Source organism: Mesoplodon bidens (assembly GCF_964165515.1).
Source record: "Mesoplodon bidens genome assembly, chromosome: 11".
NCBI lineage: Eukaryota > Metazoa > Chordata > Mammalia > Artiodactyla > Ziphiidae > Mesoplodon > Mesoplodon bidens.
The window spans coordinates 17,435,983-17,580,161 of NC_138167.1; the positions used below are offsets into that span (position 1 = coordinate 17,435,983).

The window sequence follows — 144,179 nt, forward strand, 5'->3', positions numbered from 1 at the left end:
ACAAATGAGGACTCTACGTAATTTGATTTCACTTCAGGTCTGAATTTGGTACCCAACGAGTTTGGGCCAAATGTAAATATATATATGTATTTATTTATTTATTTATTTGGTTTTTAGAGACTTTGGGTTTTGAGAATTTTACTAAAGGACCTATTATTAACAACTAAGTTATATTACCTATACCAAAATGGTCAGAATCATCTTTACTTCAGGCTCTAGAATTTCAAATGGGATTCAAAGGAACATTTCTCATGTAAATTCTCCCTACCAGTTACTTGGCAGAATTTAACACTCAGTGATATTATTTGACATAACCAATTTCATTTCATCTGCTTCACAAAATGTCTCTTGACTTTCCATTTCAGAGTTCCCAATAGACATTTGAAATCATTATAAAATTTCTGCTAGTTCCCCAGTACAAAGCTTTTGATTCAATTTAGATTTTTATCTTATGCTGTGAAGTTTCAAAAAACATATAAACTCTTCCCAAACCTTAACCATTTTGGTGCTGTAACCTAAACCTTTTAAAGTCATAAGTAACATTCAGGATACACTGGGTTTTACTGCAGCTAACATACAGTCCCCCAGATCTCCATGGCTTAAACAATAAGGGCAGATGGGCATGCACTTGGCTTATAAAAAGTTAGTTTGAAAAAGACTTTTGGGAAAGCAATATGACATCATGAATCAAATCTTAAACGTAGCTATAGCTTTTGGAACAGTCATCTTATTTTTTGAATCTATCATAAGGAAGTAATCAGAAATGCAAGTAAAGATACATGCACAAAGATGTTACTCAAAATGTTAATTATAATAGAGGACAATTGGGAAAAACAAAACATCTACTGAAATAGAATGATTCAACAAATTATGACACACTGCTGAAACAAATTAGACACAAATAAATCAAAAGACATCCTGCGTTCATGGATTGGAAGAATGAATACTGTTAAAATGTCCATACTACCCAAAGCAAGCTACAGATTCAGTTCAGTCCCTATGAAAATGTCAATGGCTGTATCAAATCATCATGTTTTACCCTTAAAATATTTTACAATTTTATTTGTTTATTATATTTCAATAGAAATTAATTTTAAAAATCTTTGCCAAGGTTTAGTGAGGTGAGAAAATTATATAAAATAGCATGGGCTGTAATTATATTTTGTTTCTGTCATTTAGGGAGACCTAAATAGTCTTTCCTTTTAGACTCAATAAATTCAATTTATTTAGTAAAATTGAAAAAAATCAAAATTCACATGGAACCATAAAGGACTCTATATTGCCAAAACAATCTTGATAAAGAAGAATAAAGCTGGAGACCCCACACTTCCTGATTTCAAAACATATTACAAAGGTACAGTAATCAAAACAGCATGGTACTGGTGTAAACACAGGCATATAGACCAATTGAATAGAATAGAGAACCCAGAAATAAACCCATACATATACATTGAAATGATCTTTGACAGAGGTGCCAAGACGTATTGTATACAATGGGGAAAGGATAGTCTCTTCAAAAAATGATGATGGGAAAACTGAATATCCACATGCAAAAAAATGCAACTGGTCTCTTACACCAACACAAAGATCAACACAAAATGGATTAAAGACTTAAGCATAAGACCTGAAACTAAGTAAAATTCCTGGAAGAAAGCTTAGGGGAAAACCTTCATAACATTGATCTTGGCAATGATTTCTTGCATATGGCACCAAAGCACAGACAATGAAAGGAAAAATAGACTAATGGGAATATGTCAAACTAAAAAGCTTCTGTGCAGCAAACAATCAACAGAGTGAAACACAACCTATGGACTGAGAGAAAATATTTGCAAACCATAGATCTGAAAAAGAAATAATACCTAAAATATAGAAGAAACTCCTACAGCTCAATAGCAAAAATCCAAATAATCCAACTTAAAAATGGGTTAAGGACTTAATACATAGATATTTCTTTTTTTTTTTTTTTTGCAGTACGCGGGCCTCTCACTGTTGTGGCCTCTCCCGTTGTGGAGCACAGGCTCCGGACATGCAGGCTCAGCGGCCATGGCTCATGGGCCCAGCCACTCTGTGGCATGTGGGATCTTCCCGGACCGGGGCACAAACCCATGTCCCCTGCATCGGCAGGTGGACCCTCAACCACTGCGCCACCAGGGAAGCCCTGTACATAGATATTTCTTTAAAGAGGACACACAAATGGCCCATGGGTATATAAAAATATGTTCAGCATCACTAATCATCAAGAAAATGCCATCAAAACTACAATGAGATATCATCTTACACTTGTTAGTATGGCCATTAGAAAAAGAAAAGTGCTGGTAAAGATGTGAGGAACTAAAAGATCCCACATGCCACAACTACGACCCTGCACAGCCAAATAAATAAATAACTATTTTGAAAGAAGGAAAGAAAGAAAGAAAGGAAGAAAGAAAGACAGGGAAAGAAAGAAAAAGCAATCATGACCTCTGTTAAGGCAATGGCATCTATCTTCCTAATTCCTTTTCTGCTCCCACAAAGACACACACACACACAATGTTTTAAATTGAAAAGACATTATATACATTTTATTTTGTTTTCATTTCAAAACGTACAATTTTGAAACCACATTTTAATTTATTGATTGCATAAATTTATGCTACACAGGCATATCACAAATTATCTAGTTTTGAATATTTAGATTACTTTCAAACTTCACTATTTTAAATAGCTCAGAGCAGCTGTAAATACTTGGGAAGAAAAGCAAAAATAATCTGAAAAAATTCTGAAACAGACAAAAATTTTAAACGATATATGAAGAAATTGCTAAATGAGGCGTCATGTGTGTGAAATTTAAAATTACTGGAAATATGTTTTGACCACTTTGTCATTTTGCTCACTTGCAGTTTTTTGGGTTTTTTTCTGGTCGCTTGGCTTGTGGGATCTTAGTTCCCCAACCAGAGATTGAACCCTGGCCCTCAGTAGTGAAAGCACCGAGTCTTAACTACTGGACCACCAGGGAATTCCTCATTTGCTCTGGTGATTAAATTATTTTTAACCAAATCATCTGGAGCTAATGTTATTGATAATTATTGCTGAGTAAAAAAAATAATACAGGATATTTCTTTATACATGTTAATATTTTATAGTTTAAAAAAATGAGTGTGTACTATAGGAGAAACATTCTTACACATCTCTATTCCTGGGTAATTTATTCTTTTGGCTGCAATTGCCAATATGATTAAAACAATTTTTCTCCCAAACTAGTTATTGGCAGTACATAAGAATCCCATTTATGTTTGCATATTCTATAGCAGCTAAGATAGCCTTGGCTAAGCTGAAAGAGAGATTAATTTTATGGGGCTTGTGCCCACCACCCCCTTTCCCCTCCTTGGGGTATTTTTTTTTCAATGAAAAATACAGTGCTTATTTTCTCTTTTTTAATTTTGATGATAAACACAAAATCATAAATTAACCTACAAGTGTGAGTTCTGATTTAGCAGAGGCCTATCTTGTGATACTGTTTTCATATCAATTATTTACCAAATATTTTTACTGTATTTTTAATTTCCTTTCTGCCTTAGTTTTTATTTAGAAGAATATTCATTTGATCTTCCGTGGTGGCGCAGTGGTTAGGAATTCGCCTGCCAATGCAAGGACACGGGTTTGAGACCTGGTCCGGGAAGATCCCACATGCCATGGAGCAAAAGTAACTAGGTCCACAAGCCACAACTACTGAGCCCGTGTGCTACAACTACTGAAGCCTGTGCTCCGCAGCAAAGAGAAGCCACCACAATGAGAAGTCCGTGCACCACAACGAAGAGTAGCCCCAGCTCCCTGCAACTAGAGGAAGCCCACGTGCAGCAACAAAGACACAATGCAGTCAAAAATAAGTAAGTAAATAAATAAATTTATTAAAAAAACAGAGCATTTCTATCACCCCTGAAAGTTTCTAAAAGAAAAGGAATATTCATTTGCCTCCTAATGTTGTGCCCTTCTTTTTAACATCAGGTTAATAATTTTGCTTTTGTATGATTTGTCATGTGTCCTGTTGTTTTGTTTTGTTTTAATTTTTTTTCTATTTCTTTAATTTCTTTTTTTTTTTCTTTTTTTGACTGTGCTGCCAGGGAATTCCGGCATGTGTCCTGTTTTAACATTTATTATTTTGTGATCAAGATACAATTAATATTAAAAGAATAATTTGTATCTATAGAAATACATAAGTTTTGTATTCTTTTTATGGCTAATTAGAACACTTTACATTATTTGAACTTTTTTTTTTACCACTCTGCCTCTTCCTCTTTTCTCCTCAACCCAACTTTTTATTTTTTTCATATGAAAGTCTCTGTATTAGCCACCTCTTACATATTTGTTTCAGACATATGGTTTTGGGTCAAGAATGTGTACCTTGGTTGGGCTATTATTATCGCTGAACACTGACTCAGGGGTGCTGGAGTGGGTAGAAACTCCTGCTGGTTTTCTACAATGTCTCATACTTGTCACATATAAGTATATTAAAAAACCCTAGAACTGATCCTTAAGTAACCCCATCTGGCACATTTTGGCATCCATGGTACTTTTAACCATTTGGATAAGATATTCAGTCAGTTTTCTTTCTAATTTATAACTGGATCCTAGGCCATATGGTCCTAATGTGTTGACAAGAAGAAAGAATCACATCTCACCAAAGTCCAAACACATGAAATCCGATGTTTTCTCATTATCGCTAATGGCCTGACACCATCATAAAAGTTAATTAATTAGTATAGTAGGCTTTGTTCTCTTTAAACCATCAGAATTTTGCCTTACTGTACTTAAATCTCTTCTGGATGGTTACTATTGGATGGCTTAAATAATCTGTTAACAGTATATAGTAGTTACCTAGGCAATCCTGGTTTATCTCACCAGTTTATGATTAATAGGGCAACATTCTGCCCATCTTCCTTGAAAAACTAGTATTTCTTTTAACTCTTTAGCAATCTTCAGAGTTTTCATTATCCATCAATCCTCCAAAATAATGGCCTGACTCCTCGCCTCTGCTCCCGTTTTAGGTACCTTGCAGACATTATCGCTGAGCTGCCAGTTACTGCCTCATTCCTCATTCCCTGCTATTGTGCTCTCTTTCCGGGTCGTGTTACTCAGAGCAGCTTTAAAATATACAAAGGGAAGAAAAGGAGAGTAACATGAGCTGACCTAGTGGATCACAAAGGGCCAGAGAAAGTAGGTCCTTGATATTCTCCTTACCCTTCCCCCAGAATATTCTCCTCTAGTCTCTGATACACCTCTCCCAAGGAAAGAAGAGAGAAGCTTCCTTCGTTACGCAGACCCCCCCAAACCATAACTTAGTTCTAGATTTTGAAATCCTTTTGCTGAACTAAGGTTTAAGCATTGGAACAATACCCCTGGTCGAAGTTAAGAAGGACTTTTACCTTTTATTATCTAATAATAATAGCACCACCTCATTTAATAATAGCTAATTATTATGTACCATTTCATTTAATCCAGATGAAAACTTAATAATAATATTTGAGCCTTTACTAGGACCAGGTATTATCCTGAAGGTTTGATAATCATCTATTTAAATCTTCTCCGCAGACCTGTTTATTAGCACTGTTTCGCAGATGGGGAAACTGAGGTTAAAGGAGAGTAAATAAATTGCTCAAATTCTGCAGCAGGATTGTCTACTTACAAAGCTCAAATTCTTTTCATCCCCTTCATTGTCTCTCCAGTCTCTGTATAATATGCTTTAATGAGCTAGAAAGTAAAGTTTCATCCTTTGGAACAAGGTGGAGTCTGAAGTTGGAGAAAGTGGCCCTTACTTGTTGTGTATTTTTCATGTGCTGTAGGCACACAAGTAGTAGGCATTAGCCCTTTGTAGTTTGTGTGCATACACAATTGCTCTGAAATCCTTACTTCCAACTATCAAAATACAGTTTCAAACACTTCTTATGGAGGACCGAAGAGTGAGAATAGAGATATTAAATGTTTACATTGGGAATTGGTGTTTAAGCTATTGGGTGCATTTGGGAGAAAGTTGGAATGGTAGTAAAACAATATAGAGTGATTCAGTATACATTAGGAGTCTGAAAAAAATGCTTTAAAGTATAATGCAGAACATATTTAGCCTGTCACCCATTTTATTATCAACAAATAATTATTAAGTGCCTATTAAATGACAATCATCAGCTAAGTCCTAGAAAAATGGATTTAAAAAACCACAGGATTTTTTTTTTTTTTTTTTTTTGGGCCATGCTACATGGCTTGTGAGATCTTAGTTCCCTGACCAGGGATTGAACCGGGACCCATAGCAGTGAAACACTGGACCACTGGGGAATTCCCTGTTCCTTTATTTTTAAAATGATGATTTTGCCACTGATGTATATAGAATTAAGATGAATTATTGATCAGCATTTGTGAACTTTTAATTAATACCACTTAAATAACAATAATAAGGAATTCCCTGGCTGTCCAGTGGTTAGGACTCCATGCTTTCACTGCTGAGGGCCCGGGTTCAATTCCTGGTCAGGGAACTAAAATCCTGCAAGCTGCTGCACTGCATGGCCAAACAAAACAAAACAAAAAAACACCAAAAAAGATAGGAAAAAAATAAATAACAATAATAAAAACTACTAAATCAATTTTAACAAATACTGTGAAAAATATGATTTCAACATTATTTTTTAATTAATCTGCTTTTCCTCACTGATTTAAACTATTAATCTTTATTACGTATAGAATACCCATTTATACATGGATTTTTCTTTTTTGGGATCTGTTTATTTCTGTGCCAGCCTCTCAACTTATGCCTTTATAATATGAGTCAATATTTGGTAAGGTGTATTCCCTCTCATTACCCATATATCTTTAAAAACATTTTTCCCCTTACATATTTTAGATTCTTATAATTAGGAATCATTTAAAATATTTCTCTGTTCTACTAAATCCACAATTGTAATTTACAATATGCAAGATACTGCCTTGAGACCATGGAGGCTATTAAGAGAAAAATGATAGAATCTTGTTATTAAGGAATTAGTCTATTGTATGAAATAGAGTTATAATCTGATTCTAGGAATAGGAAAAAGAGGCAAGCCAGAACAAGCACTGATAGACATGTTTTATAGAGTTAAATATTTATTAGCTCTTATTAATATAGCTGAGCATACATGTGTTTGTTATAGTAGCTTTGTAGATGGCCAGCTCCCTTAGGCTCTCTTAAAGTTGTGAAGAGCAGAACACGTGTAGCTTCATTTTTATGTAACATCTGAAAATCCAAACACCTAGAGGCTCTTTCTTTTTCTTTTTTTTAGAGGGGGAGCAGTGGAGAAGAGCATGCACATCCTTGAACAGCAGGGATCACAGGTGTTTTGGATTTCTGAATCTTCAGTTCAGTCTACAATGACATTAACTAACCCTGATTCTCTGTTAGGCGTACAACAGTGATTTCATTTTAAACATGTGTTCAGTTTGGGGGATGATCTAGCTATTAGACCCGTCCATATAATCTCGTTTCACATAATATTTTCTTCTGCAAATTCTTTATGTTACTACTCTGCTAACTAAAGTTAACTCCATTGTCATTAAAATATTTATGACTAGAGCCTTTGGGTGTATATTCAGTGATCCTTTTATTCCCTCATACTAAATGCTTATTATGTAGCAAGTTATAAACATTTTACTAGTCTTTTATATGTGGCACAATCTTTATGATTTAAATCTACAGTGTGGGTGGCACAAGGCAGAATTTTTTAGGTGTTCTAACGGATGCATAAAAGAAGTAAATTTAGATTAGGAAAATCCACATAAGCTCCGTGAAGGTGATTGCTGGAGGTTAAGCTCTGAAGAGTGAGTGAGATTTCAAGAAGCAGAAAATGAGACAAAAACAGGTGGAGAGAGAAGAAACAGAGAAGTCAGCTATTTGCAAACTAACCAGAGGTTGCTGTTGGGTCCTCAAAGCTGCTGTTTGATTTCTGACTTCTAGGGCCCCTGTTGTCTCCTGAATATATGTCTAAGTAGATAGATGTATTCCACCTACCATCATTAGTCTGTTGTAGGATATTTCTTATCAATATATCCATCTATCTATTATCTATCAATCATCTATCTAATTATTTGCTTACTGAGGGACAGCTGGGTTGTTGCCAGTTATAAGCCATTATGACTAATACTGCAGTGTACATTCTTGTACACACTTCCTCATGTACATATGTGGGATTTTTGTATATAACTGGAATTGAAATTGGTGGATGGTAAAGAATGCCTATCTTCAACTTGATTAAATACTGCAAAATTGCTCTCCATAGTTTTATTTTTTTTTAAATGAATGTATCTTCCCACCAGTAATGTACACTTGGCACTGTCAGAATTCAAACATTTTTCCAATCTAATGGATAGATATAAAATGGTGTCTTGTTGTTTTAATTTGCATTGCCTTGATTATTAGTTATAGAAGTATTATTTTTGTAAGCTTATTTGCTGTTTGGATTTCTTCTGAAAATTAATATTCTTTTCCCATTTTTCTCTTGGGTGGTTTGGCTTTCTTATTGATTAGTGGTATTCTGAATACTAATCCTTTTTTCATCATATATGTCACAATTATCTTTTATCTTTTTTATGACTTAATTAATTTCATGAAGTTTTAAATTTTAATGTTTTCAAATTTGTCAGTCCTTTTCCTTCAGTGTGTTTGCTTTATGAACCTTCTTTAGAAAATCTTTCCTTAACTTGCAGTCATGGAGACTTGATCCTATATTTTCTTTTTCTTTTTTTTTTTAATGTAACTTACTTTTTATTGAAAGTATTTTGCATTTGTGACTGATGCTTTCTGGGTTATGCCATACATTTTAACATTAAAGGTTAAATTATTTTTTACATGCAAGTAGTGTTTATGGTTTTCCCCACATAGGATTACTGATTATAAAAAGATGACACACCACATGGGTTGTGCCTTTTTTAATTGAAAAGCCAGCAAACTGTCTAATTCTGTTTCCTCCCAAAACACAAACTGAGTGGTAACTGAGCCTCTAGCCAACATATTCAAAGCTGAGAGGATTAAAAATGCAAAAACAAGTCCTCAGATCCAATTAAGGGAGCCCTGCTACATAAAGGCTAATCAATACCAGTGGTACTCTGACTCCAGGAAGCTGGAAGACATTCTGATAACCCCACTCTGATAACATTTACCTCAAGTAGCCTTTTTCCAGTTTCCAACTCATGAATAAAGATAATACGTTGTTCATTCTATTTCAGAAAATTTTTTGCAAGTTGTTTTACTTACAATGCCAACTTTTAAAAGCCACTAAACTAAAGTTAACCGGACAATAAACTAGGCAGAAATCGCTTTACAAAAAGAGGGAGAGCCCAAAATGCTACTTTCTATAGAGAACCCACAGTTCAATTTTATTCAGAGCAAAGAAAAAAGAACTTTTGATCAGAAGAAACTGAGCCATAAGTTTGGAATCTGTACTGAAACTACACATGCAATGAGGACAACATTCTGCTAATACAACTGATTTGCTGCTGCATTTGTGGACCGTTTTTCTAATACTAACAATTATAAACAAAGCAGTGCAACTAGTATCTGGAACCATCCTTACAGTGTTACAGCATCAGTCACAAAGTTTCACTTCTCCTCACACCACTGGTTCTCTTTGTGTACCTGGGCTTCCTTTTCTTCAGTAAAATCATTTTTTTTTTTTTTTTTTTTTTTTTTTGCGGTATGCGGGCCTCTCACTGTTGTGGCCTCTCCCGTTGTGGAGCACAGGCTCCGGACATGCAGTCTCAGCGGCCATGGCTCACGGACCCAGCCGCTCCGCGGCATGTGGGATCTTCCCAGACGGGGGCACGAACCCGTGTCCCCTGCATCGGCAGGCGGACTCTCAACCACTGCGCCACCAGGAAAGTCCCAGTAAAATCATTTTTGATATTGAATGTCTTTCAAATCTCCTCAGGATTTTTCCCCTTGATCATATTGTCAATAGTCTTGCAGGTAACAATCAAGCAAACCTTTGAGGTCTAAGTAGTTTGCTGCCAATATAAACTCAAAAAGTGTTCCTTGGTCAACTTTCAGGAATACTTGATCCGAAGCAGCGATATCATCTGTTCACTTTTCTTTGTTCTCATTATCCTCAGGAGGAGGAGGATCATCCTTGTGGTGGGTGCACCACTGAATGACCTTTTTTAATATTGCTGCATTAACATTTGGCAAGGGGACTGGATCAACATCTCCTTCATCATCCATTCCCAAATCTTCCAGCGTGGTCTTAATAGTCACAGATTGTTTCGCAATTACAACATCAACTTCAAATATCTCTCCATCAGAACTCTGCAACTTAATTGAAGGCATGGTGTTAGGACTCTAGGAGATGGCGGGCCAGAGGCTGATGAGAGCAGGGCGGCATCTGCAAAAAGAAAAACAGAAAAGCGGAGAACAAGGCCAACCGATCCTATATTTTGTTATACACTTTTTTCATTCATTTATTCACATTTTAAAAATGACTACTGCCTTGTCAAAGACATAAGTATGAACTACAGCCTCTAGTTTACATTAGGGTTCACTCTTTGTGTTGTACAGTTCTATGGGTTTTGTAAAGTTCATGTCATCTATCCACCATTACAGTATCATACAGAGTAGTTTCACAGCTCTAAAATTCCCTGTGCCCCATCTATTCATCCTTTCTTCCCTCTGGCTGGACACTTGGTAACCACTGATGTTTTTATTGTGTCTAATATTGTTTTGCTTTTTCCAGAATGTAATACAGTTGGAATCATTTTATAGCCTTTTCATATTGGCTGCCTTGACTTAACAATATGCATTTGTTTCCTTTTTTTTTTTTTTTTTGGTGGATTGATCCCTCATTCCTTATTATTGCTGAATAATATTCCATTGAATAGATGCACCAGTAGTATTTTTTGTTGCTGTTTTTGTTTTTTTTATTCTATTCACCTATTCACAAATATCTTGGTTGTTTCCAAGTTTTGGCAATTATGAGTGAAGATTCTATAAATATTCATGTGCAGGTTTTTTGTGTGGATGTACGTTTTCAACTCATTTGGGTAAACATCAAGGAGAATGATTATGGATCACATGGTAAGACTATGTTTAGCTTTGTAAGAATCTTCCAGACTCTTCCAAAGTGGCTGTACCATTTTGCATCCCACCAGTGATGAATGAGAGGTCCTGTTTCTGTACATCTTCACCAGCATTTGTTGTATTTTGGATTTCGGCCATTCTAATAGGTGTGTAGTGTTATCTCGTAGTTTTAAGCTGCAATTCCCTAATGACATGATGTTGAACATGTTTTCATATGCTTGTTTGCTATCTGTATTTCATCTTGGGGTGAGGTGGCTGTTCTGATCCTTTGCCCATTTTTAAACTGGGTTGTTTTCCAACTGTTACGTTTTCAGAGTTATTTGCATGTTTCAGATACAAATCTTTCATCAGATATCTGTTGTTGCAAATATTTTCTCCCAGTCTGTGTCTTAGATTTGCATTCCTTTAACACAGAGAAGTTTTTCACAGAGCAGAAGTTTTAAATTTTAATTAAGTCTGTAAGCAGATAGGCTAGGGGGTCCCCAGAGAAAGAAAACCAGGCATGGCTTTCTTGACATAAGAGAAGTCATTTTTGGCCTAAGCCATTTTGTGATCTAAGCTTGGCTGCAATGCTTGCCCTTGAACAGGTCTCAGTAATTAACGATCTTAAGGGAACAAAGGAATGTAGCAACAGTGGAAAAGCAGTCAAGCAGCCGCAGTTCAGCTATAAAACAGTCCTAGTTCCTCCTCAAAGGATATACATAATGATACATATCTTTGAGTTGTTCTACAGGAACTAAGCCCCCCTCCCCTTTAGTCCAAGACTAAAGCTTGGATTCTGTTGACCTTTGCCCCAATAATCTGCTGAATTCTCCTTAACTCAAGCATATTCATGAATAGGCATGTTCCCTTAGCTTAAAACTTCTCCAATTTTGCTGTTCGAGGAGACATTGCTTTGGGAAAGATCCCTGGTGTTCTCACTTGCTGCAAGTAATAAATACTACCTTCTCCAGCTCTTTGCCTTGGTTGTGTCTTTCGGCTTGAAACCCACAAAGAGGCAAACCCAGTTTTTGGGTAACAATGGGATCAAAAAAATTTTCCCATACAAATAGCAGTTATTCCAGTACTGTTTCTCCATCCTTTCCTAATTTTCAATGCCACTTTTATCATATTCAAAGATCTCACACGTGTGTAGCTCTTTTTCTGAAATCTTTATCATGTTCCACTTGTCTATTTGCCCATTCTTAAACCGTTATATCGTAAATCCTGGTGGGTTGTGTTCTCCCAACTTATTCTCTAACCCTCCCTCCCCCACAAAGAATTACAGCAGCTTCTCTTCGACCTTAAGTTTTGGTGTGAATTTTAATGCCACTTTAACAAGTTCTGTGAAATACGCAATTGTGAATTAATTGTAACTGCACTATACTTATTGATTTGTTCAGTGAAAACAGATCTTTTTAATAAGCATCTTTTCTTATTCATGGATATGGTTCATTTCTCCACTAATATAATTTCATCCATAAGGGTCTTACACATCTTTTGCTAGTTTTATTCTTAGGTACCTAATAGGTTTTTTTTTTTTTTTTTTTTAGGTCTTTCTAGTTATTAATGGATGCTTCATTAAAATTACAAACTTGTATAATCCCCCAAATAATTTTTGTAATTTGCTATTAAATCATTTCACAATTCAAACCATAGCTTCAAAATTCTTAAAATGCTAACTGTTTAATAATAAAAAATACAAATTATACAAAGATACAATAGAGGGAATTCCCTGGCGATCCAGTGGTTAGGACTTCACACTTTCACTGCTGAGGGCCTGGTTGGATGGGGAGCTAGGATCCAACACCCTGAGTGGCGCCGCCCCCCCCCAAAAAACAACCCAACAACAGATACTACCTGAAATGTGAAATTAGTATATTGATTATTTCTCCCCAAATTGAAAGGAATGCATAATTTAGAGTTTCTCCTAGTATACGATTTAAAAAAGAAAGGACTAAGTCTGGAAAATGTTCAATCAACTGTCTTGCTGCCTATAAAACTCTCTTCTTTTTAATTTATGAAGTTTACCTTTATTGAAAGTGAGCTATTTATTTTGTGATTTACAAAGATAAGTAGGTTCTTTCTGAACAATCAGAATGTAAACTGATGCTAATGAGATAATTAAACATCTTGACTGTTAATTAAGCTGAGTCCAGTTAGCGATTTCATTTACCACTGACAAACGTATTCACCATTTACCAAATGCTGCAGGCAAGACAGATTAAGAGGTCAAATCTCAACCCATTTTCCTTAAATCATAGGGGAAATTAGGAGGTCCCAATAAATTACTCGTGGATTACCCAGTTTCCAGTATTCCCCTAGCAGGGGAATTAGGTGCTATAAGACAATGAGTCTAAAAGTTTGAAGGTAGCCCTTTCAAGGCCCACTCAGGGATCCCCTGAAACAGGCATCTAGCGGCTGAGCCCCAAAACTCCTTTCCTTCCGTCTTCATCCTACACTATAACCTGTTTTTGCCGACTCTGAATAACTCTCGGTATGATCAAACATCTGACCTTAAAAACACATCTTGAAGTCGCTTTCTTACCCAAATATCTTAACTGTCCCAAATACCATGATCTCCGTATACTGCTGATGGGAATTTAGTTGCCAACCCAACTATGTGGTTAGTCCTCAGTACACAGCGGCTCCGAGATCAAGGCGACCCAGTTAACCCAGCTTGCCCAGACTCAGGCCAAATTCAGAGGCTGATCCTGGAGTTATTTCAGGACACTTTCCTCGCTTCCCAGAAAAACTCAGCCCTACCTCAAATCCAGACCCCAAGACCCTCCCGATCAGGTGAGCTAACGCTTCAGTGCCTTTCGTTCGTGGCTTGGCAGGGCTCAGGCTCATTCCAAGAGGGAGCCCCACGTTTTAAAGACTAGCACACGCACCGCACTGTCCGAAAACGGCCGAGGAACCTAACTCCAGGCACTAGGCCCATTGTGCCCGCGGCTAGAAACTCCGCCTTGATCCTAACGCAGCCGAGGCCACGCCCCGCGCGTGACGCCAGCGTCAGGCCAGTCCCAGCATGCTCCGCGCCCGCCGGCGGCCGATCGCAGACGAAACGGATATTCCCCGTGAGCAGTCTCTGGTCAGTTCAGCCGCTCTCCAGACCTGGGTCGGCGAGAGTGCCGCCACCAGCTATTCTCCTACCGCTCTGCCGTCAGTCTGAACGCCCCCAGCCCTCCCGCGAGGGCGCCCCGGGACGGAAGGATCCAGCAGCCTGTCGGCGCCCGCCGTTCTCGTGGTCGCCGTCGCCGTCGTCGTTGTGGTAGTCTCTGCCGTAGCCTGGGCCATGGCCAATTACATTCACGTCCCGCCCGGCTCCCCGGAGGTCCCCAAGCTGGACGTCACGGTGCAGGATCAGGAGGAGCAGCGCTGCCGGGAGGGGGCCCTGAGCCTCCTGCGACACCTGCGGCCGCACTGGGACCCTCAGGAGGTGACCCTGCAGGTAACGACCACACCTCAGCCCCGACCTTGACGCGGCCCCGGGGGGCCAGGGGGCGGGGGCGGTCTCACCATCCCTTCTCGTCCCCGGTGAGCCGGCAGGACCTACGGGAACGTCGTCTCCCTCCGTTCTTTGGGAGGTGATCCTGTATTTCCTCTGTCACACCTAGGGAAGGTCACTCCCCCTTCCTTCACCATTGCTTACTGAGGTCGTCCTGAGGGCGGATTTTCTCTTTCCAGAGGCGGCTATGTTCGTGACGCACCCCTTCCACCTCGGGAAGGTTCCTGTTGATCGTTGCCCCTCCTCCCACTCCCCTGTCCCTTCTAAGTGCGAAAAGAACCTTTTCCACTCCCTTGCGAGGGGTCCTCGCCCATCGGCCCAAGCCACCATCTCCTCCCCTTTCACAAATAATGTGGTAATTAATCTTCTCTGATCTTTTCATTTCCCTTCCCTCCCCTCCCCCGTCGGTGTACCCCCATTGATGCTCACCCTGCGTCTTACCTTCTCAAGTCCTGGGATTGGCGACAGTACTCGACTCCAAAGTAATGACCGTGGTCCTCATGGGTTCTTCGGTAGCCCTGCACACGTTATTTTATTTGTATCGGTACTTCTGAAAATGTTTTAGTCATGTTAGTGAAACTAACAATATCTGATGTTAGAAGGATCAGCGGCTTGTGAATATTTCTTTTTCCTGAGCCACTGTATTCATAGATAGACAAAAATGAGAAAAAGTCCTTAAGAACCTATGCATTTTTAATAGCTTATTTCTAATAAGTTACGATTAAGCATACATGAAATTTATTTTGAATACTAATTTGTATTTAACTTTTGGAGTTTCAGGTACTATATCGAAAATGAACCTCCTTTTCCCTTGCAAACACAAAGTAATTTTAAAGGCTGGCATATTTTAGGTTTGTTTCAAATCTGAGCAATAATGTAAGAGTATTCATTTGAAGTAGCCACATCATCTGCCTTATTTTGTTGACTGATTTGTTTCAGCAATGTTAATTGACTTAACAGTATCTCAGATTCTTTGGTAAGGTAGTCACCTATACAAAAATGAATAAAATATGAACAGTGCCCTAGGGCCCAGAACAGTTCTTGACACTTCAGCTTTCATGAATGTTGGCTTCAGTTCTTACTGCCTAGAAGAGTTTGGAGCAGATTAAAAGGACCCATATGTTTTGGAAAAAAGTTAAGACAAAAATTTTGAAAATTTAAGGGAATGTTTGTTAGCCAAGTATGTAGGACATAGTGAATCCAAAATGATTTTCATGTGTAATTTTAAAAAAATAGTATATTTTCTTTAATTAAGGAAAATTAGTTTAATTGAAACTTCCAATTTGAAACTATAGACTTCTTTAGTTTATTATTTATTAACTTATTTGTAGTTTATTATAGAAGATTTTTATTTTTATTAAAATGAGTTATAGTCTGGCAGTCAAGTATAAATTAAACAGATATTAATTAAAACATTGCTACTTCATGGTAAACTCTGGTACTGGCAAACCATATTACTTTTTAAGCAGAGACTTAAGAGTTTGAAGCTTTGAAGACTGGAATTTCAGTTGATGTGTTTGTCTGTAGAACAGCAGGAATAGCTACTCAGAGGTACATTAGGTGTGTTTTTAATCATTTAATTCCCCGAACAACCATTTTAGATAGGTACTGTCTTTTTTTTTTTAGGTGAAACTCAGTGAAGTAAAGCTAGGATATCGGTTTAAAAAAAAAAAAAGATAAAATATGCTAACATCAAACTGTTTTTTGATTGTTGTACTTGGGATTGAATCTTAATCTGATACCCATGTAGCAGCTTTTGACTTGAAGACCTTTGGACTCATTGTCCAAACTTCTAATATATTTATTTGTAAGTGAAGGTAAATACTACCATTTTTTTTTTTTTGCCCTTAGGATGATTGTTATTTAGAAATATAATCCCTCCATTTGCAAGCAAAGCTATTGATCCAGAAGCTGGAACAACTGCTAAGCAGAGTAGATTGTTATTCATCTCTCAATATGGTAGATCTGACTCCCACATTCTAGGTCATTATAAACTCTGCTTTTATGATGCTTCAGGATTTCTTTAGTAAATATCAATGGGAATATTTTGAGATTTGCTTTTATTTCCTTTGAGGTATAAAGATAAAAATCATACCTAACCTAATAGTCAACAGATTAAAACAGGTATCAGTAATACAGCCCATATTTTAAAAAGATTTTTTCTAAAATTCTTATGTGATATAAAATGCTTTAAACATACCTTAGAAGCTTACTCTAGTAATACTTACTCTAGTAATACTTATTTTACCTGACACTTACTCTTGACAGCTGAACTATTGAGAGCATTTTGGAAAAGCCAGAAGCAAACAAAAAAAGACTTCAGTGCATTCAGAATAATAGAGGGCCCAGTCTTTGCTCACAACTTATGGACACAGGGGATAATATATCTCATTTTAGATAGAGTCTTAAAAAGTTTAATTATTTTTTCCCTATCTGTGCAAAATTAAAAGAATACAGTATAAAAGGAGTGGTGAGCTTTGTGGAGTGTAGTATCTTAGAATAGGCAGAGTAGTTCTAAAACAATACCAGTCACAGTGTTTTTTATTTAATAATATTTTACTATTTATAAAGGAAGCACTTTCACATACATTCTCCCAACGACCCTGTGAGATAGATGTAGACTGTTAATATGTATTTTATAGTTAAATGAAAGTGAACTTGGGAGTTTGTAATGGCAGATCTGAGATGAGAACTCATCTTATGAATTATTGCTCTTTGAGAAAAGTTTATGGTTGTATATTATGATTAAGACAGGGAAGCCATTTCTGTGTGATATCAGTAATTTCTTAAAAATTAAATCTTTGGCTCATAGAAGGATTTTGCTTTAAGTTCCTTAAACATAAATTTGCATTACTTTTCCACATGTGACATTATTCTGGAAATGGGATTCACTTCAGCTTTCTTTTAAGATAGTTACTATCTAATAATAAAGTATTTGAGTGGGTGGTAGGACCTAAGACTATTTGACTATGGCTAAGAGAGATGTGTTGTTTGATAGGTTCCCATATATGTTGATAACATGTGACCAAAAAGTCAGGAGCCTACTGTACTAGTTTATTTTCAGGTATTAATAGCTGTGTGATTCGGACTGAGCAAACCACTTCACCTCTCTGCGGCCTCAGCATAGTGTAGTGGAAAGAAGATGGTTTATGAATCCTGATCCCAGCCTTTTGTCACCTTTGGCAAATTTAAAAATCCCTATAAAAAGGACTTACTCTCTACCTTGGAAAATAGTAGCATAGTAGAAAATAGTAGAATTTAACAACTATAGTACTCTTAGTCATTTTACTACTAGTACTAATTTTACTACTTTACTACTAAGAGTAGAGTATCTGGAGAATTAAATGAAATATGTAAAATTATACATAGTATGTTTTAGTACTCCAACTTCCCCCAGGCTCTCCCCCCATCATTTGTAAGTGGAAAGTTGTTATGAAAGAATTGTAAGCTCCTAAAATTCAGTAATTTTGACATGTATTTTTTTGTACTGGCATAATGCTACTTTTCAGCAGCATTCCTTGTAGCAGAAGGTAGGCACGGGAGAATGGAGAAGGGAAGGCTTCATAGAACATGGGGTACCCGAACTGAGCTTGGAAGGAAAGATAGGAGATGGAATGGGGAAGTATCTCTGGGCAAAGAAAAACTGCTTTCACAAAAGCTAGACTATGAGTATCTTGGACAGAATGGTGTATGAACAAGAATAGAAGTGGGAGTGATTTTCAAATAAGGGAGTGCTTAGATACGAAGGTTTTATGCCTCTTTAAGGAGGTGGTATTTTATTATCTCGGACATGATGGGAAGCTGGTGAATGTTTTTAAGCAGGTAAGTTATATCATATATATTTTAGAGAAGTGGCAGATCACAATTTAGGCAGCATTCATTGAAGGAAATGTTTTGAATTGGGGATTAAGTGATCACTTACAAAGGACATTGGTGGTTTTGGAACTGATGGTTATTGCACACTAAGAGGATGCTAAATCAGTATAGTGGGTTGAAACCACTACAGTTTAAAAAGATGAGTTAGAATAAGATGTGATGGGATAGATCAGAGCACATTGCAAGTAATAAGGTATTATCTTGTGAAGCTTTTAGTTTTATATAAAAGTATATATGTACTGAATTAGAGGATAAATACATTTCTTTCTGTGTATTGCATTAAAAAATGTTTGTGAAAGACAACCTAGGAGAGACTGTTATGTTAGTACAGACAAGCGGTGCTGGGATCCAAATTAGGACAGTGGCCTTGAAGATGGAAATAAGGGACAGATTTGACATTTCAGAAAATAAATGTGCAGGACTTGTTAATTGCTTGCAGGTGAGGGAGGAAGTGGGAAGCTTAAGTTTTTTTTTTTTTTTTTTTGTGGGTGACAAAAATAAGGGAAGTAATGAAATGTATATTTAAGGAATCAGGTTGTATTTTTCAGGATTTTATATATATATATATATATTTTAATCTTTTGGCCCTGCTTCGTGGCATGTAGGATCTTAGTTCCCTGACCAGGGGTTGAACTCGTGTCCCCTGCAGTGGAAACACAGAGTCTTAATCACTGGACTGCCAGGGAAAGTCCCCAGGATTTTGTCTTATAAGGAGTTATTTTGCTCTGATATATCTGATGGGCTATAAATAGGTAAATTTTTATCACCCTTTTAAAAACTTTGAGATACAACAAACAAACAGAAAAATGAATGAAACATAAATTGTTGTAGAATAAATACCTTCGTAGCCCCAGCCCAGGGAAAGAGAAGATATTACCAGCAGCCCAGAATATCTCCGCTTTCTCTTCTTGCTCCTAACTTTACCCTCTCTCTAGTGGTAATCACAATAGCAGTTAAAAAAAAATTGTTAACAAACAGAATATTTTGAATTAGTCATTTTTTCCAGTACTCTGAGAAAATATACTGTGTATGAATTTTTTAAATAAGAGACTATATGATCGTGAAGTAATTTAGTTTTACTGAAAAGATGTATCACAATATTAAAACTTTAAGTAGAAAACTACCCACTTCCTATTCATAGTTTCTTAAAAAAATCAACTGTTTCATTTTGTTTATTACCTTCTACTTCTCCCTTAAATATTTTACATAGTTGTTATTGAACCTTATGTACAACTTTTAAAAATTAATTTTTATTGGAGTATAGTTGCTTTACAATGTTGTGTTAGCTTCTCCTGCACAGCAGAGTGAATCAGCCATACATATACATATATTCCTTCCCTTTTGGATTTCCCTCCCATTTAGGACACCACAGTGCATTAAGTAGAGTTCCCTGTGCTATACAGTATGTTCCCATCAGTTGTCTATTTTATACATAGTATCAATAGTGTATATGTGTCAATCCCAGTCTCCCAATTCCTTCTACCCCACCCCTTTGCGGCTTGGTATCCGTACATTTGTTCTCTACATCTGTGTTTCTATTTCTGCTTGGCAAATAGGGTCATCTATACCATTTTTCTAGATTCCACATATATGCGTTAATATACGATAGTTGTTTTTCTCTTTCTGGACTTACTTCACTGTATAACACTCTCTAGGTCCATCCACATCTTTACAAATGACCCAATTTCGTTCCTTTTTATGGCTGAATAATATTCCATTGTGTATATGTACCACATTTTCATTATCCATTCCTCTGTTGATGGACATTTAGGTTGTTTCCATGCCCTGGCTCTTGTAAATAGTGCTGCTATGAACATTGGAGTGCATGTCTTTTTAAAAATAAATTTATTTATTTATTTTTGGCTGCGTTGGGTCTTCGTTGCTGTGTGCGAGCTTTCTATACTTGCGGTGAGCGGGGCTACTCTTCATAGCAGTGCACAGGCTTCTCATCATGGTGGCTTCTCTTGTTACGGAGCACGGGCTCTAGGCGCGCGGGGCTTCAGTACTGTGGCACACAGGCTCAGTAGTTGTGACTCACGGACTATAGAGTGCAGGCTCAGTAGTTGTGGTGCACAGGCTTAGTTGCTCTGCTGCATGTGGGATCTTCCCGGACCAGGGATCAGACCCATATCCCCTGCATCGGCAGGCGGATTCTTAACAGCTGCACCACCAGGGAAGCCCCATGTGTCTTTTTGAATTATGGATTTCTCTGGGTATATGCCCAGTATTATGGGTCATATGGTAGTTCTATTTTTAGTTTCTAAAGGAACTTCCATATTGTTTTCCATAGTGGCTGTATCGATTTACATTCCCACCAACAGTGCAAGATTATTCCCTTTTCTCCACACCTTCTCCAGCATTTATTGTTTGTAGATTTTTTGATGATGGCCATTCTGATGGGTGTGAGGTGATACCTCATTGTAGTTTTGATTTGCATTTCTCTAATAATTAGTGATGTTGAGCTTCTTTTCATGTGTTTGGCCATCTGTATGTACAATTTGTATTCCGTTTTTTCATGTAGCCTTTCATAAATATTTTCCCATGCTGGTATGGTATTGACCACAATTTTTGATAGCTACAGACATAATATTTAGTCATGTTAAACGTCATGTGACTTAATTACTTTTAAAGTGAGGTTTTAAAAAAAACTGTAAAGAGTATAAAGAGGAAAATTAGAAAGGCTCATATTCTAACCCTGTTGATTTTGTTTAAAAAATACAAATGATACATGCCCTTAAAAAACAAGGCTATAAAATGAAAAGTAAAAAATCTAGCCCCCCCAACACTAAGTCATTCTCCCCAAAGGTAATTTTGTGAACAATTTCTTTTGAACTTATAAAAAATTATCAAATTATAGGTTTACCAGCGTACATTATCTACCTATGTTTATAAATATAGTAAATATAACTATATTCTTTTTTGTATACATAATTAAGTTATTCTGTATCTTGATTTTAAAAGTAATATATCTTAGACATTTCCATGTCAGTATATATAACCTGCCCCATGTTTTTAAAAAAACATTGAGTCGTTTTTATTTTTTAGGTATTAAAAAAAGTATTGCAGTGATCTGCTTTTATACATATATTTTGGATAACTTTTTAAAGTATATCCATAGAGTAAATTCTTATTAGTGGAATTAAAAGATTAAAAGTAAAAAAAAAATTATGATCTTCAAGGAATTGGCTCACACAAGTGTGGAGGCTGGTAAATCTGAAGTTTGTAGGGCATTCTCTGGTAAGCTGGAAGCTCTCAGGCAGGAGTTGATGTTGTAGTCTTAAGGCAGCATATGTTCAGGAAAACCGAAGTTTTGCTTTTACAGCTCTTCACCTGATTGAATGAGGCTCATTCATGGGGAATAATCTTTTTTACTTGAAGTTATCTGGTTAATACGTCTGCAAAATACCTTCAGAGCTGCATCTAAATTAGTGTTTGTTTGAATAACTGGGTATTGTAGCTAATCCAAGTTGACACAAAACTGTTATGCTATTTCTCACTTTCATATAATTTATACTCCTCAAAACAGTGTTGGAAGGTATCCTTTTCTCTATACCTTGTCCAACCTCTGATATTAAATAAAAAAATCTTTTGCCGGTTAGATACCTGAAAATGGTATTTTGTTTTGTTTTTACATTACTTTTAATTTTGTTATTTTTGAAGATGGTGGAATCCAATAGTTACTTCCACAAAACAGTTAACTGACATGCATTAATTCCATCCTTCCAGGCTTCTGGGCTCGTCCAGTAGCCATTGTCTTAAAGAATAATTGAAGCTTGTCTTTCCCGTTGTATTGGTCTGTGCAAGCTCATTCATTTGAATTCAGTATTGAATTCAGTTAATCGGTCACTTTAGACCATAAATAAATAGCGAAACTCTGCTTGGTATCTTAATCATCTTTAAGGACTAAAGAAATTTCATAGTAGCTAAGGTAGAGTTTAATATTTTTATCATCTCAGGGTTTGTAGTTGCAGGGCAGTGTCACGTACTGAAAGAAGGTATTGGATTGTGTTTTGGGGGTCTCAAGATGACCTTCAAGTTCACTGATAATCACTTTAACTTCTAAGGTGTCACTAAAACTGTAATATCTTTTTGTCCACCGGGTATTCTATATTGCTTCAAAGAGCAACCTGTGCAGGTTTGGGCAATTCTTTAAGTTCCTAATTGATACGGTCAATTAGTCCTGGCTGAAGGGTGAATTTATGTCTTCTGTTACAGTACTAAAATAGCAAAAGTGTTACTATAAAACATATTTATCTCAGTGTTACATTCAGGCAAAGGAGACAGAACCACCTCTCATAGTACCTGTTCCAGCACTCCACTTTGCATACAAATATTCACCATCAACAGTGGCATCCTCATGTCCTCGCAGGGTAACTGTTGCTCCTTTAAGAGTCTCTCACAAAGGTTTTGGATTAAGTGCATTGGGCTTCCCTGTCAAAAGGTTTCTTCTCTACCTCTAGGCCATTTTACCCACTTATGTGAATTTGGCCTTGGGTTCCCAGCTGCTGAGGGTTGGGCCAAGATCTTGACCTCACAGTCAATTTGCTTATTTCCGAATTGGTGGCAGACTCTTAATATCATCTTTGTACCCTGGCTTTTTAAAATCTCCCAAGCTAGAGTAAATATGGTGGATTTGTTCGGGGCACTCAATGCTGGGAGACCACTAGCAGGTCCCATCAGTCCATCCAATCTGATAATGCTTCATTAAAAAGCTTTGCTTCAACCCCATCAATGTCTGCTTTATTCATCCAGTTTTTTGATAACCACGAAAAACTTTCACTCTATTGGGACAAGTCATTTGCCATCTCCCTTAACTTTTCCTCTTACTTTTAATTCAGTTTTCTTACTATCATCCCTAAGACCCATAAAGGGAAGCTTGAGACAGCAAATCGGATCCAGCATCCTGAACAGTTTATGTTGGTAACAGGAGAGTTACATGGGGGACCCATGTAGAAGGAGAAACCTTTATCATGGTATTCACCATGACCTGGGGGTGGGGCATATTAAGTGGTTGAATATCCTGGTCACTGTAAGGCCAGGCTTGTATGGCCTGCGTATGCAGTATATCAGCCACTTCATCTGGAATGATCGATCCACTTTGCATGCAGAGGAGGGACCGCACAATTCCCCTTCTCAGGAAACAAACTTGGTAGCCACTTCTATCCATTCTTCCAGTCTAGCAGTCTTGCTGGGATTAGGTTGCTGTATGTTTGGGTTAGTTGCAGCCATTCAGGACTGTTCAGTAGTAAGCTGTGGGTCCTGCATTAGCCTAAACATGCCATGGACTTCAAACCATAGATTGCTCCTAACTTAACCATTCTGATGATGAGACAACTTTACACTATATCCTCAGGTTTCAGTAGTTTCCTTATTTTGTCCCTTCCCACCTGAATCATTTTGGTAAACAGAGGGTGAGTTACAGAGGTCAAAGAAGAGTTACCTGCTGTGGAGCACGAACTCTCTTTTGTGACAGTTCTGTGCTTAGCAGCCTGATGTTGTATCGGACCATCTGGAACCTGGGTTGGTGCAACATCAAGATCTACCCTAAAACAGTCTTTATCTTTCTGTCGTAGGTAGTATGGCTAACAGCAGCCAAGCAATCAAGCATTTAGCCAATTTCTCATTATTTTGCACTTTATTGTGGATTCAGGGACAACTCTTCTGGGGTTGGAGCTATCATTTTTAGGTTTCACTAACTTTTATCTCTTGTAATAGATGACAACATGCCTGCCGTTTCATACTGTGGGTGATCTGGCAAACACCCAGGCATCAGGGATTGATCATCCACTGCCCCTTCCTTATTCTTTTCTTCAGATAATACTTAACAATATCACAGTGAGTCTAGGGTCATGCTAGCTAACCCATAAACTTGAGGGTGTATCCCTGAAACAGATTAAGAGTCATGACATCAGGTTTTTATCCCGTTTTGCCATTGTATGACTTTGGAAAAATATGAGAACTGACCTAGGTCATAGTTTTTTCATTCTACAAATCGATCATTCAGTCTATATAAAAGCAAACATTTACTGAATATCTCTATGTTCTTTGTTCCACTCTTTCTCAACGTTTTAATAATTACTCTCTAAAGAGAAGGTTAAATTATGTTTATTTTTACCTAACAGGAGAAATTAAATACTAAAGAATAGGATTTTGCAGGTAGGGTCGAGCTTTAGAGAGCCACAAACTATTGTAATATCTCTAGATTTTTTTCTTCCCTCAGTAACCAACTTTTGCTCCTTTGGTATCATCTCTGTTGAGAATGTAATACATGAAAGAAATTTTATTTTATTATATATATATATATATATATATATATATATATATATATGAGAGGATATGTATCTGTATGTATATCTGTATCTCCTCTTTAAGATAGTAAATTAAAATTAATTAAATTTAAACCAAAGCACTAAAGTACCTATGCATTTATTTTCAGTTTTAAAAACCTTATCGCTTTAGGAAATTTTCTCTAGGGTTACTGTGAGTTGAAGGTAATCAAAAGATTAACTGGCAGTACATTTTTTCTGATCTGAATATTACATTAACTCTTTTCTAGTTAAATTTGTTGTTGATGTGTGATATACATAATAAAAAGTGCACAGATCTTAAGTGTAGAACCTGATGAATTTTCCTACAAAGCAACCACACCCATGTAATAAGTATCCAAGGCAGGAAACAGATTTGGGAAATGGTACCCCAGAATCCTCTCTTATACTCTCTTGGAGTCAGTATCCATCAACTCTCCCCAAGCAAGTGTTACTCCTATCCTGATTTGATATCGTATCTTTCCCTCTCTATGAATTTTTTTTAATGGAATCGTATGGTATATACTTTTTTGGGGGGGTTGGCATATGCTAAAGTTATGAGAGATTTATTTCTGTATATATAGTTAGTTCTTTCTTATTCTCATTGAAAGACTATACCTCAGTTTATCTTCTGTTGGTGGACACTTGGGTTGTTTTCGGTTTTTGGCTATTACAAATTATGCTGATGTGAACATAGCTGTATAAGTCTTTTGATGAGTGTGAATATCTGTTTCTGTTAGGCAGATACTTAGAAGTAGACTTGCTGGGTCATCTGGTGTGTATTTTAGCTTTACTAGATACTTTAAGTTTTCCAAAGTGGTTGTGTCAATTTATACCCCTAATGGCAATACTGTATGAGTGTTTCAGGGGTGCTGCATCTTTACCAACAATTGTTATTATCTGTCTTCATTTTTATCATTAGGGTAGGCATTAAGGGTATCTTGTTATGGGTTTGATTTGCATTCTCTTAATAACTAGTGCATCTTTTTTCTGTGGGTTGGATATTTGAATGTCTTCTATTTTGAGATGCCTGTTCAAGTTTTTTTGGCTAATTTTTCTCCTGGATTATTTTTTTCCTAATGATTTGTAGATGTTCTTTACATATTCTATATTTGAGTTCTTATTTCTTTTTTTTGGCCACGCTGTGCGGCTTTGCAGTATCTTAGTAGGGATTGAACCCAGGCCCCCCAGCCGTGGAAGCGTGGAGTCCTAACCACTGGGCCGCCAGGGAATTCCCGCATCCTTTTTTTTAAAGAAATGTATTATAAATGTTTTCTGCCAGTTTGTGGCTTGCATTTTCACTCTTAGTGTCTTTTGATAGCCTTAACACCAGTTTTTCAATTTTTTCTTTATGGGTATGTGTCTTGATCTCTTCCTATGCCAAAGTCCTGAAGATATTCCTCTGTGTTTTATAGAAACTTTATTGTTTTGCTATTTTACATTTTGATCTGAAATAGTTTATGATGTAAGGTGGAGGAGGTCATGACTCATTTTTCTTCCGAATGGCTATCAGTATCCAGTGATCCAGTATCACTTATTGAAAAGACCATTTTCTCCCCATTATAGTGTTACCTGAAACCACCATTTTTCCACCATTACAGTGTTACCTTTGTCATAAACCAGGTGGCACTGTATGTGAGTCTGTTTATGAATTCTGTTCCTTTAGTCTGTTTTGTCTATTATTGCACCAGTATCACAGTGTCTTGACTACTCTCAAGTTGCTTCTAGGTCTTGGTATGATATAGTTACTATAATCCTTGGTATGAGACACTAGCTTTGTTCTTCTTTAAAATTGCCTTGACTGTTGGCTTTTTAAATTGCCATGTAAATTGTAGACTCAGCTTTTCAATTTCCTCAGAAGAAACTAGATGGCATTTTGATAGATATTTTTGTGGAATCTATAGATATTTGAGGAGAAGTGAATTCATTAACAATACTGAGTCTTAGAATCTATAAATATGGTATATCCCATTTATTTAGTTTCTCTCAAACTTTTTTTTTTTTTTTTAAAGAAGATGTTGCGGGTAGGAGTTTATTAATTAATTAATTAATTTTTTTGCTGTGTTGAGTCTTCGTTTCTGTGCAAGGGCTTTCTCTAGTTGTGGCAAGCGGGGGCCACTCTTCATCACGGTGCGCGGGCCTCTCACTATCGCGGCCTCTCTTGTTGCGGAGCACAGGCTCCAGACGCGCAGGCTCAGTAGTTGGGGCTCACGGTCCCAGTTGCTCCGCGCCATGTGGGATCCTCCCAGACCAAGGCTCGAACCCATGTCCCCTGCATTAGCAGGCAGATTCTCAACCACTGCGCCACCAGGGAAGCCCTCTCTCAAACTTTTGAAGTTTTCAATGTAGAGATCTTGCATTTTTCATGTCATTTTTCCCCCCAGGAATTTGATGCTTTCTGATATTATTTAAAGAATATCATTTTTAAAAAAAGGTTTGCTGTTGGTATAGAGAAATTCAATTGATATGTTAATACATTGAATTTTTCACATGTTCTAATTATTTGTTTTAATTTAGATACTTTGTGCATTTTCTCTGTATCTGCAAATAATGACAGTTTTGTTTTTTGCTTTCCTGTTCCTACTTCTGTTGTTGTCATGTCTTTTTTTTTCCCCACATCTTTATTGGAGTATAAATGCTTCACAGTGTTGTGTTAGTTTCTGCTGTACAACAAAGTGAATCAGCTATATGTATGCATATATCCCCATATCCCCTTCCTCTTGAGCCTTCCTCTCACCCTCCCTATCCCATCCCTCTGTCGTCTCAAAGCACCAAGCTGATCTCCCTGTGCTATGCAGCAGCTTCCCACTAGCCTTACATTTGGTAGCGTATATGTCAGTGCTACTCTCTCACTTCATCCCAGCTTCCCCTCCCCCCCCCCCCGCTATGCCCTCAAGTCCCTTCTCTACATCTGCCTCTTTATTCCTGCCCTGCCACTATGTTCATCAGTACTGCTTTTTTAAATTCCATATATATGCGTTAGCATACGATAATTCGTTTTTCTCTTTCTGACTTACTTCACTCTGTATGACAAATTCTAGGTCCATCCACTTCACTGCAAAAAACTCAATTTCGTTCCTTTTTATGGCTGATATTCCATTGTATATATGTGCCACATCTTCTTTATCCATTCATCTGTTGATGGACATCTAGGTTGTTTTCATGTCTTGGCTCTTGTAAATAGTGCTGCAATGAATATTGTGGTACATGTCTCTTTTTGAATTATGGTTTTCTCAGGGTATATGCCCAGTAGTGGGATTGCTGGGTCATATGGTAGTTCTATTTTTAGTTTCTTAAGGAACCTCCATACTGTTCTACATACTGTCTGTATCAGTTTACATTCCCACCAACAGTGCAGGAGGGTTCCCTTTTCTCCACACCCTCTCCAGCATTTATTGTTTGTAGATTTTTTTGATGATGGCCGTTCTAACCAGTGTGAGGTGATACCTCATTGTAGTTTTGATTTGCATTTCTCTAATGATTAGTGATGTTGATCATCTTTTCATGTATTTGTTGGCCATCTGTGTCTTCTTCAGAGAAACGTCTAGTTAGGTCTTCCACCCATTTTGGGATTGGGTTTGTTTTTTTGTTATTGAGCTACATGAGCTGATTGTATATTTTGGAGATTAGTCCTTTGTCAGTTGCTTCATTTTCAAATATTTTCTCCCATTCTGAGGGTTGTCTTTTCACTTATTTATGCTTTCCTTTGCTGTGCAAAAGCTTTTAAGTTTCATTAGGTCCCATTTGTTTATTTTTGTTATTTCCCTTACTCTAGGAGGTGGGTCAAAAAGGATCTTGCTGTGATTTATGTCATAGAGTGTTCTTCCTATTTCTTCCTCTAAGAGTTTTATAGTGTCTGGCCTTACATTTAGGTCCTTAATCCACTTTGAGTTTATTGTTGTGTATGGTGTTACAGGGTGTTCTAATTTCATTCTTTTACGTGTAGCTGTCCATTTTTTCCAGCACCACTTATTGAAGAGGCTGTCTTTTCTCCATTGTATATTCTTGCCTCCTTTGTCAAAGATAAGGTGACCATATGTGTGTGGGTTTATCTCTGGGCTTTCTATCCTGTTCCATTGATCTATTTTTCTGTTTTTGTGCCAGTACCATACTGTCTTGATTACCGTAGCTTTGTAGTATAGTCTGAAGTCAGGGAGTCTGATTCCTCCAGCTCTGTTTTTCTTTCTTAAGGTTGCTTTGGCTATTCGGGGTCTTTTGTGTTTCCATACAAATTGTAAAATTTCTTGTTCTAGTTCTGTGAAAAATGCCATTGGTAATTTGATAGGGATTGCATTGAACCTGGAGATTGCTTTGGGTAGTAGAGTCATTTTCACAATATTGATTCTTCCAATCCAGGAGCATGGTATATCTCTCCATCTGTTTATGTTATCTTTGATTTCTTTCATCAGTGTTTTATAGTTTTCTGAGTGCAGGTCTTTTGCTTCCTTAGGTACAGTTATTCTTAGGTATTTTATTCTTTTTTGTTGCGATGGTAAGTGGGATTGTTTCCTTAATTTCTCTTTCTGATCTTTCATTGTTAGTGTATAGGAATGCAAGAGATTTCTGTGCATTAATTTTGTATCCTGCAACCTTACCAAATTCATTGATTAGTACTAGTAGTTTTCTGGTGGCAACTTTAGGATTTTCTATGTATAGTATGTCATCTGCAAACAGTGACAGTTTTACTTCTTCTTTTCCAATTTGTATTCCTTTTATTTCTTTTTCTTCTCTGATTGCTGTGGCTAAGACTTCCAATACTATGTTAAATAATAGTGGCAAGAGTGGGCATCCTTGTCTTGTTCCTGATCTTAGAGAAAATGCTTTCAGTGTTTCACCATTGAAAATGATGTTTGCTGTGGGTTTGTCATATATGGCTTTCATTATGTTGAGGTAACTTCTCTCTATACCCACTTTCTGGAGAGTTTTTTTTTATCATAAATGGGTGTTGAATTTTGTCAAAAGCTTTTTCTGCATCTATTGAGATGATCATATGGTTTTTATTCTTTAATTTGTTAATATGGTGTATCACATTGATTGTTTTGCATATGTGGAGGAATCCTTACATCCCTGGGATAAATCCCACTTGATTATGGTGTATGATCCTTTAAATGTGTTGTTGGATTCTGTTTGCTAGTATTTTGTTGAGGATTTTTACGTCTATGTTCATCAGTGATTTTGGCCTGTAATTTTTTTTGTGTGTGTGATATCTTTGTCTGGTTTTGGTATCAGTGTGATGATGGCCTCATAGAATGAGTTTGGAAGTGTTTCTCCCTCCGCAATTTTTTGCAAGAGTTTGAGAAGGATAGGGGTTAACTCTTCTCTAAATGTTTGATAAAATTCGCCTGTGAAGCTGTCTGGTCCTGGACTTTTGTTTGCTGGAAGATTTTAAATTACAGTTTCAATTTCATTAACAGTGATTGGTCTGTTTATATTTTCTAATTCCTCCTGGTTCAGTCTTGGAAGTTTGTACTTTTCCAGAATTTGATCATTTCTTCTGGGTTGTCCATTTTATTGGCATATAGTTGCTTGTAGTAGTATCTTATGATCCTTTGTATTTCTGTGGTGTCAGTTGTAATCTCTCCTTTTTCATTTCTAATTTTATTGATTTGAGTCCTCTCTTTTTTTCTTGATGAGTCTGGCTAAAGGTTTATCAATTTTGTTTATCTTCTCAGAGAACCAGCTCTTAGTTTTATTGATCTTTGCTATTGTTTTCTTTGTTTCTATTTCATTTATTTCTGCTCTGATCTTTATGGTTTCTTTCCTTCTACTAACTTTGGGTTTTGTTTGTTCTTCTTTTTCTACTTGCTTTAGGTGTAAGGTTAGATTGTTTATTTGAGATTTTTCTTGTTTTTTGCAGTGAGCTTGAATTGCTATGAACTTCCCTTTTAGAACTGCTTTTGCTGTGTCCCACAGGTTTTGGATCGTTGTGTTTTCACTGTTATTTGTTTATAGGTATTTTTTGATTTCCTCTTTGATTTCTTCAGTGATCTTGGTTATTTAGCAGCACACTGTTTAGCCTCCGTGTATTTGTGGCTTTTACTGTTTATTTCCTGTAATTGATTTCTAATCTCATAGCATTGTGGTCTGAAAAGATGCTTAATACGATTTCAGTTTTCTTACATTTTCCAAGGCTTGATTTGTGACCCAAGATGTGATCTATTCTGGAGAATGTACTGTGTGCACTTGAGAAGAAAGTGTACTTCTGCCTTCGGGTAGAATGTCCTAAAAATATCAATTAAGTCTATCTAGTCTGTTGTGTCATTTAAAGCTTGTGTTTCCTTATTTATTTTATGTCTGGATGATCTTTCTATTGGTGTGTAGTGAGGTGTTAAAGTCCCCCACTATTATTGTGTTACTGTCGATTTTTCCTTTTATGGCTGTTAGCATTTGCCTTATATATTGAGGTGCTCCTATGTTGGGTGCATAAATGTTTGTAATTGTTATGTTTTCTTCTTGGATTGATCCCTTGATCACTATGTAGTGTCCTTCTTTATCTCTTGTAACTGTCTTTATTTTAAAGTCTATTTTATCTGATATGAATATTGCTACTACAGGTTTCTTGTGATTTCTATTTACATGGAATATCTTTTTCCATTCCCTAACTTTCAGTCTGTATGTGTCCCTAGGTCTGAAGGGGGTTTATTGTAGACAGTATATATACGGGTCTTGTTTTTGTATCCATTCAGCCAGTCTATGTCTTTGGTTGGAGCATTTAATCCACTACATTCAAGGTGATTATCAATATGTATGTTCCTATTACCATTTTCTTAGTTGATTTGGGTTTGTTTTTGTGGGTCTTTTTCTTCTTTTGTGTTTCCCGCTTAGAAAAGGTCCTTTAGCATTTGTTGTAAAGCTGGTTTGGTGATGCTGAATTCTCATAGCTTTTACTTGTCTGTAAAGCTTTTGATTTCTCCATCGAATCTGAATGAGATCCTTGCTGGGTAATCTTGGTTGTAGGTTTTTCCCTTTCATCATTTTAAATGTGTTCTGCCACTCTCTTCTGGCCTGCATAGTTTCTGCTGAAAGATCAGCTGTTAACCTTATGGGGATTCGCTTGTATGTTATTTGTTACTTTTCCCTTGCTGCTTTTAATATTTTTTCTTTGTATTTAATTTTTGATAGTTTGATTAGTATGTGTCTCGGCATGTTTCTTTTTGGTTTTATCCTATATGGGACTCTGTGCTTCCTGGACTTGATTGACTGTTTCCTTTCCTGTGTTAAGAAAGTTTTCAACTATAATCTCTTCAAATATTTTCTCAGACCCTTTCTTTTTATCTTCTTCTTATGGGACCCCTATAATTTGAATGTTGGTGCGTTTAATATTGTCCCAGAAGTCTCTGAGTCTGTCCTCAATTCTTGCTGTTCTTTTTTCTTTTTTCTGCTCCCTGGCAGTTATCTCCATCATTTTATCTTCCAGTTCACTTATCTGTTCCTCTGCCTCAAGTAATTCTGCTATTGAGTCCTTCTAGAGTATTTTTAATTTCAGTTATTATGTTGTTCATCACTGTTTCTTTGCTCTTCAGTTCTTCTAGATCCTTGTTAAATGTTTCTTTTATTTTCTCCATTCTATTTCTGAGATTTTGGATCATCTTTACTACCATTACTCTGAATTTTTTTCAGGTAGGTTGCCCATTTCGTCTCCATTTATTTGGTGGTGTAGATTTTTGCTTTGGTCCTTCGTCTGTAACATTTTTTTTTTTGCTGTTTCTTTCTTTTTTTTTTTTTTTTATGTGTTGGTCTGTCTTCCTGTCTTACTTGTTCTTGGACCTGAGGTGTCTGGCACTGGAGTTTGCAGGCAGTTGGATAGAGTCGGGTCTTGGTGCTGAGATGAGGACCTCTGGGAGCCCTCACTCTGATTAATATTCCCTGGGGTCTGAGGTTCTCTGTTAGTCCAGCGGTTTGGACTCGGTGCTCCCACCATGGGAGCTCAGGACCAGCCTCTGGCCTGGGAACCAAGATCCTGCAAGCTGCGTTGTGTGGCAAAAAAAAAAAAAAAAGAAAGAGAAAACAAGAGAAGCAGTACAATAACGAAGAATAAAAAACAAAGTTAGAAAGATAAAAAATATATTAGGAAAAATAAAAATATAATTAAGGCAACTGCAAGAAGGTAAAACAAAACCACAACGGAAAATAAAAGGGGGGAAGGGGGGCAAAAAGCCAAAAGGAGCAGAACAATAACAAAGTCTAAATAAAATAAAAGCAGAAAGAAAAAAGATTTATGAGAAAAAATAAAAATATAAATGAATCAACAACAGTGAATCAATGACAAGGTAAAACAGAACCCCAATCTAAAAGAGGAAAAAAAATAAAAAAATAAAAAGCTTTGGCTCTGGGGGGGCGGAGTTTAGGCGGGGCTGGAACTTACGCAGGGGTGGGGTTTAGGGTGGAGCAGGACGTAGTGGCGGGGGTGGGTGTCAGGCTCAGGACCCACACCCTGCAGCCGGAAAAGGCTTTGGGGGCAGAGCCTAGGCTGGGTGACATTCAGGCATGGGGTGGGGTCTCTGCTTAGGACCTGCACGGAAGGGGAGAGGCAGCATGTCCAAAGGGGGGGCCTCTGGAGTGTGGAGTTATGGAGTTTGGAGGTAAGGCCCTGGGTCAGGGTGTGTGGGTGGGGTTTAGGCCCAGCGTGGTTGGAGCGGGTCTCAGAGGGGCTCTCCGATTGTAGAGATGGAGCCCTGGGTGGGGGTGTAGGGGCGGGGCTTGGGTTCTGCATGGCAGGAGGGAGGCTCTAAGGGCAGAGGATTAGGCCCAGGAGCCCAACAGGCTCCCTGGTGCCTATGTAGAATGTGGACAGCAAAAGCACTGGTTGCATTCCCTTCCGTTTCTCCATGCCCCCCCTCCCCTTGGGTTTCCCCCAGGGTCTCCCCTGTTCCTGCTGGACCCCTAACCGTGGGAGGGTCCTGCTGGGTGTAGGAACTCCTCCCCTTCCTCAGCCACCCGTCAGGAGTGCAGGTCCCCTAGGTCTGGCCTTTACTTTTGCTCCCCCTCCCTCCCTCCCACTCCCTCAGGACCCACATGGCCGGCGGGGGCCTAGGTGGGCAGAGGATCAGGCCTGGGATCTCAGCAGGCTCCTGGGGGCAAAGTGGGCAGGGGAAACCTGGCCATGCTCCCTTTTGACCCTCTGTCCTCCCAGTGGCCCCCCAATTTCCCCCTTCAGCCATGGGATCCCTTCCCCTTCCCCAGCCACCCCTCAGGGGCGCCAGTCCTGTCCCACCTCCACTTCTCCTCCCCCTTCACTCCCCCCAACACCACCCGTCCACCCAGTTGCTGGGGGTTCCTCCTGTCCCCTTAGGTGTCCATGGTCACCCACTGGTGCCCGGTAGCTGCCCTAGTTGTTCAGAGATGTGAATTCTGCATCCTCCTAGTCTGCCATCTTGACTCCGCCCTTTGTTGTCTTGTCTTGCTACACTGGCTAGGACATCATCGCAGTATTGAAATAAGAGGTGATAGTGGGCATCCCTGCCTTGTTCCCATTCTGAAGGAGAACATTTTCAATAGTTTATTATTAGGTATGATGTTTGCTGTAGGCTTTCTTTGTATACTCTGTCACATTAAGGAAGTTTCATTTTATTCTTGGCTTGCTAAGTATTTTCACCATGAATAAATGTTGAATTTTATCAAGTGCTTTTCTGCAACTCATGATGGTTACGTGATTTGCCTCCATTTTTCTGTTATTGAGCTCAATTACAATGACATTTTAAAACAATTTGTTAAGAACCACTGCGTTCCTGGAGTAAACCCCATCTTGTTGTGATGTATTCTCCTTTTTATATATCGTTGTATTGGTTGCCAATATTTTGATTAGGATTTTTGCAACTATGAGAGAGAGTGGTCTGTAATTTTCCTTCCTTGTCCTTGACAAGTTTTGGTATCCAGTTGGGATCTGTTTCTTTTTTGTCTGTTTTTGGAAGAGTTGTTTATATTAATATATGTCTGTACTCTAATAAAGTTTACTTCTTTATTGATAATTAGTATCCTTTTTCCTTGATGATTTTGCTTGGAAGTTATCAACTTTATCTTCAAAGAAGTTTTTTTTTTTTGTTCGTTTGTATTTTTTTGGCTGCGCCACTGTGGCTTATGGGATCTTAGTTTCCCTACCAGGGATCAAACCCGCGCCCCCACATTGGAAGCACGGAGTCTTAACCACTGGACTGCCAGGGAAGTCCTGAAGAACAGTTTTTGACTGTTGAGTTTTTCTGTTTTATTGATAACTTTGCCCTTTTGTTTTCTTCCTAATTCTGTTTTTTAATTGAAGGTTAATTGACTTATTTTTCTAGCTTCTTGAGCTAGAAGCTAAGATCACTAATTTTTTGCATTTTTTATTTTAATATTTTTATTTACATGTCCCGGAAAGCACCCACAAGTTTTAATATGACTTTATTATCATTCAGTTTAGAATGCTTTCTAATGCTTTCTAGTTACTGTAGTTTTTTCTTCATCCAGTGGATTAGATGTGCATTGCTTCACTTCAAATAAGTGGGAGAATATTAAGTTTTTTTTCTTTATTGTGGTAAAAAAACCAAATAACCTAAAATTTGCTATCTTAACCATTTTATTTGAGGTGTGTATATGTGTATGTGTGTTGTGTTATTGATGTCTAGTTCATATTCAATGTAGCTTGAGAAGATACTCTGGATGATTTTAATCCTTTGATATTTATTGAGGCTTGCTTTATAGTCAAGCCTATAGTCACTTTTGGTAATATTTTATGTATACTTGAAAAGGATGCGTATTCTCTTGCTGGCAGTGTTCTGTGTATGTCAGTTAAGTTGGATTTTTAATTGTATTGCTTAGCTCTCTTGTAGATGTAATGATTTTTCCCTGTTTTTAAAAAATCAGCTCTTAGAGATGTGCTCAAGTTTCAGACAATTATTGTGGAATTTGTTTAGTCTGTCAGTTTTTGCTATATGTATTTTGAAGTTATGTTATTGTATGCACTCAATTTAGAATTCTTGTATCTTCTTGATGACTCAATCCTTTTATAATTATAAAACATCCCTTTTTATCTCCTGGAATGTATCATTAGAATCTATTTTGTCTGATATGGTGTAGCTACATCAGCTTTCTTTTACATGTCTCTTGTAGAAAGTAGCATATAGTTTTCTTTTTCATACTTAGTTTTTGTTTGTTTGTTTGTTTTGTTTTGTTTTTTGCAGTACGCGGACCTCTCACTGTGGTGGCCTCTCCCGTTGCGGAGCACAGGCTCCGGACGCGCAGGCTCAGCGGTCATGGCTCACGGGCCTAGCCGCTCCGTGCACGTGGGATCTTCCCAGACCGGGGCACGAACCCGTGTCCCCTGCATTGGCAGGCGGACTCTCAACCACTGCGCCACTAGGGAAGCCCCATACTTAGTTTTTTAATTGGATTATTTAGTTCTTTTACATTTAATGTAACTACTTATATGGTTGAGTTTTTCACTGTACCATCATACTTTTTTTTCCTCTTTGACCCATCTTTTATATTCCTGTTTTTCACCTTTATTTTTTCTTATTTCCATGTGTTCCAAATCTCAGAGGAACTCACAGTAAATATGGAGTGGCAAATATAATTAAGAAATTACAGTACTTTTTTTTTTTTTTTTTTTGGCCATGCTGTGCAACATGCGGGATCTTAGTTTCTCGACCAGGGATCGAACCCGTGCCCCCTGCATTAGAACTGTGGAGTCTTAACCACAGGACTGCCAGGGAAGTCCCTACAGTGCATTTTAGTAATGCTATATATAGGGCACTAGCAAGCACTGAGAAGTATTTACGTCTTATCTGAGTTTAGGAATTGTCTCCTGGAGGATATAACTCCTGTGTTGGAATTTTGAAGGAAGTTAGAAGTTAGTGAGGTGAAGAAAAAGAAGGGTGAATTTGTCAGGTAGATCACTAGATAACTTGGGAGGTATTGTGGAACTTGTACGCCCTAAGGAACTTAAACTTTATCCTCTAAACAATGTGGAGTCAGTTGAAGATTGCCAGTCGTCATGTTCATGTTTGTATTTTATTTATTTATTTATTTTTTCTGCGGTACACGGGCCTCTCACTGCTGTGGCCTCTCCCCCTGCGGAGCACAGGCTCCGGACGCACAGGCTCAGCGGCCATGGCTCACGGGCCCAGCCGCTCCACGGTATGTGGGATCTTCCCGGACCGGGGCATGAACCCGTGTCCCCTGCATTGGCAGGCGGACTCTCAACAACTGCGCCACCAGGGAAGCCCCCATGTTTGTATTTTAGATGGATTATTTTGGTGGCAGTTAGTGAGTGAATTTTTTTGAAAGGTTGTAAGGTGGTTAAACTGGCGTAAGAGAGACCAATGAGGTTTTAAAATACTGCAAATAGGAGATTGACAAGGGGATGGAGAAACAGGAGTGGATTTCAGAATTACCTAGGAAGAAAACATTTTATGTGGGGGATGGAGAGGGAGGGGTCAAGATGACTCTGAAATGTGCCTGAGTGAATGGAAGATTAAAATGAATTGGTACCATTAAATGATTTATCTCTGGTTTTAAGCAGTTTTATTATGAGGTGCCTTGGTGTAGTTTTCTTCATGTTTCTTTGGCTTGGGCTTGTTGAGCTTCTTGGATCTTGAGTTTATAGGTTTTCATCAAATTTGGCAAACTTCTGACTGTCATTTCTTTAAAAATGTTTCTGTTCTCTTTTTTTCCTTTCTTTGAGGACTCAGATTTTATATGTAGTCTCTCAACTAATGGATGCTCTTCTCTCTCTCTCTTTGATAATTCTTTTTTTCCTCTGTATTTTGTTTTGCATAGTTTCTATTCCTATGTCTTCAAGTTTGCTAAATTGTTTTTTCCACTACCTAACCTAGTGTTAAATCCCATCTAAGTGTGTTTTCCCTTCAGACATCTTGAGAAGTTTAATTTGGGTCTTTTTTATGTCTTCAATGACTCTGCTTAATTTTTTTTTTTTTTTTACAAATTTTTTTTTTTATTACTTTTTTATTTTTGGCTGTGTTGGGTCTTCGTTGCTGCCCTCAGGCTTTCTCTAGTTGCAGAGAGCAAGGGCTCCTCTTCATTGCGGTGCGCCGGCCTCTCATTGCGGTGCGCAGGCCTCTCATTGCGGTGGCCTCTCTTGTTGCGGAGCATGACCTCTAGGCACACGGGCTACAGTAGTTGTGGCACGTGGGCTCAGTAGTTGTGGCTCACAGGCTCCAGCGCACAGGCTCAGCAGTTGTGGCACATGGGCCCAGTTGCTGCGTGGCATGTGGGATCCTCCCAGACCAGGGCTCGAACTCGTGTCCCCTGCACTGGCAGGAGGATTCCCAACCACTGCACCACCAGGGAAGTCCCTCTGCTTAATTTTTTGTTGTAAGAATACAACACACTTTTTTTTTGGAATACAGTTTTAACACCTGCTAATTCTAACATCTGTGTCAGTTCTGGTTGGTTTCAATTAATTGACCCCCCTCTCACCCCCCATTGTGGGTTGTGCCCTTTTTGCATGCCTGATAATATTTTTCTTTTTGGCCGCCTCACCCAGCTTGTGAGATCTTAGTTCCCCGACTACGGATTGAAACTGCGCCCTTGGCAATGAGAGCGCAGAGTCCTAACTGCTGGACCACCAGGGATTTCCCCATGCCGAATAATCTTTAATTGGATATTAGACATTGTGAATTTTACCTTGTTAGGCACTCGATAGTTTTTGTAGTTCTTTGGGAATAGTTTACATCTTTGGGTCTTGCTTTCAAGATTTGCTAGGTGATACCAGTGCAGCAGCATAGAGTCTAGGGCTAATCTATAACATAGATGTTGTCTTAATTATTAACTTTTATGATCCCATCATGAATTATTTTTCTGTCTTGTGTTCAGATTTAAATATGTAGTTATCTACATAGTTGATAAGAGCTTAGTTTGTGTCAGGAACTGTTGTAAGTGCTTTTGTGTATATTAAGTCATTAATTCTCCTAAAAACCTATAAAGCAGATTCTAATGTGCTGATATTAAACATGAGATGAATGAAGCACATACAGGTAAGTGACTTGCATAAAGTCACCCAGCTTACAGATAACACAGCTTGAATTTATAGTCAAGCAGTCTTGCTCTGTAGCTCATCCTCTGAACTGGTACTATCTTAAATGCTTGACAAACAGTGCAGGATAAACCCTGTGAAAAGGAGCTCCGTGAGATTTGTAGTAGTTTTGTCCCCCCTCCGTTGAGGTGGAATTTTATATTTCTAGTATATATCTAGTATAGTACACATACCTAGCATATGCCTAGTATATTTTTAAATGTGTGTTTCAGAAGACTGAAGCACCTTGAATTAATTGTTGATTTATATATGAGGTGGGAACCATACAAGAGCAAAAAGCATTATCCATACATCTTTAAAGTCAGAAATCTCCATCAAGAGATCATTAGGATAAGCCAAACAAATTGGGTTTATTACTCCTTCCTTAAGGAAGACTTATTCCATGGGGAATGGTGGGGCTCTCAGTATGTGGGTGTTAGAAAGGACTTCGTATAAGATTTGAATTTGGTGATTTGGGAGAGGGTTCAAGGAAGCAAGGCTTTCCTCAGCATTTGGGTGTTGTCAGGAAGGAAGTGGGGCAAGTCTATGACTGTGTGGGTAACTTATCTTACCTAGAGGACTGGAGGAATGAAGCAGGACCAAAGCTGTTCCTTGAAAAGGAACGGCAGTCCCTCACATTAGCCAGAATAGGGGAGTGTTTGGTCATTTTTGTGGTTTGGAAAAAATGCATAGTTTTGTCTTTGTTCAGACATGATTACAGAGTGACTTTGTTTTTGTCTTGATGCATTATGGTCACAGAGTGGCCTCATCTGATATTGATGTTCTATGAAATTGCTTATGTTCAACAGAATCTCCAGGCCTTGCTGTACATGCCAGGTCAGTTCCTAGCCCCTTTCGTTTTTCTCACTATTTAATTTTTTCACATGTAAACTAGATTGATTACAGGAAAAAAAAAAGTGAGAAAACGTATATAAGCCAAACGAGAAAAGTTTAAACTACTTAGAAATAAGAAAACAGCAGACAAGATTTAAACTACCTAATATTTTATTGGATATCTTTGCAGACATTTTTATCCTTATTTATACATAAACTACTTTTGTAAATGAAGTTATTCATATATTTATTTTTTTGCTCCAGGGGTTTATTGTGACTATCATTTCATTGCCAGTATGTGGCTGTTTTGTGCAACAGAGTATGTTAGGGTTAGTGTCATTGGAGTTGTGACTCTATGTTATACTTAGAAATGTCTATATAGTATTCAATAATCTTATCCAGTAATGTTATACATCTCTAGCCTTTTTAAGTGCATATGTCTTTATATGTATGTTTCTGCATGTACACATAAATGTACAATATAGCATGCACAATTAAAGAAATTTATTATAGGCAAGAGTGAAAGAATGAATTTGTTATAAGCTAGATCAAGAAGACAAGCTAGTGTTTAAGTATTAAGTCCTTACTATTTGTTAGGATGTAGAAAACATAGATTTCACGCCTGGCTTTTGAGGAGTGTAGAATGTCTTTCATTACAAGCATTTCAGAATGTTAGCTTCTCAAACTTCATTACAATAATTGAAATACTTCATCTCTACATGACATCTGGAGGAGTTACAGAATAATATGTGTGAGTTGTTATGGCATTTTAATAGGAAACAACATGCTTTCAACATAGATTTTAATAAAATGATGATTGGAGTTTAGTTTAAGGGCATATGCTTCTTGTCAGTGTCTCCCTACATACCATCTTTTTGAAATCTAGGTGGAAAGCAAAGTTTGTATGTCTGCATACCCAAAAAACATAGATATTCAAAGGTGAATAAGGATACATAAATACTTTCTTTCAAATTTCAACTTAAGATCTAAAGCCTTTTCAGATGTCATTTATCATTACAACAATCTTATCAAAACAGAAACGTTTACCTTCTTTCCCAGGCATTAGTTAAATGTGTATACATTTAAAACTTATTCTTTGTCCATTATTCCTTTTCTTTCCCAGTTGTCTCTGGAAAAATGTCCTTAACGCTTACTTTCACTTTTACCTTTTATCCCTTTATTCCACTGAGAGCCTCCAAAAGCTCTGAGTTATAATTGGGTAAATAGAAAGTTAGTTTTAGTGTCAAATTAGTGTAGAGGAAAATGAAAGCTACAATTTTGAATAGACTTAGAGAACTAATATTGCTAATCATCTGTTTACTTTTTAATATACCATTGTACTCAAATCTAAAAAAGGACTGTAAGTACTTAAAACTCTTGAAGAGTCCTCAAACTCCCTTTTAGAAGATACCTGAGAAATCTCTATCTTCCTCTAATTAAGGTTGTGCTTCTTTTTTTTTTTTTAGCTGTAGCATTCAAGTTTAAATTATTATAACCTGAATACTTAAAACAATTTTTAATGCATATTATGTTAAGTAATCTTTGGAAATAACATTTAAAGTTGAGTTTTTTATAAATTGGAGATTTACCATAATATAAATTATGGTATATTTGTATATTTAAATTTATGAACATTATTAAGGACTTTTTAATATCATATACTATGCTAGCAAGAGAGCCACTTTCCCTGTCTTTAGAGACTTTCCAATCTATTTAGATACAGGAGAGAGAATGTGTATATTGTACAACACAACATAGTAAACAGTGGTATTCCGTTTTGTTTAAATCTAGAATTAAAATTATAGACATGTTAGGCAAAATTGTATTCAAAAGTTATATTAAGTAGATATTTTCTTTCAATTAGTATTTAATGATTTTCAAGTTATCTCCTATTCCTTCCTTAAAAGTAAATAATTGTTTTTCCCCCATTTTTTCTTTTTTTTTGGTCAGCTTTTCACAGATGGAATCACAAACAAACTTATTGGCTGTTATGTGGGTAATACAATGGAGGATGTAGTCCTGGTGCGAATTTATGGCAATAAGACTGAGTTGTTAGTCGATCGAGATGAGGAAGTGAAGAGTTTCCGAGTGTTGCAGGCTCACGGCTGCGCACCACAACTCTACTGTACCTTCAATAATGGATTGTGCTATGAATTTATACAGGGAGAAGCATTGGATCCAAAGCATGTCTGCAACCCCGCCATTTTCAGGTACATTTCTTTTCCTAAGTAATTTGTCCTTTTGAAAAATAAGAGTATTAAGTGCACTAAGGAAGTGTTTTTTAAAACTGCCTTTTCTTTAGGCAGCTAGTTGGTTAATTTAGAAACTTCCTTTTGTTCGGGTTTTATTTTTGCTAAAGAAAAAAACATTCCTTTTTTCTGAATTCTCATAGTTAACTCTGTGCAAAAGAAAGGACTGTGAGAGGTTTTGGATTAGCCTGTCGCAGAAGGTCAAGGCTTCTCAATTTTTTAAAGTAGTGCTTGAATCAAAGCATTACACATTTCTTATTACTAAGTTTCGTTACTCAGCTGCTCATAGTTTCAGAATTCTTGCTTACTATGAGTCTTAATTCTGTTAACACGTCTTTGTTACTCTTTAAACTTAAAAATTATTTAATTCAAAGTATTGTTTTCTATAAGAATAATGTCTTGCATATGCTCGATCATTTTTCTAAAATTGCTGAAATTTTCTTTTGGGCTTGATTTGAAAAGAGCAAGTTCATTGATAGTTTAAATCGAAAGTTCTCAAACATTTCAGTCTCAAGATCCTTTTACAACTCTTAAAAGGTTATTGAGGACCCAAAGAGCTTTTGTTTATGTGAATTATATTTATCAGTGTTTACTATGTTAGAAATTAGAACACGAAGGTTTTAGAATGAAAGATTATCAAGTGCACGTTCTTTTAGTTGTCGGTCAACATGATGACATCATCACACCACTTCATGTAGCTTCTCAAAACTGTACTGTACATCACACCACTTCATGTAGCTTCTCAAAACTGTACTTGTTAGAAAATGAGAGTGAAAAAGGTAAATAATACTTTATGAAAATAGTTTTAACCTCACAAACTTCCTGAAAGGGTCTTGAGCCATAGATCAAAGTCCACAGTATTCTCTTGCTTTGGCTTCTTCAGACGTAGCTACTTGCCTATATTATGATTATAATAAAGAGTATCTACTTTGAATATAAAAGGCATTGGAATGTATTTATGTTTAATGTAGTCTAGGGGAGGAAAAATGATTCAGTCAGCTGCTCTACTAATAATTTACAGTCTGTGACAGACAATAACCTTGGGGAAAAAGTAAGCTAAATAGTAGACACAGGAACAGAAAAGGTTTTCAAAAAAAGTACAAATAATTTACTGTGGTATAGTTGGGAAATTAGGCAGTGTTTAACTGAGGTAGCATTTGAATTGGATTTTAAAGGATGAGGCAGAGCATGGAGGAGTCTGAGGGAGATGATAGGTAAAGACGAATAGCATCAGGCTAATGCTTAACTAGTCATTCAACTTACGGAAGTTTATCATCATCTTTTTTATTTGAACCTTTGTGTAGCAATCAAGTATTGCAGAGACCTTTAAATTTTTTTTTAATTCAAATTAAGGTGTTTAGGAATTTTCTCATCAGGTATTTCTCTAAAACTTGCCTCTTGCTGGGAATACTGGCTGAAGTATAATTAAAGCCACTCAGCAACAGACATAATGGGAGAAATGCAATTTAAAATGAGTTATTGCTCACTTATCAAGAAACATAACTAAAAACACCAGCTTCCAGTGCTGAGGGTATTGTAGTGGAACTGATACACTGTGAGTTGCAAGTAAAATTGGTAATGTTCTCTTTCGGAAATCAATAGGGCATTATATAATAAGTCATAAAAGAAAGTCATATGCTTGATTGTGTCATAACAACTCATATTTAGATATAACTCAGGTACATCAGTACAAATAAGTGTTCTGTTACTATTGAATATTGTCTAAAACATGCAAGATGTCTGATGCAGGACTAAGAGGGAAAAAGTCAGCTTACTAGTTGAACTGTGGCTACAATCAGGAAGTAATTTGCTTAGGTGAAAACTCAAAGGGAGTTTGTAAAAAAGAAATAAATTCTGTTGGGATGGTAGGATTAGGGATTTTTTTTTTCCAGTTTCAAAAAAAATGCCTGTTATTATAATTTTTTTAAAGCTTCCAAGAGAGGAGAAATTAGTGAGTATTAGTGGGTGTTTGAGGAGATTCTCTGCAGCCTTGAGATTTTCAAACATTTGGCTTTATTGAGTATGGAATTTAAAGTAGCATTTGCCTTGATGTTAGTGCAGTAAAACCTTATCTTACTGAGACTAGGTAGATGAAGGACCAATCTATGATAGTGAAAATCAGAAATTTAATTTTTTATTACCTAGTTTTTTCTCTGTTGTATATAAAATTTACTAATAGAAAACAATTGAATTGCTCTAATACAGTTCTTTTTAAGAACTGTATTCTTTCTTATGACCATTTAATTAATTTAGTTAACATTTTTTATTTTTAATTGTGATAAAATACACATAACAAAATTTACCATCTTAATCATTTTTTAAGTATACAGTTCCATAGTGTTAAGTACATTCACATTGCTGTGCAACCAATCTCCACAGTTCTTTTCATCTTGCAAAACTAAAATTTTATATCCATTAAACAACAACTTCCCATTCTCCCCTACCCCCCAGCCTTGGCAACCATCTTACTTTCTGTCTGCATGAATTTGACTGCTCTAGGTACCTTATGTAAGTGGAATCATACCTTTTTGTCTTTTTGTGACTGGCTTATTTCACTTAGCATAATGTCTTCAGGGTTCATCCACGTTGTAGTGTGTGTCAGAATTTCCTTCCTTTTTAAGGCTGAGTAATATTCCATTTTATATGTAGGCCATGTTTTGTTTACTCATTAATCCATGGGTGGACATTTGGGTCACTTCTGTTGATACTTTTTCACTGTTGTGAATAATGCTGTTATGAACATGGGTGTGCAAATATCTTTTTGATATCTGATACTGTTTTGATATTTGATACCTGTTTTCAATTCTTTTGGGTATATAATCAGAAGTGGAATTGCTGGATCATATGGTCATTCTATTTTTAATATTTTTAGGAACTGCCTTACTGTTTCCCATAGTGTCTGCACCAATTTACATTCCCACCAACAGTGCACAGGGGTTCCAGTTTCTCCAAGTCCTTGCCAACACTTATTATTTTGTTTTTTTTAATAGTAACCATCCTAATTGCAAGGAGGTGGTATCTCATTGTGGTTTTGATTTCTATTTCCCTAATGATTAGTCATGTTTTAGCATCTTTTCTTACGCTTCTTGGTCATTTGTGTATCTTCTTGGGGGAAATGTCAATTCAAGTCCTCTTCCAATTTTCTAATGGGATTTTTTTTTGTTGTCTAGATGTAAGAGTACTTTATGTATTCTGGATATTAACTCCTTATCACATATATGACTTACAAATACTTAATTCCATGAGTTGTCTTTTAACTTTGTTGATTTTGTCTGTTGATGCACAGTTCTAAATTTTGATGTATGTAGTCCAGTTTATCTGTTTTTACTTTTATTGTCTGTGCTATTGGTGTCATATCCAAGACATTGTTACCAAGTTCTGTGTCATGAAGCTTTTCTCCTATGTTTTCTTCTAAGGGTTTTATAGTTTTTTTAGCTCTTACATTTAGATTTTTGATCCACTTTGAGTTAATTTTTATGTATGATTTAAGGAAAGAATTAAGGAGCGTCTTTCTTTTACATGTGGATATCCTGTTTTTCCAGCACCAGCTGTGGAAAAGACTGTCCTTTGCCATTGAATGGTTTTGGCATCCTTATTGAAAATCATTTGATCATAAATTGGAGGGTTTATTTTGGAGCTGTCTATTCCATTTGTCTGTATGTCTGAGGCTATGCCAGTGCCACTCTGTTTTGATAACTGTAGCTTTGTAATAGTTTTGATATCAGGAAGTGTGAGACCTCCAGTCTTTCTCCAGCTTGTTTTAGCTATCTGGGGTTCCTTAAAATTACATTTGAATTTTAGGGTGGATTTTTTTCTGTTTATGCAAAAAATGCTATAGGGATTGTATTGAATTTAAAGATCACTTTGGGTAGTATTGACATCTTAGCAATGTTAAGTCTTCCAGTTCACAAACATGGGATGTCTTTCCATTTATTTCTGTATTTAATTTTTTTCAGGAACATTTTGTAGTTTTAGGTATAGAAATCTTTTACCTCGTTGGTTAAATTTATTCCTAAGTATTTTGTTGCTATTGTAAATAGAATTGTTTTCTTAATTTCCTTTTTGGATTGTTCATCAATAATGTAGAACTGCAATGTATTTCATGTGTTGATTTTGTGTTCTGCAACTTTGGTGAATTCATTTACGAGTAAAAACCATAAATTTTCCTAACAAAGCCATCCTTCACAAATTGCGTGTTTTGTTCAACACCAATTTATCAAAAATTTTAGATGAGTATGGAACTTGTAAGTAGGACTTATTTAATTTTTAAAAACTCTTAGCAAAGCCTAGTTTTTAAGTATGTAGCTGCTATGCTTGCAGTTGAACTATACTTGTTATTGCCACGAGGATATTTGTATAATAGATTTTCTTCCTTTCCTTGTTAATTTTGCTACAGAAAAGATACACTGGTAGTTCTGAGACCTGTAGAAATTGACTTGAATCCTAGATTTTGCAAAAAAGGCTTATTATACAAGATGTGTCTTGTTAAAGAACAGGCAGTATTTCAAATGGATGGTCATTTTGTTTTTCTGTAGCTAGGCATTAATTTTGGCACAGTTCTTATATGAGATTTTTTAAAATCCAGGATAAATTTTAATCCACCAGAGAAAAACTCTAATAGTGGTAGAATCCACTGGTAAGTTGGTAAGTTTCTAAATGTATCCTGAGTATGTTGCCAAGATGATGATTCTTATTCATCAAATATCTGTTAAGGACCTCCTCTTAGTGCTGAATGCTAGGATAGAAGAATAAGGCATGGTCTTTGCCCCTTGTATGATAACTTAGTGATAGTATTTATCAGTAGTATTGATAAAGCAATGTCAAGTATACTATTATTATTTGCTGCTATTTTTTTAATTACATAGGAAAATGCTACAAAATATTTTAAACACTATTCTGAATATAGTTTTACCTATTATGTAAGCATGATGTTATCATTTAACATTAACTTTGTCCTTTATATAATCGAATTCTATTTTAACAGTGCACCTGTAGGTAAGGTAAATATATCTATAATTTACTTTAGAAGATATTAATCATTTGCTCTTAAGTTTTGGTATAGTTTTTTTGCAGATATTAATTTTTCTATTGTATGGTGGTTGTTAATATTTTAGTTTGTTTTCCATTTGAGTAGGTATATATCGCATTATGCAGAAATGTTTTTAAAATTGCATATAAAATAATTTTTATAATTTCACTTGTAATTTCAGAAATTTGTTCAAAGGAGAAAATATTTGATAATTTTTGATAAAAATCAAAATCAAATTTGGAAAATTTGCCTTTCACTCCATAGTTTATGTATATTTAACATTTCTATTATACCTAGTAGGAAATTGGTATGAAATGGGAAGTTAGTCTACAGGATCTTTGTATATGAATATGAATGTGAAATTCCTGTTGTCATTATTGAACTTAAATCTCTAAATTGAATAAATGTTTATGTAAATTTTTTTCTGGTATTCAGGGGCGTATCATGTTAGATTTGAAGGAGAGCTTTAAGATTACACCAGTAATTTGATTTTCCTTGTAAGAAATCTGAGACTCAGAGAAATGAAATGATTTGCTTAAGTTTAGACTTAAAATACAAGGGCAAAGTCAGAAGAAAACCCAACTAATTCTGTGCAGTGTTACTGCAGTATATTATAGTGGAAAGGCCTTGGCCTTTGCATCACATCATCAGTTCAAATCCTGACTCAGCTCCAGTTAGCCACCTTTCTGCCAGAAGAGTAAAGACAATCAAAATTAGTAGGTGCTTTTTCTTGTAGCAGCTATTCATGTTCAACAGATTTCATTAACGTGTAAGAACCCCTTGGAGTTGTGGCCATTTTGAAGTATTTACCTTAGAATTGTCATTCCAGTCACTCATAGCTAAATAACTTACATTTGGACAACTTCTGAGACTACGTTTTGTGTTTTGCAAATCAGGGTCTCATACGAACTCTGGGGTAAAACTATAAAAAATGGACATTATTATTTATTTTTAAAAGAGCAAATAAAATTTTTTGGTATTAAATACCTGTTCTAATATGTGACCCTTCTTCTGAATCACTGGTCTCATTTGTTGAGTAAACATTTCTAGTTCATAATGTTCTGTTGATATAGACTGCCCCTTGAGTTTTATGTAACATGGATTACCTTTCTTCAGGCCTTTTGTTCCAATTCCCCTCCTTAAAGTTTTAAAACCAGTTTTTACTGGCTTCAAATATATATGTGTCACACACACATATACATCTATTTATGTATATGTGTGTTTGCGTGTATATATGTGTATATTTGTACTCTCCTTTGTTTTGATTTTATTATCACTTGGTTTTTGTCATGAAGGTTCCTGATGCTTAAAGTACTACACGTTCATTTGGGCCTAGCTTTTTATGCAAATACTGTATGAGAGATTGATATAAAAATAGATTTTTTTCCTATATTCTTGTAGAGTATATGGTCTTGGGGAAGATCATTTAAGCAATAATTATTTAATTTATATAAAAATGTTTATTTGGTAATTTCAGAGGTATGGACCAAAACACACATACCTAAAAAGATCACAGATTTTAGGGCTTCCCTGGTGGCGCAGTGGTTGAAAGTCCGCCTGCCGATGCAGGGGACACGGGTTCGTGCCCTGGTCTGGGAAGATCCCACGTGTGGCGGAGCGGCTGGGCCCATGAGCCATGGCCGCTGAGCCTGCGCGTCTAGAGCCTGTGCTCCGCAACAGGAGAGGCCACAACACTGAGAGGCCCGCGTACCACAAAAAAAAAAAAAAAAAAAAAAGATCACAGATTTTAATATTTTGGTAATGCATTAGGATTCTTTTTTCCCCCCAAAATAAGATTTATTCTTCACATGGTTGCATACTCAATTATATTTTATTCTCAAAAGAGCCAAATTTTCCATTTTAGACAAGAATGCAGTGCCTTAAAGGCAAAAGATATTCTCAGATATGATATCTATGTTTCTCCTTTCACATAACTTCAGCGTCCATAGAATCCTAACTTAATCATCAAGATAAAGGCCGAAAGCAAATTTTACTCAATTACAGTGAAACCTCATCATACTTATTTTCCAGAGTAGAAAACAAGGAGAAAATATTGAATGCATCAGACACTACACTTGGCAGCAGTTTTAGGCTGAGGAGCTTGCTGAATGTGATCTACATGTAAACTTTAAGCTTCAGAATAACAATATAAGCTGGTTTCTCTTTAAAAGTTTAGGTGGGTTAAAGAACAGCATTACAAATATTTTATTACTTATTTTAAATTCAGTAATAAAATCCAGTGGTACTCTGAAGACAAGAGAAACTCACCAGTTTCTGTACCTGGGTACATGAGAGAATCAGTAGGGTAACAGCTAATTCAGTTACAGCTTTGGGTATCAAAGATTTGCAAGGGCCATGTCCTATAGACCTCTTTTCGTTGCATCAAGTGCTGTCAGACCAATAAGTTTTCCGCTCCTAACAGGCATTGAGCATTTTCCCCTACTGTGAAATATTTTTCAGATCATCAAACATCAAACGAGATGTGGTCAGCTGAATTACAATCATCCAAACTGAAAGATGAAGAATATTAGTCAATCTATTGGTTCTTTAATGCTGTGTTCTTTCAAACAAAACTTCAAATATTTCTTGTAGTAGAACTGAAACTCACTTGCAGTAATGCCTAAACACTTCTGAGATGATTAGGACTTCTTGAGAATAATAATTTGAAAATTCAGACTGACTCAAAGAAGGAGGAATTTGTCGATTCATATATCTGAGAATACTAAGTTCAAGCATGGGTGGATCCAGGGGCTCTAATAGTGCCATTAGGAATATCACTGTCTGTTTTGTCGTGAGTTACCTTTTTTTTTCTGGCAGACTTTTCTAAGGAGTGACAATTATGATTCTTAGCAGTTACAGGCTTATCTAATCAATTTGCAGTATGGGGAGTGTGTCACTCCTTTTCTGATCACCTCAACCAAAGTCTTGGGATCAAATCTTTTTGGCCTAGCTTGGGTAATATGCCCTGAACCGATCATTCTGGCCTGAAGGATGGAATGCTCTGGGCAAGTCTGTGTCATCTCTTTGCTCCTAAAGTTAGTGGTACCGGTGGGATAGGGAGTTAGGATTGAGATGAGCTCTGACTGAACCAAAAGTGAACTAAAAGTAAGGGGGATGGAAGTTTCTCCAAAGGAAAGTCAGGACTCTTATTAAAAACTAGATAGATGAGAATATTCACTGTAGTATAAAAATATAATATAAACTGTGTTATTTAATCACAGATCGGGGAAGGATTACTACAATGCTAGATTCCCTGTGTATTTAGTTAAGTGGTTTTTGCGTATTAGTCATCTGGGAAGCTTTTAAAATATCTTGACGCCCTGGCTGCACCCCAAACCAATTAATTTCTCGGGGTAATACCCAGGCCTCTGTATTTTTTTCTTTCTTTCTTTCTTTTTTTTTTTTAAGTTTCCAAAGATTGATTTTAGTACATAGCCAAGCTAATGTTTGTTCAGAGAACTTGTTAACACAGTTATAGGAATTAACTCACTGAACCTATTTATCTGCCCACTTACCTTTTTACTTTAGTCCCTTTTGCCCTTTAACCTTAGTGACTTCAGAAGCAAAATTGGAGCATTATATCAGTGCCTCTCAAATTATACAGTGGATTAGGATCACCTGGAAATCTTGTTTAAAATGCAGTGCTGGGGCTTCCCTGGTGGCGCAGTGGTTGAGAGTCCGCCTGCCGATGCAGGGGACACGGGTTCGTGCCCCGGTCTGGGAAGATCCCACATGCCACGGAGCAGCTGGGCCCGTGAGCCATGGCCGCTGAGCCTGCGCGTCCAGAGCCTGTGCTCCGCAACGGGAGAGGCCACAGCAGTGAGAGGCCCGCGTACTGCAAAAAAAAAAAAATAAATAAAAATGCAGTGCTGGGGGCCTACCCATAGAGATTATGATTCAGTAGATCCGAGGTGGAACCTTAGAAATTCCTATAGGTGGTGCTATGTTGTAGGTCCTAGGACTGTACTTTGAGGAACGTTACATTAGATTGTTAGCATCTTGAAAATTTGCCAGTTTTAAGTTCTTTTATTTGTAGGTTATTGTTAAGTCATGTTTCTACCTACTATTCTATGGACTGTATGGTAATTTAGTTCTTATTTCTATTTGGTATGCTTATTCCTCCATTAGCATTTGCTGTACTAGGTTCTGACGATACAAAGATGGTGTGGACACAAATATACTACACAGCTTCAAACTATTTTGTTGTTATATCAGTATTGATTCTGACATAAAATCCTAACGTTTGTTCAGAGTATTTGTTGTTAACAACACACTTACAGAAATTAATGCATAGAACCTATTTATCTGCCCATTTACCTTTTTACTTTAGTCCCTTTTGCCCTTTAACTTCAGTGACTTCAAAAACTCAAAATTAAAATGACTCCGTGTAATTTAAATGCATCAGTGATTAATATCTAATATGTGCCTTGAAATCATTTATAGTCGTGTATTGTTCTGCTGGTCACAAACATTGTATATTCAAAATAGGCTGCCTATATCCAGACACTCAGTCCCTTTGGGACACAATATTTAATTACTGTATTAATTTTAGGTGTTTCTTCCTACTTATGCTTTAAACATTTGTTTGCTTCTCCTTGTGAGAGTTGACTTGCCAAATTATTTTGAATCTTATATATGGTAAAAATAAATCATGTTATAAGGTAAAGGCACACTAGTTATTTTAGTTTACCTATGAGTAGATATGAACTGTATGGTGCTTAACACTTTCTTTTTTATGCCATTTTGTTTTTAAACAGGCTTATAGCACGTCAGCTTGCTAAAATCCATGCTATTCATGCACACAATGGCTGGATTCCCAAATCTAACCTATGGCTAAAGATGGGAAAATATTTCTCTCTCATTCCCACAGGATTTGCAGATGAAGACATTAATAAAAGGTAAAATTACTTTTACATTTTAAATTATGTTTTACATTGCTTTGCTCATATATAGGGTTTCAAAGATAACTGTAAGGTTTCTGTGTATAAAATCTGGTTTGGTTTATCTCTTTGCATTTAAGTAAAATAAGCATTAATTCATTTGACTCTCAGAAGGCACTACAGAAATGTCCTTCCCTTCCTACAGCTGACTCAAAAAAAAAAAAAAAAAAAGAAGAAAAATAACCCCTATAAAAGTGGGGAAGTGGTGAGCCAAGAAACAAATATGGAATGTTTATTTGGCAGTAAACATAATATAAAGATTACTATGAATGGGTACATTTTTCGTAGTGTGAGTTGACAACAGAGACCTTTTTAAAAAAATTCTTTCTGTCCAACGGAAGGCTGTTTTGAAGGGGCCTAGAGATGTATACTGGGGACAGTGTAGTAATATTGGAGTGTGAAAAAGTTTGGGTTTTAGTTTACTGTGACTATTTAAGTCTCATGAGGTTGAAAATTCATTTACTGGAGTGTCAGCTTTTGTAGGACTTCAGGTTCAGAGTGACTAAGGTATTTCATTTCCTATATAGAAAAATGTGTAAATCACTATTTAGAATCCAAATAATTTAAACATGTTTTTTTTCTTCCAGTTTTATTGAGATATAATTGACATACAACACTGTGTAAGTTTGTGTACAGCATAATGATTTGACTTATATGCATTATGAAGTGATTACTACAGTAAGTTTAGTGAACATCCATCATAACTAAACAAATAAAGACATAGAAAAAATTATTTTTCCTTGTGATGAGAACCCTTAGGATTCACTCTCTTAACAACTTTCATATACAACATGCAGCAGGGTTAAGGGGGCTAGTGCTGGCCTTCTGGTGGGCAGAACTGGGTCTGGGGGGGCAGGTTGTGGGACCAGAGGTCCCGGATGTAGTGTCGGCCTGCTGGTAGAAAGGGCCCAGATCCCAGAGGGTCCTGGGCCTAGTGCTGGTCTGCTGCTGGGTGGAGCCAGGTCCCAGCGTTTCTGGCTACAGGGCCCTGGGGTTCCCCAGAGTTGGTGTTAGACCCGCAGTGGGCAGAGCTGGTTCCTGGCACAGCTGGCTTTGGTGTCCAGCATGTCCTGGAAGTTGGTGTCAGCTTGCTGGTGGGTGGGGCAAGATCCCTGGATGCTGCCTGAGGGACCCAAGGGGTCCTAAAACTTGGCCTGCTAGGGCGGGCCTGGGTCCTGGTGCCAGTAAGCTAGAGGGAGGATTCCAAAATGGCACTTACCAGGGCGAGTGTCCTCCTGGTTGAGTGAGCTCCCCAAAATGGCTGCTGCCAGTGTCTCTTAGCCCAGGGTGGGCTCCATATGCCTCCTGCCTCTCCAGGAGGCTCTTGAAGATCAACGGGTGGTTCTGACTCAGGCTCCTTTCAAATTACTGCTTCTGCCCTGGATGCCAGAGTGTGTGAGATTTTGTATGTGCCCTTTAAGCGTGGAGTCTCTGTTTCCCACAGCCCTCTGGTTCTCCTGAAAGTGTGCCCTTAAAAAGCCAAATGTCTTCCCAGTGCAGGAGTCCCCAGGCTAGGGATCCTGCTGTGGGGCTTGTCCTCTGTCCTGTGGAGAACCTCTGCAATTGTAATTATCCTCCCGTTTGTGGGTTGCCCACCCAGGGGTACGGTTCTTGACTGTGCTGCATCTCTGCCCCTTCTACTCGTCGTCTTGTGGCTTCTTCTTTATACCTTTAAAAAATCTTTTGTGCCAGTCTTCTGGTCTTTCTCGTCAAGAGTAAGCAGCTCTGTAAGTAGTTGTCATTTTGATGCGCCAGTGGGAGCAGGTGAGCGGAGTCCTCCTCCTCCGCCATCGCAGCCACTCTTGACAGACACCCAGAGCACAGTCCTGCTGCGACCTTCTGAAATACTTGGCGGCACATGCCTCAAAACCACACCAGACGTGTTTTTCCATAGTGTGATTAACACTAGTACAAAAATTGGAAATTTTATTTTGTCTTTATACCTAAAGTGTACATGAAGATTTCAGCTTTTGTATTCAGGAAGTCTTTGTTTTAAGAACAGCAGAAGTAAGCAGGACCTGTGGATTTTTTTTTTCTCGTTTCTTTTAACTTTTTATAATCCATTAGCGAAAAATAGCTGTATTGTTTTGAGTTTGATTATTTCAAAGATTAGTTTGACTCACTCTGTGTGTGCTTTATTTACATGTAGTTTGTCAAACTTTGAATGGATAGGGATATTATACCCCTTTAACTGGGATAGGCAGACACCTGGAAGTGTGTCCGGTGTATTGGATATTCAGAAAGTGATAACATAAAAACAAAAAAAATTCTCTTTTGAAATAGCTATTTTATTGAAAGATTTTGGGAAAAATCACTTTAAAATAAGTAGATGGCAGTGGTGCAGAGTTGAGAGGCAGTATGGTGCTGTATGGATTAAGAGCACAAGACTGGAGCCAGACTGCCTGGGATCAAATCTCAGTTCTGCTGTGTAACCTTAGACAAATTACCTATTTCTTTTTCTGTAAAACATAAATAACAAAGGTAGTATATTTACCTTTTAGGGGTTCTGTGAGGATTAATTGAGTTGGTATATACAAATTTCTTAGAACCGTGTTTGGCCATATAAGTGCTAAATAAATGTTAGCTGCTATTTTAAAAATTATTATTAGTCAGAGAAGGTTACTTCAGATGCTTGAGGTTAGTGATACTTGGGTAAAGCTGGAGATGCAGTGTGGTAAATAATGAAAGAACCTCGCCCCAACAGAACATATACAACTAAAACATTAGAAACAGTTAAAATATTAAAAATATGTTTCATATTTTCTTCCATTCCTTTTTGTCTGTACATGATTATAATTATATTAATAATCCTTTGAATCCTATTATTTCCATTCAACTCAGTACTTTTAAAATAAATTCTTGAATAATTACACCATTTTAAAAAGCGCATATAAGGATCTCTGTTGGAAGCTATGTGTAGAAGAGAATGCAGGAGTGGGGAGAACAATGAACAGGCAAATTCATTAAAGTAAACTCAGTGATACAGAATCTTTTTTGTGTTATAAAATGGAAATGTAAGGGGTAATTTGAGAGACGATATAGAGAAAGAATGAAGAGAACTTATTTTGTAAGCCTGATGATGCTATTGAGGAATTAGTAGTAGCACCCTATTTTTGTTCCATTGTATTTTTATCAAATTATTACAAATACAGCACAATAAATAGTACAGAAAAGAGTTTAGGATAAAAAGCCATGATCACTAATCCTTCTTGCCATACCAACTCTCACCCTTCCCAGTCTGACTACTGAGGCAGTTCTCTGTAAAGATGAGTATTCTGTGATGTGGTTACCATATGATAGTATCATAATTTTATATGATTAATGATTGTATGATTATCATATAATAATGAGTTGATTTATCAATAATAGATAATATCTATTGACTGTCAAATGTGACTTTAGCTGATTTATACTACATTTACCCTTACAAGCTTGAAATAGATGTTTTAGTTCTTTAATGGACTATCTTTGTAACTTTACATAATATACTTAAACTTCTTTTTATTTAACTCTTTGTGTCTTGGTTTCCCCCACCTATAAAATGGAGATAAATATAAGACATTTAGAATAGTGTTAGTAATTGTTAGCTGTTAGATATACATATTATTCCCTCACCCCATTTTGTACTGATATATTTTTTACTTTTCTGCCCTGCATTTTATCTGTTGCTCTGTTTCTTTTTATTCATGTTTAAGTTCTTTTTAATGGTTTTTCTGTATTCTAATCTTTAGAATAATTGGCTTGCTTTAATTCAGAAGTCTGTGCATTTAAATGGGAAGAACTTATTAAAATAGATTTTCTTTGGTATGTATAGAAATATCGAATTACTGTGTCATGCACCAGGAAGTAACAAAGTGCTGCAGGTCATTTATATTTCAAAAACAAACAAACTCAGAGAAAAAGAGATCAGATCTGTGGTTACCAGAGGTGGGTTATGGGGAAGGGGGAGTTGGATGAAAGTAGGCAAAAGGTTCAAACTTCTAGTTACAAAATAAGTAAGTACTAGGGATGTAATATAAAACATGATAAATTAACACTGCTGTACGTTGTATATGAAAGTTGTTAAGAGAGTAAATCATGAGTTCTCATTACAAGAAAAAAATAATTTTTTTCTTTTTCTTTTATTTTTAGTATCTTTGTGAGATAATGGCTGCTCATTAACCTTATTATAGTAATCATTCCATGAGGTATGTAAGTCAAATCATGCCGTACACCTTAAACTTACACAGTGCTGTGTGTGTCAATTATATCTTAATAAAACTAGAAGGAAAAAAGTAAGTTCTATATGACCAAAAAGAAAAGAAAAGAAGATTTTATGCCTTAATGAAACTTTAAAAAATGTTGCCATTAATATAAACAAGATATAACTCTTTTTTTTTTTTTAACTGAAAGGTTCCTAAGGGATATCCCAAGCCCTCAGATTCTTCAGGAAGAAATGACTTGGATGAAGAAGATTCTTTCTAACCTGGGCTCACCTGTTGTGCTTTGCCATAATGACCTGTTGTGTAAGAATATAATCTACAATGAGAAACAAGGTAGGTGTTTGACTTTAGCAGTGAGTAAGGTTTTTTCTTCATGTTCTTAACAATCTTTTGATCTTTGTGTCAGTAAATTTAATTCAAATGCAAGGGTTAAAAACGTGTGCAGTCTTCAACGTTTTCTTTTGGTTACAAAGTGACGGTAACTGTGCTAAATTAGGAATATATATTCTCTGAATAGCTGTATAAAATATGTTTCTTAGAATTGGTTTATTAGAAACAGTTTTTGGTTTCTGTTAGAGTTTTAAATGAAAAATGATAAAATGACTTGGTTTATGAATTTAATTGTAAATTTTTGGTAGCTCATGGTTTGAAAATGCACCTGCTTGTAATGGGGGTTATTGAAAAACCAGCTGACACTGCACTGTTTTATAAATATAGAAAATTTTTTGAGTGTCGGGGGGGACAGCAGTATTAGAAGCAAATATGTCTCCAGGTTTCCTATTACCTGTTTATTATACTGATTTGTTAGATATTTTGATGCTAAGGAGGGAGCCACAGATGGAGGAAATTTTATTTGTAGTTGCTGAAATTTTATCTACTGAAGTAATAATCAAGACAATTTAGTAAATTGTTTTAACATTTTTTGAGATGCTCAGTGAACTTTTTGGTTAAATGTTTTTTGGGATTGTTCCTATCTTGCTGTATTCAAATTCTCTGTGTTTTTATCGTTAAGAAACACTTGGTTGTATTATGTTATTGGATAAAGTGGTTTGAGGTTTGGTTGCTAAAACGGTAGGTGCCCTTCAATACTACATTGACATTTTTAAAACAATTTTGGTTGAAAGATTAGTATTAATTCAAAAAGTCTATTTGGAACTTTGAAGCTATTGCATTTTGTAGGAAACCAGTTTTGAACATAGGTATCATAATTGGAAGATTATTTTGAATTAAAAGTGTGCTGTTGTGAAGATATTGAAGCCAAAGAATTCTGATTAAGTGGTCATATTATGTTAAATTACTATTTATGACCATTCTTATCAGATTGTAAGCTGAGACTGTTCTAATGCAAAAGCTTTTAATATTTGTAACTGACTTTAATTTGAAGAAAACTAACCAAAGAACACTGTCAAGGGTGGTAGACTGAAGCACATATTTTCAAAAACATACTTAAGTACCTTTTATATTTGATATTTTAATCTGGATTAGAGATTCCATTTTTAAAATATTTTCTGAGCTAACATCTTTATTTTGAATGTCTTGAAGTCTGTGTGGAATCGTTTTTTGAAAACTTCAGGTGTACCCCAAAACATTAAGTACTTGACAGTGTCCTTTAATTTATTATTATCCATTTATTATATATAATTGTCATAGTATATATGTACTACATTATATACTAGTAACCAAATCTCAATGCCATTTGTGAGACTAGAGTATTAGTTATGCATTAAAGTGATGTATATTAGCTTTTAAGTTCAGTGCAAGATCTAATAACACATTATTTTATATAATGGAATTTCAAGTGAGGGTCTTCATCTTACATTTGAAGTGGACACTCAGCTTTATTTTTAACTGCAAGTTAATCAAGAGAATCTGTTATTTCCTTTGGAATATAATTTTAACTTTTCATATTTTTATTTTATAAGTTTCTTTTGAATATTCATTCCACTGAACAAACTTGTTTATAATCTAAAACATAAGGGACCAAAAAAATCAGATTACTATGTCTTAGGTAAAAAAATTAATTTTTACTTTTTAATTTAACCAGTTGCCTATCTAAACTACTGATTAGTGATATGAAAAGTTCTCATATTTTCAGATAAAATATTTATGCTTCAGTCTGGCTTTAAGAGTTCAAGGTTGTCATTGTTTACTTTACCACGAGTTACCTAAATCATACTTTTGTGTCTAATTTTTCTTCCCTACACAGAAGAATAAAACTCGCAGTTCAACAAGTGTAAATATGTTGATATAGGTTTTAGAGTTTGCCCTTCACAGAAGTCTATTATGTACCATTTGTTTCTTCTTGTCTTTGTGGTTATGTTTGTGTGTTAGTTGTGGAGATATTCTGTTATTTTTTTCTTACCAATGGCTTTATACTGTCCGTTAGGAAGGCTACCTTTGGACTTTGTGGCATCCATTAAAAAAATCAATTCCTATGTGATTAGTTGATACATAAGCATTAAGAAAACATGGTTGGAATGTTGTTCAGGTAAAATCTGAAACTCATGACAATGTGGCAAGAAGCTTGTTCTTTTTATTATTATCTTACTCTTTCAAATTAGGAGCTAATGGTTTTGAAGTAATGTGACTATGACATATTTGTCTTTAGTTATAAGGAGAAGTAACATGCCTCATATTTTATAAAAGGTAAATTATATAAATTTAGTAAGTTTATTAAGCAGAAAACATATATATTTGAGCTGTAGCATAGCGTTAGTACTTATAATTGCAATATCAAGGAGGATCATGAAAATTAGAAATGTGCACTACAAAGTTCTTTACCTGAACTTGTTACTTTATTATAGCCTCTAAAAGCCAAGTGTTAAGTCTTTTCAAATTAAAATGGTTTCTACAAAGAATAAATGATTAAACTATGTATTATGTTCACAAATGTGTTTGATTTGTTATCACTTGTTGAATCATTCATGTGATTTGAGGTCAGGACTTCACCATTTTGTATCCACCTATGATATATATAAAAATAACAAGATGAAAGCCATGGGACTAGCCTTTGCATCATCAAGCTCAGTATCTCTCTGTAGTGTGTTTCAGACCCTTAATTTCTTGGAAGTACAAATTTTAGTTAAACTTCATGAATTTATATTGGATCATCTTGAAGTCTCTGCATGTACTTTTCAAACGTAGTAAATTAGATTTTTTTATATGTTGTAACTAGATTGAAAATCTCTAAGTAACTCTTACAAGCAGATATATTACTCTTAACATAGTAATCAAACTCTTAACTCTTAAGTAACTTAAAAGAGAAGTCAAAAAGAATATAGATGTTGGAACCAAGCACACTCGTGTTCAGATCCCTGCTTAATCACATATGGAAGTAGGTGGTATTAGACAATTCATTTTATCTCTTCATTAAGTGTTTATATTTGATCCTTTACCATCTGCACCAGAATCACCTAGAGTACTTGGGAAACATGTAGGTTTCTGGGCTCTATCCAAGACCATCTGAACAAGAATTTCTACTGATGGGCTTAGGACTCTGAATGTTTAACAGATTTCTAGGAAGTACTTATACTGTTGATAGTCTAGAACTTTTATTTGCTTTATTTGAAACTTAGGAGATGATATCTACTTCAGATGGTTCCTGGCAAGATTTTAGATGATGCATATAATGTAAATAGCACCAGACTGGGTGCTTAGCAGCTCTCAGTTGCAGCTATTATACCATGATAGGAGTTGGCAAACATTTCCTGTAAGGGGCTATGTAGTACATACTTTAGGCTTTTCGTCCCATGTTATAGTCTCTGTTTCCACTATTCAGATTTGTGTTGTGGCACAAACACAGCCATATACTGTTCATATAATTCATGAACAAATAGGTGTGGCAGTGTTCCAATGAAACTTTGTTTACAGAAACAGGCACTGGGGTGGATTTGGCTTGAGAACACATTGTTTGCCAACCCCTGTATTATGTTTATAGGAGGTGCATTATACAAAATGTATCTGATTCTGAAAAAGAGAAAATGGTTACTATCAGTATAAGCCAGAAGAATTTATGGCTCATTGGTATGCGGTGACAATTCAGATTATCTTTAAGTGCAATTTACAGATTCTATCTTAACTATAACTTGAGTGATTAAAGTTTAAAAATGTATATATGTATATGTGTATATACGTACTCATATATACACACACACAAAGACTGTGAGCACTCTGCAGTTTATAGGCATTTTCACCTGCGAATGTTACAGAACTGGTAGGCATCACAGAAGAAATACTGCTTCTACTTGTTTTCATCATGTCAGTTGACAGGACTCAGGAATATGGGAGAAGAGTAAGCTTCCTTTCTGAAGTTGATGGTAGCTGTCAAGATTTTTGAAAAGTTAGTCAGTGCCAGGAATTAGGTGGTTGGTAAAACAGCAGCCCATTCCTTGGCTTCAGTGAAATGACATCTTAAAAAGGTAAGAAAAGTATACTTAATGATATGATAGAATTTGTTATATAATAGAAAACCAAAAGCAGTGGTTCTTGCTCCAGAATTGTAAGATGAGACTTATATCAGTCATCTTTTAAATTAATCAGCAATTAATTAAAAAGAATTTATACTAAGTAGAACAAATTTCAGTATTGCTTATTGACTGACTTCAAATCTAATATTTTAATTTCAACTAATCCTTTAACTGCTGACATGTTAGAAGTAATTGCTAAAGCTTTTGAGTTTGTTGTCTCATGTCTTGATGCTCTGTGAGAATGTTTATTGGTGGCTGTTTTGTTTCTCCTTTTCCCCCATTCATAAAAGCTTCATAAAAAGCTCACTTGAAGACCTAATATGTAACTTAAAATGGCTGCCATTGATTATTTTCTCTGTCAGCAAATGCAAGAAGCTGATTCACAGCTATTTAAGGAAATACAAATGAGTGGAAGAAAAAGGAAGCTTTTCTGGGAATTACAGAGTAAGCCAGGTTTTTCTTTAGAGTTTTAAATAAAACAATATAAATAGAAAATGGGTGAGTCACCATTCTTAGTCACTTGATTGACTCTAAATCTTATCCACTTTTTTATTATTCATGAAAAGGCATTGATAATGGTTATTTTATTGATATTTTAACAAGAGTTTTTTGTTTTATTTTAAAATTTAAATTTATTTTTTAATTTGCTAACCTATATTTTCCAGGGTGGAATTTTTATGAAGGATAATCTTAACCTTGTTTTAACTTGTAGTCTGGATCACTATTTAGTATAAAATAAAATAACCCTAAATCAGGTAATAAAAAACTTTAAATGGACTGTAAAAACCTGAACTGTCAAGGAAGAGCTACCTAAAATAGTTACTAGTTCAGTGTTTTTTCTTTACTCATACATTCACTCCCACTGTATGTTCAATCATATACTGGAATAAGAATGTTAGAAATGCCATATTTTGTTCCTCAGTATTTCATGCTTATCCCCCACTGCCACTTAAACATGTGTTATCATTGTGTCTGAGCATTTTCTGCAAAACCGCCATTATTTCACTAGTATTTGAATACTTCCTGTGTGCTAGGATTTGCTCTGTGGATTGCATAAGGAAAAGTGGAAGGGACTTACTGCCTCTCCAGGAAGCCATGTGCCATGTAGTGGACGAGTCAGATCACAATACAGAAGTGTACATTCAGAATGATGAGTGCTGTGTGGTGAAAGTATACACGTCCAGGGTAAAGTTACTGGACGCTAGAGTAAGGGGTGAAGCGAAAGTTTCCCAGAACAGAATACTTCCTTTTTCTGTGTAATAGAGAACATTTTGCCAACATTAGTGTAATCATGGTTACTTTTTCTCTCCGTTCTCTTTCTGCCTTACATCACAGTGTAGAGCAAGTTGAGTGAGTTGGAAACATTTTCAGGTTCTCATATTGGCTATTTTGCTTTTCATCTTTATCCCTTTCTCTGTAACAACAATAAATAAAAGGAGTCCAAATGAATGTATCATGTGAATTATATAGCCTTAGTTAATAAGCTAATTTTTTTTGGTTTTAAAGTACTTTAAATATTATTTAAACTGTACTGAAATTTGAACAATTTAACTCAGTGGAGTGTGGATTTCATTACTGCGAAGATACGTTAAGAAACGAAAAAAGAAAAATGTCACTTTTGAAAATTCAGATTATAGTTTTATTCAGTAATCTTATGCTTTACCCGCTGTGTGCTAGTCAGTGTGCTAATTATATACAGATAAAATAGTCTTAGCTCTTAAAGCAATGCTTTACTTTTTAGGGGTCAAGGATCCCTTGAAAATCTGGAAAATTGAGAATCCCCTCAGAATCTGCCTATATAAAATTTTGTGTAAAATTTTCGGGAGTATTCTCGTTTCCTTTCCACCCTTGAATCAATTAAAAATTCGTATCTTAAAGAATTAACAAGATAGTCATGCCATATGAGCTATTAATTATTATAGTGATGTGGATGTTCCTCTAAATACTTGGGAATTTTAGAATTCAGAAGTTAAATTTGTAGAAGAAAAAAGTTCAGTGCATTTTTTTGGTAGGAGAGCATTTTCCAGTAATTTGATTTTTCTGGCACCCAAAATAAGGGAAGCAGGCCTCTTTAATTTTACTTTGTTGCAGAAGATTAAATTTAAGGTTGAGTTCCACTTTGTTTGCAGTTGTTTGAAAAGAATAGTTAATGCAGATTTAAAAAAATTTTTTTTCCTTTTAAGCTTTGTGTCTTGTAAAATGTGAGTTTGCCAAATTTTCTTCATCTGCTACAGATTAGGTATGCCATTGTTGCTGCCATGTGGCGGCGCACCCGTGCTTCTTAAACGCACTGACTGGAGGTTTATCGCATCACTTGTTCACATGCACGGAGCCTGGTAACAGCCTCATCTGTATCTTGTTAGCTTCATTTTCTTATTTTTAAAATTTCATTATTTATAAACTCAACATAGCATTTAAAAATAAAGGCTAGTTTTAATGAATTAATGCTACTACAAAAAGTCATTGCTAAAATTTTCATACTGAAACAGATTTTAACTTTTGTTAAAATGATCTATGCTTTATTTAAATTGTATTTATAAGCAGGCATGTTTTACCTGCCATTTTATTTATGTTTGCCAAATTCTAAATATAATTTTGAAAATTGAAATTGAAGCTTTTGTTTATGTGGCAAAAGTAAGCTTCAGGACTGGGCTGTGTATTTTTATTGGCATGTAACAGTTAATATGAGCTCTACAAGAATTTGTGTTTACAAGAGCTAAAGCAATCAACAGCTGCAATTTAAAACATTGTTTATTAAAACTATTTGGTTGGCTCAGTAATACAACTTGGTAAATCCTCTGGAATCCTGATTTCTTGAAGGCTGGGTGGTTAGGTATTTCCCAAATCGTGTTCAGTCTCTTATTCATCTTAATCTTTTTAAACTGTCTTTTTTTTTTCCTCCTAAAAGTAATGTTTATTGCAAAGAATAAAGGAAGAAAGGTCACTTGTCTACCATCTGAAATGAAACTAGTAGAAACATTTTGTTTTGGTTTATTTCCATTCATCTTTTTTCCCCTATGCATTATGTTTTTTTTTCTTTTTTCCTCTCCAGGCATAATATTTTAATAGTTTGGATCACTGTGTTTACTATTTTGTGTCTTTTTTCATATAACATTTGTAATTCTCCTGGTCATTTAATAATTTTTGAAAATGAAATTTTTATCATGGCTGCAAAGTATTTTGTCATTATGGTGGTCTTTACTCTCTCATTCCCAAGGGTACCTAGAAAAAAATTTTAAAATATGTTCTGACTTTTCATTTTGGAGCTTATTAGTAAAGTGATTTGGTTAAAGCTTGTTCTGTCTTCCCATTCTGCAGTTTAGTGAAGTGATTTGGTTAACTCTAAGACTTTCTGTGGAATAATTTTTGTGAATTCAGGAATTTATACTGGTTGAGTTGCAGTGGTTTATGTAGTCACCAACTTTTAAAAACCTTACATTATTTTGTCAATATGCATATAGATTTTGGTAACTGGGCTTTTATACTTTGGTAATCTCACTTATTTTACTCTAGACTTGACTATTATAAAAATTTTGAATTAAATATTAAATACAATTACATTAAATTTTTTGCTTTTGTCTAAAATACTCCACTTGCCATTACATTTTTCTGTCATATAATTCTCTTTTTCTGAGTTTGAATATGATGAACATACATCCCCAGATTAAACATATAAATCTGTATGACACATGACAGTTCAAAAGCTCTTTTATCTGGGAAAAGCCAGTGTGTATAAACCAGAAGTTTGTTTTGTTACCTCAGCTTGATGTTTTAAAAGACAATGTAACTAGACACATGCTCTGCATTTTCTCAATATCAGCAGCTTAGAAACTGTTCTTACAGCCATCTCTGTTCATGTATCCATTTTAACTGTTGAGCCCTGTTAGCCTTTGAGTTTGTGATCCCTTGATGTAGACAGTGACCCATTTTGATTTTTTTGTTTTAATGTTTCTCTCTGTCTCTCTTTCTCTCGTCTTTTAAAAAATAGGACCTATATCTCTGTTGAGCCAAACCCTCTCTAATACTCAGTACTCGAAAATGAAGTGTTCATAAGCAGGAGTTTGTCCCTTGGGCAGGCGGAACAGGATAGTCTTTGGAGAATTATAATGAAATACGCATATCTGTATCTGTATTTAGCACTAATTTAGAATAGGAATCTCTTTAGTTTATGTAAAAATTTCTCAAATTAAAAAAATATTTAAAAGCAACTATACCTTGCTCTTTTTAAATGATAAAACAACCACCTTAAGGCTGCTCAAATATGCTATTGGAAACCTTAATTATGTAGCATTCCAGGAATATATAAGAGTTTGATAGCAACTAACTTCTTAAATTAGGCATGCTGTTATGTTGATCAGCAAGTGTTACGTAAGTGCAGGGTTCTCAGAATTCAGGTCTTTGAAAGTCTGTATTTTATTTCCATATATAGATTAGCTTGTCAATTCACTGTTGGAGTATCATAGATTAATTTTTTGTTAAAGTTGCGTAGATTATTAAGTTTCCAAAGATAGTTTTCATTTCTAACCAAACTTGAATTTTTAAGTAACTGATGCCCCCATGTGGTTAAAGACATATTTTGCTTTTGTTTGAACTTGGAGAATGACTGTATTTTGACTTTTCTTTAGTGTAGTGGACACTAATGTTCACAAAGAAGCTGTTGACCCAGATAAATAATTTGAATTTTGTAAAGCTCATTGCCATAAAATTCACAGCCTTACCCTGTATTGTCTCAGAAGTGCATGTAACCAAGCACGTACAATGAGACAAAATATTGGAAGCTATTTAATTATAAATAGCATAGGGATTTTCTGATCCTATATGTGATTTCTTATGTTTCTGTTTTTGTGTCTCACATAGGTGATGTACAGTTCATTGATTATGAATATTCTGGATACAACTACCTGGCATATGATATTGGAAATCATTTCAATGAATTTGCAGGTAAAATCTAGGGAAGATGTTCCTCTAATGGAGTAGCATGTATAATTTTAAAAGGATGCTTTTCGAATTGTTTTTTCTTTTCTTTAAAGAAGATCAACTGGGGGTTTGAGCAACAATTTTTATTCCTGACCTTTTTGGTTTTTCTTTATTACTGGAGGAAAGAGATGATGACCTCTTCCTTAATTTCTTAAGGAAAATAATGATTGTGGCTTTTTCTGTGTGTGGCTTTTGTTAAGAATTGACATAGTTGCTTCGTAAATCTCATCTCATCTGATTTTTTCTACACAACGATAAGTTGGGTAATATTCCCAGTTTACAAATGAGTAAAGTAACTCACCAAGGTCACAGTAAAATGCAAAGAACTAAGATTTGACCAACTTTTTAATCATTTAAAAGCCTTTGCTGTTTCTATTGTGTACTTGGGCTTTTAGAATGTTGTTTAACTAAAGAGCGCAATAATTTTTTTTTTTGTCATTGGCTATGAATAATTGAAAAGCTGGTCATTTTTACCCCTGAAAATAACCTTTTATTACCATCAAAGATAAAAGTTTAAGTTTTTTTATGTAAGGATAATTAATTTAAAATACATTTTATGGCTATATTTAGAAACATGAAATGCTCTAAAATAGTGAAGATTAGGGAATTCCCCTGAGTGGTTTATACCTAGCAGGAACTTTTCATTGCTGAATTTGTATTTTTATATATTTATGTATTCATGTATTTTCATATACTTCTAAGTTACCAGACTGGGTAAAGAAAGTTGGGGGAAAGTTTTAGTTTACATGTTTTCAGTTATTTCCCTCCACCAAGCCTCTATACATTGCCGTATCCCCACATACGTGTTGTACATAAATATCTATAGGAAGGGAAAGCAGTTGTGCATATAATGAGATATCACCATGTTAGTAATATGGATAGTCACTGCTGTGGATACAAAAGAGTGATCTTAATATGATTTTGTGTAGAAAAAAATTGAAAAAGTTAGGTAGAGTTTGGATGTGCAGATAGAAGAGAAAGAGAGGGCACTGCAGGAAGAAGGAAGAAATCTTCAAGATCAGTATACCTATTTCTGTAGGATATAAAATCCATGAAGGAGAATAGAGTGTCATAAGACCAGAGAAGTAAGTTTGGATCAACTTAGGAAGAACCTTGAATGCTAGGCAAAATACTATGAACTAGATTAGTATTTTTCAAACTATACATCATGAGATCAGGTACGTGGGGTAATTAAAGCAAGGAATGGAAAAGAAATAGAAAGTATCAGAATTGGAAGGTGTATTTAGGGTAAATATTGTTCTGTGAAACTTAATATCAGGTGTGTGTATAAGGTTTCAATATAAAAATGTATTTCTTACTCTGTGAGAAATGATTAAACAAGCTTTAGAGCCACAGTTCTAGGAAATGCTCTAGATATTAGTGTGCGTAAGAATCTCATAAGAATCTCCTGAGGTGCTTATTAAAATCGAAGATTTGTGCCTTCTGATGCAGGTGGTTCAAGCTTCATACTCTGAGGAAAAATTGAGGTAATGAGAATTGATTATGGTGATCAACTGTATTGTTCATTAGAATTTAATTTGGAATACATTATGATTGGTTTATTATTCTAGTAAATGCTATTTCCTTAATAATATCTAGTATTTCAGCCCAAAATGGAAACATTTAATAATTTTTTTCTGAAAAAATATGTAGATGGTAGGGATTATTAAAGTTAGCACAAGATGTGTAATGTGTTCTTAAAAATCTCAGTGTACTTTCTTTTCTGTTTTAGGTGTGAGTGATGTAGACTATAGTCTTTATCCAGATAGAGAACTGCAGGGCCAGTGGTTGCGTTCTTACCTTGAAGCGTACAAAGAATATAAGGGTTTTGGGTCTGAAGTTACTGAAAAGGAAGTAGAAATACTCTTCATTCAAGTCAATCAGTTTGCATTGGTAAGTTTAAATTTAAACAATTAATGAAAGATTCTTGATATAATATTAAAAACTAAAAATTTTCATCATTTTTTAAACAGTTGCCCATTTTGAGTTTTGTGAACTTGTTATTTGTTTAAAATAATGACAAAACGAGATTGTTTAAAATTCTCCCACTATAATGCTTTTGAGGACAAAAATTTTGTTTCATTCACTGCTATATCCCCAGCCTCTAGAACAACAGTGCCTAGCCACATGGTTAAGTGCTCAGTGAAATTATTTGTTTAATGAATGGATTCTAGTTAGAGTTAGGATTAATGTGTGAAGTAGTTTTTTTTAATATCTAATTCTCTTTCTTTATGTTATAAAAAACATAATCAAGGACAGACTTATGGGTAGTAAGGTTTTTCTACAATACATTTAATCATCACACGTTAACATGTTAACATATCATGTTAACATGATAAAAGTAGATTGGAAGGACTGGTAGAATTGTTTTCATAACCACCAGTATTTTGTCTTACTGACCTTCTTTTGATAAGCAGTTATTTCCTGCCTCTTTGATATTGTAATGCTTTATTATTTTCAAGACCCACTTCTCTTTACTCTAAATGCATTTAAGTTTTCAAATTTTAGTTCATTTAAATTACCTTTTGAGAATGATGTGATGCCATTAGAATGAGCTTTCAGCTAAGGTGTTGAGACTAATTAAATTGAATACTGGGTTGAAGTTATTTTAGCTACTACTTCTTTTTAGTTTTAATATAATTCTCTGCAGTTGACATGGGGAATATTTGCTATGTAGTCTTCACAAATAGACCCTATTGGTGGCTCACAGGTGTACTGTTTCCATAGTTTTAAGAGCAGCATTCCCCCAGAGCCATATAGAATACATCTTAAGTAAGAGGGTGTGCTGAAATGTGACTTCTTTACCTGCTGTTTAGATGTCTATTTTGAGTAGAACTGTTGGTTAAATTAATGGCATGCTCTCCAGTTGGTCCTAGGATGCCTGCTGTTTCTATTTATTCTATTTATTCTATTTAAGCATGGTCTTAAAGTAGAGAATATAGGGTGTTCTTAACAATGACATAATTGCTAAATCCAGTTAAAACTCTTCAGTCTTTATCTTACTTGATCTGTCCATAGCATTTGACATTATTTTCCATTGATTCCAATTTTTCCTTTCATTAATTTTTGTGGTCCCATTCTTCTTTGGTTTTCCTCTTTTGTGCCCTCCTGCTTGTCTCCTTCTCTGGCTCCTCTTTCTTCTTACTCTTCCTCCAACCCTCTTACATGCTAGTGTTTCCTTGTGTTTAGATTTTGGGCCTCCCTCCTTTCATTTTATGTACTTTATTTTTTTTTGGCCGTGCCACACGGCTTGTGGGATCTTAGTTCCCTGACCAGGGATTGAACCCAGACCCTCAGCAATGAGAGCATGGAGTCCTAACCACTGGACTGCTGGGGAGTTCCCCACTTTATATACTTTTATTGGGTGATCTAGTCCCATGGCTTTTATTGCCCTTTCTGTTAATGATCCCACTGACAGGCTTCAGATCAGTACTGACTGTATGTATCCAGGGTCCCATTAGTATTTGACCACAAGGTGTCCAAACTTGAATTTTATTTTCTGCATCCTATCCTCTGTCCCATTCTTTATTCTTTATTGTACTATCTTGACTTAATTAAAATGCTGTCCATTCTGTTGCTGTATTCTGAAACCAGGAAAGAAGGAATTTTTTTTCATGTGTTCCTCTTCTTCTCACATTTTTTCTATTTTCAGGTTCTATTCTAAAATTCTGTCAGTTCCAACCCTTTCTCCTTAATTGCATGACCTTTGATTAAGGCCTTTATCTCTCACCTATGTTAGTCTTTACTGGTCTCTTTACCTCCAGGTTTTTTCTGTCTGTAATTCACACTGTATATTTTATTTTATTTTTTTATTTTATTTTTTTTAATTTTTATTTTATTTTTCATTTTTATTTTTTTTATTAAATCAGTTATACATATACATATGTTCCCATATCCCCTCCCTTTTGCGTTTCCCTCCCACCCTCCCTATCCCACCCCTCCAGGCGGTCACAAAGCACCGAGCTGATCTCCCTGTGCTATGCGGCTGCTTCCCACTAGCTAGCTACCTTACGTTTGGTAGTGTATATATGTCCATGCCGCTCTTTCACTTTGTCACAGCTTACCCTTCCCCCTCCCCATATCCTCAAGTCCATTCTTTAGTAAGTCTGTGTCTTTATTCCTGTCTTACCCCTATGTTCTTCATGACATTTTTTTCTTAAATTCCATATATATGTGTCAGCATACAGTATTTGTCTTTCTCTTTCTGACTTACTTCACTCTGTATGACAGACTCTAGGTCCATCCACCTCATTACAAATAGCTCAATTTCGTTTCTTTTTATGGCTGAGTAATATTCCATTGTATATATGTGCCACATCTTCTTTACCCATTCATCCGATGATGGACACTTAGGTTGTTTCCATCTCCGGGCTACTGTAAATAGGGCTGCTATGAACATTTTGGTACATGTCTCTTTTTGAATTATGGTTTTCTCAGGGTATATGCCCAGTAGTGGGATTGCTGGGTCATATGGTAGTTCTATTTGTAGTTTTTTAAGGAACCTCCATACCGTTCTCCATAGTGGCTGTACCAATTCACATTCCCACCAGCAGTGCAAGAGTGTTCCCTTTTTTCCACACCCTCTCCAGCATTTATTGTTTCTAGATTTTTTGATGATGGCCATTCTGACTGGTGTGAGATGATATCTCATTGTAGTTTTGATTTGCATTTCTCTAATGAGTAAAGATGTTGAGCATCCTTTCATGTGTTTGTTGGCAGTCTGTATATCTTCTGTGGAGAAATGTCTTTTTAGGTCTCCTGCCCATTTTTGGATTGGGTTGTTTGTTTTTTTGTTATTGAGCTGCCTGAGTTGCTTATAAATTTTGGAGATTAATCCTTTGTCAGTTGCTTCATTTGCAAATATTTTCTCCCATTCTGAGGGTTGTCTTTTGGTCTTGTTTATGGTTTCCTTTGCTGTGCAAAAGCTTTTCAGTTTCATTAGGTCCCATGTGTTTATTTTTGTCTTTATTTCCATTTCTCTAGGAGGTGGGTCAAAAAGGATCTTGCTGTGATTTATGTCATAGAGTGTTCTGCCTATGTTTTCCTCTAAGAGTTTGATAGTGTCTGGCCTTACATTTAGGTCTTTAATCCATTTTGAGCTTATTTTTGTGTATGGTGTTAGGGAGTGATCTAATCTCATACTTTTACATGTCCCTATCCAGTTTTCCCAGCACCACTTATTGAAGAGACTGTCCTTTCTCCACTGTACCTTCCTGCCTCCTTTATCAAAGATAAGGTGACCATATGTCCGTGGGTTTATCTCTGGGCTTTCTATCCTGTTCCATTGATCTATCTTTCTGTTTTTGTGCCAGTACCATACTGTCTTGATTACTGTAGCTTTGTAGTATAGTCTGAAGTCAGGGAGCCTGATTCCTCCAGCTCCATTTTTCGTTCTCAAGATTGCTTTGGCTATTCGGGGTCTTTTGTGTTTCCATACAAATTGTGAAATTTTTTGTTCTAGTTCTGTGAAAAATGCCAGTGGTAGTTTGATAGGGATTGCATTGAATCTGTAGATTGCTTTGGGTAGTAGAGTCATTTTCACAATGTTGATTCTTCCAATCCAAGAACATGGTACATCTCTCCATCTATTTGTATCATCTTTAATTTCTTTCATCAGTGTCTTATAATTTTCTGCATACAGGTCTTTTGTCTCCTTAGGTAGGTTTATTCCTAGATATTTTATTCTTTTTGTTGCAATGGTAAATGGGAGTGTTTCCTTGATTTCACTTTCAGATTTTTCATCATTAGTATATAGGAATGCGAGAGATTTCTGTGCATTAATTTTGTGTCCTGCAACTTTACCAGATTCATTGATTAGCTCTAGTAGTTTTCTGGTAGCATCTTTAGGATTCTCTATGTATAGTATCATGTCATCTGCAAACAGTGACAGCTTTACTTCTTCTTTTCCGATTTGGATTCCTTTTATTTCCTTTTCTTCTCTGATTGCTGTGGCTAAAACTTCCAAAACTATGTTGAGTAAGAGTGATGATAGTGGGCAACCTTGTCTTGTTCCTGATCTTAGTGGAAATGGTTTCAGTTTTTCACCATTGAGGACAATGCTGGCTGTGGGTTTGTCATATATGGCCTTTATTATGTTGAGAAAAGTTCCCTCTATGCCTACTTTCTGCAGGGTTTTTATCATAAATGGGTGTTGAATTTTGTCGAAAGCTTTCTCTGCATCTATTGAGATGATCATATGGTTTTTCTCCTTCAATTTGTTAATGTGGTGTATCACGTTGATTGATTTGCGTATATTGAAGAATCCTTGCATTCCTGGAATAAACCCCACTTGATCATGGTGTATGATCCTTTTAATGTGCTGTTGGATTCTGTTTGCTAGTATTTTGTTGAGGATTTTTGCATCTATGTTCATCAGTGATATTGGCCTGTAGTTTTCTTTCTTTGTGACATCCTTGTCTGGTTTTGGTATCAAGGTGATGGTGGTCTCGTAGAATGAGTTTGGGAGTGTTCCCCCCTCTGCTATATTTTGGAAGAGTTTGAGAAGGATAGGTGTTAGCTCTTCTCTGAATGCTTGATAGAATTCACCTGTGAAGCCATCTGGTCCTGGGCTTTTGTTTGTTGGAAGATTTTTTATCACAGTTTCAATTTCAGTGCTTGTGATTGGTCTGTTCATATTTTCTATTTCTTCCTGATTCAGTCTTGGCAGGTTGTGCATTTCTAAGAATTGGTCCATTTCTTCCAGGTTGTCCATTTTATTGGCATAGAGTTGCTTGTAGTAATCTCTCATGATCTTTTGTATTTCTGCAGTGTCAGTTGTTACTTCTCCTTTTTCATTTCTAATTCTATTGATTTGAGTCTTCTCCCTTCTTTTCTTGATGAGTCTGGCTAATGGTTTATCAATTTTGTTTATCTTCTCAAAGAACCAGCTTTTAGTTTTATTGATCTTTGCTATCGTTTCCTTCATTTCTTTTTCATTTATTTCTGATCTGATTTTTATGATTTCTTTCCTTCTGCTAACTTTGGGATGTTTTTGTTCTTCTTTCTCTAATTGCTTTAGGTGCAAGGTTAGGTTGTTTATTCGTGATGTTTCCTGTTACTTAAGGTGGGAATGTATTGCTATAAACTTCCCTCTTAGAACTGCTTTTGCTGCGTCCCATAGGTTTTGGGTCGTCGTGTCTCCATTGTCATTTGTTTCTAGGTATTTTTTAATTTCCTCTTTGATTTCTTCAGTGATCACTTCGTTATTAAGTAGTGTATTGTTTAGCCTCCATGTGTTTGTATTTTTTACAGCTCTTTTCCTGTAATTGATATCTAGTCTCATAGCATTGTGGTTAGAAAAGATACTTGATACAATTTAAATTTTCTTAAATTTACCAAGGCTTGATTTGTGACCCAAGATATGATCTATCCTGGAGAATGTTCCATGAGCACTTGAGAAAAATGTGTATTCTGTTGTTTTTGGATGGAATGTCCTATAAATATCAATTAAGTCCATCTTGTTTAATGTATCATTTAAAGCTTGTGTTTCCTTATTTATTTTCATTTTGGATGATCTGTCCATTGGTGAAAGTGGGGTGTTAAAGTCCCCTACTATGATTGTGTTACTGTCGATTTCTCCTTTTATGGCTGTTAGTATTTGCCTTATGTATTGAGGTGCTCCTATGTTGGGTGCATAAATATTTACAATTGTTATATCTTCTTCTTGGATTGATCCCTTGATCATTATGTAGTGTCCTTCTTTGTCTCTTCTAGTAGTCTTTATTTTAAAGTCTATTTTGTCTGATATGAGAATTGCTACTCCAGCTTTCTTTTGGTTTCCATTTGCATGGAATATCTTTTTCCATCCCCTTACTTTCAGTCTGTATGTGTCTCTAGGTCTGAAGTGGGTCTCTTGTAGACAGCAGATATATGGGTCTTGTTTTTGTATCCATTCAGCCAATCTGTGTCTTTTGGTGGGAGCATTTAGTCCATTTACATTTAAGGTAATTATCCATATGTATGTTCCTATTCCCATTTTCTTAATTGTTTTGGGTTCGTTATTGTAGGTCTTTTCCTTCTGTTGTGTTTCTTGCCTAGAGAAGTTCCTTTAGCATTTGTTGTAAAGCTGGTTTGGTGGTGCTGAACTCTCTCAGCTTTTGCTTGTCTGTAAACGTTTTAATTTCTCCATCAAATCTGAAAATGAGATCCTTGCTGGGTAGAGTAATCTTGGTTGCAGGTTTTTCTCCTTCATCACTTTAATTATGTCCTGCCACTCCCTTCTGGCTTGTAGAGTTTCTGCTGAGGGATCAGCTGTTATCCTGATGGGGATTCCCTTGTGTGTTATTTGTTGTTTTTGCCTTGCTGCTTTTAATATGATTTCTTTGTGTTTAATTTTTGACAGTTTGATTAATATGTGTCTTGGCGTATTTCTCCTTGGATTTATTCTGTATGGGACTCTCTGTGCCTCCTGGACTTGATTCACTATTTCCTTTCCCATATTAGGGAAGTTTTCAACTATAATCTCTTCAAATATTTTCTCAGTCCCTTTCTTTTTCTCTTCTTCTTCTGGAACCCCTATAATTCGAATGTTGGTGCGTTTAATGTTGTCCCAGAGGTCTCTGAGACTGTCCCCTGTTCTTTTCATTCTTTTTTCTTTATTTTGCTCTGCAGCAGTTATTTCCACTATTTTATCTTCCACCTCACTTATCCGTTCTTCTGCCTCAGTTATTCTGCTATTGATCCCATCTAGAGTATTTTTCATTTCATTTATTGTGTTTTTAATCGATGCTTGATTCATCTTTAGTTCTTCTAGGTCCTTGTTAACTGTTTCTTGCATTTTGTCTATTCTATTTCCAAGATTTTGGATCTGGGAAATAGAATCTTGGATCATCTTTACCATCATTATTCTGAATTCTTTTTCAGGTAGACTGCCTATTACCTCTTCATTTGTTAGGTCTGGTGGGTTTTTATCTTGCTCCTTCTCCTGCTGTGTGTTTTTCTGTCTTCTCATTTTGCTTATGTTACTGTGTTTGGGGTCTCCTTTTTGCAGGCTGCAGGTTCGTAGTTCCCGTTGTTTTTGGTGTCTGTCCCCAGTGGCTAAGGTTGGTTTAGTGGGTTGTGTAGGCTTCCTGGTGGAGGGGACTAGTGCCTGTGTTCTGGTGGATGAGGCTGGATCTTGTCTTTCTGGTGGGCAGGTCCACGTCTGGTGGTGTGTTTTGGGGTGTCTGCGGACTTTTTATGATTTTAGGCCACCTCTCTGCTAATGGGTGGCGTTGTGTTCTTGTCTTGCTAGTTGTTTGGCATAGGGTGTCCAGCACTGTAGCTTGCTGGTCGTTGAGTGAAGCTGGGTGCTGGTGTTGAGATGGAGATCTCTGGAAGATTTTCGCCGTTTGATATTATGTGGAGCTGGGAGGTCTCTTGTGGACCAGTGTCCTGAAGTTGGCTCTCCCACCTCAGAGGCACAGCACTGACTCCTGGCTCCTCAATTTGGGATGATTTGTTGTCTATTCATGTATTCCACAGATGCAGGGTACATCAAGTTGATTGTGGAGCTTTAATCCGCTGCTTCTGAGGCTGCTGGGAGAGGTTTCCCTTTCTCTTCTTTGTTCTCACAGCTCCTGGGTCTCAGCTTTGGATTTGGCCCCGCCTCTGCGTGTAGGTCGCCGGAGGGCGTCTGTTCTTCGCTCAGACAGGACAGGGCTAAAGGAGCAGCCTCTTCGGGGACTCTGGCTCACTCAGGCCGGGCGGGAGGGAGGGGCACGGAGTGCGGGGTGAGCCTGCAGCGGCAGAGGTCGGCGTGACGTTGCACCAGCCCGAGGCGCGCCGTGCGTTCTCCCAGGGAAGCCGCCCCTGGATCCCGGGACCCCGGCAGTGGCGGGCTGCACAGGCTCCCGGAAGGGCGGTGTGGACAGTGACCTGCGCTCGCACACAGGCCTCCCGGCGGCGGCAGCAGCAGCAGCCCCAGCGTCCCACGCCCGTCACTGGGCTCCGCGCTTTCAGTCGTGACTCGCGCCCGTCTGTGGAGCCCCTTTAAGCAGCGCTCTTAATCCCCTCTCCTCACGCACCAGGAAACAAAGAGGGAAGAAAAAGTCTCTTGCCTCTTCGGCAGCTCCAGAGTTTTCCCGGACTCCTTCCCGGCTAGCTGTGGCACACCAGCCCCCTTCAGGCTGAGTTCTCGCCGCCAGCCGCAGTCCTCTCCCTGCGCTCCGACTGAAGCCCGAGCCTCAGCTTCCAGCGCCGCCTGCCCCGGCGGGCGAGCAGACAAGCCTCTCGGGCTGGTGAGTGCCGCTCGGCACCGCTCCTCTGTGCGGGAGTCTCTCCGCTTTGCCCTACCCAGGTATGTGGGGAGTTTCTTGCCTTTTGGGAGGTCTGGGGTCTTCTGCCAGCATTCAGTAGGTGTTCTGTAGGAGTTGTTCCACGTGTAGCTGTATTTCTGGTGTATCCGTGGGGAGGAAGGTGATCTCCGCGTCTTACTCTTCCGCCACCTTACCCGGAAGTCCCACAGTGTATATTTTAAAAGTGCTCTTTCTAATAACTAGAATCTAATTTATGAATCTGATTATGTCACTTTCCTACTTTATGACTCCCCATGACTTACAGAATGAAATCCAAATGATAGCATCTACAAATTGTCTTATTTCCCACTAAATTTCTCACCTCCCACCTCCTCTCTGGCAGAGTCATCTTGTTTTCTAAACAGTCCAGGGTGTTCTAAGCCTGTATGCTTTTGTATACATTATTCCTTTCTACCTAGAATGCCCTTTTCCCGGTATTCTCTGGCAAGTTCCTCTTGTTCCTTATGGATGTGTCTTAAATACTGTTTCCTCCTCTTTCCTTGATCACTTGTCATGAAGAAGACAGCACATACATACATTATAAAGCTGTTTTGATAAGGGAGGAAAAGAGGTTTGAATAAGATCAAGGTGTAGCTGTTCTAAATAAATAAATGTTTGGTAAATGTTTATTGTTTGGTAAATAAATGTTTGGTAATGTTCTAAATAAATAAATGTTCAGTAAATGGTATGATCAGACTTCTCAATATTAAAAGATTTCACTTCTAATTAATTGTTTACTATAATTAATTAATGTTGAGGAGATGACAAACAAAAGTAGGTATTTGCATTACAAAACCAAATAGGGAATACAGGGGTTTTTTAAGCTTTGAGGAGCTTTTAGACACATTGTTGGCAGACTTCAGATTCTTTCTAAGTAAAATATTAAAGTTATATTGAGGTTTTCAGGAAACAGTTTGAGGATTCATTTTAGTTATTTGTTCACCATATAAAGCTTTTAATTTTTCTTTGCAACAGATGTGGGTAGCCTAAGAATTAAAATACCCTTTGATAGAGAGACTTACATATCCATAACTTCCAAATCTGAGAGAAGTAGTATTAGTAAATCATAGAATCACAGATTATTATATTATTTGTACTTAAATATTCTCTCTTTGCCATTTTTGGGAATGCAAAATGACAAATGGGCTATTTCCTCACTTCCCCTTTTATCCGTTTATGAGTCTAATATTACATATAAATTTTTAATTTTTCACCCTATAAAAGGTGTTACCTACCAAAAAAGTGAAGTTTTATGTATAATGCTTCTCTAGTTTAGAATCATTTAATTATTTTCCATTACTATATGAATAAAAATTGAGAAATAAATTTGCCAGCACTGCTTAAAATGGTGAGGAGAGCTGTTTTGATGTTATTTTTAGGTGTAGAATGTCCCCTGATTTTAGTCTTTTCTACTACCGAACCCACCTAATAGGAAGAGATTATGATGCCATTTGCAGATGATTTTTATATCATTAGAATATGCTGAGGTGATTAAGACTAGTGGTTCTCAAACTTTTTGGTGTCAGTACCTTACTTTACGCTTCAAAAACTTATTTGAAGACCTCTACGAGATTTTGTTTATATGGTTTAATTATCAGTATTTACCATCTTGGAAATTAAAACAAATTCAAAATATTTATTAAATACCTGTTTTTTTAAAAAGCTCATGTTAACATAAACAGCATTTTAAAAATGAAAAATAGCTATTTTCCAAATCAAAAAACACTTCAGTGCGAGGATGACATGATTTTATACTTTTGCAAACCTCTGTAATGTCTGGCATAACAAAAGCTGTATTCTCATATTTGCTCCTGCATTTCATCTCTTACAATGTATTGTTTTGGTTGAAGTATATAAAGATAGTCCTGTTTCACACACATAGGGTTGTTGGAAGGGAGGAGTGTTTTGCCTTTTCAGAGAATTGTGGATATTCTTTTTTGATGCTTCACCAAAACTCAGCAAGTGATAGTTTCTTAAAGGTTAATTGTAATGTTCAATCTGAACACATAAGTTAACTTTTGTATTCTATTACATTAAACTCCATTAGTTTATCTTGCACTTTGAATGGTTCTTTTACCAATGCGTGATTTTGTAATTTGAATGTCATTCATTAGTTATTTGGAAAATATGGATTTATTGAGCTTTATAGATCTTCTAAAAGTTGATACATCTCATTATGTGATATTTAAAAAATCACATTTATTGATATCACCACCAGTATCAGAAAAGTTTTAGGTACTTTATTGAGAAGCTGATAAGCTCACAGAGTTGAATACAGATTTTCCAAAGTTCTAATTTTAGGTTGAATAGTCAAAGTCTGTCATTGGCAACAAATACTGTCAGTTATTCTCATTGAAATGACAAGTTCTCTCTTTTATATTTGAGAAGTGTCTGCCAAATACCCAAGTCTAATAACTCTAGTTCATATGTCAGTTGTTTTTCAAGTAAAAATGATGTTCCATTAAAAATGTGCAAGTTTAGGTCACAACTCAGTCATATGTGGTTTTCCTTGAGACAGGCTTCATGCTTTGGGTATGCATCAGACATGCTTTATGTGTACTTCCTATATCAGCCCACAGAATATCATGTACTCAAGGGTGGAGATTTAATAAAATTAATAGTTAAAGGACTTTAACTATTAAAGGACATTCTTTAGTGAGGCTGGATTTGTACTGTGAGTGTGTGGTGGTGGTGAAGAATAAGACTACTATACTAATTCAATTTGGTACCACTGCCTTGACTTATGTTAAGGTACCAGGAGCTTCACCCAGTATTGCTTTTTCATCATTGCAAATGTAAACATAGTCAAAAAGACAAGTGACGTATTAGTATTATTATGAAAATAGTTTTGGGCCTCAGAGTCTTCCATGGATTCACGGACCACTTTGAGAACCACTGATTTAGACTTTCAAAAGAAGGAAGGCATCTCATAAATCACTTTTCAATACGTGAGACACTTCCTTAGACAGAAAAAAAGCCATTAAAAAAAACCTTCATCATTTTTGTCATTCTGGTTTCATATAATTATAATAATTAACGTTTTATTGAATGTTTGTTGTATGCCAGCTGCTCCGATGTGGTTTTTTTTCCACACACCAATCAGTTCTTTAGTTCTTAGCAGGCAGTGATTGGGTGTCTTACAAATTTAACTCAGGTCTGACACTGTCTACCTGGAGATAGTGTCAGATTCCATAGGTTAAAGGTTCAGTCCCACAAGACTGCCCCCTCGCCCCTTTAGATGCCACTCTCAAGTCCACTGGCTTTAAATGGGAGGCTTCCACAACTCCCTCCTTGGGGCCTATTAATTTGCTAGAGTGGCTCACAGAACTCAAAGGAATGTTTACATTTGTTTACCAGTTTATCATAAAGGATATTATAAGGATACAGAAGAACAGTTGGATGAAAAGGTACAGTACAGTGAGGTCTGGAAGTGTCCTGGGTGTGGGAACTTACGTTCCTGTGTAGTTTCGGGTGTACCACCCTCCCAGCATGTGCGTAGGTTCTGGTTCACGAAATATGGAAGCTCTCCAAACCCCTTCCTTTTAGGTTTTAGTGGATGCTTCATTACCAAAGCAAGGTTGATTAAATCATTGGCCATCTCAGTTTTCAGTCCCTCTTCCCTCCCTGGAAGTCTGGAGGTGGTGGGGCGGAAAGTTCCAACCTTCTAATCACGTGGTTACTTCCCCTGACAACCAGCCCTCAAGCTTAGGGACTTTCCAAAAGACACCTCATTAACATGTGGTTGAAAGGGGCTTGTTAAGAATAACAAAGACATTCCTTTCACATTTATGGCTGTGGAACTATTTCAGGAACCAATGACAAAAGACCAAATGTTATAATAAAAGATGCTCCCAGTTGCTCTATGCTTAGGAAAGTCCAAGGAGCTATGAGCCAGGAACAGTGAATGAAGATCAAATGTCTGTATCTTATTATAAATTATAATATCTCACTTGCATTTTACAGATGAGGGAACAAACGTACAGAGGGGTTAATTAAGTTGCTTACAACCACACACCTAGTAATTTTTTTCTAGTTATAGTATTTCTAGTTAGAACAGAGTATTTCTTGGGAAGTGAAGTCTTAGTGTTATCAGAAACTTTTTTTTTTTTAGATTATCAAATATTTAACTCTGTATAATGCAGTGTTGTGTAGTCCCAGCCTAGAAAAGCTAAGGAGTACAATGCAATGGTAAAACTTAGTAGAATCTGACCACTATAGAAAGATACGAAAATTAAAGCTGGATATATATAGTAAGGTATGAGGTATAAGGTATTTTCCAGTAGGGAAAAATATAGATCAGTCCATTTTCAAGATATGAGAACAGATGGTCTAAATATTTGGATGTGGATTATAGCTAATCAAAAAATGCATAGGTAGAGATAAATGTAAGCTAAATATCTATCTATGTAAATGTTAAAAAAGTACACATGCAACTATTTTATTTTTGCTTGTATGTACAATATAATTTATACCAATATTCTGTTTAATGCTTTCAAAGAGAAAGCCAATTGGAAGGCTCATAAATATGTAGCAGAAAAAACTGAAACAGAACAAAATAGGTTTTCTAATAAGATGTAATAAGTAGGGATATAAAAAGAATGATGACTAAAAAAGTAAAATACCAAGTGCTTTAAAAATCTGTCATTAAACAAGATAAACTGAAGACAGTAAAGTAGACAGAAACTAATGGGAAAAAGCAAGCTGGAGATAAGTATTCTTAAGTCATCAGAATGAAAGGAATGCCTCTGAACCACAAAAGGCATAAAAACTAGGAGCCAGCATATGCTTGGCAATCTTTTCTGTGTAGCTTTACTGAACTGACCAAAACACTGCCCGTTTTTTTTTTTATTGTACATAATTTTTTATTGAATGAAAGATTTTAAAAATTTTGTAGTGCTTTACAATTTCCAGAAGTTTCATACACGTGACTTCATATAACCCCATGATAACCATTTTTTCCCCCACCCCTATATTGCCCACCCCCACAAGTGGTAACCACTAGTTTGTTCTTTTTATCTGTGAGTCTGCTTTTTTAAAAAATTTAATTTATTATTTTATACAGCAGGTTCTTGTTAGTTATCCATTTTATACACATCAGTATATACACGTCAATCCCAATTGCCCAATTCATCACACCACCATCCCCTCTCCCCATGCTGCTTTCCCCGCTTGCTATCCATACGTTTGTTCTCTACATCTGTGTCTCAGCTTCTGCCCTGCAAACCGGTTCATCTGTACCATTTTTCTAGGTTCCACATATATGCATTAATATACGATATTTGTTTTTCTCTTTCTGACTTACTTCACTCTGTATGACAGTCTCTAGATCCATCCACGTCTTAACAAATGACTCAGTTTCGTTCCTCTTTATGGCTGAGTAATATTCCATTGTATATATGTACCACAACTTCTTTATCCATTCATCTGTCAGTGGGCATTTAGGTTGCTTCCCTGACCTGGCTATTGTAAATAATGCTGCAATGAACATTGGGGTGCATATGTCTTTTTGAATTGTGGTTTTCTCTGGGTACATGCCCAGTAATGGGATTGCTGGATCATATGGTAATTCTATTTTTAGCTTTTTAAGGAACCTCCATACTGTTCTCCATAGTGGCTGTATCAATTTACATTCCCACCAACAGTGCAAGAGGGTTCCCTTTTCTCCACACCCTCTCCAGCATTTGTTGCTTGTAGATTTTCTGAAAATGCCCGTTCTAACTGGTGTGAGGTGATACCTCACTGTAGTTTTGATTTGCATTTCTCTAATAATTAGTGATGTTGAGCAGCTTTTCATGTGCTTCTTGGCCATCTGTATATCTTCTTTGGAGAAATGTCTATTTAGGCCTTCTGCCCATTTTTGGATTGGGTTGTTTGTTTCTTTAATATTGAGCTGAATGAGCTATTTATATATTTTGGAGCTTAATCCTTTGTCCGTTGATTCATTTGCAAATATTTTCTCCCATTCTGCAGGTTGTCTTTTGGTCTTATTTATGGTTTCCTTTGGTGTGCAAAAGCTTTGAAGTTTCATTACGTCCCATTTGTTTATTTTTGTTTTTATTTCCATTACTCTAGGAGGTGGATCAAAAAAGATCTTGCTGTGATTTATGTCAAACAGTGTTCTTCCTATGTTTTCCTCTAAGAGTTTTATAGTCTCCGGTCTTACATTTAGGTCTCTAATCTATTTTGAGTTTATTTTTGTGTATGGTGTCAGGGAGTGTTTAATTTCATTCTTTTACATGTAGGGGTCCAGTTTTCCCAGCACCACTTATTGAAGAGACTGTCTTTTCTCCGTCGTATATCCTTGCCTCCTTTGTCGTAGATTAGTTGACCATAGGTGCGTGGGTTTATCTCTGGACTTTCTATCTTGTTCCATTGATATGTGTTTCTGTTTTTATGCCAGTACCATATTGCCTTGATTACTGTAACTTTGTAGTATAGTCTGAAGTCGGGGAGTCTGATTCATCCAGCTCCATTGTTTTCCCTCAAGACTGCTCTGGCTATTTGGGGTCCTTTGTGTCTCCATACAAATTTAAAGATGCTTTGTTCTAGTTCCATAAAAAATGCCATTGGTAATTTGATAGGGATTGCATTGAATCTGTTGATTGCTTTGGGTAGTATAGTCATTTTCACAATATTGATTCTTCCAGTCCAAGAACATGGTATATTTCTCCATCTGTTGGTATCATCTTTAATTTCTTTCATCAGTGTCTTATAGTTTTCCGCATACAGGTCTTTTGTCTCCCTAGGTAGGTTTATTCCTAGGTATTTTATTCTTTTCGTTGCAGTGGTAAATGGGAGTGTTTCCTTAATTTCTCTTTCAGATTTTTCATCATTAGTGTATAGGAATGCAAGAGATTTCTGTGCATTAATTTTGTATCCTGCAGCTTTACCAAATTCATTGATTAGCTCTAGTAGTTTTCTGGTGGCATTTTTAGGATTCTCTATGTATAGTATCATGTCATCTGCAAACAGTGACAATTTTACTTCTTCTTTTCCAATTTGTATCCCTTTTATTTCTTTTTCTTCTCTGATTGCCGTTGCTAGGACTTCCAAAACTATGTTGAATAATAGTGGCGAGAGTGGACATCCTTGTCTTGTTCCTGATCTTAGAGAAAACGCTTTCAGTTTTTCACCGTTGAGAATGATGTTTGCTGTGGGTTTGTCGTATATGGCCTTTATTATGTTGAGGTAGGTTCCCTCTGTGCCCACTTTCTGGTGAGTTTTTATCATTAATGGGTGTTGAATTATGTCAGAAGCTTTTTCTGCATTTATTGAGATGATCATTTGGTTTTTAATCTTCAATTTGTAAATATGCTGTATCACATCGATTGATTTGCGTATATTGAAGAATCCTTGCATCCCTGGGATAAATCCCACTTGATCATGGTGTATGATTCTTTTAATGTGTTGTTGGATTCTGTTTGCTAGTTTTTTGCTGAGGATTTTTGCATCTATATTCATCAGTGATATTGGTCTGTAATTTTCTTTTTTTTGTAGTATCTTTGTCTGGTTTTGGTATCAGGGTGATGGTGGTCTCATAGAATAAGTTTGGGAGTGTTACTCCCTCTGCAATTTTTTGGAAGAGTTTGAGAAGGATGGGTGTAGCTCTTCTTTAAATGTTTGATAGAATTCACCTGTGAAGCCATCTGGTCCTGGACTTTTGTTTGTTGGAAGATTTTTAATCATAGTTTCAATTTCATTACTTGTGATTGGTCTGTTCATATTTTCTGTTTCTTCCTGGTTCAATCTTGGAAGGTTATACCTTTCTAAGAATTTGTCCATTTCTTCCAGGTTGTCCATTTTATTGGCATAGAGGTGCTTGTAATACTCTCTTAGGATGCTTTGTATTTCTGCAGTGTCTGTTGTAACTTCTTTTTCATTTCTAATTTTATTTTATTTTATTTTTTATTATTATTATGTTTACATCTTTATTGGAGTATAATTGCTTTACAGTGGTGTGTTAGTTTCTGCTTTATAACAAAGTGAATCAGTTATACATATATTCCCATATCTCTTCCCTCTTGCGTCTCCCTCCCTCCCACCCTCCCTATCCCACCCCTCTAGGTGGTCACAAAGCACTGAGCTGATCTCCCTGTGCTATGCAGCTGCTTCCCACTAGCTAGCTATTTTACATTTGGTAGTGTATATATGTCCATGCCACTCTCTCACTTTGTCACAGCTTACCCTTCCCCTCCCCATATCCTCAAGTTCATTCTCTAGTAGGTCTGTGTCTTTATTCCTGTCTCACCCCTAGGTTCTTCATGACATTTTTTTTCTTAAATTCCATATATATGCGTTAGCATACAGTATTTGTTTTTCTCTTTCTGACTTACTTCACTCTGTATGACAGACTCTAGGTCCATCCACCTCATTACAAATAGCTCAATTTCATATTTTTTTATGGCTGAGTAATATTCCATTGTATATATGTGCCACATCTTCTTTATCCGTTCATCTGATGATGGACACTTAGGTTGTTTCCATCTCCTGCCTATTGTAAATAGAGCTGCAATTAACATTTTGATACATGACTCTTTTTGAATTATGGTTTTCTCAGGGTATATGCCCAGTAGTGGGATTGCTGGGTCATATGGTAGTTCTATTTGCAGTTTTTTAAGGAACCTCCATACTGTTCTCCATAGTGGCTGTATCAATTCACATTCTCACCAGCAGTTCAAGAGTGTTCCCTTTTCTCCACACCCTCTCCAGCATTTATTGTTTCTAGATTTTTTGATGATGGCCATTCTGATTGGTGTGAGATGATATCTCATTGTAGTTTTGATTTGCATTTCTCTAATGATTAATGATGTTGAGCATTCTTTTATGTGTTTGTTGGCAGTCTGTATCATTTCTAATTTTATTGATTTGAGTCCTCTCCCTCTTTTTCTTGATGAGTCTGGCTACTGGTTTATCAATTTTGCTTATCTTCTCAAAGAACCAGCTTTTAGTTTTATTGATCTTTGCTATTGTTTTCTTTGTTTGTATTTCATTTATTTCTGCTCTGATCTTTATGTTTTCTTTCCTTCTGCTAACTTTGGGTTTATTTTGTTCTTCTTTCTCTAGTTCCTTTAGGTGTAAGGTTAGATTGTTTACTTGAGGTTTTTCTTGTTTCTTGAGGTAGGCTTGTATAGCTATAAACTTCCCTCTTAGAACTGCTGTTGTTGCATCCCATAGGTTTTGGATCGTCGTGGTTTCATTGTCATTTGTCTCTAGGTATTTTTTGATTTCCTCTTTGATTTCTTCAGTGATCTCTTGGTTATTTAGTACCGTATTGTTTAGCCTCCATGTGTTTGTGTTTTTTACATTTTTTTCCCGTAATTCATTTCTAATATCATAGCCTTATGGTCAGAAAAGATGCTTGAGATGATTTCAGTTTTCTTAAATTTACTGAGGCTTGATTTGTGACCGAAGCTGTGATCTATCCTGGAGAGTGTTGTGTGCGCACTGGAGAAGAAAGTGTAATCTGCTGTTTTTGTATGGAATGTCCTATAAATATCAATTAAATGTATCTGGTCTATTGTGTCATTTAAAGCTTCTGTTTCCTTATTTATTTTCATTTTGGATGATGTGTCCATTGGTGTAAGTGAGGTGTTAAAGTCCTCCACTATTATTGTGTTACTGTCGATTTCCTCTTTTAGAGCTGTTAGCAGTTGCCTTATGTATTGAGGTGCTCCTACTTTGGGTGCATGTATATTTATAATTGTTATATCTTCTTCTTGGATTGATCCCTTGATCATTATGTGGTGTCCTTCCTTGTCTCCTGTAACATTCTTTATTTTAACGTCTATTTTATCTGATGTGAGTATTGCTATTGCTACTCCAGCTTTCTTTTGATTTCCATTTGCATGGAATATCTTTTTCCATCCCCTCACTTTCAGTCTGAGTGTGTCCCTAGATCTGAAGTGGGTCTCTTGTAGACAGCATATGTATGGGTCTTGTTTTTGTATTCATTCAGCAAAACTCTGTCTTTTGGTTGGAGCATTTAATCCATTTATGTTTAAGGTAATTATTGATATGTATGTTCCTATGCCCATTTTCTTAATTGTTTTGGGTTTGTTTTTGTAGATCCTTTTCTTCTCTTGTGTTTCCCACTTAGAGAAGTTCCTTTAGCATTTGCTGTAGAGCTGGTTTGGTGGTGCTGAATTCTCTTAGCTTTTGCTTGTCTGTAAAGCTTTTGATTTCTACAGCGAATCTGAATGAGATCCTTGCCAGGTAGAGTAATCTTGGTTGTAGGCTCTTCCCTTTTATCCCTTTAAGTATATCATGCCACTCCCTTCTGGCTTGTAGAGTTTCTGCTGAGAAATCAGCTGTTAACCTTATGGGAGTTCCCTTGTATGTTATTTGTCATTTTTCCCTTGCTGCTTTCAATAATTTTCTTTGTCTTTAATTTTTGCCAATTTGATTACTATGTGTCTTGGTGTGTTTCTCCTTGGGTTTATCCTGTATGCGACTCTCTGCACTTCCTGGACTTGGATGGCTATTTCCTTTCCCATGTTAGGGAAGTTTTCGACTATAACCTCTCGAAATATTTTCTCTGGTCCTGTCTCTCTCTCTTCTCCTTCTGGGACCCCTATAATGTGAATGTTGTTGTGTGTAATGTTGTCCCAGAGATCTCTTAGGCTTTCTTCCTTTCTTTTCATTCTTTTTTCTTTCTTCTGTTCCACAGCAGTGAATTCCAGCATTCTGTCTTCCAGGTCACTTATCCGTTCTTCTGCCTCAGTTATTCTGCTATTGATTCCTTCCAGTGTAGTTTTCATTTCAGTTATTGTATTGTTCGTCTCTGTTTGTTTGTTCTTTAATTCTTCTCGGTCTTTGTTAAACATTTCTTGCATCTTCTCAATCTTTGCCTCCATTCTTTTTCTGAGGTCCTGGATCATCTTCACTATCATTATTCTGAATTCTTTTTCTGAAAGGTTGCCTATCTCCACTTCATTTAGTTGTTTTTCTGGAGTTTTATCTTGTTCCTTCATCTGGTACATAGCCCTGTGCCTTTTCATATTGTCTGTCTTTCTGTGAATGTGGTTTTTGTTCCATAGGCTGCAGGATTGTAGTTCTTCTTTCTTCTGCTGTCTACCGTCTGGTGGATGAGGCTATCTAAGAGGCTTGTGTAAGTCTGATTGGAGGTACTGGTGGCGGGTAGAGCTGACTATTGCTCTGGTAGGCAGAGCTCAGTAAAACTTTAATCTGCTTGACTGCTGATGGGTGGGGCTGAGTTCCCTCCCTGTTGGTTGTTTGGCCTGAGGCAACGCAACACTGGAGCCTACCTGGGCTCTTTGGTGGGGCTTATGACAGACTCTGGGAGGGCTCACGCCAAGAAGTTCTTCCAGAACTTCTGCTGTCATTGTCCCCGTCCCCACAGTGAAACAGAGCCACCCCCCGCCTCTGCAGGAGACCCTCCAACACTAGCAGGTAGGTCTGGTTCAGTCTCCTATGGGGTCACTGCTCCTTCCCCTGGGTCGTGATGCACACACTACGTTGTGTGTGCCCTCCAAGAGTGGAGTCTCTGTTTCCCCCGGTCCTGTGGAAGTTCTGCAGTCAAATCCCTCTAGCCCTCAAAGTCTGATTCTCTAGGAATTCCTCCTCCCATTGCCGGACCCCCAGGTTGGGAAGCCTGACGTGGGGCTCAGATCCTTCACGCCAGTGGGTGGACTTCTGTGGTATAAGTGTTCTCCAGTCTGTGAGTCACCCACGCAGCAGTTATGGGATTTGATTTTACTGTGATTGTGCCCCTCCTATTGTCTCATTGTGGCTTCTCCTTTGTCTTTGGATATGGGGTATCTTTTTTGGTGAGTTCCAGTTTCTTCCTGTCAATGATTGTCCAGCAGCTAGTTGTGATTCTGGTGTTCTCACAAGAGGGAGTGAGAACATGTCATTCTACTGCGCCATCTTGGTTCCTCCCTCAGAATCTTAAAATATCGTGTTTAAAGGAAAATAGATTGTAAAGCACACATACAAAATTATTGTGTAGCTCCTAATTATCCAGTCATCTGTTTACTCTTTAAGTCCTCAGACTCATTTTTCTCCAACATAAGTCAAGTTGTGTAACTTTATATCATCATTGATTGCGCAGAATTGTTGGGTCAATAAAAATTGATTTCAGAAATTTGTCACCCCCTGAACATCTTCAGGTTTCAGTATACGTTTTATTTTTGAGATTTAAATTTTCCTTTTTGTATATATTTTAAGAAACAAAATCCTTTGATAATGTATTTTATAGGAAATCCTGTTAGCAATTATGACCCATTAAAAACACTTAACTAACAACATGTATCAGTGCTGATGCTGAACTCTGCCCACACAAAGCAGGGTACGGGAACTGGGCTCTGTTTCTTTTTTAGTGATTATAATTTATTATAACCTCTTTTGTGGACAAAAGTGGTCTGTAGCAATCCAGATAACTGTACACTTCAGTATTACCTGTGTTTTAGATACTTTGTGTTAAAAAAAGCATCAAGAAAGTATTGTTCATGGAGTTGATGAAAAAGGAAAAAACTTACAATTTAATATTTGTTTTACAAAGAAATGCATTATCATAATTCTTGATTTTTCTTCCCTTTTTTTAGGCTTCACATTTCTTTTGGGGATTGTGGGCTTTGATTCAAGCCAAATACTCCACTATTGAGTTTGATTTCCTTGGGTAAGTTTAATTTTACTGTATGCATTACATTTGTCTCTACTCTTTTGGGATTTACATTTAGAATTTATAGGGGACATTGTAGTTATTATTTTTAGTCAAATGTTGCAGAGTTTGCATACATTTAATAATTGGTCTGCAAGGAAATCTGGTATAATCTGTTAAATGATTTCAGTATTAGAAAAGTATCCAGTAGGTGGTGCAATAAACTAAAAATATGTCCCTTGAAAATTTAAAAACTTAAAAAAAATCAGTTTAGAACGGGTGGGTGGAAATAAACGGAGGATTAAGGTTTTTAGCTGTAATTATGTTGTTACTCTGTTTTCTCAATAGGTATGCAATTGTTCGTTTTAACCAATACTTTAAGATGAAGCCTGAGGTTACTGCATTAAAGGTGCCTGAGTAAAGAAGACATTTAATTATTCTTAAGTAGCTGAACAATGCTTGTGGATATTTTAATAAATTCCAAAAAGCCAGTATATGTTAAAATTCTTTTAATTTGGTTATCTTGCTTTACAAATTATGCTTCTAAGCAACCAATTTATTTTTTAAATAGTCTGAATGATGTTAAGAAATACACCTACTGCTCTCAGTATGTGGTGGGTTAGAAGTTTGTTAAATCAGCAAAAAGGTATAAAGATGTCAGTTTAATCCTTTGATAATTTAATCTATGTTATATGTGAATTATTTATTATAAATTTAACATGAATTCTGTGACTGTTTTCATCTGTTTCATCTGTTTGTTGAGTGTAAGCAACAAAAATTTTCCAGAGGAAATTTTTTTTTTAAGTTTTACTTTAATAAGATTAATTTTAGTAAACATTTTAGGTGTTCAGTGTAACCTTTTTATTTTGACACACTGTTAGTTAAATGAATCATTTACTCTTGGAATGCCAGACACTGGTTTAGATAACTTAAGATGTTCATAGAAAAATATCTGTTTAGGAGAGTGAACTACATTCACTGTCTGTGCTAGTGGTACATCTTTCTGGAGTACTGGAAAGCATTTTGGGGGGGGGAACATCTTAGAATTAAATTCCCCTCTTGCTACATAGTCTGGCAGTATAAATATTAATATTTACCATATAATCCTGGAATAGATATATGATGATTTTATGTTACCAAAATCTGTATTAAATAATGTTTTCATATACTATATATGGTCATTTAAGTTACAGTTTGTTTTTAAAATTTTACTATATCAAATTGTTTCTAACCAAAAATTTTGTTTTACTTATTGAGATGTTGTGTATTTTGTTTGTTATTAAATAGTAGCTAGTACAGCAATTGCTAATTTTTGAAACAAAGACAGAATGCTTATCATACTTGGGAACAAGAAAATGTCATTTAGATTAATTCTTTTCTACTTCTTCAGATTCATTCCTTACACTGTGGTTTTAATGTTTTAGTCTGGCTCCATGTCTTTAGAATGATAGCAAATGATTACTTGATAAATGTATCAATAGTTTCAGAGAAATAAGTTGAGGTGGTTAAAAGAATTAAATAAGGAACATTTAGAACATGAATCTTGTACACTTAAAATCTGATATAACAATGTGAATTAAGCAAAAATACTCATGGTAGGAGGGCTTCTGTTTGGTTTGATTTCTTTTGATTTTGTTTGTTTGCTTTTGTCTGTCTGAGAGTGAGAGGACAGCAGTTATTATTTGGAAGGAACTTAGATCTTTGGGATAGATAAGCAAGCATCCGGTTTTGAAGACTGCTGTGTAGAGTTGAGCAGTCATGGTTAACTTTGCTTAGAAAATTAGTCTGACAAGCTTTGCACTTTGGTCACATAAGTGCCCATGTACAAAGTTGGCTTAATGGATCTGCATATTCAGAATATGCAGCTACAGATTAACCTCTGAGAAATCTTCTGGGGAGTCTGATGTATTATTCCAAGTGACTTGTATTCTCAGATAAGTGCTTTAAAATACTTGGATTATCTCAAGATGTTTAAAGCTAATAAAGTAAGTAGAAACACTTACAGGCCATTTAAAATGGTAAATTCTAGTTACATGAATAGAATCTTAGAATCTGTTTTGTGTCTCTATAACATTGTTAGACCAAGATTTGTTTTCTACCTCCCCAATGTTACACATGTTCACTTCTGTTTTTATAAACCGTATTACTGTAGGATCAATAGAATTTTACCTAATTAACTAAATGAAAGGAACCAATTAAACAATGAATAGCTTTTTATATAATGTTAAGAGTGAACTTGAAAAATTGTTTTTGGTGGAATTTCCTCTGGGGCTGGAACATTTTCTTAGAACAATGAAGAATATGTAGTACTCTTGATTTTTTTTGCTTTCCGACTTCTTAAAGGTGCAGATATATCTTGGAGAACTGTGGGAAGAGAGAAGATCATTTTTCTACCTTACTCCACATTCTTCACACTATTTTGAATAGAGATTCACTGAGCCACTGCTGGTAGATTGTGCATAGCTGCTAGCTGTGATACTCTTGTAAGTGGTTCAGAGAGATTCATATAGAAGTGAATGTAGAGGGGAATAAAGGCTCTCACTTTAGCCCTAGGCAATGAATCTTGGGAACAAAATAAGGTATTTAAGATATTTCCCCCACTTCTAGGTTAGATTTTGGGTATTACGATGTTCCCACTTCCTGTACAGGTTTTTGGGATCATGCCTCAGCCTAATAATAGGGTTCAAAATTTGCTTCCCTTTTAATTGATCATTTAAGGGATTCTAAAGGGAAAACATCCCTCTAAAATTTGTCCTGTGGCTTGCTGAGATGTCTTTTGCCTTTTTATGTTAAGCTAAGGAACTTGAATGCCTTACCTAATAACTCAACTGATAGTAAGCTCATTTTGTAAATATGAAAACGGTTGTTAGAGAAGTGGCATTCATGTATACTCACTGTTAGTCAATAGACCATAGTGGCCTGGATGCTTTAGCAAGCAAAATTCCACAATTTGTTTTCCCTTTGTTCCTTACATACTTGTATGATCTTACCTGACCAGTAATACTTGATTTTTTTTCCCTCCTGACCCCATGCTACCACCACCTTCTGGGAATTAAAGAGATGTGGTAGTAAATCATACTGTTCACATGATCATTTGAGATCAATATGAGCACAAAACTCATCAACTAGGTCTGCCTGGAATGTATATAAAACAGTGTAAATAAAAATTTGTAAATTAGTGTGACTTGTATGTTGCATATGAGATTGTGTATTGTTTTGCATTCTTTTCCGTTTTGTAGACATTTTTCTGAAAGGTCATGATCCAGCTCTTTGGTTTTAGACTGGAAATAGCCAACAAATCGGGCTGCACAGTGGGATAACAAGAGGGACTGGAAATAGGGTTTGTCAGTTTTTGTTAATGTCAGTACTTATTTATTTAGCCTCTCAGTGCCTCATATGACTTTTCTTCAATCTTTAGTTGACCACTAGTTTTTGGAGGTTAGATTCCTGCAAGCAGTAAATTAATACATTGTTAGAATTCCATTATTTGAGTCATGATTCTAAGCTAAAGCAAATTAAAAATATAATTTTATGATTGCAGACTGAAGTGTTATCCTTTTCTGTTTTCAAGGCTGTTAACCTTTTTCTACAAAAAAAAAACTTTGAGTTTTTGTATATCTCAGTGTGAATCTTAAGTCCCTCATATACAAGGGAGATGATAAGTAATAGCTCCTAGTTCAGCTTAAGCATGTCTCATTTGGCTTCTCTAAGTATAAAGTTGTTCATTATGGGACTGTAAAACACAGAAAAGGTATGCGTTCTTTTAATGACTGCTAATTCCATTTTTGCTGAACTAAAAATATTTAACTTCATAAATATATTTATTATGAAACCTTCCAGATTTAAAGGAAAAATTCCCCCCAAACACTCTCAATTAAAAGTTAAAAACCTCCACTTTTAAAGTTATATGGATATTTCTTTTTTACATTACACAAAGCTTTCTGTACCATTTTTGAATTCCTTCATAATGTAAATGAGAAGACTATCAGTTTGATTTTCTGCTTTAAATTGCTTTTAATAAGCATTTTATACTGCATTCCAAAGTGATACAGACTTAAGCTTTTAATATTAGTCAGTCATTCACTTGATAGACAAAGTTAACAATGCTTTATGCTAGGAGGAGAGTTTTGTTACTGGCAGCAACTTGCACTACTTTACACAAAAGGCAAATGCTAGTAGTTTTTATGCACAGAGGAAAGTGAATTATAAGTATGTGGTAAAGCAGCTTTATCTTTATTTCAAAATTGATTTGCTCTGAATTTTCTTCATTAGATTTTTAGAATGTCTTTGACTGGAAACTTAGTTACATATTAAGGCAATCTGTTTTGTTTTTGTTTCTTTTTTTAACGAAAGACATTAGTTATATGGAACCACCTTTTTTTTCTGCTACACACCACTTGTGAGATTACAATGTTATGTCTTGGGTTTGATGTCTTCAGACAGAGAAGTGTAACGATTATTTTAAATGAATTTTCCCCCATCTTTGAAGTTTAGTCCGTAAATGTATTGCTATAAAAGAAAATGCTTGAGTTTGCATTACTTGAATACTTGAAAACTGAAATTAATAAGATATATTACACAATGAATTAGACTTTTCTGAACAGTTTTTAACACTAAAATTTTCCTTTCTGGATCATAATTTGAAATGGACAGATTTAAACTATTTGAATAGAAAAAATAATATAGTGCTTATAGAAAATACCCTTTTGACTTTGAGGCATTCAGAATTCAAGTTTTTAGTAGGTTTCTGTCCTGGAATCTGCTTTCTCTTCTCTCCTATACTTAATGCACTTACTATGCAACTGATGTTATCAAACAGCAAGTTAAAATAAAATCTGTGTTCGTTATGCATCCTATGGCTTTCTAGTTACGAAAAAATTGCTCTGTAAAATGCTCTTAATCCCTAAATGTAGGCATATGTTTGTCTATACCTTGCCCATTAATGGTATTAATACCATTAATCATTTTAACAAAACACAAGGTGTTTATACAAATTGAAAACATTACATGTTACATTTGAACTAGTTAGTGAAGAGTAAGAAAAAGGTGGCTGATTTGAATTGTTCCATTAAATTTCAAAAGGAACTTTGAGAGATTAAGACCTGATAGTATCTGTTTAAACTAGCTCCTGTGAACTGGGAAAGACCCCCCAAAAGCAGTGGAGGAAATGAGAGCACTTGATGCGGTTGTGCTGTGCTGCTACTTAAATTATATGGTGACACCCTGTAATTTTTATTGTTCAATAATCTGAAGAAGTTTCCTGTTACTTACATGTACTAAAGTAATTATAAATTGGTAGAATCTGCAAAAAGGAAACTTTTAAACTCTGCTGTATTTAGGAGCCTTTGTATAGCTGGTTGAAGTTTCCATGATTTGAAGTATTTGGATTTTAAAATATACCATTATTTTAAGAAAGAAGACCTGGCATTATTCCATGTTCTTAAATGACAATGTCCTTAATCAGTTTCAGAAGAAAAAAACAAAATGAATAATTGTCATTGCATTAGCTGTATGTTGAATTCGGAAATTGTGGCATAAAGGTTAAATTTTTGTTTCTCAAATGTGAACCATAGTAGTATAATGCTGCTCTGTAAATACTGTAAGTGCTACAAATAGTCTCAGCACTGAAAATGTATTGATACCTCTCAAATGAATGCAACGTTTGATGTAGGTGTTTTGATATGCCTCAGAAAGTATCTGAGTGTCTGGGAACTTGTTAATCTGTTTGGTAATGAAGATACTTCCTGTTTTTTGTTGCTTCTTTTCATGTTTAAAATTTAATTTTTACATTTTTACTACTGTTAATTTAAGTAAAATTTGTTCTCTGGTTAAAATGGGGTTACCAGTGAAGAAAATTAAAAACAGCCTCATTCATGTAACTGCTTAAATAAAAATGCAGTTTTGCTATGTGTTCATAAACTTTTAATGAATCTGTATTTCTGTTTAAATATAAGTGATGTTTAGGCTTTATTTCTGTTTAATAAGGCCTTTTACCATTGATTAAATGAAGGAATGTATCTTTTTGAAGAGATTTATATTCTGTAAATAAAAATTGGTTGTAACAATAAAGTTGAGTTCTAACTGCTTGTATCCATAAATCTGGTTACTTCAACTTATTATTGTGGTTTTCCTATTGTAGAAAAAGCTTTTAAATGTTCGTGTATAACTATTTGTATATTTGAAGTGAGTCTTTAAATTTCTAATCTCTGGTTTTTTAATATAGTGTTTAAAAATTTTGAAAAAAGTTTACTTTTGAAAATTTGGTTGAGATGAGAGTGTAGAATATTGTATAAATTATGAACAAATTTTCTTTACTTAGTTTAAAAATTCATTATTCTAGCCACTATACTTTTTGTTTTCACTGTGCTTGGGGCTGGAAGCAGGAATAAAGACACTGTTTGGGACTTAGCATCTTACAATCTAGGCAAGGACTATCCATTCAACTAATGTTTGTTAAGCTCAGTTTCTAATTTTCAGGTAGTGTGATAGATGGTGGAGATACAAAGGTAAGATATGATTTCTACCTTCAGATAACGTTTATCATGAAGATCAATTTTCCATAATGAAAATAGTCAGCAGTGTGTGTGTGTTTGTGTGTTTTATTAGAATGCCTTCCAATTTGGGTTTGTCTGGTGTTTTCTAGTGATTAGATTGAGGTTATGTATTCCAGCCAAAATACTGCAGAAGTGATTTGTCCTTGTTAGAGTATCACGTCTGAGGAAATCAATGTTGTTGTTAATTTTGATCACCTGGTCAAAGTATTGTTCTGTGTCGTCACTGTATAGTTGTTTTCCCTGCGGTAACTAATAAGCAGTCTGTGGGGAGATACTTTGAGATTTAAGTATTTTGCTCCTTGTCAAACATCTCCTGTCCTCCTCCCCTGATTTAACAATACTTGATAATTATCTAAACCAGTCTTTATTGTGATGGCTGCAAATTAGTCACTTGTAGTGCTGCTGCATGCTTCACGTATATCAACCTTTTACTGTAAGGGATCTCTTGTCTATCATCTATCTATCTCTGTTTACTGTAAGGAATCATTCTCTTGTATCTGTCTGTTATCTTTCTCTGATCTACCATCCATGTGACTGTATTTTAAGTGTATACTCATGGGTTTCTGTTTTATTCAATGCATTATAATTTTTTTTTTTTTTTCTTGCGGTACGCGGGCCTCTCACTGTTGTGGCCTCTCCCGTTGCGGAGCACAGGCTCCGGACGCGCAGGCTCAGTGGCCATGGCTCATGGGCCTAGCCGCTCCGCAGCATGTGGGATCTTCCCAGACTGGGGCACGAACCCGTGTCCCCTGCATCGGCAGGCGGACTCTCAACCACTGCGCCACCAGGGAAGCCCTCAATGCATTATAATTTGTTACTACACTTATATATATTGATGTTAAATTGTCTGAGATTTGGCTTGGGGGAACCCCATCAAATCTGGTTCCTATGTCCTTTTGATATACCCCGAAATTTTCTGAGCACTTCCTTACCTTCTAGTAAAACAAGAAATTGCAGACTAATTTTGTACTTCCCTTCCTGACCCCTGGAATCAGGCATTTTCTCCAAGGAGCCTGGTTCCTTTTGGGGGTGTTAGTATTTAGAAATTTAGATCTGAGAACTAGGGATGCTCATTGCTCCTGGGATATTACTTATCTTAGGCCCTTTTAGCTGGCAGAGCAAGGGAACGCGCACGTACGTGTGTGTGTGCGCATGCACACATGCTCATATTCATGTATGTTTTAGAAATTGAGTCCATACTGACACCTCCAATTTCTGATTCAGCTTTCCAGAGTTCTTCCTTGCCTCTACCATTTCACATTTGTTTTTCTTATTTCCTTACTCTGAAAATATAGATATGTATTTTTGTCAAGACTACCATAGAAATAGGCCCTTTTCAGTGTATCATATGAGGTGTAAGATGTTAATACATGTTACTAGTGGTTTTAACCTTAGTTACTTAATTGAAGTGTCTGCCAGGTTTCTCTCCCCACGTTTTACTTTTAATTGGTAATTAGCTTGTGGAAGAGGATACTTGGAAGTTGTGCGGTTTCTTTGCTATTAATTTTAGCATCCGTTGGCAGTTTTTTCCTGCAACAATATTGTGATGTTTGCATGATGTTGATTTTCTATTTCTCTCTTTCCTTCTACATTCATAAATTGGAATTTTACTGTAAGGAAGAGCTGTTCCTTTATTATTTACCTTTATTTATTTATCCAACCAGTAAGGACACAAGGATATTATGTGGGCTATCATTCTATTATAGTCATTCTGTGGCTCAGTTTGTTCCAGCTTGGTGATTGAGAGCTCCTTCAAGTTGGCTGCTGTATTCTTGCAACATTGCCCACCTCATTTTTAGAGCACTTCCTTTTCTGGCAACATGAAGTGTTCCAGGCTAGATTTGTACTTTCCCTGCCCCAACCCTCAATTCAGCTATTTCTTCACAGATCCCTGACATTGTTGGTTTTTTTTTTTTTAGAGAATATTTAGAAATTAAGGCCTGGTTGCCTTAATTGTTCTTTGTTGGGCATTACTGCTTCTAAATTCCATCAGTTGACAGAATTAGGAAATACTAGAAAAGTCAGAAGAATGCTTCAATGCACTCCCATATATCCTCTTCCAGATTCCCCCAGTAATATTCTACTTCCTTTGCTTTACCATTTTCTATTTCTTTTTGTGAATTAACTTGAGCAATTTACACACATAAATCTTCTTTACCCCTTAATATTTCAATACTTATATTTCCTAAGAACACTGTTTTGACCTGTGATGAGTTGGTGATCATTCAAATGAATGTCCTCTGTTTGTAGTGTGGTGTTTTGGGGTTTTTGTTTGTTTGTTTTTTGGCTGCCTGCAAGACCTGTACTTAATAGGTTTTTAGCAATTTGATTATGATGTATTTAGATGTGATTTCCTTTGTACTTATGATTCTGCTTGAATTTTGACCATTTTGAATCTGTAAATTTATGTCTTTTACCAAATTGGGGAAGTTTCAGCCATTATTTCTTCAGGTAATATATTCAGACTCATTCTCTCTTCCCTTTATGGGTCCCTAATTATACATGGTTAGACTGAAGTTGTTCGGCAGGTCACTAATGCTCTGTTCATTATTTTTCCAATGTCTGTTTTCTCTGTTTTCCAGATTGGATTATTCTGTTGATCTGTCTTCATACTTCGTTGACTTCTTTCCTCCCTTCTAATTTCCAAACTGCTGTTATGTCCATTCAGTGACTTTTAAAATTTTGGATATTATTTTCAGTTCTATAATTTCCATTTCATTATTTTTAGAGTTTCTATTTTTCTTTAAATTTTCTATTTATTCAATGTAAGTATAGTCTTTGCATCCTTGAGCATAGTTGCTTTAAAATCCTTGTCCACGAATTTCAACAATGGATCATCCAAGGGACCATCTGTTGATTTGGTTTCTTTTGAGTACGGTTCGTATCTTCTTGTTTCTTTGTATGTCTAGTAGTTTTGATTTGTTTCCTGGACTTGTGATTGATATGTTGTAGAGACTCTTGATTCTGTTATGATCCTCTGAAAAATATTGATTTTGTTTGTTTTAGCAGGCATGTAACTTGGCTGTACTCAAACTCTGGCTCTCCTTGGTGGACAGCAGCTAAAATTTTTGATCAATTTTTTGTTTTTGTTTTGTTTTTGTTTTTGTTTTTAGATTTAGTTGGGCTGCTTGGAATGTGCCCCACACCTGTGTAGTTTAGAAGTTAGCCAGAGATTTGGTCGGTCTGTATGCAGATTTTAGTGTCATCTCTGGGTCTTTCTCAGTTTCTTTCCATACTTTCCAGCTGTTGCAGTTGCTTTGAACTCTGTCCTCTGGCTCTTCAAGTAAAGACTGCAGGTTTTTTGAGTTTTAGGTGCCCCACAAACCTCTGATTTGTGGCTTGCCCTCAGGTTAATAAAATGGGAAACTCAGTGACATGCTCTTTTTCTAAATGTAAATCCTGATCTGGCTTCTTTTGCTAGTGATTGCTTTCTAGTGCTTCTATATCCCAATTTTATAGTTATCTGAGAACTTTGGTCCAATAGGAGATATTCCTCCATCATTCAATGTGGAACCTCTTTAATGTAGCTTTTTCAGTTGGGAATTTAACTGATACTGTAAATTGGCATAGATGTTAACAAAAACCATATATTCTAACTTGCAGTGTTTTAATTATTCAGAAATTGTGTAATTTGTATATATTTTCCTTTTTACCCAAGTTGTTTAATTTCTAGGTGGAAGAACCTTTTTAATTTTGGTTTTGTTCTTAATATCTTGATTTATTCCATTGTGATCAGACAGTGTTTTTATTTCTACTTTATGGTAATTATTGATGTTTTGACCTAATACATGATTCACTTTGGGCACTGTTAACCTGTGTTCTTGAAGAAGGCATATTCTCTATTGTCAATGTGTGGTGTTATACATGTATATATTTATGTGTGTATGTGTGAGTACACAGTTTATCTTCATTATCCATGGATTCCATATTTGTGAATTTGCCTACATGCTAAAATTTATTTATAACTCCAAAGTCAATTTTTGGGGCACTTTTGTGGTCATTTGTGGACCTGTGCCTGTGCAGAGTGATGAAAAATTTGAGTCCCTTGACACGTGAATTCCCAGCTGAGGTTGAACAAGCTGATGTTCTGCCTTTTGTTTTAGCTCTCATACTGTAAATGTTTTCATTATGTATTTATTACCATGTTTTCCCATTTTTGTGCTTTTTGTTGACGATTTCACTGTTTAAAATGGCTCTCCAAGCACAGAAGACTTCCCTTCCTTGGTTTGGTCTCAGCTCTTCTCTTCAGCTTCAGATTCTTCTCACCTACTGCCTTATACTTTCAGATAGAGCAACAGCCATCTACTTATAGTTCTGGGACATAGTTCATGTCAATCTTGTTCAAAACTCTGTGCTTTTTTCCATGCTTCTCATCCTCTTGACCAGGTTAATTCTTGACTTTGTTAAAGCTTTTAAAAACTTTGTGCAAACTACTTTGGAAGTATCGCTTCCAGAAAGCCATCTCCGTGTTTGCGCTATTGTCCCTTCTGGCCCCTTCCTCTGCTTCACTGCAGTGCCCAGGAACACCTCTTATCAGTGAACTTATCCATAATTGTCTGGCTATAAGTTTGCCTCCCCAGGTATACTTTATGAGTCTTCACAACATGAGCCTTATTTATCTTTATGGTATCATAACCTTACATAGTGCTAGTTATGTAATGGGACTTCACTTTATGTTTGTTAAATGAATGAATCAAAGTATTGAATAATTAGGAAATATTTCCAATCGAGCAAAAAACAAGTAAAATCAGAGGGCAGTGTTTGATCTTGGAGAGAGATGAGCCTCGGAAATGGCTATCCAGGATAACTTTTCCTGAGTTGATGTGATACCTGAAAAGTGATTTCATTAGGGGAGCTGTACTTCACTACTTTGGAAGTTAGAAATCCATTCTACTTTTTTCATATACTTCTGCATGGCTTGATGTTAGTTTATTTAGTTGAGCCCAAATTTGGAAAAGTTTGTAGGTATTTTGTTAACTGTTGTTGATTTCCTGGAGATGACCAGAATTCAGTGTTCTTAGAATCTAGCATCCCAGCAGCTTTTCAAGCCCCCTCAACCAGTGTATATTTTTTAAAATGTATGTCCATAACATTAAAACAAGCAGTGAAAGATTTTTTTCTCTCTAGATGAGTTTCAGTCAGAATCTGTCATTGTTTTTCTCATAATATTGCATAAGTGTCAATAAAACCCAAGCCAAACATGATTGATTTATACCAGAACTTTATTTTTTAAAGTGGCCATCATTAATAACTTGTTATGCAGGCAACAGTCTACTTTTTACTGAAGATTTGGCAGTTGCATTGGACTATCTCCTCTGCTCCCTTAACCCAACCAGAATATCACAAAAGAGGAATCAACCTAAAACTACTCTTTGACATATCAGGTATTTTTACTGCACTGTTTTAATTCAACACAAGATTATGAATCAAACATTCTGGTTTCTACTGCAGTTTCTCTCACTGTTTTTCTCAACTCTTTGTATTTTGAACCTTTTTTTTAATAAATACTTAGTTATTTGGCTGCGTTGGGTCTTCGTTGCTGTGTGCGAGCTTTCTCTAGTTGTGGCAAGCGGGGGCTACTCTTCGTTGTGGTGCGCGGGCTTATCCTTGCGGTGGCTTCTCGTTGCGGAGCATGGGCTCTAGGCGCACGGACTTCAGGAGTTGTGGCACACGGGGTTAGTTGCTCCGTGGCATGTGGGATCTTCCGGGACCAGGGATTGAACCCGTGTTCCCTGCATTGGCAGGCAGATTCTTAACCACTGCACCACCAGGGAAGTCTCTGTACTGTGAATCTTAATAGTTGAAAATGACTTAGTCTCTTTTATTAAAATCTATATATATTTAGTAATTAGTCGATAAAGGATTGCCTTTTTATTCTCACCACATTTTACGAATCTAACTCAAACTGTTCTCTTTTTTCCTCTTTGTAACACTTTGAAAAGAATTTAAAATTTTATTGTGCTTCTTGCAGTTATTCTTTTTTTTTTTTTTCACATGGAAGCAGAAGGCTGTGTAGGTGCCTTGTAAAAGGCTGTCTTTATGACAACTTAAAGCAATCCTGCTAAAAAAGATTTCTGAGTTCCAGCTTTGAAATGGTCTAAAAAGAAAAATCAACAAGAAAGAAAAGTAACCACTTGGCTACATTTGCCAGTGAGTTTCCTTCCTAGGTTAGAGGAGCAGCGTTCTTTTCCTTTGTCTTCATATTACCTGATACTATGTTGACAACAGCAGCTCATTTGTCTTTTGCAATAAAAAAATGAAAGCTTAGAGGGGGTTGCTAATAGCACCAGTCTTTGTATAGGTTGAGTGGAGTTTAGTTTCTGTTCTTTTTCCTTGTCAACTCAGAACATCTTTTTGGAGACAGCCAGAAACTAGAGGTAAAGTGTCACATAGTAGAAAGATCCTTCTATTCAGGTGGCAGGAACTCCCAGTAATGACCAGGAGTCCTGTGGGCTTCATTTTCTCATTTGTAAAATGATCAGATTAAATGAGATTACCGCTAGAGTCCCTTCTAGTTCTAAAATGCTAGAATACAGTAACCAAACTACTTTTGAAAGATTCCGTATAAAACCTGGGACTCTTCGGTATTATTCTGCACTTTGGCACATCCCTGCCCTTCCTTTGCTGTGCCTCCTACTTAAACTGCTGAGTCACACAGCTGGTACATGAGCTGATTCTCCCCGTAGCTTCACCTTATCTGAACACTGGCTACTGCAGGGAGGTACCTTGTCTTTGGAGGTCTCGGGCTTTGAGTTTCACTTCTTTGAGTCTTTTATCTCTGAAATATTATGTAGGTTCTTGCCAAATAAGGGTCACTTTTGCCTAGCATTTGGATGGTTTTATGGACTGAATGTTTGTGTTCCCCCAAAGTCATATGTTGAAGTCCTAACCCCCAGCATGGGAATGGGGCCTCTAAGGAAGTAATTCAGGTTAAATGAATTCTTAAAGCTGGGGCCCCGATCCAATAGGATTACTGTCCATATAAGAAGAGACACTAGAGAGCTTGCTCACTCTCTTCAAGTGCTCATGTGCTGAGGCAAGGGCTTGTGAGCACACAGGGTTTACAACCCAGGAAGAGAGTTCTCATTAGAAACCTAATCAACTGGCACCTTGATCATGGATGTCCAGCCTCTAGAACTGTGAGAAAATAAATATTGCTTAAGGCACCTAATCCGGTGTTTTGTTATGGCAGCCCAAGCTGACTGATACAGATGGCAGGAACGCAGACTATCTTAGGGTTTTTCTGTTGTACGTAGGGAAGGCAAGTAGGTAGTATGTGTGGGTGTGTTAGCGGGTGGGGTTTAAGGAAAGAGTGTATAAAAACATTAACTGTTTCACAAGGTATTTTCTTCTTCACCTGAACCGAGAACAGCTTCTCTCCTGAGGATACCACTTAGTCAGAGTCCCCAGAGCAGAGGCTGCTCATGCTTTCTTTAATCCGTGTGCCTCAGGTCCAGAGCACCGTAGATTTTTTCTTAGCCTTCCACTACTGTTTCTTTCCAGCAGACACTTGCCTTATGTGAAGTTCATGAACTATGCCATACTCAACTTGTTCTTCTTACTGTCATTTTCTATTCTTCTGGTCAGGCCTCCTTGCTCACGAGGGACTTCAGGATCTCAGTCACAGTCCTCTCTCATCCCCACTGCTGTCATCACCATGGACAATTTAGCTGTACCTGAGAATGTCCCTCCAGCAACCCAGGCTGGAAGTTCTTTACCCTCTTCAAATTTTAACATTTCCATTTCATATCAGCGTCCTATCTGGTTGATCATAGTCTGTGCCTAGGTCGTCATCTGAAAATGCACCACAGAAATATAAAACTGTTATACCAGTCTTTGGCTACACTTTCCTATTCATCTAACTTCTTTGATTTTCATTTTCTTCCACCTTACTTTTTCTCTTCCTTCATTAAAACCTCCAGAACTTGGACCTCTTCCTTTTCTGTCCGAACATCCCTCTTCTGGCCTGTTATTATTATACAGCCTAGACTCTGGTGTGTCAACTCAGGCCCTCCTACCAGCATCCTCACCGACTGGCCACCTCTGTTTTTCTCCCATCATTGTCTAACCAATCCTTAGGCTTTGATGTATCCAATCATATGCCTCATCCACTCTTGCCTGTGGGGCTGGCCCTGCTGGGGGGCACAATTTTGCTAGCTGATGCTCCTACAGTTTCATAGTCTCCAACGTAGCTTGGCCTTTAAGAGCACTTTAACAACCAGCTATCTCACAAGAAAGCCCTGAAGTGTTTGCCAGTTCCCATGGTATAAAAACTCTCACCGTGGCCAATTTCAGGCTACTAACATGATGTCACTGATTGCAGAGTTGGGAAGAGACGCTAACAGTTGGCTCTCATGAGCTGGTGTCAGCCAGCTACAGCACATCAACGGGTCATTCAAGACCACTACCTGAAGAGTTCTGACGTGCTGCCTTTGAAATGACTCTTACTCACGTATGACCAGAATGAGTTTAGGGTTCTGGGTTACCAGTGGTCTACTGCTGACTCCTGGGATTGAACCACTTGTAGGCCCATGCATTGATTCTCTACTATATGTTTTGACCATGGTACTGGCTCTGGTCTACAGCATCCAAGGGCAGTGAGCGTGGTTTTTAGCATCCTTTACTCTGCATGCCCTTCTTCTGCTGGTACCCAGGGTGGTTACTCCACTCCTTAGGCTTGGGCAGTTCTCCCAGGGTGACTGCATTGCACCTCTCTTCTTTGAGGGCTTTCAAGACCATTGCTCTGTGATGCAAGTGGGTACTTCTGATTGATGTCCTTTTTTGCCTCTGATTGACATGAATCACACTTAAGCCATGCCGGGATCAGAGAGAGTATTCATTTACACGGAAAGAAAAAACAATATATATTTGTAATTTTATTCCAGGAGATGTTTAACTTTCTCATTCTCTGACATAATATAGTCCAAATAGGTGTAGACCATCTGGACATCCCCTGGAACATCATATTGATCCATTACAGCAATGACATTCTGCTGATGAGGCAAGATAAACGGGGTCAGGGGTAGCTAGCATGCTGGAGGCCTCGGTAAAACAGATACATGATAAGCCCTAATATGATTCATAGATCTACCTCTTTAAAGTTTCTAGGAGTCCAGTGGTCGGAATATGGTATGATGTCCCCTCCCAAAGGAAATGAGAAAATGCTATATTGTGCATTTTTGACTACGAAGAAGGAGTCACAATGCATAATAGGTCTGTTTGGATTCCAGAGGCACCACATTCCACACCTAAAAAGACTGCTTCCTCCCCTATAGTGAGTGATATGGGAGACTGCCAGATTCGAGTAGGGCTTAGAACTGGTAACCTCTGCAACAAATGGAGCCTTTGGTGTAAGTAGCTCGGCCACTTGGGCTGTATGGTTTCATAGGCCTTACAGTGTTGGAGATGTCAATGGTAGAGAAAGATTCAGTGAGGAGTTTCTCCCAGTGGAAGAATCACAAACTGGCCCCTTGAGGTTTGGGAGTGAAGTCTTGCCATCTGCAGCAGAGAATTAATTGCCTTTTGAAAAATAGCTGTTAGTGTGCTACTAGTCCCCAATAGAGATGGAACAGTTGAACATGGGACCCCAAGTAACCATGTGTCTTAAAATGGCCATCATGATCTGGATCATGTTGGTCATACCAGGTTATAAAGTCAGGTGGGCTCAGTGGTAGTCCATTATAGGTTGGAAATAATACATCTGGACCAAATATGAGCAGGACCAAAAGATTCAAGCAGAATGAATGAGCAGATAACCCACCCCCTACATTATCCATCATATTTGCACCACTGCCCCATCTCCAGTTCACACCTATGGTCACGTGGGAGGGCCTGTAGGACCAGCTGAAGGAAGGCGGAAAATCCTCAGCTTGGTTGATAGACGGTTTGGCTTGTTTTGTAGATGTAAGCTTGATGTAGGCAGCAGCTGAATTACTGCCCCACTCAGGGTGGTCTTGAAAAAACTACAGTGAAGGAAAATATTCCCAGTGGGTGGTACACTAGGCTATCCACTTTGTGTGGAAGGAAGTTACACTGTATGAGGACTAGTGGCAGTGACAAGCTGGTCAGAGATAGAAGGAAAAAAGATCGGGAGACTGGTGACAAGATCTAAGAGACATATGGATGAATATATGGGAGTGGACATGACGTGTAAAGATCATCCTTACATTAACCATGCCCCAGATAGAATCCACCATGGGAGAGGCACTAAACAAATAAGCAGTCAAATGGCTTGGCCGGGCTTCCCTGGTGGCGCAGTGGTTGGGGGTCCGCCTGCCGATGCAGGGGAGGCAGGTTTGTGCCCCGGTCCGGGAGGATCCCACGTGCCGCGGAGCGGCTGGGCCCGTGAGCCATGGCCGCTGAGCCTGCGCTTCCGGAGCCTATGCTCCGCAGCAGGAGAGGCCGCAGCAGTGAGAGGCCCGTGTATAGCAAAAAAAAAAAAAAAAAAATGGCTTGGCCATTTGACGTTGCCAGCCTATATCAGTGGCCACGCTAGGGCTAGCACGACGGGCACATAGATGATGTGAACACATTAACAGTGATGAAGGCTATGATGTATGAGCTTAATAGCATGAATTCCTACCTACCAAGTCGGGTCTGCTTCCTCTGAATGTCCAACAATAGAGAACAACCCTGAGCTTCTGGTACGGCATAATTCCTCTTTCACCGGTGTTACTTTCTAATGATCCTTTGTACCCCCAACTCTGTCCCAGTGTCTGCTTCCCAGAGAACACCACCTGTGATGAAGTATCTTTTCCAAGAAAACATTATCCAAAAATATATCATGCTCTTAAAACCACTATTCCACCCCCTGTACACTCCTTTCCCTCTAGCAGTTGATCTTGCCTCTAATTTCACAAAGAATCAAATAAAAAGTCCCACCACACTACATCTTCCAAACTTCAAATATTATGCATCCCCATAACTTACTTTTCTGCAACCTCAGAAGTAGAGATGCTCTAATGCTCTCCATCTCATTCGATCCCAGGGCCTCCCTCTGTGTCCTCTCCTTTATGTTCAATATTTCCCCTCTAATAGCTTTCCTCATGAGACACGAGAATGCAAAAGTCTCTTTTTGCCTTAAAGCAAACAAAATAACAATGCATACCTCTCTTCACCTCCACCTTTCTCTCTCGACTTTATAGCCAAAAAGTTCTTTAAAATTAGTGTATTCTTGCTATCTCTACTTCTTCATCTATTAGTTAGATTTCTCTAGAGAAACAGAACCAATAGGATATATATACATATACATATGGCTGAGAAGTCCCATGGTCTGCTGTCTGCAAGCTGGAGACCCAGGAAAGCCGATGGTGTAGTTCAAAGGCCCGAGAGCTGGAGAGTCAATGGTGTAGTTTCCGGCCTGGGTCCGAAGGTCTGAGAACCAGGAGCACTGAGGGCAGGAAAAGACTGATGCTCCAGCTCAAACAGTCAAGCTGAGAGCACAGCTTCCCTTCCTTCTCCTCCCTCAGCAGGTTGGATGATGCCGATCCACGTTGGGGAGGGCCATCCAGTTTAGTCAGGCCACCAATTCAAATGGTAATCTCTTCTGGAAACACCCTCATAGACACACCCAGAAATAATGTTTAACCAGCCATCGAGGTATCGCTTGACACAGTCAGGTTGACACCTAAAATTAACCATCACAACCTTCAACTCCCTCTTTCATCTAGTATGATTTTAGTGGGTTTTTTGGTCAGAACAAAAGAATTTTCAAAATGAATATTTGATATCCATTCTAGTGAGACAGGAGATTTTCCCTATTGGCTTTCTTTGTAAATCAAACAGTATGACATTTTTGATGAAACCTAAACTTAATAAATTTCCAAGCACTAAGCTCTGTCCACTGAACTCTGGGTTAGGGGAGGGATGCCCAAGTCTAGTGAAGAAGATCCAGATAGTCTGGTCAGACACTTGGCCTAGATATTCTTTGTGCACGACTTCCACAGATATCCCTCCTGTTCTCCATGAATAAAGGAAGTTTCTAGTATTCTCCAAGTCCCTGTAGTAAGGATGGAGGCGAGTGAAGGGGTGAGCTGGGGCAACCAATGAAAGAAGGGTTATGTGAATAGTCTGACCCATAATATTGACAGGTATCATCTCCTCTTTCTAGCTCCCTCCTCTTCAAATCATTTCCATTCACTGACACTGACCTCAAGTACATACTGATCTGAGTACCTGACACTAAGGCACATATGACCAATTGGCTTAACCTTCTGTAAAACTCCATTGGTCTTTGTGTTATTAAGATTCAGATGCTCAAAAAAACAAAACAAAACATTCAGATGCTCGTTTAGATTCAGGTGAGCTTCCTAGGTTCTCTTTTTTTTTTTTTTTTTTTTGCGGTATGCGGGCCTCTCACTGTTGTGGCCTCTCCCGTTGCGGAGCACAGGCTCCGGATGCGCAGGCTCAGCGGCCATGGCTCACGGGCCCAGCCGCTCCGCGGCACGTGGGATCCTCCCGGACCGGGGCACGAACCCGCGTTCCCTGCATCGGCAGGCGGACTCTCAACCACTGCGCCACCAGGGAAGCCCCTTAGGTTCTCTCTTGATGGCCTCAGGGACTCCGCCGCCTTTCCTTTCTTCTTCCTCTTCTCTTAAAAAAAAAAAAAACCCTTTATTTTTCCTCTTATTATTTTAAAGACAATACCTGTTCACTGGAGAAAAATCAGAAAGTACGGAGAAATATGTGTAGCTGATTCACTTTGTTATACAGCAGAAACTAACACACCATTGTAAAGCAATTATACTCCAATAAAGACGTTAAAAGATAAATAACTAAAATAAAATACAGGGGAAAAGAAAAGAAAGTACAGAGGAGCCAACAATTACATTATTTATAAGCCTATTTTCATTTTGGTTATATATATTTCCCAAACATTCACTATGCATGGGTATCTTATGTTTGTGTGTAAGTGTATGTATGTACATAAGTCTATTGCATTAGTCCATGATAGAAATAAACACAGGCATGCACGTGTGCACACACTCACACACACGCATGCACTATTAAGTTGGCCACAGTTGTTTTATAACAAGCATTTGTTTTTTGCTTTTCAAGAGAATAATTTTATATTTCATGTTACATAATTTTTAATGACTGCCTAGAATTCCATCATATGGTTATACTGCAATTTGCTTTTTAAAGCTCCTATTCTGGACATTTTGGGTTCCCAGATTTTTTTTAGACTGTATCAATACTGCTGTGACAAATATTCTTGTATCAAGATTTTTGTGCATATTGTCAAGTGACAAATATTCTTGTATCAAGCTTTTTGTGCATATTGTCAGTTTCAGTTCCTACACGTGGAATTCTGGGTTTAATGATATACATATGTTTGATATATTTTGTTGTATTTACTTCTGCAAGACTTGAACACATTTTTACTTCCTCGCTGAAGTTTAAGAGAGAATCCTTGCTAACACTGGCTAAGTATCATTAAAAAATACCCAACCCAATCAGCCTCAAATGGTATCTCTTTTCTTCATTAAAGCTCTGGCCACCCACTCTATACTTTGGAGATCAGATTTCCACAAATAGCTGCAGAGGAGAAGGCAGCCAATCTTTATTGCATACCCACGCCTTGCGGGCCACTGTGCTAAGTTCTGGGAAAGCTTAAATAAGTACAGCACAGTTCCAGTTGCCTTCCATTTGAGTCTAAGAGGGCTAGAGGCAGGGCTGTAGAGCGACCTGTAAACACATCATCACAACACAATAAGTTAAGTGTAATAGCGTTAAGGTGCTATGGGAACACTCAGGTGGGAAGTGAGGTCAGCTGTGTTAGATCTGAGTCTTAACTCAGTGTCTAAGTTAAGACAAACCAAGATTAGGAGTTAACCAGGCATAAAAATGGGTTTTCAGACAGGAATAACAATCTGTGCCAAGGCAAGGGAGTGTGACACAGTCAGTGGCCTTGTTGGGAATAGCAAGCAGCCTGGCATGGCTGGAGCGGAGTGTGTACGTTGGGGACACTGCAGTGGATAAGTCTAGAAAGAAGGAATTGTGTTGGGAAGAGCTTGGCGGTCTGCAGTTAGGATTTTTTTCTCGTGGATGTTAGGAAATCCTGGAAGGAATTAAGCGGAGAATCACAGGATTGATCTGCATCTTGGAGAAGTAACTAGATGCAGTGTGGAGGGTCAGGTGAGGGCACTACAGGAAGGAAGCAAGGAAGCTAGCTTGGAGACTAGCATAGTCCATGCCAGGGAGGCCAGCAAGAGCTCACACAGGAGGAATGTGGATGGAGAGGAGGAGGAATTTAAAAGATAATACCACGTGATAGCAATCGCATCGGGGCTATTTGGGCTGTTGAGTATGAGATGGAACGTTCTTCTTTGGGTCATCTGGCTGACTAGTGGGGCCACTTGAGCTATAGAATCCCTTTGGTTCCACATTCCCAATCCTTTCCTTTGTCTCGTGGGGCACTCCCACACTGTATGAATACCATATGCTGCTCTGTCACATACTGCAATGAAAAGTAACTTCTGTGGAGTTGGACAAGGTTACAGAAACGTGAGTAGACTGCACAAGGAGATGGAGGAGTTAGAAATTAAGATTAGGCTGGAGTTAGAGTGGCAAATAGATGATATAACAAATAGAGGTGATGAATAGGTTTATTACCTTGATTGTCCTGATGGTTTTGGCATATCTCCAAAGTCACCAAATTGTATTCATTAAATATGTCCAATTTTTTGGATATCAATTATATCTCGATAAAACTGGGTTTTTTTTTGTTTTTTTGCGGTACGCAGGCCTCTCACTGTTGTGGCCTCTCCCGTTGCGGAGCACAGCCTCTGGATGCGCAGGCTCAGCGGCCATGGCTCACGGGCCCAGCCGCTCCGCAGCACGTGGGATCCTCCCGGACCGGGGCACGAACCCGTGTCCCCTGCATCGGCAGGCGGACTCTCAACCACTGCACCACCAGGGAAGCCCTGTCTTGTTTTTTTTTTTAATACAAACAAACAAAATGCACTAAGGGTTTGGATAAGGTGAACAAATATTTATTCACAAAGTCCTGAAATACCAAACTAGAAGCTAACCTTGAAAATAAAGTGGGACATTCAGGATGATAAAACTTAGTAAATGTGGGAACCTTGTGAGAATGAGTGGAAGTACAGTCTGATAATATCAGGAGAGTCAACTAAATTTCAGTCACAAATAAGAAACCTCCAGACAGAAGCTTATGTATGGCCGTGACCTCAGTTACACCTGGTGCAAGTGTAGGCATGACATCCCCACAAATGCCTACAGGTGTGAAAAAACATCATGGCTGGAGTATTTAGGGGCAATATCCTAAAAGACCACAAGGTGGTAATGTCATTTCACAAGTCTGTCTTTCACTTGGTTGCTTCCTCTTTTTCTGTTGGTGTTTATGCCTTTATTTCTCTGTGTTCCAGTCCTTTTCATCTTTCTGCCTTTTTCTGACTTGTGTATCCTCCCTTTAAAAATTTCCCCTCTCTTTCATTATCTCGCTAACTGGCCATGATTAGGAGTAATGCAATTTTTCCATTATTCACTGAATAGAATCTTGGTTTGTCCTTAAACAAAATCTGTTATAGAAAAATTGAAACCTATATGAAAGTGCACGGAATAGTATAATGAATCCCTATGTACATATCACCCAGCTGCAAAGTTATCAATTCATAGCCAATCTTACTTTACCTATGTCCCCACCCACTTTCCCACTTTCCAGATGATTTTGAAGCAAGCTCCAGCCCTGTACCAAGTTCATCTGTGTGTCTGTATCAATCTCTCAAACCTGAGGACTCTTAAGCAAAACCACAATGGCAATGTTACTCCAAAAATGTGAGTAATTCCTTAATAGCACAAAATCCAGTTAATGTTCACATTTCTACTGCCTGCCATGCCAATTTTTAAATATTACTTTATAATTTGTCTGCTGGACTCAGTATCCAAATATGTCCCCACATTGTGATGCGTTGCTCTTTCTCTTCATATTTTTTCAATGTACAGATTTCTCTTTCAACTTACGATTTATTTGTTGAGCGAACTAAAGTTATTTTTCCTATAGTTTCCTACAGTCTAGACTTTTGTGATTGCTGTCAATTTTTAAAATGGGTAGTAGAGCATTATGTAAATTTCTACAGAAATTTAAGATGAAGCTAACCACTTGCTTTCTTTGCTCCTGTTACTGAGCTTCTGAACCCTGTTGGAAAAAATTACACACCTGTGCAATTTGTGGCACTAGGATCCAACCTCAGGTGAACTATCAATACAGATCAGATTACCCTTTTTCCAACCTCTAATAAGTTTTATCTTCCTCTGTTTCAAACCTTCACCATGCTCCTTAAACTCAAAGATGGATTGTTTCCATCTCCTGCCCTGTTCTCCTTTACTTTTCTTTTCTCCGTTATCTTAGATGGATGACTCTGTTGGTCCTTGCATTCTGGTCTCACTACCCTGAAATAATTCCTTGCCTAATTCCTAGCAAGGACCACCTCCTGGAGGTCGAGCAGGTTTTGTCCTGCACAAAGATCCTCGGCTCAAGGGGAAGTGTTGCTCTGCCTGCCAGTCCATGTGCTCTGGTGCAAGTTGTGTTTTTTTTTTTTTTTAATGAAAGAAAGTCCTATATTCTATCTTCATTCAATTTTTTCTATTTACTTATTTATTTTTATTAAAAACAATATTTTATTGAAGTATAGTTGATTTCTATCTTCATTTGATTTTACTCAGATAAGGTTAATGGCACAACTCATCCCCAGGTTCTGCTTTTCAAGACTCTCCCCTCTGGTTTTTCCAGAACACCCTTCTCTCCCAGTTTTCCTCTTAGCTTTCTCACTGTTTCTTCTTTATTTCTGTTACTGGCTCTCCTATTGTAAGCAAATTCAGGTCCGGCTGCTCACATCTTGAAAGCCAGTGCTCAAGAGATAAGTGTTGGTGGGAAAGGAAAGGTTGCTTTATTCAGGAGGCCAGCAACCTGGGGAGAAGATGGACTCATGTCCCAAAGAACCAACTCCCAACTGCCAATCACAGGGCAGGAGCCTTTAAAGGGGAGTTTCAAGGGTGTATAGACAGAGGGAGGGGGTTACATGCAGAACAGCACAGTCAGCTCCAACAGTCATCTTGAAATTGGTCATGTGGTGGTCTGATCAGTGTCATCTTGATTGTTTTAGGTACAGTTAATCTTCAGTTCCAGGGCTGGTTCGTTCCCATTTCCCTTGAGGCCTGTTCTCAGAATTGTGTAAGATGGAGCAACTCATGTCATGGCTACAGTCTGGTCATCATGTAGTTAACTCCTTCCACCTGGTGGGGGTTTCAGAATCTGCAAAACAGCTCAAAGGATATGGCTCAAAATATTATCTATAGCCCTTGAGGAGGAACTAAAGGTCCTTGACTTTACTTAATGGTTGAACTATTATTGTTTTGTCTTATTTGACTATTTTCCTTTGCTTTTCGCATTTTCTTATTTCTCTGTTTAAATTTATTTTTCTTTGGCTAAAGTTTTTCTACAGACAAGAGGCAGGCAGAGGGGACACGGGCAGGGGAGGCGGGGGGTCTTTCCTGGGAAAGCCCCATAGAGTCCTTCTTGGTTATAATATCTCTTAAATTTTGTGGTTGCTCATGGTTTCCTTACTTCTCTTCTCCTTCCCTCTCACGGGCTCTGCCTGGTTTTGTCCATTTCCATGACTTCAGGACTCTTTCTAACTCTATACTGATGACTCCAAAATCTCTAAAACCAGTCTCAACTTTCCCCTGGTGTTCCAGTTCCAAACGTTAAACAGCCTTCAACATACATCAATCTGAATTCTGTAGACACTTTAAAACTGACTTGTGGGTTCTTGATCTCTTTCACCATCCATTCAGTTTCCTTAGCTAGAAGTTTCAGTCATTTAACTCTCTCATCTCTTAAATCCAATTTATCCCTCAATTCCTTTGAATTTACTTCACTTATTCTAAACATATTTATGGAGGTTCTGTGGGGCAGTGTTCTAGGCACTAAGGATTCAGCAAAAATCCTTGTAAGTTCTCATGGAACTTATAATCTAGTGAGAGATAGAAAATAAACAAATTATTAAGTAACTATATGGTATGAAAATGGTGGAGTAAGTAGTGTGGAGAAATTTTTTCATGTGTCTTGTTCTGGCCTTTCCTTCCCACTGGTCTGGCTCAGGCCCTTTTTATGTCTTTTTTTTTTAAGCTTTTTAAAAAAATTAATTAACTTTATTTATTTATTTTTTGGCTGTGTTGGGTCTTCGTTGCTGTGCACGAGCATTCTCTAGTTGCAGCGAGTGGGGGCTACTCTTCTTTGCTGTGTGCAGGCTTCTCATTGCAGTGGCTTCTCTTCTTGCAGATCACGGGCTCTAGGCATGTGGGCTTCAGTAGTTGCAGCACTGCGGGCTCAGTAGTTGTGGCTCATGGACTCGAGCGCAGGCTCAGTAGTTGTGGTGCATGGGCTTAGTTGCTCCGCGGCACGTGGGATCTTCCAAGACCAGGGCTCGAACCCGTGTCCCCTGCATTGGCAGGCGGATTCTTAACCACTGTGCCACCAGGGAAGCCACCCCTCTTTATGTCTTGCTGTTGCTATTGTCTTGGCTTCCAAACAGGTGCCTTTTCTTCTGGTCTTTCTCTCTACTCCATTATCTGTACTTTAACTTGGCTAATGTTCTTTAAAAAAAAAAAAAAAGCAACCCAAGAGTTAACATTAATAATGTAATCCTTTTGCTTAAAAGCAGTTGGCTCCCTTACCTGAAAATAATATGCAGACTTTTTAGCATCACAATTAAGGCCTAACTTAACCTTTCAGTCTCTTGTCACTCTCATCCTCTTCCTCTCTCCATGGTCCCATGTCTCATGCCATCATATCAAGCTTCTTGCCTTTCCTGGTACATCCCCTTTTATAACATTGTACTTTATAGTATATTGTCTGTTCTTCCTCAGGTATTCTTTGTCAGATTTGTGGCTTGAATGTCACTCCCCTGGGGAAGCTTTCTTCAATCCTCTAGGCTGAGTTAGTTATTCCATTTTCCATGCTGGACCACCACTCTGTTCTTAGCTCTGTAATAGACTTTAAGGTGTTTTTCTTGGAATTTATGCTCTGGGCGGATGTGGGGCAGAAATATTGTCTTCAGCATCCATCCACATGACTCTAGGACCTACTGCAGAGCTTCACCCAGGGCGAAGGGGAAGGCAGTCAGTGAGTATGGCTCAGGCTCTGGGGCCAGACTGACCAGTTCTGACTCCTGGTCTGGCCACTTGCTAGTTGAGTGACTTTGGACACATTAATACACTCCCTGTACCTCAGTCTCCTTATGTTTAAATGGATATTGGTAATTAAACATAACTTACAGAGTTATAAAGATTGGTGGAAATAATGCATATAAATCACTTCACACAGTGCATGGTAACCATATATGCTCAGTAATGCTAGGTATACCAGATATATATAAAATGAATGACTTCAGCATAACCCGTGTGTTTCCCAGTTAAATGATTATATTGTAAGCTAGTAGCCCCTGAGGGAAAAAGAAAACATCACTCACCACCTGTTTAGGGGATTCAAAGGGAACAACTCCCTAAGTGTAATTAAAGGAATCTGGGAATACTTTGATAGGACACGTACCGTTTTATACCTCCATCCAGGTCTAACCCGTACCCTTTAATGGGAAGCAAAGTCTTGGCACTTTATTTAGGGTGCTATCAGACCTGTTATGAACAGAGCCAAAGAGTTTGTTTTGAGGAATAAAGTCCGTAGAGGATCTGAGGGAACGATTAATGAGCCCAGCTGCCATTTCACATGCAAGAAGGAGCAGGTTCACAGCACATGCCTCTCAGGGAGGGGAGGGAAAATGTCAAGGATTGTACTGGGAAGGTGTTGGAACATTTTGTGCAAATGTGGATATTTGGATGAAATGCCTCTAAGGCCCCAAGATAGCACCACGGGCTGTAAAGAGACGAGGAAGAAATAAGACAGAAGAGGAGTGTGCTTCTCCGTGGTGAGTATACAGGCTGTATACAACTCGGACGGTACAGGGGTCAGTGGGATAAAAATGTTAGCTAATGCCATTTAAAAAAAAAAAACAGCATCACAGAAGAGCTATGACTAATTCACTCTGGATTTGACTTTCATTCTGCTGCTGCTACTGTTGCTTCTAGAATGATTAAACGAGACTGAGTTAATGAATTCTGTTTTACAGCATCGAGGTGGTCTGATACACTTGAAAAAACCTCTGGTACTAACGTAAAACAGAACTCCTATGGATATTCTAAATATTAATTGGAAGTGTTCCATTAGTATGGAGAGTATCAGGGTGTGTGTTTTCATAGGTTGATTAGGAGATGACTTATGCTGTCATCTGAGGGAAATATCTGTCAGCATCTCCCCTGGACCTTAGAAAGCTCTTATTAATCACTTGCATTGATGTCACCCAGTGGTGTTCAGTCTGGAAGGATCTGCAAAAGGTTAATCTTTGATAGTTTCTTGGGATTTGGAGGGCAACATTCTGCAAACGTAGTTTTAATTTTGATAAATGAATTTAGCAAGTAGTTAATCCCTGAAAAGAACCAAGAGATGACGCTGGCAAGTTATTATACACACAGGATACTCCAGTCACAAAATAAGGCCTTTGACACAGCGAATGAGAAGTAATCGAATGCCACAGATGGAGATAAATTTATGATCAGGATGTGCCCCTTCTCTCTGCAGAGCCATATGCTCTCTTCCCTTCATCAGGAGACATTTTTCATCAAACTCACCTGTGCACTGGTCATTCCTCTGTTCTGACCTCTCCTAACGCTTGGTGTATTACTTAAAATAACAGAGGAAAAGTTTCACTCAATCTCACCATCAGGCATGTTTGTTCTTCTGAACAATTAATTCTGTGGACACAATGACTTGTGTAACTGGCCAAGTTTTCTGTATCCCTTTGACTTTGACTTCAAGGATATTTAAGGATGAAATTTTACCCTACCCAGCAACAGTAGATGAAGATACAGTATGGATTGCAGTATGCTTCTCCCCTAAAGGTTATTCTCTTCGCATTTTGCCTTTTCTCTCTCTCAGCTATTTTATCAAAAGCCATGTGTCTATTTGTGGTAGGCTAGAGGAGGAAGGGCATATGACTTTTTTTTTGGTTATAATAATTGTTTTTCAAATTCAAGCATTTCTGAGAGCATGCCGTTTTATTTTGGAGGTAGTTTCTAGAGTTATTTTTGCCACAGGTTTCCCTTTCATTCCACAAATACTTGCTCAAATGACTTGTCCTCTTTATCATTCTTACTCACATTTTTGTTCTTAAAAACCTTCACTCCTTCATGAGTTCTAACTGTTGCTAAGATAAGGGCCGCATCCCAAAATTGGCTTACAATGTCTTATGTGACTTAGCTTTTTTCTTTAGTCTTCTCTCCCTCAGTGTCACAAGTCACTCTATATTTCAGACATCTCAAATAACCTGTGATTTCCAGCTGCAGTTAAGGTCCCTAGTCAGTTGAATTTGTATTAATCAAAAGAGATTATCCCAGAAGGGCCTGACCCAATCAGGTGTGCCCTTAAAAGAAGTTAGATTTGAAACATGAAAGAGATATCTCCTGCTGGCTTTGAAGAAGTAAGCTGCAGGTTGTAGGACTGCCATATAGCTAGGACCAGAGGGCAGCCTCTAGGTGCTGAGAGTGACCCCCTAGCCAACACGTAACAAGAATACTGGGACCTCAGTCCTACGACCACAAGGAACTGAATTCTGCCAACAATCTGAATGAGCTTGAAAGAGGACTCTGAGTCGCAGATGAGATCACAGCTCTGGCCACACCTTGATTTTTGGCCTGGCAAGACTCTGAGCAGAGGACCCAGTTGACCGGTGACCAGGCTCCTGACCTGAAACTGTGAAATAATAAATTTGTTTTGTTTTAAGCTTCTGTGTGGTTTTCTTTTTCTTTCTTCCTCTTCTTCTTCCCCTCCTTCTTCTTCTCTTCTTCTTCTTCTTTTTTGTAATTTGTTATACAGTATTAGAAAATTAAAATTAATACAGAAGGAGAGAGAAAGGATGGAAGGAAGGAGGGAGGGAAGGATATTTGGTCATAATTTCTACTCCCTTGCTCTCTTTCCTAAGACAGAAAGACATACTTAGCTACAATTCATAAATTTTGAAAGGCTAATAAAAAAGAACTTCATGAAGTCCTGTGTAGTTTTTAAGCTTCTAGATTATACTTCATGGATGCTTTACCAAATTTACTAAAGTAAAATATAAGCTAGTGCCACCTTTATTTTGGCTTATTTTCTTTAAAGTTGGGGGACATGAAAATGTTAAGGTTTTAAGAGAGTTTGCTTATCTCTTTCTATCTCAATTAGCTTTTTAGATTTTTTACTTTCCTATTAGGTTTCTTAGCATCCTGCATTTGACCTAAAATCTTTACTTTGTATATTATATCATATATAAAATAGTATGTATCCAGTTTTATAACTATAAATAAAATAAACATTCATATATATCACCCAATTAAAAAAACAGATCATTACTACTACACCTGTGGCTCCCGATATGCTCATTCCAAATTGTATCCTCATCCCTCCACTCCATACAATTTTTTAAAGTGTAAATTTCCCCACAAGGGGAATTTTGTTGATGACACTAGCTTATTTCCCTCCCCGAAGAACAAAGCAACCAAATGAAGTGAACATAACCTCAAAATTTTATTGTCTTCATAACAAAAGATGAAGCTTAGATCTGGATCACTTGGCCCTTTCTCTTATCTCCTCCCAGTTCCAAAGCTTGAATCTCTAAATATCCAGGATTCTTTTAGATCTACATTTGGGTTCAATACGTTCAAGCCTTAGTGCAATCTTCTTTGTAGTTTTAGCCTTTTCCTAGAAAAAACAGCTTAGTCTATGTTTACCATAGTCACTCTGATTCCTGTTATAATGCTGCTTTCCCTGGGCATACTGAGGATCCTTGCCCTTCTTGTACTGTCATTTTGGGGGGTTGGTGCTGCCACCCTTCTTACAAAGTCCAGTGGATTTTAAGAATGTTCACCATGTTTGCAAGAGTGTTATTAGTATGAAAAGAAAAACACTCCATAAATTTTAATAATGTTTTCCTTATTCTTTTAGAAACCCTAATATATATATATATATATATATATATATATATATATATAGCTTAATCTATCTATCTATCTATCTATCTATCTATATATATAGCTTAATCTTCTCTGTTTTAAACTCTTTTTGCAAACGGTTTTATTATATACTTTTTTGTGCCATGATTAATTTAAAGGTATTTAAAAGATATTCTTTTTCCTGAGTTTTAAAGTTTTGTTATTAACATTTTAATTATTTTTTATTTGCATGCCAATTTTCCTAGAACCATTTAATGAATGATCCACCCTTTCCCCAGTGATATATAATGTCAGATCTGAAATAAATCAGGTTTTCATAAATGCCTGATTTCTATTATAGTCCATTGAGTTTTCTTTTCCCATACCAATGCCACACTCTCTTAATTATTATAATTTTTATTCAAAAATTTCCTGTGTGGTAAAACACCTGGCTCTTCCTTTTCAGGAGTGTCTGGGCTATTCTGAGCTGTTGACATTTCCATATGATTTTCCTCAACATTTTATTACGAAAAGTTCCAAGAATGAAAAGAAGTTGAAAGAATTTTATAGCAAACAAGCACCCATGAACCCACTACTTAGATTCCATAATTAACCTTTTGCCATATTGCTTTGTCACATAACTATCTCTCTATTTACCCATTAATCTACATATGATTAAAAAATTAGCTTTTAGTGTTCCATAAAACCTACTGAACTGTGATTAGAATTAAATTGAATATACAGAACATGTTAGGGATAACTGATATGGTTAGAATACATACATGTTCATGTAATCCATGAACATGGTATATCTCTCATTTATTTAAGTCATCTTTCGCGCCTTCCAGTGAAGTATTATATTTTTCTTCTCGGAGATCTTGCAAAGATTTTGTGAAATTTATTTATACAACTTTTTTTTAATTTTTGATTTTTAGGGGGTATTTTAAAAAGTTGTGTATTGTAAATGTCTGTTCCTGGTGTGTAAATGTACAATTGACTTTTTAATATGGATTTTAAAACTAATAATCTTATATCTAGCTACCTTGTTAAAATCTCTTAATAGTTCTAACACTTTACCTATATAATTTTTTTTTCTATGTATACAAGCATAAAATGATGGCTGTTGATTTTTCCTGTTTAGTTCTCATGTTTTTGACTTATTTTCTTTTTCTTATTTTACTGGTTCAGATATCCTGTATAATGTGAATAGAAATGGTGATATCAGGCTTTTGTCTTTTTTCTAATTTTAAAGTTAATGCTTTAAAAGTTTCACTATTGTGTTGATGTTTGCTGTAGGTTTTATTTGAGGGTGGGGTAGATGTTTTTGTTTGTTAGCAAATTTGGAATTTATTTTTGAAGCAAATTAAGACTTTCTATGCAGTTCTGAATATTTTGGGATTTGAAGAAATGATTTGAACCTATGAGAGTTACTTTTTTTTTTAATTTTTATTTATTATTTTTGGCCATGTTGGGTCTTCATTGCTGAGTGCAAGCTTTCTCTAGTTGTGGCGAGTGGGGGCTACTCTTCATTGAGGTGCATGGGCTTTTCACTGAGGTGGCTTGTCTTATTGAAGAGCATGTGCTCTAGGCACGTAGGCTTCAGTAGTTGCAGCACTTGGGCTCAGTAGTTGTGGCACGTGGGCCCTAGAGCACATGGGCTTCAGTAGTTGTGGCTTGCAGGCTCAGTAGTTGTGGCACACAGGCTTAGTTGCTCTGTGGCATGTGAGATCTTCCTGGACCAGGGATTGAACCCATGACCCCTGCATTGGCAGGCGGATTCTTAACCACTGCGCCAACAAGGAAGGCCCAAGAGTTACTTTTTAATGAGGATAAAATTTCTCAAGGGAGATCTCTCTTTCATACTTTTATTTATTTATTTATTTATTTATTTATTTATTTTTGCCGTACATGGGCCTCTCACTGTTGTGGCCTCTCCTGTTACAGAGCACAGGCTCCGGACATGCAGGCTCAGCAGCCATGGCTCACGGGTCTAGCTGCTCTGCTGCATGTGGGATCTTCCCGAACTGGGGCACGAACCTGCATCCCTTGCATTGGCAGGCGGACTCTCAACCACTGTGCCACAAGGGAAGCCCTATACTTCTATTTTTAACCAATCAGTAAGCAACCACTCCCCCCTGCCATCTTTGCCCTCAGCTTAACATTGCATGAGCACTCAATAAATACCCATTGATTAATGCCAAGGATTTATGTGCTTCTAGTCCTGGGATTTGATGGTTCATTTTGCATGAAAAACTTTTGCCAATTTGCTTTACTCTTGTTCATTCTAAAGCTGATATGTTGCTTGAGTCAAACTGTAGATGTCCTTTTGCTTGTCTTTATCTCATGCACAGCAAAAACAAAAACAAAAAAAGGGAGGAGGAAATTTTTAGTTCTCTTAGTAATTCAGAATTTCTGTGAGTTTCATATAGAACTCTTTTCCCAATAAAATTCTTAACATCCAGCAGTGACCACAGGTTAGAGTCAAGGTATCTAAATTGAGATAAGTTGGTAGTATGGGAGAAAACTGGGAATATGACTATTCTGAACTTTATTTTGGTAGTGGTCATAGGCAGAAATTTTTTTGTCTAAATCTGCATATTAGTCAGCTGTTGCCAAAATAATGGCACATCCCAATCTGCCCAGAACTCAGCAACTTACACAGCATTAATTTTCCTAGCTCATGCTCCTGCAAGTTTGTTGGGTCATATCTGCTTGAAGATGCTCATTGGTTGACCTTGGCTCTAGGTTTCAGGTTGAGTTTAGGTCTGCTCCATGTTTCTTCATTCTTCTTGAACCAACAACAATCTCAAGAATTCAGGATGACAAGTCAAATTACACAAACACATCTGTGTTACATGTGCTAACAGTCCATTAGTCGAAGCAAGTCACATGGCCAAGCCCAACATCAATGGGGTAGAGAAGTATACTCTGCCCTCCATAATGTGCTGTGAGGTTGCATAGCAGAGAATGGGAATGAGTGAACACCCAAGAACAATAATCTAATCTACCAGTCTTTCATATATGTGATGATTAAATGAGATAACATATACAATGTGCTTAAGGCATAGTAAATGCTCAGTAGGGTTGCCTATTATTATTGTTATTATTTTATGTAAAACAAAGGAATCAAACTAGCTGATCTTCAGAATACTTGATATATCTAAAGTTTGCTTTCCATTTACCACTTAAGATTCCTTCTTTTCCCTCACATTGTCCCCCTGTTCTACCCTATTGTAAATAGAAATAACAATAATATGGCTTTAGTCAATAAATCTCTTTGGGGGCTTCCCTCATGGTGCAGTGGTTAAGAATCCGCCTGCCAATGCAGGGGACACGGGTTTGAGCCCTGGTCGGGGAAGATCCCACATGCCACAGAGCAACTAAGCCCGTGCGCCACAACTACTGAGTCTGTGCTCTAGAGCCTGCGAGCCACAACTACTGAAGCCGGTGCGCCTACAGCCCGTGCTCCGCAACAAGAGAAGCCACCACAATGAGAAGCCTGCGCACTGCAACAAAGAGTAGCCCCTGCTCGCCGCAACTAGAGAAAGCCCGAGCGCAGCAATAAAGACCCAACGCAGCCAAAGATAAATTAAAAAAAAAAGTCTTCGGTATTCTAATATTATAGTCTTGTAATGTTTAATACTCTCAGAATCTTTATCTGTGTGAAATTCAGTGCTGCATCTGGTGGAAGAAACATTGGCTGTTTATTTTCTCTTCTGTGTCTGCACTGGTTGAATGTTATATCGCGCAGATAACTGCTTTTGATTCAAAGAGGCAACATGATTTCAGACCTAATTACTACAGAAGTAATTGCTCCTTGGCAAATGGGACCTGCCAGTCTGCCCAGACTTCAAACGTCAAAGAGCCAAGTGAATGCAGGGCATGTTCAGATCCTCTAATGGAAATTCATTGCCCTTCTCAGTTTGGCAGCCTAAAAGACTAGGATTTTAGCCACCCAAATGTAAAAGGGAACTCTTTAAATCCCTGTTTCACCTGAGGCCACAAGACAATAGAAGCACTGCATGCCAAGTGAGGTGCAGCATCACTTAGACACATTTTGAGAAGATGGTAGTTATGGACTGATTTTGCAGATCATCTGGCACCAGTCTATGAAAGAAGTTGGAGAGATTGAGAGGACTTAGTTGGAGATATAAGAGAGGACTGTTTAGAGAGAGTTTTTAGTATGTTGCTCATCCCTTTTCCTCATGGAGATGAAGTAGTGGAGAGGCTTCTTTTTGCTTTAAGTCAAGCAAAATGTGCTTCAAAGGAATACATTGGTTTCCTGTTGTTCAAGGGGCAGAGTTGACCAATGTCTGACACAAGCTTTAAGCACCTAAAAGCAAGATTCTCTGGTTAGAGCTTCCTGCTTGGATGATGGGACAGAGAATGACATGAGTCTTTTCCATGGATCAAATGTGGGCCACCTGTGAGAAAGAAAGCTGGTCTTGGACTGCCTTGAGTCCTGCCCAAGCACTTGGGGCAGGTAGGGCAAGAGAGCTCATTGAGAAAGGTGGCAAGAAGTCAGGAGCTGCTGCAGGACCTGTGAGCCAGGAGCCAGAGCAAAGCGATTATCCTAGTTCTGTGCGTGAGAGGTCTCAGTGAGGGCAGGAGCTCCACAAAGAACACTCATGCACCTCATGAGTGAGTCAGCTTTACACAGTAGCCAGCCAGAGGGAGCCAGTGGCAGATGGCATCAGTTTTAGTCAGGCAGGACCTTCTCTCTCCTGACCCCAGTTCCACCTTCAGTCTTGCGTAGGGGAGAGGAAGCTGACTGAATGAGATGGAGGAAAGGGAGAAGCAAGAGGGGAAATTGAGAAAAGTTTGAATGTGTGGGTTCCCATTGGGAGTGCAGGTCCAAACAGGGGGAGGAGGGAAATTTTAGCTTTAAATTCTGTAATTTTGACTTTCAATTATGAGACTCTTTTTCAGTCAAAATGACTTTCTTCTCTGAGAATGCCTGGAAAAACCAATTCCATCTTCCCAGAATTTCTTTTGGGGGCAGAGGAAGCATTAACCCCATAGAATGAACCAAAATTGAGGGTGTTGAAGAAAACAGTGGTTCTATAATTGAATCCTACTAGTTTTACATGTTCACACTTTAAGAGAGGAAGCTTTTTGTTTTTGTTTTTCCTCCAAGCAGTTCCATGATTCTTTATTCCAAAGAGCATTGGTTCTCAACCAGGGGATCACATTCACCCTGGGTACTTCACCCTCCATCCACTAGGAGGCATGAAGAAACCTGTGGGTGGGAGCAGAGGATCTATGTAAACGGAAAATCCACCCAACTGATTGCTTCCCTGTCCAACACCTTTATTTAAAAATTTCTCCCACAGGTAGACCTCACACTTCTCTAAATGGTTCCCCTGTCGTCTGGAAAAATTCTTTAAAATTACAGATTCTCATGCTGTATCATAGACCCACTGACTCAGAATCTCTGGGGGGTTTAGGAAGAGTCTTACAAATCTTGCAGGTGATTGTGGTCCACTGGGTTATAAGGTTTGGCATTTGGGAGGATGGATGAGTTATTTTGAGAGTGCTGGCATCTGCAATGAATATATTTCTCTAAAAAGACCAAGTATTCTGGTGAAAGGAGTGAGGCTTCAAGAGTTTCTGCTATGTATTCTTTTAACAAAATTTATGTTTAAACATTTAGATTGCTATTTTAAGCGACTAGCTAAATGTTAGAGTGTTTATTGGGTTGGTCTTTTCCCACTATATTGGAACATTACCTCTATTATAGTGGCCTCTTAGCCATCTGGTAATTCTGTTGATGGGAGCTAAAATGGAAAACAGAGGGCACTATTAGCCCACAACTCCAAAACATAACAGTTGTTTGATTTTCCACCAATCTTGCCAAAAGTAGGCCAATGACAATATTGTTTCTAACCCACATGCCTCCCTCAGGCCAAGTTGGAAACCCATCTCTTGTGGCAGAACAAGTCTGTCACTGATGGAAAAGAATCAGTAGGTTAAAAAAGAAAGATCAGGTCCAGGAGTTTTGCCAGCATCAAGAATGTGCTTCATCAATAGGACAGGGTATAGGATAATGATCATTCTAATTTTCTTTGTCTTTTGCTTTGGAACTCTTTGCTGTTGTTGAATAAGGACCAAATGAAATGCAATACACTGCTTTATTAGTGTTCTCTTAGCCAGTATGTTAATTATTTTTCCTGACAAATGTCTGCTAGGAGCGGTATTAAGAGTAGCCTGATTTATGGCTACTTCTACTTCACTTTGCAAGTCATATGCTCAGGATAGCACAAATAGAGGAATATTTCAAGTGCCAAAAATATGAAATCTTAAACTTATTTCTGAGTGATTTTATTTTTGTTCTTGATTTAGAAGCATTAATATATTTTCTTGACAGCTGAACAGCGAGGGAGATGTTTTGGCTGGTGTAAATACCTATAGGCTGAAGAAGAATGCATTTATCTACTTACTGAGTTTGAGTATATTGTTGAGTTGAGAAATTTTAGATAAGGCACCCTCTTTACCTAATCGAGCACTGGAGGACAGGAGGACTGGGGAATGGCATTTTATTGTCCTTAGGTCGAAGAGGAGTGCTTTTTTGAGTGGTGAGGGAAGGAATGTGATAATTATTCTCAAATGACTGAAGATTTATCATAGGGAAGAATTCTGTGATGCCCCAGGGGGCAGACTTAGAGCCCTCTCCCTCAATCCCCATATTGGACTGGTCAAACAGTACTGATGATGATTTTACTTCCTTACCTCTGAAATCTGTTGGTTCATCTCTTCCTCACATGTATCACCTTTGTTTAGACATATTTCCTATTTCAGAAGGAAGGAACAGAGAGAAGGTAGGAGAGGGAAAGGGGAAGAAACAAACCATTTACAGGTCTCCTCTCTATTCTTTCTTATGTTCTCTCCTTTCTCTGGTTCATCCTCAACTTCAGTCAGAGTAATTTTTCAAATCAGAAAATAAACTTATGGTCACCAAAGGGAAAAGGGGGGGAGGGATAAATTGGGAGATTGGGATTGACATATACACACTACTATGTATAAAATAGATAACCAACAAGGACCTACTGTATAGCACAGGGAACTCTGCTCAATATTCTGTAATAACCTAAATAGGAAAAGAATTTGAAAAAGGATGGATATATGTCTATGTATAACTTAGTCACTTTGCTGTGCACCTGAAAGTAACACAGCATTGTAAATCAACTATACTCTAATATAAAATAAAAATTAAAATAAATTCTAGGGAATTATACACCACATCTGCTTAAAACAAAGCTGATTAATAAAACTTAAAAAAAGAAAGTCAATCATGTCACTTCCTCATTTAACATTCTTTACTGATTCCCCATAGCCTGGAGTTCAAACTCCTTGTCACGAAGAACAAGTGTTTTCCTAATTTGCCTCTAACAGGCTTTTGTCAGTCTTATCGTCTGCTCCACAACCTTTTATTCGGGACATACGGAGCCACTTGAAGTTTCCAAATATGTTGTGCTCTTTTAGGCTTCCAGGCTTGTATTTATACTATTCCTTGGACCTGGAATGTTCTTCTTCTTTTGAGTACTGTTCACCCTTTCTCTAATAGCATGCTCTCTTTGAAGCCTTCTCTGACCACTCCCTTAGCAGAGGTAGTGGCTTCTGCATCCAGTTTCTCAGAGAGCACTTTGTATGTCTGTGTACTGGCGTTTATTATTCCACCGTCAGACGTCCTGCCCCTGCTCGCATGACACCGTGAGGTCCCTAGAGGCAGTTGTATCACTGTCCCCAACCCCCAGTACACTGTGTTTCTGCAACGGAGAAACACTTTGTGTTGAAGCTCTTTAAGAGGTGTTGAAGCTCTTTACAGGAGGATTTCATCTCGACATGAGTTAGAACTTTTAAACAATTATAGCTGTTCAAAAATTGAAGAGGCTGCCTGGTACAGAGTAGGTGCTTAACAAATAAGTGGAATATTGAATGAGCTGTGAACACTTGAATCTCCTGTCACTAGGAAGTATTCAAGTTGTTTGACAGGCTCATTCAAGCATCATAAGAAGTGCTTCATGATGAATCATTGAAAAATTTTCATCAAGAGTTGACGAAATACAGTTAGGCTGTATTTCACTATATTTTGGGAAGTATCTATCTATCTGTCTACGATATCTATCTACACACACATATACATATATATGATTAAAAGCTTCTCTCTATCTACCTAAGTGATTAAAATAATATGAAAATTTTTCTACATCATATTTCTTTCTCTTTTTTCCTGCTTGAAGATTTGATTAGGATAGTCAGTGTGAATATTATTTAAAGTATTTTTCTTTTACTTTCAGCCACTAGGGCTATTCATATCTTCTCAATTCGTTTGCACAAGTCTTCAGAGTAATTCTTGCTGTTATTGATGACTAAAGTACCTATATGATAGGAGTGGATTGAAAAAGTTAATACTTTGAAGGAAAAGGAAAAATCTCATAGTTCCTCTTCAAAGTTAGAGAAAAAGAAGAGAAATTATGCAAAAAGGGAAATGGCATGTTTCATATTTTAATTTTTAAGACTGACTTGTATGTGATAATTTATATCTCTTTGATTATAGCATTTTTATGTAACTTTATTATTTATCCAACTTTTCAAAGTGTCAAAATTTATATAGGAAAGGTACTACCTATTATTATGACGTACCCTTCGGTGTACAATCCTATACAATCCTTGACATTAAGTGATGCTCTTGATATCATTGAGGTAAACAGAATATCTTAAAAGAGAAACTTCCCTGATACAAGGACAGGATAATACCACATGGAGGAAAGAAGGGGGCAGAGTTAGGGATGGTATAACAAATAGACAAAAATTACAAAAGTCTACATCAACTGTACTCCAATAAAAAAATTTCAGAAGAGCAAAAAAAATATATAAAAGTCTCAAGCAAGAGAAGTTTATTTCTCCATCATATAAGAGGGTGAAGGTAAGCTGGTGGTCCAGGGAGAGTAGGCAACTCTGCTCAGTGAGGATATCAGCCAACTAGGTCCTACTTGATGCTTTGCATTCCCGAGGGCAGCAGTTTTCAAATGTTAGCCTGTGTCAGACCTGGAGGGCTTTTTAAAACACAGAATGCTGGACCCCAAGACCAGGGTTTCTGATTCAGTATATCTGGGGTGGGGACTGAGAATCTGCATTTCTAAAAAGCTCCCAAGTGATACTGATGTTGTTGGTCAGGGGGCTAGACTTGAAGAGGCACTGTTCTCGAGTGCTGTCCCCATCCTCCCTAGCCCCCTGGAAGGGAAAAACAGAAAGCAAAAAAGATATGACCCAGAGGTTACACATATTTCTTCTGCTCAGATTCTTTTAGGCAGAACATAGTCAAATGGCCACATCTACCTCCAAGAGAAGTGAAAGTACAACAGCTTCTATTATTAAAGGGAAGGAGAAATCAATCCAATATTGAGTCTTCTGACTTATGAACAAGTTCTATTGTCCAGGTTATTTAGGTCTGTGATTCTCTCAGCAATGTCTTGTATTCTTCAGTGAGCAGGTCTTTCACATCTTCTATCGTAATTATTTTTAAGTGTTTCATATTTTTGATGCTATTGTAAGTGATATTATTTTTAATATTAAAATTTTGAATGTTTGTTGCACATATATAGAAATACAGTTGTCAGTTCTTTCCAAAGAGATCTATAGAATCAATACAAACCCAATCAAAACCCTAGCAGGCTGTGTGTGTGATAATTGACAAACTGACTCTAAAATTCACATGGAAATGCGAAGGACCTAGAAGAGCCAAAATGACTTTGAAAAAGAAAAACAAAATTAGAAGGGTAATATCACCTAATTTCAAGACTTATAAAGCTACAGTAATCAATAAACTATGGTAATAGCATAAAGATAGAAAAAAAAGACCAATGAACCAGAAAGGTCCAGAAACAGACTCACACGTATATGGACAATTGATTTTTGACAAAGGTGCAGAGAGAATTTAGTGGAGAAAGGATAGTCTTTTCAACAATAGTGCTGGAATAACTGGATATCTATATTCAAAACAATCAGAACAAACTTCAGTTCAAACCTTATACCATATACAAAAGTTAACTCAAAATCTCAAAATGGATCAGAGACTTAAATGTAAAATCTAAAACTATAAGGCATCCAGAAGAAAGCAAAAGTAAAAATCTTTGTGACACTAGGCTAGATAAAGATTTATTAGCTATGACACAAAAAATATGATGTATAAAATAAATATTAATAAATTCAACCTCATCAAAATTAAAAAACTTCTCCTCTCCAAAGGAGAAAAGAATGCAAAGACAAGCCACAAGCTGGGAGAAAATATTTGCAAAGCATATAACTGCTAAAGCACTGTATCCACAATATGCAGAAAACTCTCAAGATTCAATAACATGAAAATAACACAGTTAAAAATGGGCAACAAAATTAAACAGACTTAACCAAAGAAGCTACATGCATGGCAACTAAATACATGAACAGATCCTTAATATCACTAGGTATCAGGAAAATGCAAATTAAAACCACAATGAGATACCACTACACACCTATTAATTGGCTAAATTAAAAAGATTGGCATATTAAGTGTTGACCATGATGTGGAGCAGCTAGAACTTTCAAACTATGCTGTTGGGAATGTCAAATGGTAAAGCCACGTTGGAAAAGTTTGGCAGTGTAACTTTCTTAAAAAGTTCAACATACACTTACATATGACCCAGCCATTCCACTCTAAGGTATTAACCTAAGAGAAAAGAAATCATATGTCCATACAAAGAACTTTTACATGCATGTTCACAGCAGCTTTATTTGTAAAATCCCCAAACTAGTAAAGAGCCAAATGTCCTTCAATAGGTGCATGGATAAACGAATTGTGGCATATTCATCCAATGGAATGTTCCTTAAAAATAAAACAGAAGGAACTAATGATCTATACAACAACATGGATATATGCCAAAATTTCTATGAAAGAGTCCAGATATTGAGTACACATTGTATGAGTCCATTCTGATAAAACTTTGAACATGAAAACTTATCTATATTGACAGAGCAGATCAGGTGTTGCCTGAGAGAGGAGGTGGGATGAGTAAGTGAGAGGAATTAGAAAAGACACGAGGAAATTTGGGAGTGATAGAAGAGTGTGATAATGGTTTTATGGATTTATACGTATGTAAAACTTATCACATTGTACACTCACTGTGCTTATTGCATGTTTTATATCTCAATAAATTTGCTTTAAAAGAGGAAAAGAGAAAAAATATAAGGATCAAATAACATATGAGTTATTGTAGCTTATATTGATTTTTAAAAGATGTACTAGAATTCAATTGAACTAAGTGGATGTTTGACTATTTTCAACTATTTTAAAAGCGGTTCATGTACATGAAAGCCTAAGCATGGATGAGGTTCGAGGGATATTTTAGTTCTGTTGTCTTCATGTTACCAAATAGGGAACACGTATCTAGAGTCAGAGTGATTGAGAGGAAGATCTTGGAAGACCAGAATTTTAGTTCTGATTCCTCCAAGTGTCCTGGAACTAGCTTATTTATCTGACCAATCTAATTTTGCCACCTGTAGAATAGACAAAATAATACTTAGCTCAGAGGACAGGGTGGAGAAAGGAGGCAGCATAGCTAGTAAAAGGGCTGTTAGATTGTTTGAAGTAGGAATAATTACTATCCCTACATATTCTTTTTCCGGACATTCTCCTTAGTTTTTCCACCCCCTGGAAATCTCTTTTGTCATTCAACTTCAGTTGGCATCTTTCCTATTTAAAGCAAAATGTGTTGAGTTGGCAGATTTGACGGACTTCTAAAGCCTCTAGTGACTCGGGGCTGACAAAACTCTTAACTCTTTTTGGCCCAGAAACTGAAGCTCAGGGATCTGTGCTTTTCAAGTTGCTTTGGAGGCAATTGTGGCTTTCCCCCAAGCTTGGTCTTGCAGGGGCAGCCGACTGAGTGAAGGAGTGAGTCTGCTTTTCATACCCAAGCTGAAGCTTTGAGTAAAACTTAGCTGCTGTAAGAGGATTAGGGGAGGGCTGGAATGCACTCGTTGCCAGACTGAAGCGCTAGCATCTCCCAGAGGTGTCTGTTTGGGGTGAGTCATTTTAGCTGCTTATATGGGTGCTCAGCACAGACCCTTGTACAGATGCTTCAGAGAAACAGCATTGAGGTGTCCACCACTAACACATAAGCATTATCACCAAGCGCTAAAGTTATAACGAGCAGCCTGTGAGACCAGCTGGGATGTAGAGGATGGGCTTTTGTATAATGCCTTCCCAGGGACAACCTTTCCCTTTCCTACAGGGTAGAGGAGAACTTCAACCAGTGGGGTGCTGGTAAATGCTTAACCACTGGCTCCAGGCGGTAGGGAGAGGACTTATTTGTAGTGTCTTCCAATTTCCATGATTTAAATAAATACTATCGTCATGGTCAATTTCAAGTTTCTAATATATTGTCAACCAGCCCCCAAATTCCACGAAGTTGGGATTGGCTCTCAAAAGCCAGCGCAAGCCGACTCCAACACGCCGCTGGATTAAACAAACCAGTGGGCAAGGGCAGCCACAAAGTAAAGCCAGGGTCATTCTCCATATCTCGCCCCTAACTCTACCCCTGGACTAGCAGGTCCTGTTACAGTTCATGAATTGCCTAAGATCCCACCAACACTCAGAGACAGAGATGAGACTTCTTCTACAAATGAAAGAATGGATAAGATATTGTTTTTTTCCTTCTCATAGTTTCTGATTAAACATTAGTGTGTCTTGTACAGTTTGAGTCAAACCTACGAAAACGTCTCAATTATCAGGATCAAAGTTCCCTTTAAGGTAGTTGATTTTTAATTTCTGGGCTGCAATGGTGCCCACAGATGCTGAGAAAGAAGATGCTGTGGTGTTCTCTCTGGAACATTCCCCGAGCATACTAATTCTCAGTGGGGTCAGAGTGATACATCCCCTGGGGAATGTTTAGGAAATTTGTTGGGAATATTTTGAATTGTCCCAATGATTTAGGTGCTTCAGTGGCTTAAGTGTCACCATAGCACATGGAGAGGCAGAGACACTCAAGATTTTGTAATACCAGGACAGTCTCACACAAAGAATGGTCCTGTATTCTGTACAACTTCAGATATTCCCAAGAGGCATCCATGTAAGTGAAAAACGCTGTTTACAATTTTCTAAGCCTGGAACGTAACACCATTTTACCTATGAACATACAGTAAATTTTTACCATGTAAACATATACAGAATTTTCTAAGAATGCAACTACGGTGTAAGTGGAAGGGAAATTATGTCACATTTTGGTGAGAACATTATCAAGCATGACATAATATTACCGAGTTTCTCCCAATTTGGAACAGCGTATCATTGCCCAGAAGATGGCCTAGTGTTTGTAGCTACTGCACATTCAAAGTGATTTAAAGTATATAGGAATAGAGTAGTTTAGCCTTTATTTCAAGATGTCAAATACAAACAAAAGTGTGTTTTAAATCTAAACATTTGTTGTAGATAAGTGCAAACATAGGACTACTTCATTATGTTTTCTGGTGTATTTGCGTTTGAGCATTTCCACCTTGAAAAATATATCATTTCATTATGTTTACTCTGTCCACTGTCCAGTCCAGCACCCTAGTCAGGAAACTAGGAAACTCAGCTCCGCTCTCCTACCCACTCCTTAGATTCATTCACTATGCTCTGTTGATTCCATTTTCTCCTTGTCCTCTTCTCCCACTACACCGGTGCTGCCTTAGTTCAGGCGCACACTATTTCCTGTCTAGACCATTCCAAAGTCTACCAATTAATCTCTCATTGTGCACTCTCCCCACCCCACTCCCACCAACCCATCTCTACACAAATGTTAAATGATCTTTCTAAAACACAAATCTGGGAAAGTTACTGCCCTACTGAACATTTCACTGGGTCCCCGCAGAAGACAGGATAAAACCTAAATTTCGGGCTTCCCTGGTGGCGCAGTGGTTGAGAGTCCATCTGCTGATGCAGGGGACATGGGTTCGTGCCCCAGTTCGGGAAGATCCCACATGCCGCGGAGCGGCTGGGCCCGTGAGCCACGGCCGCTGAGCCTGTGTGTCCGGAGCCTGTGCTCCGCAACGGGAGAGGCCACAACAGTGAGAGGCCCACGTACCAAAACAAACAAACAAACAAACAAACAAACAAAAATAACCTAGACTTCTCAGGATGGTGCCATGAGACAGTCTCTGTTGATCTCCGTCTGCTCTCAAATCAGACTTCGGCACAGTGAACCATCACGCCATTTCATTTCTCTGTGATTTGGACACACTGTTGTATTTGTTAGGAAATCTTTCTCCTCAGTCCTGCCAGCCTGGCAAATTTCATTCGTCCTTTAAGACCCAGCCCAATTTCCTGTTCCAAACCTCCCTGACATGATGGCTTCAAGTGACCCTAGTACTCCCCTTTCTTAACGATGTTTAGTGAACTCTGTTAGAACAGTCCGATTACTACCAGGCGTGATGCCAGCCCATTGTCCCACTTCCCTGTCTGTATGAGAAAATGATGGTGAGGGAATAAAGACGTCACGATTGTCAAAGTTGACCTGCCAGTTGGATGCGGGCAATTGGAGGCTCCTAGCCCTCTCCCTTGTCTTTGGAATGTACATTTCACCCACCATTTCCACACTAGGAGCTATTTCAAGGACATAGCCTTGAGGAGTAAGATATTGTTGAGACCATCTGGATGGTACATACATGACTGAACATAATTAAGGCCTCTATATACATTTTTAAGATTCCCGCCAGCAGGTGCAGAGACCTACTCATCTTGTGGTCCCAAGACAAGCCTCCTAAGTAATCTCCCTTGCTGATTACACCTGCCACCTACCAATCCGGAGTGGTTTGCCTGTTTCATTGGTCTCTCCTCTGGGTAGGGGGGCCAATTTTGAATTTCACCCAGGTAACCAACCAAATTCCTGAGGTTGCAAACTAACAGTGATCCTTGGCCTTGAGGGAAGGGCTGTCCTTCCCAGCCCTTGCTTTACCAGGATGCCAAAGCCAAAGAGGAGGCCTTCAAGAGGACTTACTTGAAGGATGGGGAGAACTGCATCTTCTTTTAAATTAATTAATTAATTAATTAATTAATTTTTATTTTTGGCTGTGCTGGGTCTTCATTGCTATGTGTGGGCTTTCTCTAGTTGTGGCGAGTGGGGGCTACTCTTCGTTGAGGTGCGCGGACTTCTCATTGCGGTGGCTTCTCTTGGTGCGGAGCATGGGCTCTAGGCACACAGGTTTCAGTAGTTGTGGCACATGGGCTCAGTAGTTGAGGTGCATGGGCTTAGTTGCTCCACGGCATATGGGCTCTTCCTGGCCCAGGGTGCAAACCCATGTCCCCTGCATTGGCAGGCGGATTCTTAACCATTGAGCCACCAGGGAAGTCCGAGAACTGCATCTTGATTCCTGGCTGGATTTTTTTTTAAGTATCTTTTTATCATTATTTTTTAAGCACAAATGCCCACCCAACTTTTACTTACGAGGTAGTTCTGTATAGACTGAATTAAAAAGTTAGTGACTTGATATTACAAATTATGTACAATTAAATGTAGTTCACAGGGTACATAATTACACTTCTCACTTCAGAGGGCAATTACAGTTGAGACTGAAAGAAAGTGTAATGTCCACTCATAGGTAACAGGATGGGAAGTCTCCCTGAAGTTTTTGCAGATGATTTTTATTTGTTATTGCACAGTGTGAATTTCTAGGGGAAAGAATAATACACTAACCCTTGGGTCCCATACAGGCAAATTGAGATTGCATTCTTCAGGTTGTTTCAATAGGACTGGCTTTTGCCATTCCCATTTAGAAAATACCAAGAAAAATTTATATACAGGAGTTGATGCTATTGCATTTGGACAAAGCTGGCAAGTTCTTGCTACTAGCATAGCCCAGGAAACACCACAGAGGAAACCTAATATATTGGAATAGGTGTGGCATTTAGCCCACAGTTTGATAGATCTCAGGGTTAACCTGAAGTTGTCAATGTTTAGTACTAGATGTAAAACTTCATCAGTTACCCTGCAATGTTAAGATTTCTTATGTATCTTGCATCTAAATTTTTAAGCAGACTGTCACCTCTTAAGTCCAAGTCTTCTGGAATAGTCTGCAGTGCTCATCTGGCAAACAAAATATCAATCTCTATCCCATGAAAACACAGCGTGATAACTTATTACAAATGCCTCTTCGACAGCTCTTACATCTTTTACTTCTCCCTGTAATTTCAATTTATCATAGAATGAGGTGAAAAGGTCGCTTCGATCATCATGTCTTGGGGCAACACACAACGCATCAATATCGGTACCTTTCGTAGGTACTCCTCATCTATAAGATCCAAACGTAAAAACTCTTACCAGGTTATTTAATTTTGCCCAAATGAAAATCCTGCGCTGCAGTCCTCTTCCTCTCCCAAAACCCCCGAAGGACTTGAGTGGCAATCAGTTTCTGTGTAAGTAGGCGGTCAGATTCCTTGGCGGATGCTAAACTGATGGGACAGATGACGCCATGGTGCTTCTGCCGCGGCTGCGCTCGCCATGATCGCTGCGTTTTACGGCGGCGGCGGCCACTTCCGCCCTGGGCGTGGCCACTGAGGCGGGAGGGAGAGGGGGCGGGCCTCAGCCCTGGGTCCGCGCCTCAGACCCCGGTCCACGCTCACTCCCGACCCCGCTCCCGCCTCAGCCCCTGCCGCCTTCACTGCTTCTCCTCTTTCCCCTGGGTCCTCACGTGGCGCCCGAGAGCTACCACAGCAACGTTCTAGAACCCTGGCTGGATTCTTGCTGAACTTCAAAATCAGTAAGTCCTCCATGTTACCGATAGAGCCAAGTGCTGTTAAGAGATTTCTTGCCAGAAAAACAGTGATAAATACCATTTCTGCAGAGCTTATCGTATACCAGACCCTGAATATACATTATTTATGACTCCAAAGAACCTTCTGGGATAGGTATTATGTTCTCTTTTGCAGAGATGTGCTTTGAGAAGCCAGGTTACTCTTGGTGACTGACTCCTAAGTGGTGAAGTAGATATTCTGTCCTACGGTGCTCAGCTATTCACTTTGGATTATCAGGGTCACAGAGTAGCGAGGGTAGGAAAAGGCCTGTTCGCGTCCTTTTTTTTTTTTTTTTGCGGTACGCGGGCCTGTCACTGTTGTGCCCTCTCCCGTTGCAGAGCACAGGCTCCGGACGCGCAGGCTCAGCGGCCATGGCTCACGGGCCCAGCCACTCCGCGGCATGTGGGATCTTCCCGGACCGGGGCACGAACCCGTGTCCCCTGCATCGGCAGGCGGACTCTCAACCACTGTGCCACCAGGGAAGCCCTGAACTAACGTTTTTATAGCACTATTACCCTAACATTATATACATCTATTTTTTTGTTTATTGTCTGCCTTCCTCCATGAGTATGTAAACTCCATGAGGATAGGGACTTTGTTCACAAATAGTGGAGTGCTGTGGACTGAGTTGTGTCTCCCCAAAATGGATATACTGAAGCCCTAACCCCCAGTGTAATGGATTAGGAGGCGGGATCTTTCACAGGTGATCAGGGTTAGATGAGGTCATGAGGTGAGGCCCTCGTGAGGGGATTAGCGTCATTATAAGAGACACCTGAGAACCTCTCCCCTCTCCCTCCACCATAAAAGGAAGCAGGGAGAAGGCAGGCGTCTGCAAGCCAGGAGTGGGGCTCTCTCCGGAACCTGACCACGCTGGCTTCTTGATCTTGGACTTGCAGCCGGACCTCCAGAACTGTAAGTAGTAAGTTTCTGTTATTTAAGCCACCCGGTCTGGGGTGTTTTGTTATGGCGGCCGGAACTGACTAAGACGTGGAAATTCACTGAGTGTTTGCTTAAATGAATGCGTAGGGGGCGAGGAGAGGAAAGCTGGGATTTTTGTGTTGGTTTGTTTGCTCCCTGCTGCAGCTTCTGCCCTTGCGTGGAGGCCTTCCTGTTGAGGCCACTGCTGGTTGCTGTCAGCCAATGTCTCCCTGTAACTCTCTCACAGAGACTGTGGAATCTGATTTCCCTCTTCTTCCTCCAACCCGTTTTTTTTTTTTTTTTTGCCGTAGGCGGGCCTCTCACTGCTGTGGCCTCTCCCGCTGCGGAGCACAGGCTCCGGACGCGCAGGCTCAGCGGCCATGGCTCATGGGCCTAGCCGCTCCGCGGCATGTGGGATCCTCCCGGACCGGGGCACGAACCCGTGTTCCCTGCATCGGCAGGCGGACTCTCAACCACTGCGCCACCAGGGAAGCCCTGTTTCTGCTTTTAGAAAGGACACTAACTTTAAAATAATGTACTGCCAAATGTCGATATTTTAGCTTGTTTTAAACCCTTGACTTCTTTCTGGTGTGTTACAAGAATTTTAAATTTCTCCACTTCTAAAACAGAGAATATCTGTTTTTGAACTAAAAGTCATGTTACTCTTCATTTTTTATAGATTTCAGGGCATATTCACAGATACTTGCTAATTTGGTCCCCATAATCACATTGTGATGGAGAGAAGTGGTTATCAGTATCTTATTTTGCGCACGATGAGATACCAGGTGCCATCAGAGATACACAGTGACTCCCTCAAGGTCTCACAGCTGATCCAAAATAGGGTTGAGACTCAGTCTTAACATCTTCCTCCTCAAAATGTTCACTGTGATGTCTCACCATCCATATATCTTTTTCTGTAAATTTCTTAATTTTTATTAAATTTAATAAAAAGCAATATGGAAACATGAAGACAGTTCGTTTTTCTTCACTAGATTTAAATTTAAGTTCTTAAAATTCTTAAATACTGAAGAAAAGTACTTCATGTAGCAATTTATCAGTACTTAAAGGCTGGAAGCCGAGGGTATGTACAAGTTATTTCTGAAATTCTCCTTATAAAAAATGATTCTTAATATAGATTACAGTTGCATCACACGGTTGCCATAGCTAAGAGCTATGAGGTTTTCTTATGTTTAAATTTTTGAATAATTAAATGAACAGCAGTAGTACAATGTAAATTTCTTAAACTTAATTAAAGGATACCCCTATAGAAAGCACTATTGTGAAATGTATGTGGAATGATTAAAGCGTTTAGTACATACAGGGTAATTTTTCCTAGTGCTTAAAAGGTCACTAGAAAGAAAAAAGTGACAAATATGCTGTTTTAAGCTTTTTTTTTTGCCACTTTAAAAATGTCACAGTGAGTGAAAGGAAAAAGCTGCCCGATAGCAGATGAATGGGTATTGACAGCTGCACCAGTGTTAAATGCTGCATGGCAGAAAAATCTAGGGAAAAAACCCAAACTGTATTCACGTTTCCATATTGCTTTTTATTAAATCTCAATAAAGAGACTTTAACTTTGATTGGTATCTGAATTTGATAATAAAAGCAATTTGTGAGACAAATCCATGTACACACAGAAAAGATAGGTATATAATATGACATTTTAATCATGCACTAAATGTAAAATGATCCTGACACCACATGTGATATTTTATGGTGTCCATATGGTATTGCATATGCAGCTTATAATATACAACTGGTATCTGGATAACATATGATATAGATGTAAAGCACACCCTACAAGCTTAGAATTCTATGGTTACACACACACACGCACACACACAGAGACACAATATTCATGCTTTCTCTGTGCTGAATATACATTATACATTTAACCCTTGTGCCTGTGTATTCATATTGTGAAGGGCTTGGGTTCCTTTCTAGGGACATGTTAGATTTCTTTTGGCTTGAATGGCTCTTTCCCCAGAAGCCTGGAAAATTCATCATGTTGGATAGCCAGGTGTTCTCCATTTGCAAATATTATTACCTTGTAGGATTAGAAGAAGGTTTAATTATGAGAGAGGATAAATAAACAATGCAGTAGGCAGAAAGGCCCACCAGGCCCCTTTGTTTTGGGGTGTCCTCTAGGAGCTCATGGTCTCATAACGCAAGGGGGAGAATTTCGAAGCCGGAGACTATAGGGTCTCTGCCGGCAGACTCTGATGCACAGTCGCAAGAGGAGCCCAGAGGCCAGTGTCTTTTGCTCTTGATTGTTCTTTAACGTGGATATTCCTACAGAGCAGGCCTGACTGATGTTACCCGGAATACCCATCATTCCCAGGATGAGCTCATCTGCCACACCCAATCTTAACCACCACAGGCAAATCCCTTGTGCATCTGTCTCCCCCACTAGACTGGAGCAGAGACCCATCCTTTTCATCCTTGGACCACTGCTACCTAGGACCTTACCTCATAGGTATTCAGTAAATATTGAATGAATGAATGATTGCGCCTGTATCTTAACCTAAAGTGGAACACCTTTCTGGAGTTGTTTAGTACTGGGGATAGATTGTTGTACTTTTTTTTTTTTTTTGTAGCACTTTTTATTTTTCTTAAACTGAGGTATAATTGACATAGAACATTATATTAGTTTCAAGTGGACAACATCATGATTCAATATTTCTATATGTTGCAAAATTACAACCACAATAAGTCTAGTTAACATCCACCATCATACATTGTTACAATTTTTTTCTTGTGGTAAGAACTTTTAAGATCTATTCTCTTAGAAACTTTCAAATATGCAGTACAGTATTTTTAGCTAGAGTTGCCACGTTTTACCTTGTTGTACTTTTGTTGTCTGGATTCACCAATTGATAAAGGCTGTCTGAAAGTTTCCTGAGTTTCCTCACTTTCAGGACCCTCCTTCTGAAGTAATTCTTTCAGACTGTGCTGTCACGGTTTGCTCTGCTAACAGTGAGCCCACAATTATATCGAAGATGCTATTTATCCCTGTCTTTGGGGTTTCTGGTTATGCAGAATAAGAAAAGGAACTTGAGAAAGAATTACCAGACATCACCTTGGGTTATGTAGTTACAATCCACAAAGAAATTGTGGATAGTGTTAATGGAAAATACCTGGACTTTGGAGTTTAATTTTTTTAACTTTGCAAACATCTTTAGAGAGTATAACCAAATACCAAAAAAATTACATTAACAAAATCACTTTGTTGTATAATTAGAGCATTCTACCAGCATACATAAATTTTGGAAGTGAATGCTGTCAGTTTTTATTTTAAAAAATATATCTTGTGATGGATTAACAATAATCACACCTAGAAACAGTTTTATAAATAAGAAAATTAAATTGTGTGAAATTATATTCAAAGGTGCTAATGAGTGTCAGTACTGCCTAAAAAGAGAAAAGATGATTTTTTAGACCCTCAGAATGTGCTTATGTGTTAACTAGATGTATTTATGTTTCACAGCCAACTATGCTATAGTTTATATGCATAGAAATTGCACTAATGCCTTCTGAGCTGTGGTCATTTATATTATTTCCCACAATAATAATGCCTCTAATCCTTATTACTGAAGAATCCCGCCCTAGAGTTTATAGGTAGCTTGAGCTATATAAACATGATACAAAACAAGCGTATGAAAACTAAAACTCTGTTAACCTGTTAATGCATATGGGATTAAAACCTATGTTATACCAAACCGTGGTAGTTCATTTTTTTCTCATTGAATCAACTGAGTTTTCAAATGAAGTCAAACAAATAAATACCCTATTATTTAGTTTCCTGTTGACAAAATTATAAGACATATAATGATTTTGAAAAAAATCACCTAGTCCATGGTTTCTCATCCTAAGTTATCCTGCAGACTGGTGGGACACCACAGTTTCCTCACCTGCTGGACCACTTTACTCCATGTTAGTTTACACCCCTTTAAAGATGATCTCCCCGGGCTTCCCTGGTGGCGCAGTGGTTGAGAGTTCGCCTCCGATGCAGGGGACACGGGTTCATGCCCCGGTCCGGGAGGATCCCACATGCCGCAAAGTGGCTAGGCCTGTGAGCCATGGCCGCTGAGCCTGCGTGTCCGGAGCCTGTGCTCCGCAACGGGAGAGGCCACAACAGCGAGAGGCCCGCGTACCGCAAAAAAAAAAAAAAAAAAAAAAAAAAAGATGATCTCCCCTAGGTGTTCTTAGGGAAAAAGTAATGATCAGATTTCTCAATTGGCTAAAATAATGTAATTGTTTGGTGTTTTCTGATCTCCATTTCTGAACCAGTAAAGCTAATGTTGATTTCCAAGGGGAATAACAGTTAGGCTGATGATTTTCTCTTCTTCCAGCAGGAGTCAAAGGTCACAACTTTGCTCCTTGCACTTTGTCTTCTCTCTTTTGCTCCTGGGAAGGTCTGTAGAAAAATCAGGTGGTTGTAAATAAGTGTCTGTCCATGCTATGTTCAGTTGATCCTGCCAGTGGAATGACTGAAAACACATTTCTTGCTAGAAAAGGATTAAAATAGGTTCATTCTTTGTTGAGTATGTGATGGGAGAGGAGGCTTTTGTGAATCCATCAAGGCTTCTGTGCTACTGAATTGGGCCAGCAGGAGTTGGTTTTGGCCTGTCAAAGAGGCGTGGGTTGGGAGAAGCACATTAGAAGTGCGGGGTGGTTATCCTCACAGAATATATCACTTAATCTGAGGGTATTTGGGAAGAGTTGGCTATAATTCTGTAAGTTAGAATTTGACTGAAATACTGGGATCGATACCTCTCTCTTTGATAAAATTATCAGGGGACTGTTAATGATCCCAGGAAGTCTGACCACGAGCCAGACTTATAGAGCATTTATAACTTACTAGAGCTCTGACTACATAAGAGCCATAAGTGAACCATTCTTTATTCAGTTGGCTTTGCTTGCCAATCATAATGGCCATTTGGATTGGTGGTACAGTCAATAGATTCTCTCTTTAATAGACTTGCATATATCAGGTTGACTTTCTTCATGCTGTTGTCTTAAAGCATATGGACACAGTGGCATCAGAGTGAATTTCACTTGTTTAGGTGGATTTTCTAGGTGGCCTAAATTACTTCTGTGAATAAGTGGAGCACATTTGAAAGTCACATGAACACTTAAGTAATCAGGAAACTGTATGGTTTATGGAGTCCATAACTTAATCTCAGGGAATAGCTGATGTTGTGAGAATAATTTAGGTGCTAAGAAAATTTAGTACATCAGATAATAACTCACTAAACAGTACCCTAGAGGTTTGAAGAATTATTGTCATTTCCAAAGCTGTGTGAATTATTCCCAGAGAATAGCTTAGCACGCATGGAAGAGAGTTCAATGAGCCACCATAATCTTTTATAGTACCTGGGTTCACCTTTGAAATCTATTTTGGACTTGTTTAATTTCTTTCTCTCTCTTTTTTAAAACATTTATTTATTTAATTTATTTCTTTTTGGCTTTGTTGGGTCTTCGTTGCTGCACGTGGGCTTTCTCTAATTGCGGCGAGCAGGGACTACTCTTCGTTGCGGTGCGTGGGCTTCTCATTGTGGTGGCTTCTCTTGTTGTGGAGCATGGGCTCTAGGCACGCGGGATTCAGTAGTTGCAGCTCACGGGCTCTAGAGCACAGGCTCAGTAGTTGTGGCACATGAGCTTAGTTGCTCTGCGGCATGTGGGGTCTTCCTGGACCAGGGCGTGAACCCGTGTCCCCTGCATTTGCAGGCAGATTCTCAACCACTGTGCCACCAGGGAAGCCCACATTTCTAATTTCAAATTTATAAAGCGTGAGCTTCTTTGTAGAATTTTTGGTCACATCACCACCTTTGAAATCCCTTTTCATTCTTGGTATCTTCTCAGAATTTATAAAATAGCTTTCAGAATTCACTATAACAAAGTCCTTGCTCTAAATTTTGTTTCTTTTCTTATTATTTTCCAAGAAGAAATGGCCACTGGTTTTTAGCCATGTCAACTAACTCTGAAATTTCTCAGTTTAAAAGCAATTTTAAGAATATATTTTGAAAGTACATGAGATACATGAATTACATGAGATATACAAGTTTGGTGTTTTTCCAGTCTGTATTTTAATGCCACACACAGTTCATATATATACTTGTATATACGGTACTATTTTTTTATTTAAAAAAATTTTATTTTATATTGGAGTAAAGTTGATTTACAATGTTGTGTTAGTTTCAGGTATAAAGCAAAGTGATTCAGTTGTACATGTATCTATTCTTTTTCAAATTCTTTTCCCATTTAGGTTATTACAGAATATTGAGCAGAGTCCCCCGTGCTATACAGTAGGTCCTTGTTGGTTATCTACTTAAATATAGACTGGGCGTTTGGGGTACTATCTATTTTTATACTGTGTACATATGCAATAGATGTAGTACACATCAAAACTCATAATAATGAGTTTTGGGGAGAAAGGGAGGAGAATTGGACTGGGAAGGGGAATAGAGGGAACTTTAACTGTATTTATAAGGTTTTATTTCTCTCAAAAGTGACTTGAAGCAAGTATGACAAAATATGAGCGTTTATTAAAACTATGTAGTAGATGCATAAGTGTTTATTATATTATTCTCTGCACTGCCCTGTATTTTAAAGACATTTTTAATAGAAGAAAAACTATCCAAAGCCATTTTCCTTGATGTTGCCTTCGTGCTGAACTCCTTCCCATCAATTGCTCTTTATTTAACTTCTTAAATTCTTGTCCTTTTTTCTTCTTGAAAACCAGAAAATTACTGTGGCATTGTTTACAGAATGATGAAAATCTCATTTAGATCTGGATTGCAAAATCCTTGCTAATTCACGAAAGCATTTATTTTTTAAACATTAGTTTAAGTCTGTTCCTCAGACTGTCACATCTTTCTTCAGGGGTTTCTCATAGTCTTAGACGACTCCATCTGCTTTTCTAAAAGGAGAACATCAAACCAGTTTGTTAGATGTGACACAATTAGATCTCAGATGCTCAGTTGCCTGACCATTTGTAAACGTATTTTCTGGAAATTAGGAATAGACCAAAGAACTCTGACTTTCTCTAAGGCTTTTATATAGCCTTCATTTTGTGTGACTTTGGTTTATATTTCTATACAGCTTCTTCTACTGGGAACATGAATAATTTTGGTTTAAAGTCATTCTCCCCAAATAGTACTACCACTGGTTATTCATCAATGGTTATTTCTCTCCTTCTACTTTTTTTTCATCTTCTTGTTGAATTGTATGGTTAGCAGACGTTTGGTCCATGCCAAAATTTTTTTGATATTTGGTTCTGTCTAAAACCATTTGGCGTGGACCAAATGTGCTCATGGATGTTTTGGATTGGACCAGATTTCAAGGAGCTTTTGGTGTGGATCATATGTCTTATGGACCAAATGTATTACGGACTTTTTGGATAGGACCAAATGTCTTGCAAGGGAATTGTGTACTTTAGAATTCACGGCAACTAATTCATAGTCAAGAGATATGTTTCCCCTAGTTTTAAAAATTGTGTGTGATTGAAGAAACAATGCATGAAAAAAAAAAATGAGCACACATACGTTTAGTTAGGCACAAAATAGTTACATCCTCTTGAAAGGCCAGGAGGTCTGCTACTTCACCAACGGATACCCCAAATGACAGAACTTTGGTGTGGTCTTTGATATAAAAGATCAAAGAACTCAGCTTTGATAGTTTAGTCAAGCAGACAGGCTTGATGTGTCCCAGCTCACAAACAGTGATGTATAAACCAGAATGCCAGTTCATTAATTTACTGTGAGAAAGCTGTGGAGGATGCCAGTGGTTCTTCCATTCTCTCCTTGTAGGGGGAAAAAAAGAAAACCTAAGAAATAATGTATAACCAGAAGGTTTGGTAATTGTATCAGAACAAGAGGTGTTGTTTGGATGATCTTGATCTGAAATACCCCTCCTATGGCTAAGTTATTTGAAGTGCTCAAACTCTTTGGCCAGAGTACTGCCTCCTCTGAACAATCCTGGATAAACTTTAAGGAATTCTTCCTCTTTTGGGCTCGCATTAGACTTACTGACGTTCTTTCTTTTTTCAGACTAGCCGAAGTAGAACTGAATATGCCACGGATTTATGTTAATACTTTAGATAATATATGTAAAACGCTCAGCCCAGTGTCAGGTACAGAGGAACAAATGTGGCTTGCTGGTTCTAGGGACTTTGTACATCTTAGTGGCAAAATCTTGGGCTCTGCAGCAAGCCTGCCTGGGCTTGAATTCCAGTCCTGCCCCTTACCAATTGCACGGCCTGCAGGGAGTTACTGATCCCCTTTGTGCTTTACTTTGTTTAGGGGTAAAATGGAGACAATAAGTGTACCAATTTTATAGGATTGTTGCTAGGATTAAATGGGATTAAGCACAATGGCTTCTAACATTGCATTTAAAATTGCAAGCATTTAACATTGTTTATTTTGCGTTAAGATGACACGTGTCAGTCATGATTGGTCTTTAGTTTCTCTTGAAGCACAACTACTCATTTAGATTTTCTCTTTGGGTAGATTATGTTATAGGTGACCCATT

At 37.5% G+C, this 144,179-nt stretch overlaps 1 protein-coding gene and 2 pseudogenes across 3 annotated transcripts; 1 reads left to right on the forward strand and 2 right to left on the reverse strand.

The window, feature by feature from the left end:
• Nucleotides 1-8,329: 8,329 nt before the first annotated feature.
• LOC308625241 (S-phase kinase-associated protein 1-like) lies at nt 8,330-13,970 on the reverse strand (annotated as a pseudogene). Its single transcript, XR_014017907.1, has 2 exons — nt 13,811-13,970; nt 8,330-10,373 (listed from the first exon to the last, which is right to left on the reverse strand). The product of XR_014017907.1 is annotated as an S-phase kinase-associated protein 1-like (transcript).
• A 98-nt stretch (nt 13,971-14,068) lies between these two features.
• Nucleotides 14,069-91,518, forward strand: ETNK1 (ethanolamine kinase 1). The gene is made up of 8 exons (XM_081249200.1): nt 14,069-14,498; nt 41,529-41,788; nt 51,614-51,754; nt 56,189-56,331; nt 65,322-65,405; nt 67,174-67,334; nt 88,279-88,352; nt 88,683-91,518. The coding sequence occupies exons 1-8, from the start codon at nt 14,343-14,345 to the stop codon at nt 88,753-88,755; spliced, it is 1,092 nt and encodes a 363-aa protein (XP_081105326.1). The 5' UTR covers nt 14,069-14,342; the 3' UTR covers nt 88,756-91,518.
• Nucleotides 91,519-133,301: 41,783 nt separating this feature from the next.
• On the reverse strand, nt 133,302-134,409 carry LOC308625703 (poly(A) polymerase type 3-like; annotated as a pseudogene). The gene is made up of 2 exons: nt 134,389-134,409; nt 133,302-134,328 (listed from the first exon to the last, which is right to left on the reverse strand). The product of its transcript is annotated as a poly(A) polymerase type 3-like (transcript).
• Between the last annotated feature and the right edge of the window lie 9,770 nt (nt 134,410-144,179).

What these genes read in the sequence shown, in the direction of transcription:
- ETNK1 (XM_081249200.1), top strand. Translation starts at nt 14,343, where the DNA reads ATGGCCAATTACATTCACGTCCCGCCCGGCTCCCCGGAGGTCCCCAAG. An exon ending in GATGAAGACATTAATAAAAG is followed by an intron (nt 51,755 to 56,188) that starts GTAAAATTACTT and finishes TTTAACTGAAAG; the next exon opens with GTTCCTAAGGGATATCCCAA. An exon ending in TCATTTCAATGAATTTGCAG is followed by an intron (nt 65,406 to 67,173) that starts GTAAAATCTAGG and finishes TTTCTGTTTTAG; the next exon opens with GTGTGAGTGATGTAGACTAT.